Here is a 139,948-nt window from a genome sequence, read left to right as displayed (position 1 = left end):
GTAGGTGACCAAGGGTTATCCTGCAAATGGCCGTGGACTCCTGACCTACCCCACATAGTCTTTTGGAGAGAAATGCAAAGAGGCATAGAATTAGCTCTCCAATTTTCAGAAATATCCACTCCATCCACCTGACACAGGAATTAAACGGCAATAGTAACATTAGGTAGGAAAGCGAGTACCAACTATGCTGGACACTTTCCGAAGGATTTTACATGAAATAACTCAGTAGGTTCCCACTACAAAGTCACATGGAAAGCCCCATGCTAGCTTCATTTTGCAGATGAAGAGACCAAAGCAGAAAGAGCGTGGATAACTTGCTGAGATCAGGAACTAAGTCTGTAAAGTCTGGAGTCACTCTGCTGATGTGCTCCTTGATGCACACACAGTGTGACGTAACAGGACAAAGCGTTCAGTGGGGCAGGTGTACAGCACTGAGAAAGGCACTAGATCTTTGGGACGGGATGTGCTATTAAAGTGCCACACGGTCAACACTTGATCTGAACTTTGAAAGATGAGTGGACTTTTTCCAGGGGTAATAGAGCAAGGTTGGAAAAGGGCATTCCAGGGAGAGGAAGCTGGGTAGGAACAGGGCATGAAATTACAAACAGGACCGAAGGGCATGTGAATCTACAGAGACGAGAATGTTGCTGCAATGAGCCTGTTGGAGAAACCCTGCCCTTTGGGCTTGTTTTCCTGAGCACTACCATGGAGCCTCACTTCACGCGTCAACCTTGCTGGGTTCAACTGCCAGCCATTTGGTCAAATCCTATCCTAAGTGAATGTATCATATCTTGATGAAATTCACGTTTAAATCCATAGACACTGAATAACTGCTCTTAATGTGTGGGCCTCATCGCATCATTTGAAGGCCTAAATGGGAAAGAAAGTGACCCTCCCTGAAAGATAAAGGATTCTGACAGCAGATAAACATCAGGTTCGCACAGCAGCTCCTCCCTGAATCTCCAGCCTGTTGATCTGCCCTGCAAATTGTGGACTTTCCAGCCTCTATAACCAAGTGAGCCAATACCTGAAATAAATCTAGCTACATCTTTCTCCTTCTCGCCTACACCTAAGCCTTTATCTATATCCATATTCAAACACATGTCTACATCTTTATCCACATCTCTATGTAACTATATCTGTAACTATCTATATTCATATCTATATCCAAACCAGACACGTCTATGTCTAACCATTCAATATCTGCATCTGTATCTCCCAATATCCATATCCTTGCTCATATCAAATCCATATCCACACCTATCTGTATCTACATCTAGATCACTGATGCTCAGTATCTCCCAGACATTCTATTCAGAACTCCTTGTAGATACCCATATCTGTGGATGTTCAAGCCCATTATAGAAAATGGTAACGTACTTACATATAAATCTATGCACACCTTTCTGTATACCTAAAACCACCTCTATAGTACTGAAACCGTCTTGTCATACTGTATTGTTTATGGAATAATAAAGAGGGAAAAATCTGTACTCATTCAGTACAAATATAACCATCACAGTCCTAACCACATTTTTGATCTTCAGTTGACTAACTCCATGGATGCAGAGCCTGCACACAAAAAGGAGCAACTGTGTGTAAGTAAGCATATGTATATGTAAACACACAATTATATATATACACATATATACACATATACACACAACCCATGCACGCACATATATACATACATAGGCATGTACACATCACCATGCACACATGCACATGTATCACACACATATATACAACACAGTGCTTCCTTTATTTTAACTACAATTAATTTTGTCATTGTATGGATAAGAAAATAAATAAATAAATAACTGCATCTCATCCGGTCTCCGTTTTACTCAGCCTGATTGTTTAGACCATTCTTCTGGGGGTGTTCAGGCTTTCTGGAATAAGACAGCTAGTTCCTCAGATCCTCTCATCAGCCCTGTCTCCTCCTGAAGATGAGCCAGGGGATAGGCGGGGGAGGCCAGCACACATCCTCAGTTCCCAGAAGGGATCTGTGACTTCTGCTGCTCCCAGGGGTCTTGCTGGCTGAATCCCTGTTCACCTGGTTGCTGCATGCCTGCCAGCCTTCCAGGGAAGTCTGAGGTTATGGTCACTGCCAGAAAGACTTGACCTTGTTTAGAATCCAACAGGCTGCAAACCCGTGAGTGACCACTAAGTCCTCCCTCCAGCTCCCCTGCACATGGCCTACCCCAGCTCATCTACTGCGTGGGCAGCCTAGGGGATCACCTGGCCCTAAAGCAGCATCCTGCCCCATGGGGCCGGGGACCCCTCTCCATCACCTCTCACAAAGCAGCCAGGGTGGCCTATGGGCTGGTATTTCTCCCCCTGAGCTCTATACTTGAAGCATTCCTTGCTTTCAACATAAAATGGTCAAAACAAGAAATCAACTACATTTTAAAAAATGAAGCCTCAGATTTCCAAAGTCACAAATGTAGGCTATCAGTATAGAAGTAACGTGAAAGGGAAATACCAGACTTGAAACACAGTAGAATTGCTATATTTTTGCACATCTGGTGGGAAAAAAATCACCAATCTCATTTGCTGCCTAATGCTTCAAGGCTACCTCTGTGATTATATGAAGGTCAACAGGGAAAGTGTGCCAACGGGCCTCAGGTACGGCCAACCCTTTCTAGGCCTCCACTCCCCCTTTAAGATGAAGGATACACACCACATGAAATGACCTTCATCCAGTGTGCACCAGGCACTGTAAATACCTTCTCCCTCATTCTGAAAATGATTGAAGATAAGTGTTATTGAGTTTACATTATATGTGGGCAATTTAAGGTTCCAAGAATTCATGTAACTTTCCCCATCCATGGCTAATAAGTGATGGAGAAAGGATTCAATCCCATCAGTATAAGACCAACACCACCATGGTCGCACTGAGCTTGAAAGAAAATGACTTTATATTTTTGAAAGACAGTTTGTTAACTTTACAAGATGTATGCCACTTTGGATGTGCCTAATACTTCCCTCCCGGTTAGATTCAAGGGTGCATTTTTGGCAGGTATACCTGGACATGATGTGCCTGCCTCAGCACATCCTAGCAGAAAGCACCGGCTCTCTTCTTATCCTACAATATGTAGTGTTAACTTCAGTCACTTACCAAGTGGCACCGGCAGCTTTTTCTACTGTAGATGCCATTTCAATTCATCAGTGTCTTCTTGAGAAACACTTGGACACTGTGTAAATGTGTATTTTTTTCCTGCCAGAATTTCGCCTATTAGTTTTGCCTCTGTTGATAATTCTTGTCTAAAATGATTGCTATTATGGTGATTACTAGATGATTGTTTTTCCAATTCCATCATTTCTTCTACTTTATTTGAAAATTCTAGTGACAGAGAAAGAGAGAGAGAGAGAGAGAGATGGAGAGACACACAGAGAGAACTCTTTCATCCACTGGTCCACTCCCCAAAAGACCATAACACCCAGCCCAGGGCCAAGTCAACACCAGGAGCCAGGAAGCTCATCCCACATGGCTGATGGGGCATCTTCTGCTGCATTTCCCAGAACATTAGCATCACAAGTGGAGCAGCTGGGACTCAAACCAGCCCGCACATGGGAAGCCAACGTCAAAGACAGCAGCTTTACCCAACACCCCATGATGCCGGTCCGCATTTCTTCTGCTTTTCTGAGTTGACATTCAACTGCAAAGAAAAGCTTTACCTCATTTATTTATATATTTCTCTTTTTTTGCTTTTATTTATTTATTTATTTATTTTTAGTTCATTAATTACATTGTATTATGTGATACAGTTTCATAGGTACTATTTATATATTTCTATCAGTGTAGATTCATGGGTATCTATTTTATTCTATGGTTTACCTGAACCATCATTATTTATTTTGATTCTCAATTTGTCCCAAGTTTGACCAGTGAGAGCTCCTTCTGGCTAGCTCCTATTCATTTTGACATGTTTGTAGCACTGCAAGATTCTAGAAGATTCTTGTTCCTTTACTACCTTTCCTGTCCAAGTCTTTGAATCATCATGGCAATGTTTTGAAGTAGCTCAAGAAGTAGGATATAATAATGGAAGAGAGAAGGAAACCCAATAACTTAGTGATAGGCAAAAGTGTAGGGGAAAATTCTAACAACTGGGCTCTTGGGATTTGAGACCACTTTAATTCATACTTGGGATGAGGGACCACGGGCTTAGCCACCCTGAAGGTGTGATCAGCGTGAGAATTCTGTTTGTACATCAAGGATGTAACCTCATCCTTGAAAAAGCAACAGAAGAAAAAGAGAAAGTTGGCATGAATAGATTGCCGAGGCACCCACAAAAAAACCATAGTGCACCGAGGTCTTTACTTTGCAAATATTCAGTGCAAAACCTGACTGTGCCTAGAGTTGAGAGTCTTTCACTTTTTAGTTTTATCAAAAGCACACCATCTGACTTCTTAAGCATTCAGAGTGATATATTTTGCACCATTTACTAAAAATATATGATAAGTTACCTTGTGACGTTATAAGACAACTTCAAGAAATATTCTCTCATCCCAATACATGACATTGTTGTAAAGATTTATTTATCTATTTATTTGAGGGGCAGAGTGTGAGTGATTTTCCCTTTGCTATTCGTTGTCTCAAATGGCTGCTGAAAGTAGGATCTAGAGGCCCCTCCTGAGTCCCCGTGTGGGGGGCAGTGGCCATGGTCTGCCACTTTCTCCGGTATATTAGCAAGCAGCTGGAGAAACAGGGTAGTCAGGACTCAAACTAGTACTCTGATCTGGAATTCTGGCTGCAGCTCAGCCTGCTATTCCTCAATGCCAAGCACCAACATTTTTAACAGTTGTTTGGGATTTAATATCTACATCAAAAAGTCAGCAATTTAAAACTTACTAAGCAGGGGACCCAGCATAATGGCTCAACTGGCTTATTCCCCTCCAAAAGTGCCAGGATCCTCATGGGCACTCATTTGTGTTCTAGCTGCTCTGCTTCCCATCCAGCTCCCTGCTTGTGGCCTGAGAGAGCAGTGGAGGATGGCCCAATGCCTTGGGGCCCAGCACCCTCGTGGAAGACCTTGGGGAAGCTCTTTGCTCCTGGCTTTGGATCAGCTCAGCTCTGGCCATTGCAGCCATTTAGGGAGTGAACCAGCAGGTGGAAGATCTTTCTCTCTATGTGACTACTTCTCTCTGTAAAAATCTGCCTTTCCAATAAAAATAAATAAATCTTAAAAAAAAAAAAACTTGCTACTCAGAGCCAGTTTACAGAGTCAGATTACAGTGGCATAACGGGCTAATCCTCCATCTATGGAACCAGCACCCCATATGGGTGCCAGTTGGCGTGCTGGCTGTGCCACTTCTGATCCAGCTCCCTGATAACATGCTGGGAAAGCAGCTGAGAATGTCCAAATGCTTGGACCCCTGTGCCCACGTGGAAGACCTGAAGGAAGCTCCAGTGTCCTGGCCAGCTCTGGCCATAGTGGATATTTGGGGAGTGAACCAGTGGATGCAAAATCTCTCACTCCATCTCTCCCTCTCTCTGTATTCTGACTTGCAAGTAAAATAAACTTTCAAAAAACACTACTTAGTATTTTTTGCATATTTAATCATGTGACATCATCACAATTTCAGAACAATTGTCGTTATTCCCAAAGAGTCCCACACTCATTACTTGTCACTGTCTCATCTTCTCCCCACGGTCATCACTATTCTACTTTCTGTCTGCGGATGCCCATGTTCGGAGCCTTTCAGTAATGGAGTGGTCTTGTATGGTCTTCTACTACTGGACCCTTTCACTTGGCTGATGTTTTAAAGGTTCGGCCACATTGTTGGTCTGTACCTATAATCCCTTCATGTCCTGATTTTCTATACTTACCCACTGTACTTCTGTCCTGCCTTAGTTACATAAACATTTCAAACTTCCTATTCTATTTCTATGTCCTGCCTGGCCTGACATCCTTTAATGGTTCTATCCACAGTGAGTGCCCTGGCGTCCCTCTACAGTGGAAATTTCCAGTATTGTCACTTCAGACCAGGCCATCCAGTTCTTGTAATTTCCTATTCACACTATCATCAAAGATTAATCTGTTTACAAAAAACCAGGATGACATGCCACAGTAATCAGTTTACTACTCAGTTTTCCCTCTTGCAGCTAAATGATGGTTTTATCCTGAGGAAGCTGTGACATCACCCCAGGGGCTGACTCCCCAGCTGGGGAGAAGCGAGTCACTGGCTCTGCTGTTGACAAGGGGCCACTGTGAGCAAACACAGAGCAAACAAGCTCCCCCACCTGCTTCACTGTCACACTGACACTTGTTTGTCACACCCACTTACACTCCACACAGATGGGTCTGTTTGGCTTTTAGCTCTGACTGGAGGACATCCCATCAACAACGCGGTTCTCACGATCCAGCCTGGCTCTGCCTGCTTTCCAGGCACCTTTGCTCCCTCATTTCCCTTAAACCCAAAGTTCATACATCCAAAGGTTTACTTGCTCACCCCGCCCTGTCCTCCCACACATACGATTATTTTAACTTGGTTTTCAACAGGTATTTGGCAGCATTAGTGCACCCCCAGCATGAAGCTGGATCCTGGGGACACACATCTGAATGGGACATTGTTTGCTGCCAGAAACAGAAACACCCCCGTTTGATTCTGACATGAGTCTGGGGCAAGGCTCAGGCTGGCACCTGACACAGCTTCACTCGGAGGTCAGGGGTCGGGGAGGGGTGGAGAGGGGGTGATACTGACATAATCACAAATGGAAATTGTAAGCTGAGAGCAGAGTGTTTCCAGTAAGCGTTGTAGCGTGAGAATGCATACATAATGTCGTTCTAAAGATTAAATAGGGCTAAAATAGCACTATGATTGGGTTGAAGTTGCTGAAATGGGAAAACCAGGAACCTAATTCTCTTCTTGGACCCTGCTCATGTGTACTGGCCATGAATCATAACCTAGAAGACCCAGTTTGGGGCTGGTACTGCAGCACATCAAGTTAACGCGGCTTTCAGGGCTGGCATCCCCATAGGATCGCCAGTTCAAGTCTGTGGCTCTGCTTCTAGTCCGGCTCCCTGCTGATGTGACTGGGAAGGCAGCAGAAGGTGGTCCGAGCACTTGGACTCCTGCCACCCCATGTGGAAGGCCTAACTGATGCTCCAGGCACCTAGCTTTGGCCAGGACCATCCCGCATCATTGCAGCCATTCGGGAAGCGAAGCAGCTGATAGAAGATGGATCTCTCTTTCTGTCTCTGTCACGCCACTTAAATACATAAGCAAGTAACTAAATACTGAGGAGGAAGAAAAAAAAACCAAAAAAGAAAAAGCAGGCCCAGAGTTCTGCAAAGTCATGGTGAGCCTCCCTCTGTTTCAACATCTGCTAAGCAAAGCCACAACAACCTAACAACAGCATGGTGTCGGGGAAAGGAAGATGAACCATAAGTTAACACCCACAAGAATTAGACAGGAGTCTAGGTTGAAATGTGTGTAAATGTACACGTCCATCTATGAGATCTGTCAGCCACCAATGGGAAGAAATACTGAAGCAGCTTCCCCACTTCAGAGCTCATTGGAGCAACACGTTCTTCATGTCCCCCACGCAGCTCGGCATCTACTGAACAGGCTGTGCCACTTCAGCATGAGCTGCCCAGAGGCCTCCTCATGCACGCACGTCATTCTAGTCTGGGTGTCTGAAGGGACCATGAATGCCTCCCCTTGGCTCCCCCTCTTGAAGAGTTCAGGAAGAGGTAGCCAGGTGAAGCCCGATGTTCCAGTAGGCAATCACAGTTACTGTAAAGGCAGGGAGAAGTAGAACAGATGGCAGGTCACACAGATGGACCTAACCAGGACAGGTGAAAAAGGCAGGGACTGGCTCCCAGAGGGCTGCCTTTGTCCCATGGACATCACCGAGGACAGCAGCAAGGGGAGTTCTCATGTCACCTGCACCGTGGCCAGGGAGTCAAAGAAGGGGCCGAGCAGAACAGAGGGCAGGGAGAGTCAGCCTGCAGTCAACCCAGGAGGATCACAGGGCTGAAGTGTGCTGAAGAGGCCCAGGCCTCTTCGCCAGGCTTAGTTCAACTCCTGATTGCCTCAACACTGGAATGGGATGGATTAGGAGAAGGGGGCCTTTGGAGAGATGCCACAGTTGAAGTCCTCAGAATGGACCCTTGTCCCATGTGAGTGGTGTCCTCAGAAGACGAGATGCAAAGATGGGGAGAGCAGAAAGCCCACGCGGAGATGCAGAGAGGAGTCGGCCACCTGCACGCTGGTGAGAGGGGCTCAGAAGAAACCAGCCCAACAGACACCTCGACGTGGGGTTCGAGAATTGCAAGGAAACACACATCCTTGGCTGAGGCCCCCCTTCTGATGTTCTTCCTTTCAGAAGTCAGAGGAAATGGACACTGGGACATCACAAAACGTGCACAGGAACAGCAGAAAGGTAGGGGGAGAAGCCAGGGGTCTGCCAGTTGGCCCGTCTGCTGGCTGGGTGGGAGGCCACGCTGCTAACTGTGCTGGACCAAGGGAACTCGGAGGAAAGATTCAGCAAGCTGTGCCTATTAGGAATCTGCAGCATACCTGCAGTGTGAGAAAATCTGTGTTGCCGTGTGAGCCCCCTCAGCCTCCACACTACAAACAATGGCTTCGCCGTCCACCTCAGAGTGCAGCTGTGACATCAAGTGAAAAAATGCAGTATTTGTGAAAACCACAGAAAAGCAGCATTTCAAAAAATTATCATTAAATGAGATTTTCTGGATATCAAATGATGATCTCTATGTTGGAGCTCAGTGGAGGTCCTTAAGTCGGTGTTTGCCTCGTAGTGCAGTGGGTAAAGCTTTTGCCGATGACACTGAAGTCCCAGCTGCTCCATTTCCAATCCAGCTCCCTGCTGATGCACCTGGGAAAGCCACAGAAGATGCAGTGGTTGGCCCTGACAACCATGTGGGAGGCCCAGATGAAATTCCATGCAATTGGCTTTGGCCTGGCCCAGTGCCAGCCACTGCAACCATATGGGGAATGAACTAGTACGTGAAGATTTCCATTCGTCCCTGTCTGTGTGACTCTGCCTTTCAAATAAATATATTAATGCTTATAAAAAATGTTTGGGGCTGAGCACAGTGTCCTAGTGGCTAAAGTCGTTGCCTTGAATGCGCCAGGATCCCCTATGGGCACCGGTTCTAATCCCGGAGGCCCTATTTCCCATCCAGCTCCCTGCTTGTGGCCTGGGAAAGCAAAAGCCTTGGGACCCTACACCTACGTGGGAGACTCGGAGGAGGCTCCTGGCTCCTGGCTTTGGATTGACTCATCTCTGGCCGTTGCAGTCACTTGGGGAGTGAATCAACTATGGTAGATCTTCCTCTGTGTCTCTCCTCCTCTCTGTATATCTGACTTTTCAATAAAAATAAATCTGCAAAAAGTATTTTGTGTCAAAATAGCAAGCATTTCTCTAGGCCTGATTTGATGAAATATCTTGGTCCAGGTATTAAAATGTGCACAAACCTTTGTTTTGCTCTGTTTATTACTGGGGACTAGGAGCAATTCACCACTTCTGAAGGCTTATCACACAGGCTAAAATGTGCCTTCCGGTGTGAATGGGACAATTTATAACAAATAAACAGTTAAGATTTCTTAATTGTAAGAATGTTGCAAATCACATTTCTTGATTGTAAGACTGCTACAAATCAGAGACAAATTGCTTCATTTGAAACAATTAGTGATTCAGAAAAAAATTAGAGAAGTAATGAGGTTTGACTGGCTTCGATTTTTTTCTTTGGATTGTCAAAAGCATTAGCTAATGTTTTTATCATTGGAGCTCCATGATAATATCACAATTACATTTGTTTAATAACCATAGTCAAAACATTCATAGTACAAATCATTTATAAACTGATTCTAAGATTAAAAATCTAAGCCGTTTGTTGACCACATACCACTAGGTGGAGACAATCTACTAACAAAAATTCATAGTGTCCCAGGGGTTGCATGACTGCTGGTCAAACTACAGGATCTTGAAATATTTCTTCCAACTCACAGTCTATCCCTGATTCTAACATGTTGTTTCACTGTAATGCCCACTCCAACTGAATAAAGAAAGCCCTTTTTTGTACTGTAAATAACATTGCTAAATGTAGAAGGGACCACTTTTCATTGCAAGACCTAGCAGGTAAAAAACGATGAGAATTTGTAAAGTCTCTCCTGGTATCAGTAATCTGCAAAATCGCAACCATAAAAGCTCCCCTTTCTCTTCCTCTGCAGCAATGATGGACCCGAAAAATCAAAATATTTGGCTATCTGCTAACTCACCAAGCATCCAATGGCACATTTGCCTGGAAACGGACAAGTGTCTGGTCGCTGTTTTTAGTTAGAAGGCTAATTCTATTTGAAAGTTGTAATTATTAAAACACATGTCAGGGAAATTTGGAAAATGTAAAATTATGAGAAATAGAGATTAAAGCATGCCTGATATTTTTATCCATTTTTTTTAAGTTAGAGGGAGGCAGAGATCTTTTTTAAAAATATTTTTAATTTGATTTTTACTGGAAAGGCAGATATACAGAGAGGAGAGACAGATATAAAGATCTTTATCCGATTATTCACTCCCCAAGTGACCGCAACGGCTGGAGCTGCACTGATCCGAAGCCAGGATCCAGGAACTTCTTCCAGGTTCCCAAGGCTTTGGGCCATCCTTGACTGCTTTCCCAGGCCACAAGCAGGGAGTTGGATGGGAAGCAGGACTGCCAGAATTAGAACTGGTGCCCATATGGGTTCCTGGTGCTTGCAAGGTGAGGGCTTTAGCTGAAGGCTATCGCACTGGGCTTTAATTATTTTCTTAAATGGTTTGCTTCCTAAGTGATTACATTTAAACAGCACAGTGCCTTAAAACTTCTCTGGAAGAAGATAATGCAGAGGTTAGATGGATAGACAGATGAACCAACTGGTACATGGGTAAGCAGGTAGACAGATGGCAGGTAGGTTAACAGATAAACAAAGAATGTCAGGAGTTTCCAAACCTGACTGACAGTCAAAATTACCTAGTGAGCTTTTTGAAACTAAATCAGAATCTACCAAGGACAGAAGGAAGGTGAGTGTGTGTGAGTGTGTGTGTGTGTGTGTGTGTGTGTGTGCAGTTTCCTCAGTTCATTTTAACTTGGCATTTGAGAACCATTGATATACCCAAGTATGTAACTGGTGCCCAGTTACACAGTATTGGAGTGTTAAGAATTTAAATGTAACCCAATTAGTGGAGACCAAATTGGAATTGAAGTACTTTACTTTACAAAAAAGGAGAGAGAGGAAAGAAGGAAGCAAGGAAAGAAGGAAGGAAGGAAGGTAGGTGGGAGGGAGGGAGGGAGAGAGAGAAAAAAAAGAAAGAAAGAAAGAAAGAAAGAAAGAAAGAAAGAAAGAAAGAGAGAAAGAGAAAGAAAGAGAAAGAAAGGGAGAGAAAGAAAGAAAGACAGACAGACAGACAGACTACATGGTGTGAAGAAAAATTGTGCCTGCATGCATCTGACACCTGTTTGGTACAGGTTGTCTTTTTAAACTCTGTGATCACTCATTGAGAAAGGGATTTATTTTGATCTCCAATTTCTGAGAACAGCTTGTCTCTGGGAGTATATATGAGTGAGCAAATTGCTAAGCAAGGAAATGAGAGTTCTTGTTTAGAAAAAAAAAATTTTTATAGTTAAAAAACATCCCTTAAAAAGTCCCTTACAGCATCTCTAAGTCAGTCACCCACGCCGCAGGCGAAGCACATTATTCTGCAAGAAGGTAATGTCTGAAAATCAGTGCAGAAAGACCAGCGAGCTGAGGAGATGAGACTAGGAGATGATGGTTTTGTTCTTTGTGTTTTGCTCAGAGAAGCAGAAGAATGAACAGTTTTCCTAGAGGTGTGTGGTCACCACTCAAGCATAGTCCCCTTGGCATTCTGTTCTCACCAGTGACCCAACCGGATTTGCTGCAACAGGGGAGAAAGGAGCGAAGCTCTGAAGACAAGGAATTTCAGCAGCGCTAAAGATTGGTGAACAAACTGGAAAATACGACAAAGCAGGGAGCTGTTGAGGGACCCCAAGCCGTGGAAGATTTGGAAGAGAAGAGGGACTCGCTGCTCACAGTCACCGTTAACCGTCTAGGGAACATGCGGGGTAGTTTGGTCAGGTGTCCACCGTGACATTCCCAGAGAAACCACAAGCTGCTTTAAGTCATAGTTGTGACGTGAATCAAGAATGAAAAATAGAGGCTGTTTAAGACATCGTAGGATCCCAGCTGGCCGCTTCCTGTCTGTTTCTAAACTTTCCTAGTTGTTCTCTGTCTATCTATTCTAATTTGTTTGTTCATGTTTGTTTGTTGTGAGGGGTTTCTGGAGCAATCCTGATGGTCCTTACAAAAGAGGGTGGGGACCCAAAGATGCACTTATAACTCACTGGGTGGTACACAAAGATCAGTTACTCCTCTCTGGGGTGTTGAGGATTTCTCTGCACACCCCTCCCAAAACCGTTCACCTAAACTGTTGACATTTGTCCTGTTAAAGTTATAGAGTTAGACTACCCGAAAAACAACCAGGTTCAGCAAAATCATGCTTCAATGCTATAAAATGCTAAATACTAACATAGAAATAGACAAGAGACAGCTGAATAGCAATATATAGCCATTCTAAGGTATATAGAACATGGTTAAATATAAACCAAAATTGAAATGTCCATGAGGAAGTCACAGGTTGTGGCCGAGAACATGCGTTTCTCTAGTAACATATTGGTTAATCAATACCATGTCGATTGATGCCATAATGTTGTAAATGGTTGTAAATATTATGTTGGGTTTTTTACTTGATTGGGATGATACTCTGTTGGTTCTACCTTCAGACCAGAGATGGTCTCAACAAGAAAACTTACCAAGACAATAAGATGCTGGACTTTATGATTGGTCAAAACCTCCAATGAAAGAATGTCAACTGAATTTGAACTGTGGAAATGCAGCGGGGTGGAGTAATCCACCGTGGGGGTGGGGGGAGGGTTTGGGGAGGGGTGGGGGGAATTCCAGTGCATAAAAACAAATGTGTCACATTATGCAATGAAATTAATAATAATAAAAAAATTGCACACACAAAAAAAAAAAAAAAAAAAAGACATCGTAGGAGCCAAAGAGGCGACAGGGAGTAGCTGAGAGCAGACTCCAGCTAGGTACAGTAACCTAGCTGCAGTCTTCAACCAGCTCTACCGACAGCCCAGCTCAGTGCTTAGTCACAGAAAATGCTCTAAGGAGGAAGGAGGCCAGAAACAGGACAGTGCTGCTTAAAAAAAAAAATCTCTACTCTACAATATGAACTGGCAGCACTGCCAGGCAACTTGCCAGGAACACGCACTCTCAAGCCCCACCCCAATCCTGCTAATCCAGGAATAACGTTTTTACAAGCTCTGCAGGTCATCCTTTGCACCTGAGGCTAGGTGTGTTCAGAGGAGACGACAGCGTGTGTGAGACACCGCAAGGACAACCAAGGCAGCGTTACTACTTCCCAAACTCACACTGACCATCAGGCAGCGGATTAGGCTATCAGAGCAGATTTATCTGAATCTAAGGGTTCATAGATCACTCCACAGAGATAAGAAGAATAGCCCAGATCTTACACACCGTTGTGTTACACTCTTATTGACTGGTAGGATGGATAAAAGCTCAATAAATGTATGTATTGAGTAGCTCGCTTTTCAGAGGTAAGGCACAGACAGCTAACTCTGGAATTACTGGTGAGTGCTCACTGGCCCCAGGCACTTGCCCTCAAGCTCCTGTGGCTCTGTTCCTCCAGTGTGACCCTGACATACAGCTGGTCTGCCCCTCTCAAAGACTCCTGACTAGTGGTTTTCTAACTGAAGAGTCAGATGCCAAGGAATTCAGGAACACATTTTTTTCTGTGGTTCGCCAATAGAACTCTAGAAATATTAAACATTCAAGCTTTTGGGAGGGGAATGACAGAGCAGGTTAATACTCTGCCTGCAATGCCGGCAGCTTACATGGATGCCAGTTCAAGGCTCTAATGCTCCACTTTCAATCCAGCTCCTTGAGTGTGGCCTGGGAAAGCAATGGAGGATGATCCAAGGCCTTTGGCCCCTACATCCATGAGGGAGACCTGGAAGAGGTTCTTGGCTCCTGGCTTTGGACCAGTATCAGTCCAGCTCTGGCTATCGTGTTCATTTGGGGAGTGAACTAGAGAAGGAATGATTTCTTTCTATAACTCTTAAAAAAAAAAAAAGCTTTCAATTTACCCTCCCTGAGATTGTGATGTAGAAGGCTTGGGAAGAGACCTGGAAGTTGGCATTTTAGCAAGTACCCCAGCTGACTGACTCCCAGGCACAGGAACCACAGCCACACTCTGAGAAATGCAGTTCTGGTTGTTAATGCTCTCTTGGTGCCCACACCCCAGGCCACCTCCCAGTGACTGAAGGTGGATTAATTAGCACAGCCCCGGAGACAGCATGTGCACTTTGGCAGTGCCCCATTGTACAAGCAGTGCCCATGAAACCTTGCCTAGCCAGAGAAGAATTTGGAGGAACTTGCCTAGTGAGCTGTGGCCAAGGAAGACGCCTCCTTAGAGTGTGTGCCTTGAACTTGAGTCTCTGCCATCCACAGCTGAGGACAGGGACTCACAAGAGCACCCATGTGGAAATGACACAGTGCAAGAAAGCATTTTCTTTAAAAGGCAGAGAAAATTCTGTACAAGTGCAAACTCTTTTACAGAGCAAATTTAACAAAAAAAAAAATGTTGGTGGATTTTGTACTCTCCAGCATTTTAAGATATGTCAGTAAGAAAACTATCCAAGTAGCATAGTGGCAGAAGTAGCGATTGTGTGATTATGCAATTGACATGGCCTAGGATTATATGTAAGGGTACTGTGAAAATTTCAAAAGTCCTGGAAGAAGGAGTATTCATCTGAGATCATTGCAGATCCTTGGGGTTGAGCTGGACTACTTCTAGGTTGCCACAGAAAGAGGTCACAGCTAACACCATTGCATTCACACACACACACACACACACACACACACACACGTACAATTAGCATCTCAGATGTTAACTAAAAGAGAGCTGTCCAGGAAGTAGACACAGGACTTGAACCAGGCAATATGATGTGGGATGTGGTACCTCGACTGATGTCTTAACCAAAGTGCCAATGCCCACCCCTTTTCCAAGCTAGGGTCAGAAATAGGGTGTTGGGAAAAGCAGCCTCGTGAGTGAAGTCTTTCGAATCCTCATCTCTCAACCCTATACTTGATCACATAAAAAAGGGCCTTAGATTTACACCACTTCTTTATCAAGAGGTGAAATCTACCTAGGCCTCCCTGGCAACCAAAATCACCATCAGATACTGAACAGCCACCAGGCCGGTCAGAAAAAGACTCCAGCAAAACCTAGGGATAATAAGAATGTGGCCAAATGAGAACTCTTACACACTTATTTCATAAGGCTCAGTATTTACGTGCCACCTCCCAGGAATTCTCCTAACTTCTCCATCTCCACGTACTTTTGAACTTACACAGAAGGAAATATACTTGTTATTTTCCATTGTCATTACTTGTAATACAAACTATAAGCATCCAAATGTCCATTGATGGGAGAATGATAAATAAGTTGTGATGGACTCACACAGTACTGGAGTCTCACAAAATGATCTGACATACATGAAATAACATGGATGAACCCCAGCAGCATAATAGGAAGGAAATAAACTCACGGAAATCTGCATACAACATGAATGTCCTTAAGCAAGGCTCAAACCGCACAAAGAGGCAGCAGAGCAGCAACTTCCATGGGATGAGTCATCTCTAGTCTGACATGCTGACACGTCTCTTGAGTAGCAAAGGCATTATCATTATTCTTCGGGTGTATGAAATGGCACACCTCACAGTTACTCCGACCACCAGCAGCATTAGCACCGCGGGCTGCTTTCAGCCGTGTTCCTCATTGTCCCCTTGTGTGACTGTCCAAGTCCTCCTCCAGAAGTACAGCACTTGGGCAGGTGTCTCTCATGTTGGCTCACCTCCTGTGTGACCCTCTCATGTTGGCTCACCTCCTGTGTGATCCCTCATGGTTTAGGGAGTCCTGTCTCCCTAGCAAGAGTTAGGGAATTGATTTTCTACAGATGGGGGCAGGCATGAGGCCTAGCTCCGGGGATCAGATTTCAGTTCAGAGGGCAGGAACCAGCGGAAGGCGACTGCCATGGTTAAGAGCTGCCGATGGCTGGGAGGCAGAGGTGAATGATGGGGATGGAAATCACAGCACAGAATTCCCCTAGGTGGCAACTGTGGAGGTAAGAGCCTAAAGCAGTACCCAGCGCAGTAGCCTAGTGGCTAAAGTCTTTGCCTGGCATGTGCCAGGATCCCATATGGGCATCAGTTTGTGTCCCAGCTCCCTGCTTCCCATCTAGCTCCCTGCTGTGGCCTGGGAAAACAGCTGAGGACGGCCCAAAGGTTTGGGACCCTGCACGCACATGGGAGACCCTGAAGAGGCTTCTGGCTCAGCTCCAGCCATTGTGGCTGCTTGGGGAGTTAATCAACAGATGGAAGATCTTCCTATCTGTCTCTCCTCCTCTCTGTATCTGACTTTACAATAAAAAATAAAATAAATTAAAAAAAAAAAGGAGTAAGTGAAGCATTTTCTTATCACATCAGGCCTGAGGCATTCTAGTCATTGCTTCTGGAAGATTCTGAGGCTCTCATTCACCCTTTTAATAAATTCCTCTGCCAATCAGCTGTGGTGGTGTCTACTGTTTACAGAGGGCCATATTCAGTGCTTTCTTCTCCAGTATCTTCTTTTTGGCAGATCTCACCTCCCAACATGTTACAATCAATAAGCCAAAGTCCAACATGTCCTCAGTACTAGAAATGCGAAACAAAAATTATATTCAGACAAGCACACACATACATCTATTTATACACACACATATGAAAGCACACACATTTTTATTCCCTTAGAGGTACAAATTCTTACCAGCAAGATGGCCCTGAAGGCCAGCAGTTAGTACATGCAGCATCTACTCCTTTTTTTCTCCTCTTGCCTGCTTCTGCTACAGAAGCTGAGAAACATGAACACTCATCCCTGTCACAAGGCATCGTTGAGAAACCGCTGTGGTCAGGCGGGAATCAGTGGAAGGCTACTGGGGCAGCTCAGCGGATGCTGTCTCTTCTTCCTGCTCCAATAACCACGTTTCGGATGCCTAGGCCTTTATGCAACCATGGAGAATAGGCCAAGCTGGGATGGGACCACAGATACAGCCCTAAGCAGCTGCACTAGCACCTCCGAACTTGCTGTAGCATGCAAGAAACAAACAGCCATTTGTTCATGCCTCTGTTAATCAAATATCTGCTGCCTTTGGCTCAAAGCGTTTCTGACTTAAACAGAGCAAAATGAGAAGCTAGGAGTACTAGGTGTCGTCATGGAGACGTGAATGCAGGATCGCACAAAGTTCTCCGTCCTTGTACTTGGCATCTGGAGAGCACTAGAACGTCTTGAGCACTCAATCATTTGTCAAGCTCCTTCTCCTTAGGTTGGGTGATGTTCCACCGTGAGCTTCCCTAAGCCCAGTGCCCTCACTGGATAGAGAGGTTGTCCAGCCCCTTCAGGCAGCACACCTGCTCACAGGAGAAGGGGCAAGGCTGGCTTCCATGTAGTGCCTGAACTCTCCACACTTAGAAGCAATCCCAACACGGAGTAGTGCCTCGCTGTCGCCACCCTGAAATTCTTAATTTTGGACAAGGGGGCTAGCATTTTCATTCTGCTCTGGATTCTGAAGATGATGTAGCTGGAAGTGGTAAGAGATCCGGAAGTACTGGGCTCAGCATGATAGCCTAATGGCTAAATCCTTGCCTTGCAAGCACCAGGATCCCATATGCGCTAGTTCTAACCCCAGCAGCTCCACTTCCCATCCAGCTCCCTGCTTGTGATCCGGGAAAGCAGTAAAGGATGGCCCAATGCCTTGGACCCTGGTACCCACATTGGATCCCCTTAAGAAGCTCATGGTTCCTGGCTTCAGATTGGCTAGTATCTGGCCATCGTGGCCACTTGTGGAGTGAACCAATAGATGGAAAATCTTTTTCTCTGTCTCTCCTTCCCACTGTAAATCTGATCTGCCTTTGCAATAAAATAAATAAATCCTTAAAAAAATCCAAAAATGCTGTGATTCCATTCTCTATAGTTTCAGCTTCCTGCAGCCTAAAAATACTAAATTGAAAATTCCAGAAATAATCAATGTTTTAAATAGCTTTTATTATTTGTTATTTTATTTTAGTATTATTGCTGCTAATCTCTTACTATGCTCAGTTTATAGATTATATTTTATCATAGGTTATATATAGGAAAAATAGTGTATATATACAATTTGTAATTACCCTCAAGCATCCACTGGGAGGTCTTGGAATATAGGTAGGGGGACTACTGTGGACCAAATCAGGACTATGACACTGATGAGCCCAATTTGCCTTCACTGTGACTCTCATGTGAGTGTGTCTGGTTTGGATGAAAATACATGTCTGATACTCTTCATGTAAACCAGACACTCATGAGGCTGACTGTGCCCTGGGTTTGTTTATTTTTCAGTACAAATGTGCAAGGGTTTAAACTATTATCTGTCTATCTATCTAGCTAGCTAGCTAGCTAGCAATCATTTCTATGTAAAAGGCAGAGACAGACAGTGAGGCCTCTTCCACCCAGTGGCTCACTCCCAGGGCCAGGCTACACGAGCCATCCTCTGCTGCCTCCAGGGTATTTATCAGTAGGAAGCTGGAACTGGGACTTGAACCAGGTGCTCTGACATGGGATGTAGATGTCTCAAACACAGTTTTAACCACTGCCCCAAACATCTGCCCCCAAATGTGCTAGCTGTTGAGAGCAGCTTCCTGTCTTGAGAACAGGTGGTTGGAGGGATCACTGGACTGCAGCCACCAACAGGGAGAAGCCAAAAACGCTGAGTCACGGTGACTTGTTTGAGAAGTGGTTCATGTGAAGTGGTTCACGAGAATGTGTGTCCACATTCAAAAAGGGAAGGGGAAAGAAAAAGAGAGCGAGGGTTGAAGGAGATCCAAAGAAGGGAAGAAAAGACCCAAAGTGCAAATGAGAATTAGGAGGTGTGGAACTTTTCATAGCTTGAAACCAAGGAGGGAGAGGGATTAAAGGCATAGTTTGAGCAAAGCTTTGCAATGTTACCTGTACACATTAGTTGGGATTCAAGTACACCTGTGAAACAAAGATCAAAATAACAGCAGTCTAGCAAGTTTTTATAAGCAGTGGTCAGTTGTTAGCAGCCCAGAAATGATTCACCACCCCCAGGGGGTTGGTGACGGTCCCAAGTCCATATTGTGTTGCTGTAACAAAATAGCTCAGTCTGGAAACATTGTTAAGAAGACGAGTTACTACTAAATTACTCTCATTTAGATATAAAGAGGAACACGTGTTAAAGATTTTACTTAGGACCTGGCACAATGGCTCAATTCCTCAGTCTACAAGCACTGGCTTCTCTCTTGCATGCCGGTTCATGTCCTGGCTGCATCACTTCCCATCCAGTTTCCTGCTTGTGGCCTGGGAAAGCAGCAGAGGATGGATGACCCAAAGCCTTGGGACCCTGCACCCTTAGGGGAGACCCAGAGGAGGCTGCTGGCTCATGACTTCAGATTAGCTCAGCTCTGGCTGTTGTACCCACTTGGTGAGTGAGCTGGTGCACAGAAGGTCTTTGTCTCTGCTCTCTATAAATCTGCCTTTCTAATAAAAGTAAATAAATCTTTTAAAAATGCTCACTGACACAGGTGCTGAGTCTATTAAAAAAAGATTTTATTTGGTTCATGAAGAAATCAGATTAGTTGTTATGCTCAAAAGAGAACTCTAACAATAGATTTCTGTATAGATCTGGAATGTTGAAATAAATGTAGAAATGGAGACAACACCAGCTTTTCCTTGGAGGAGGGCTGACAGTTAAACTCCTTCTGGACAGGAGAGAATGTGTGTGGACTCCACAGGAACCTGGAGGAGTCTTTCCCAGAGTCCTTCTGAACAACACCCAGCTTCCCACTAAAGCACAGATCTTCTGAAAGCTCAGTGTCTCCGCCCTTGACGCCAGTGTCTGTCAGTCACAATAAAATAAGCTTTAACCTCCCACTCTCCCAGGCTTCTACAAAGGCCAGCATTGGTTCCTTACTGACACCCACATCCACAGTAAACTTCCTGCCTTTCAAGATTCCCTTTAATTCAGTATCGCTCTCTGCATATAACCCTTCCCACCCCCCTTTTAAAAAGCATTCCAAACAGGCCTGTTCCCTCCACCCCAAGCCACGCCAACCCAACCCTTCCCGCACACTCTTCTGGGTCATGAGGCCCTTTCTCCTTAATTGTCTGTGTCCTCTGATTCTGCCTGAGGTTTGCATTAATTATCCGAAAGCCACAGGTGGCAGTTACCCCATTTCTTAATCATCTTTGCTACCTCTACTAGACCTTGATTGCACATTCAAATAATTCATGAGAATTTCTGCACAGTATAAGGCATAGTCCATTTGTTGGAGTTTTCAAAGATGAAAGCCAGTCCTTACCCCTCATGTGCCCACAGAGAACCAGATGTTGAGGACACAAGATGATTAGCTCTGCCAGGCAGACTGTTTTGGGAACAAACAGAGGTACAACACTGAGACAGGGAATACTAGTGAGGGTTTCCTGGAGGAAATGGCCTTGGTTAATAATAATAATAATAGAATAAAAAATTTTAAAAAACCATGTTTTTTTTATCATAACATCTTTCTAAAATTTATGTTTATTTTCATTTTAAGGAGAGAGAAAAAAAAACCAGAGAGGTCTTCTATATGTTGGGTCATTCTACAAATGTCCATGGTAGCTGGAATGGGGTCAGGCTGAAACCAGGAGCCTGCAGCCTCATTCAGGGCTCCCACATGGTTGGCAGGGACAACAACACTAGAGCTAGCATGTCCTGCCTCCCTGGGTGCACACCAGCAGGGAGCTGGACGCGAAATGGAGTGGCTGGGACTAGACTCAGGACCTGATACAGGGGACATGCATCGCAAGGACCACTTCACCACGGCACCCCCGGGCCACCCCCACGGCATCTCTGTGTCTCCTCGCTAATGAGGCATGGCCAAACATGCCATTCCATGCACATTAGTTTGACCTAAAGTTCTGACTTCCCCTTTTCTTCCTGAAGGAAGGAAAACTTCCACATAAAAGACATGCTGTGGGCCCGGCGGCGTGGCCTAGCGGCTAAAGTCCTCGCCTTGAAAGCCCCGGGATCCCATATGGGCACCGGTTCTAATCCCGGCAGCTCCACTTCCCATCCAGCTCCCTGCTTGTGGCCTGGGAAAGCAGTTGAGGACGGCCCAATGCATTGGGACCCTGCACCCGCGTGGGAGACCCGGAAGAGGTTCCAGGTTCCCGGCTTCGGATCGGCGCGCATCGGCCCGTTGCGGCTCACTTGGGGAGTGAATCATCGGACAGAAGATCTTCCTCTCTGTCTCTCCTCTGTATATATCTGGCTGTAATAAAATGAATAAATCTTTAAAAAAAAAAAAAGACATGCTGTGTGTACCAGGAGGAAATAGATATTATTCTCAGAGTCAAGGCTAGAGAAATCTGTACTCCCCGACCCCAAGCTATTAATGCTGCCTCATTTATTTTATCTACTTTTTCCATAATTACTACTCCTTGTTCAACCTACTATATAAGCACTAAGGCCTAACTACTTTGGAGGTTTGTGTTTTCCTGTTGAGGAAACATTAAATAAAGTTTATACATTTTTCTACTGCTGATTTGTTTTATGTTAACTTCATCCTCTAGCCTAATGATTGAGTACCTGCACACATGTAGAAGACCTGGAGGAGGCTCTGGGCTCCTGGTTTTGGCCTGGCCCAGCCCTGGTCATTTGGGAGAGCGTTTTGTAAATGGAGGATCTTTTTCTCTGTATTTCCCTCTCTCTCTGTAACTGTGCCTTTCAAACCAACAAAAATTAAATCTTAAAGCAGCAACAACAGGGCCTGGCGCAATAGCCTAGTGGCTAAATCCTTACCTTGCATCTGCCACCAGGATTCCACATGGGTGCCAGTTCGTATCCCAGATGCTCCACTTCCCATCCAGCTCTCTGCTTGTGGCCTGGGAAAACAGTTGAGGTCGGTCCAAGGCCTTGGGACCCTGCACCCATGTTGGAGACTCTTAAGAAGCTTCTGGCTCCTGGTTGTGGATCGGCTCAGCTCCGGCCTTTGTGGCCACTTAGAGAGTGAATCAGCGGATGAAAGCTCTCTTGCTCTCTATCTCCTTCTCTCTGTATATTTGACTCCAAATAAAAAATAAATCTTTCATTCAGCTACAACAACAACAAATAAAGTCCATTAGGAGCTGTATGCTCACAGTTTTGGCTGCTTTGCTTAGGATCCAGCATCCTGTTAATGCCTGCTCATGTCCGTGGAAGGGCAGCAAGGACTGCCTGACTGTTTGGGCCCCTGCATCCACTCGTGTGATCAGGATGGAGTGTCAGCTGCTGTTTGATCCTGGCTTGGATCTGGCTGTTGGGCCCATTTAGGGAATTAACCAGGGGACTGAAGATCTCCACCTCCATCTGTAAAACACATAAAGAAATAAAACCTTTAAAGCATGTGCTGAGCATCTTGCAAACAGGTTTCACTGAGATTAAATCCTGTACTCTGGAGTCCTCAGTGATGGGGCTGTGAAATGTATCTCTCCCTCCCACCAGTAGCTGTTTGAAAATGTAACAAGAGAAGGAAATAAATGCTGCTCAGAGTCTGGTTGGGCAGCAAAGAAATGAGAAATAATGGCCTGGGCCGGTGGGTCGGTGGCCGGTGGGTGGACAGACGGCGTCACCCACAGCTCAGGGTGTGGGCGCCTCTGAGGGCCACCCCGCTGAGGCGTCGGGGGAAGGGTTACAAAGTGCAAGAGAGGGTGCCTCTGTTTGGGGCGCATATGGTATGAATTTTGGTGATTTTGCTGAGCTCATTATGCATTTCAGCTTGAATTACCTGGAAAACGTGGGAGCCAGAGCTGACCTGCCAGCTCCATCCCGTCCAGCCTCCTGCGACAGGGACACGTCCCAGAAGAGGAAAACTCCCACTGCCCACCTCTTACCCGGTGCTCCCCGGCTAACAAACAAAGGCCCAGTTGACAACCCTGTTAGTTATTTTAAAAAGATGGTAGAGTTTTTCTGGGAATTAGCTGCGCGTAATAATATCGTAATATCGTATGAACTAGAACTCTACCATCTTTTTAAAATAACTAACAAACCCGGCCCTTGGACACACATTAGCAATGAACAACTTGTTGGTTTCTGTATCCCTCCGTATTCTCCGAGTTGCTTTCAGGCATATACGCTTATAAATCTGAAAGTGTATTAAAACACTGCGTTCTAGTAGCAAAGCCAATGTTCAGACACAGTATTTGGGCTGGTTATCCTGATCAGCGTTGTACCCTTGGACTACAAGAAAGTTGAGAAGTGAGGACGGAAATAAAACTCACTCAGTGGGAGGGCTTTCCCCGACCCGGCCTGGACATTTCAGCATCCCTGACCGCGGCTTCAGGAGCTCGCTGGCCACTCTCCGGGTCCCCAGCCCCGACCGCTGAGGGTCGTCTCACGCTAAGCCCCGCCCCCGACACCTGTCGCGCCCAGAGTGCGCGCGCCGCCCCGGTTCCGCCTGTCAGTGCGCGCGCGCCGGCCGAGCCGGCGCCACGTGCTCTCCTGAGGGCGGTGCAGGGGGCCGAGCTGGGAAGATGTTCTGGCTGCCTCTTCCGGCTGTCGGCAGAATCGCCGTCCGGCGTCTGCGAGTGAGGCGACCGTGGGGCCGGGGTCTCGCCACCGCAAACATGACGAAGGTGAGAGGCGGCGGCGGCGCGCGCGGAGCGGGAGCTGCCCGCCGGCCCCGGGGCTGCAGGGTGGGGGAGGCCGTGTGCCCGGGGCCTCCAACCGCCGAGTCCCTCCTCTCCCCGGGCAGGGGTCGGCCGCTTCTCCACTCCCCGCCCCCGGCTCCCCTGCCATCTCTTTCCGGGCAGTCGGGCTTCCTGCTCCGGCAGGGACGCTGCTCAGCCCTCACCTTCGCCCGGGAGAGCACGGGACTGTGTTGTCCCCGCGGAGCTTGGAGGACGCCCAAAGTGGCGGGACGAATGGCTTCTAAGGTCCCAAGGAGAGTGGCCCTGCCCGAGACCCTCCCCTCGGGTGAAAGGTCGCGAGGCCTTGGCCTCCTGTGTTCGGGGAAGAGTCCAGTCCTTTCCACCCGAAAGCGGCCCCCAGCCCACCCGACTCCTTGAGTTCGGAGCCCTTTTGAGGGGCGCCGTTCAGGAGCGGTGGTTCACAGGGAAGAGCGCAGGCTTGGGGACCGGAAGGAAGGAAGGAAGGAAGGAAGGAAGGCAGGCAGGCAGAAGGAAGGAAGGAAGGAAGGAAGGAAGGAAGGCAGGCAGGCAGGCAGGCAGGCAGGCAGCGTACCGGCGAGGAACGCTGAGGCTCGCGTCCCCTGGGGGCTTTTCCGCCATCCTGCCCGGTGCTCCTCTCCTTGCTGCGCCATGTCTGCACAGGTGGCAGTGTCCCCAGGGGAGACTTGTTTTACTGGGTGGAAAAGCGATGCAGTGTGGCCGAGCAGCCCAGGTAGTTTTGTGGCAAGGATCTAGAACTGGGTGGGGGAACGCTTCTGGATTGTGGCTCAGTTCCACCCACCGAGGTCAGTGGGTCACGGCAGGGTTCATTTCCTAACCTGTCAGGTGGGCAGAGGACTTCCCGTTCTTATTCCCACCACCCACAGCGTTCTGGAAGTCTTCCGTGGTGGTGCAGAAGCAAGTAGTCCCGGGGTTGCTTTTGTACTTGAGGTAACTGAGGGCTGGGGCTTGTGAGAGAGGTGCAAGGGTGAGCTTCCACACGCCCTCTGAGGTGCACTCAATGGAACCCCGTTGTTTCTGGGAGCCTAGGTGCAGGAAGCTGCAGTAGCAAATTTCTACTGATGCTCAGAGCCCTGGTATAAAAGGTGGTGTGCTGTTTGCAGCTCATCGACATACATGCTCCTGTCGAGTTGAAATCATCTGTAGATTACAATACAATTACGGAAATAGCCTTATGGATAAGGGATGTGTAACTACAATTTTTTTCTTGAATATTTTTGACTTGCAGTAGGTTGAGTCTTTAGAAGTAGAAGCTGTGACTGAAGGCCCCCTGCCTTTTTTTCTGTCTTTCTGCCTGAGTTGGCCAGAGTACTTGGCAAAGGCAGGGTGAGCCACAAGGCTGCAGGGCTAGGAACGTCTTCCTTCTACCCCGACATACTAGAACCAGAAAATCACACAGATTGGGCTAGTTGCAGTGGCTCAGTGGCCTCACCTTGTGCGCACTGGGATCCCATATGGGTACTGGTTTGTGTCCCAGCTGCTCTATTTCCCATCCAGCTTCCTGCTTGTGGCCTGGGAAAGCAGTCAAGGGCAGCCCAAGTCCTAGGACCCGTGCATTTGTGCGAGACCCAGAAGAAGGTCCTGGCTCCTGGCTTTGGATCTGCTTTGCCGTGGCCCTGGCCGTTGAGGCCACTTGGAGAGTGAACTAGCAGATGGAAGATACTTCCCTCTGTATCTCTAGAAGTTTTGTGTATCTTTAGAACAAAAAAACCAATACATTGTTGCCATTCATTAAGACAAGGAAAGGAACCTGGCTTATAGACAGTCAGTTGTGGGGCAGTGAGTGGGAAATGAATGAGAAAAACTAATGGGAGGGAAGGGTTATTTTAATACCTTTGCTTTACAGGTTCATTTTGGTGTCACATCCCAGGCTCTGGTGATAAGAATGTTCCCTTTCTAACCCAGGGAGGGCACCTTTCTGTTAGGAAACTGTGATCTGCTGGTAGGTGGAAAGGAGGTTGGTTAGGAAACTGTGATCTGCTGGTAGGTGGAAAGGAGGTTGAAAGAGGTCGGAGAGCGCTTGCTCTGTGTGCTGTCCCCAAGTGTGTGCAGCTTTCTGTATGTGAGAGCTGGGCAGGGAGGAAAGTTCTCAGCCGCCTCGGGCCTGAGTTGGGGACAGATGGATGCTGAAGCGAAATACCTTTTCTGCTTTGCTTGCAAGTGAGGTCTTTCCCTGGGGGTGACCTGAAAGGTCCAGGACAAGACCAGCACGGACAGTGATTCCACTCGTGCTTGGCACAGATTTGGGACGTAGGGGCAGGGAGCTAGTGTAGCTGACTGCCTGGCACCTGCCATGTTTAGCTTCATCTTCCTGCCCTTGGGGCTCTGTCTGCCGGAATGGTTATCCCTGAGCCCCTGAAGGGATCCCCTCTAACGGAATTCATCTTTCTTGCTTGTTCTCAGGGCCTTGTTTTAGGGATCTATTCCAAAGACAAAGAAGATGACGTGCCACAGTTCACAAGTGCAGGAGAGAAGTTTGATAAATTGGTGGCTGGAAAACTGAGAGAAATTGTGAACTTGTAAGTGTTACCTGGTGTGTGTTATTCCAAATTGAAAGAGAATATTCTTAGGCTTAACTGTTAGTAGATAAAATGACAGAAATTACCCTGGCTAGGAAGTTGCCATGAAATTGAAAGTATGTCTCTGGCATTGTGTCTTTGTGGGTGGATCAGATTTCTGGGAATTCGAAACGATTTTCATCCCAATCAAAAATCTGTGAAGGACTGATCTAGAAGGATCTGGAAAGTACTGAATTTTCTCACCCTTTCCTCCTGGCCTGGATCACTTCTGACCTTTCTGCAGCAGCTACCTCCTTTAGCTCCCCTTTGCCTGTGGGAACCACAGGGTCTCTAGAGCAGTTAAAAAGCAAACAGCCCAAGGGTTAGGGTTCTCTAAGTCAGTCAGCTGGGTTGTGCTTAGAATGCAGAGCTGATTCTGTAAGTCCCCCTCAGCCAGGGTCCAGGGAAGGTGGAAGAACATTGCACCCACAGCCCACCTGTGGCAGAACAGAAGTACCAACATACATCATTGAGGGCACACTTATCTGCGTTATAGATAACCCATCAGAATGTAAAAGGTGCCATCTGCTGATTATCTCCACAGAAGTTGATTTCCTGTCAGCTGTCAGCCCTTCACTTGCTCCGCTGAGTTGGTTCCTCAAAAGCCAGCCTGTCAGTGTAGATCACCCTGGTCCTCCCCACAGTGATGGGGCTTGCAGCACCACCACATCTGTTCTCCAGGTCTGGCTGTAATCTTGTAACTATCGGACTGGAAATTGCCCAGTGTCCCGGGGCACCTCTAACACAATCCTGGCACCCTCCAGTCAGCAGTGGCTCTTACTGGGAAAGTTAAGACTCCTTCCTTGTTGCCATGGTCCAGTCCTCTGTGCAGTGGTACAGGACCCCCCCCCCCCAGAGCATTGCTTTCCATCACTGCAAACATGTGGTTCTGTTAAATCTCATCCGCAAGTTGGCTGCACAGTGTCTGAGTTACAATTTTTACAACCAGGAAGTCTGGCCTGAGCTCATTCTGTGTTTGAGGAAAATTGCAAATGAAGCAAATCCACAGGAGCAGCTGTCGGGATACTGTGGTGACGCTGAAGGCATCTGTGTGTCACTTTACAGGCAAGCAGAACAACCTGTAACCTGTAAAATGTATTTTATTTTTAATGGCACACGGTATCTGTACATATGTATCAGGCACAGTATGCTGTTGCAATGTATATGTATACAAAGTGTAATGCAAACTGTGATTTTGAAAACATGGATTTCCCCTTGTTTTAGATCTGGACCACCTGTGAAAGCAGGCAAAACCCGAACCTTTTATGGTCTGCATCAGGTATGAGACAAAGATGATGTTGGCATGGGAAACCCCCTGGGAGTACCTACTGTGTGCCAGGTACTGTGCTGCCTGGTTGTGCAAAGTATAAAATTATATAAAATTATATAAGATTAAGAGTTCTTATGACTAAAAAAGTAATGCTCATTTTGTGTTCCCCAGTCTGCAGGTTTATCTCAAGTTTTGGCATTGTATTACCTAAAATGACTTGCAGGATTATTGTCCCCTTACAAGTGCGTAAGTTAGGAATTTTTGCCAAGACACAAAATTTAAAAACAAACAACCAACCAGCACACTGCCAAGTGTGAGTGCTGTGATTCCGTAAGCCACTGCATCCCTGTACCAGGTGGGAGGCCCAGTCGGAGTTCCAGGCTCTTGGCTTTAACCTGACTCAGCTGGCTGTTGCGGGCATTTGGAGAGGGAGTCGGTAGAAGGAAGACCTCTTGACCCCTCTCTGTCATTCTGCCTTACAAGTAGATGGAAAAATAAACAAACATTCAAAAACAAACAAACAAGAAAACCCCTCAGCCAGATTCACAGTGAGTCCACACGTGCCCCTCGCTGGTGGCAGTGAGCACCTGAAGGAGTTGGGGGCTGACTGGGTAACTTTGTGGAACAGGACTTCCCCAGTGTGGTGGTCGTCGGCCTTGGCCAGAAGACAGCTGGAGTGCACGAGCTGGAGAACTGGCACGAGGGGAAGGAGAACATCCGCGCCGCCGTCGCAGGTTCTTGCCCTTTCCGTGCGGTGCTGGTAGCAGCCCGTGGCCTCAGCATCCACTGTGTGTCCCTTTTCCAAGTCTGTCTTCCACTTGTCCTCTCAGTTGTCACCACTGCCCTTGGCACACTCGCGCAGCTTTGCAGAAACCCCGTTCCCACTGGTGATCATGTTTGGCCTTAGAGTTGGTACCCGCGATTGGCTGCTGGGATTTTTAATTTTGCTATTTCTGCCTATGTCCATATTTCTTTCTTGGGCGTTTTCCTGCTGTCGGTTCACCGTGGCCACCGTATCTGTGTTAAGGTGTGGGGTATGGATTTCTTTCTTTGGGTGGCGCTGCTGGTGCCCAGACTTTAAGTCACTCGGGAAGGGGGAGCTCATGCGTAAGAGGCTTTACCATGTCTAGGAGACTTCTGAGTGGTCTTATCACTCGAGAAGTCTCTAAACTGAAGGAGAATACTTAGTGGTTGTGTTGTAAAGATACCTGTGAGGAGCTGTGTGTTAGTGTTGTGTGTGTCAACACTGTTAGACGTGAGTGTGGCGGCAGGACAGGAGTAAGATGGCCCAGCCCAGATCACCACACATCAAGCACTGTAGATTTTGAGAATAGGGAGTAACTATAGTGTGGGGGTAGATTACCATTAAGTTTTAATAATTTCATAACTCTAAGCTTGCCTCTGGATTTCCGGGGTCCCTCAGATTATCCCTTGTGCCCCAAGACAGGGAGAAGGTTTGGGGATGAAATGAACTATGCCCCTCCAAAGTTCCAGGGGTCCCTCAGATTGCCCCTCGTGCCCAGAACAGGGAGAGTCTGGGGATGAAATCAACTATGCTCCTCCAGAGTTCCAGGGGTCCCCCAGATTGTCCCTCGTGCCCAGAACAGGGAGAGGGTCTGGGGATGAAATCACTTATGCCCCTACAAAATTTTTCTTAGAAATGTCTGAGTCAATTATCGACTCACCTTTTTTGCCTCGCACCCAAACGCTTCGGCCGAAGTCTTCACCACGAGGTTCCTCAGTAGCTCCACCGTATCAGGGTCCCCATATGGGCCACCAATTTGTCCCAACCTGCAGGACAAGACGCTCAAACCCTGAGGGTGGACTGGGAATGCCGGGCTGGTAGCCCCGGGCTGCTGGCCCAAGAAACACACGGACACTCGTACTTGGTGGAAAAGAGTGCCTCTCTATTTTTACTCCTCATATATATACCTTCTTCTCTAGGGGAGGGGGAGAAAGGGAGGGGATTCCTGGGAGTAATTATCTTCACTGAAGCAGGGAAGGAACTAATCAGTTATGTTGAAACGGGAGGAACTAATTATTTGAACAGGAACAAGGGTGGAGGTTCTATTCTGCTTGCTCTACAGAGGATGTTTTGGCCTAATATCCTGCTTGCTGTAGCCCTGCCTGCAGGCTTTTGCAATGCAACAGGCTGTCAGATAGGCCAAGTCTAAGGCCCATAAGTCTCTGGCTCCTAACACTCATGTTCACAAGTCAGAGATAGTGGAGGCGGGGTGGGTGCTTGTCTCTCGCCAGCAGACAGAGCTGTGTCCAGCCCAGGTGGCCTTGGCCGTGGTTTGAGAGTGTGGAGGGTGTTGGTGCCAGTGACCTCGGTGAGCCTCTGCCATACACCTGCCGGGGTTCCAAGGTGCTTTCACTTCAGAAGCATTCAGGGCGGGCTTTGTTGAGCCTTTGGCCCTGTGTGTTTTATAAATGCTTGGGAAGTTTGCTGTCACAAATTTTGCAACTTTTGTTGATAATTTTGCAACTTGTGTAAAGGAGTTTTTGCTGACCTCGCCTTAGTAACCACTATGTGAATGGTGGATTTTGCTGAGTTCCTTGGATGTAACATCAAAGTTAGCCTTTTGTTGGCCGTTTGTCACCTGGGAAGCTCACAGTGACAGGGAAGTGTCCTCAGCAGTGGCTGGCATTTCAGCACCTGCGCCAGTCGAAGCTGCTGCCCCTTCCTCAGGGCCTCCCTGTCATGCGCTCTTACGAGTCAGTAAGTCCACACCTCCCATGCGCTCATCTCACAGAAGAGGAAACGGGGGTGCAGACCAGTCAGGTGCAGGGCTGGGTCTGCATCCGTAGTTCTGGCTGCCTGCTGCTGTTTGACTCGCCCCTGACTGCGGTTTTCCTCCGCCCCCCGGGAAGCGGGGTGCCGGCAGCTGCAGGAGCTGGAGCTGTCTTGTGTGGAGGTGGACCCTTGCGGCGACGCCCAGGCTGCTGCGGAAGGCGCCGTGCTCGGCCTGTATGAGTACGACGAGCTGAAGCAGAAGAAGAAGACGGCAGTGACCGCGAAGCTGCACGGAAGGTGATGGATGCGGGTGACCCTCCCTGGCCTTCGGGCGGCGTGGCCTTGGGGATGGAAGCTGCCTGCCCCAACTAGGCTGGAACCTCCCTTGTCGCTTCAAGCATCTTAGTGCTAAGTGTCCCCAGGCTGTGCTCTAGGCTGTCCTTGTATGTGTGTGACCCTTGGGATCCCCAGCCCTCTGTACCTGCCCGCCAAGGTGGCTGTCACCCCGGGCAGGGACGGACACAGCCCACATGCCCCAGCAGGTTTCTTCCCAGGCGATTCCAATCCTCCTGCCATTCCAGGCCTTGTGCTAAGCACCAGAGCTACGTGGATGGGGGCGCAGCCCAGGCCTCTTGGTCTGCAGGGGGACTCATCCGAAGCACCTGTTAACATTCCAGTCCTGTTCAGATCTGTGTGTCAGGAACAGACAGGCTGAGGACATCGGTAGGGGGAACTGACTATGGGAGCACAGTGCTGTCCCTGCGTGCTGCTTGGGGTTGGCAGCTGGCATGGGAATGAGGGCACTGTGGCCAAGCAGTCTGGTCTGGAGTCGTGGCTCCCTAGCTTACATGGGGACCTCACTGTGTGTCATGTTTCAGCAGAGCTGTAAGGTCGCTTCCATAGGGGTTCTGGAGACCCAGACAGAGCCCAGCAGGTGTGTGGTACAGTGTAAATGCTCTGAGCTCCTGGCTGGGGCGTCAAGACTATGCAGGGCAGGCAGGGGGAGCCAAGAGCGTGGAAGCTCCCAGCCCACTCTCCTCCAGAGCTCATTCCTACCTCCAGTGGATTGGAATAACAATATGGGATCCAGTCATGAGAAGGGGGCAGAGCCTTCAGTGCCACTTCAGAATGGGAATTGGCTTGTGTCACAGCACTGGGGGCTGATGGAGACCAAAACAGGCCTTTCTGTGTGTTGGAACCTCCTCTGTCATTTTTGTGGGAGAAGTAGAGCTTCCGGGCCCATCAGTCCAGCACCTCCCTGGTGTGGTGGGGGAATCTCAAGGCAGCTGCCAAGCCGGGACCCCCAGGTGCCGCTTGGTGGGGCCCGTTTTCTGGCTCTTTGCCGCATGCCCTGTGTTGCCTGGATCAGATCGCACAGGAGTGAATCCAGTTACCCAGTGTCTGTTGTCTTGAAATTGCCCCTCTTGCCGTGTGTGAGCAAACAGCCTGTTGCCATGAAATGGCCAGGTGCTGGAGCTCTGCCATCCCCACTGCCTTCTTCCCAGCGAGGACCAGGAGGCCTGGCAGAAAGGAGTCCTGTTCGCCGCTGGGCAGAACCTGGCCCGCCAGCTGATGGAGACGCCAGCTAACGAGATGACACCGACCAGATTTGCTGAAATAATTGAGAAGAAGCTCAGAGGTGCCAGCGCTAAAACAGAGGTGCACATCAGGTAATTCAAAGAGTCATGTCTGTGACGGGTACAATGTTGTAGCCAGCCGGGACCCTTCAGCCTCCTACAGTCCAGCTCCCTCGTTGCTCAGGTGAGTGACGTGAGAACCTGGAAGCCGCATGCAGACTGGGCAGGGCGCTGTGTGAGGCTCTGTGTTGGAGACTGTGGCGTTTGTGTAGACACACCTTCAGTTCTCGTGTGTGTATCACCAGGAGTTGACCTGCTGGGCCAGACGTTGGTTCACTCTGCCTTCTCGAGGAATGTTCAGTTTGCCTCGGTGGGTTCTTCCTCTTTTTTTTTTTTTTTTAAGATTTATTTATTTTTATTACAAAGTCAGATATATAGAGAGGAGGACAGACAGAGGAAGATCTTCTGTCCGATGATTCCCTCCCCAAGTGAGTGCAACAACCGGTGCTGTGCCGATCCGAAGCCGGGAACCAGGAACCTCTTCCAGGTCTCCGACACGGGTGCAGGGTCCCAAGGCTTTGGGCCGTCCTCGACTGCTTTCCCAGGCCACAAGCAGGGAGCTGGATGGGAAGTGGAGCTGCCGGGATTAGAACCGGCGCCCATATGGGATCCTGGTGCATTCAAGGTGAAGACTTAAACCACTAGGCTACGCCGCCAGGCCCAGGTTCTTCCTCTTGAGGCACTCTGTGAGGTGGTGAGGAACGCATGGGCCCATCTCGGCATGGAGTGGGGTTTCTCTCTGCTGTCCATGGTCAGTGGCTGGGGTGTTGGACCTGAAAGGCTGCTTCGGGCTCTGCTGCCCTCCCCGGGATCTCCCCACAGCCATTCTAGCAAACCCACGTCTGAGCACGTGGGGCTGTGCAATTAAAATGAAGCCTCAGATTCTTCAGTGGCAGGTTAGTTGGTCCAGGGAACTTCTATTTAAACCAAGTCCTATTACCTAATCGTGATTAGCGTTCACATTTTTTCAGGAAGGCATGATGGACTGGAAGACAATCTTGAGCTCCGTACTTTGAAATTGATAGAACTTTTGGAAGAGTTGGTGTAGGCCTAGTCCGCAGCATCCTGTGGATTCAGAGGCTTTCTCCTTGTCTTACTTGAGGAGACAGCTAGAGCAGCTTGGTGTCAGCAGACACTGGGCTGCTTGGCAGCACCTGACATGCCAGGAAATTTACCAGAGATGCACGCACCAGCATGGGCCTCATCCTCACGGGAGGGAGGCCCTTACAGGAAGGAATAGGCAGGGACATGGGCTGCTCTGGGGGCTCAGCAGGAGCCCAGCGAGAGCGAGGCTTTCTGAGGAGGTGGTGTCTGGGCAGGGCAGTCTTGGAGATTGATTGCAAGTTATCAGCAAGAGATTGGGGCTGGTGTTGCAGGTGAGGAAGCAGGCTCATGGTGTCCCCTTTGGCAAACTGAAAGGTTTGTGGCCCAGCAGAGCGAGGAGTTAAGGCAGAGAGTGGATAGGACATGTGGGTGGGGTGACTTGTCCAGCTGAGACTAGCTGCAGCAAACCCTCTGCACTGTAGGAGGGCGCACATCAAAAAGATACAGACAGCTCTTCCAGAAGGTCAGCTCCCTAATAAAACCACAGGTACGGAAGGCACAGTCATCAAAGCCCGCGTTGTGTAGCCTCAGTTTCTTTCAAATTGATTCTTTTTTATTGTTGCTGCTTTCATTTTTATATTGTTTTCCCTTTGATGTTTGTTGGCAATCCACCATGATGCAAGACTCTCATTAACGCACAGACAGGCAAGTGCTGCAGGAGTTAGGTGCCCCTGGTTGTGGCTGTTGCCGGGCTGTGTGGGAGTACACGATTTCCCTGCGGGCCTCGTTACTATACAGGGAAGTGAGTACAAAGCTTGGCAGCCCCGCCCAGGAGATGAGCGCTGCGGGTTGTTCTCATTGGCACCCAGGCTGGGTTCCGTTCTGGTGCCCTGATTGCGCCTGGAGTTACCAAGTGAGAACTAACTTCTTTTCCTGCTTCAGTATGTTTTCCTGCATGATTGGACCTGTTAAAAAAGTGTGAGAATCGTGAGAGGAATTGTTGAAGTTCTAAGCAAAGTAGGGACTAGGAGGTTTTATTCCTGTCAATGGAACATAGCTTGGTTGGTTGTTTTCTTTGTCAGTTGCTTATTTTCTTTGTCCTTGTCTCAGAAATGCCAAAATAAAACAGTGATCCCTTAGCCACCTGTAAGTGCTTTTTAAGGTCTCAGACCCTTACTGATTCATCTTTGAATTTAAATTTTAGATATATCAGGTTAGAAGAAAACACATTTGATGATTAAAGGAAAAAACGTATTTGAAAGTCAGTGTCAAGAAGCAGATAGCTCTTCTCTCTGCCCAAATGCCCTAACAGCCAGGGAGGCGTTACACAGAAGCCACGAGTCGGGGCTTCTGGCCTGGTCTTCCTGAGTGGCACCTGAGGCATCTCCCACCGCCTTCCCAGGGGCTGGAAACAGAGCATCCCGGACTTGGACAGACACTCTTGCTTTACCTCTGCACTGTCCCTTGGCCTTGGGCTAGATACCCTGCATGCCTCTCTTCATGGGGAAATCACTGAGCCCAATGTATAGATCATATAGGCTCAGAATCAAGAATACACAGAAAACAAGTAGCAGGCTGTGATCCTTGAGGCTTTAACATGTGTAGCTGTTTTAAGAGCTTGTTGTTTACACTCAGGCACATTTATACTTTCATGAGTTTTTTTTTGCTAAGTTGTTTTGAAATAAAGGTAATGCTCCGTGTGCTGTTTCTCCTGCCCTGTAGACCCAAATCTTGGATCGAGGAACAAGAAATGGGATCATTCCTGAGTGTGGCAAAAGGATCTGATGAGCCTCCAGTCTTCTTGGAAATCCACTACCGTGGCAGCCCCAAAGCCAGTGACCCGCCCGTGGTGTTTGTGGGGAAGGGAATCACCTTTGACAGGTACTGCTGGGAAGTTCCTGTCCGTAGTGCTCACGTGGACACTTGGCTCGCACCTGTGTTATTTGGTGACATAGTTTGATGCAGAAGCATGGTCTGTAGTGGAACCATGTAACATGATCAGTGTGTTAAGCTGCTACTTTTCAAATGCCTGAGAGAGATCATCAGCTCACTCTGGTCTCGCTCATGGGCGGTAGGCACTGTGGGCACTGTGCTGACATGGACATTGTGGACGGGTTGAAGCCTTGGTTCTAGTCTCTTAGCTAATAAGTAGATCTGGAAGTGCGAATCGGGCCTGTCTTGGAAATGTCCTGCAGTCCCCGCAGCCAGTACTCCACAGCTGTGAGCCAGCCTGCGCTGAGGGAGGCCAGCAGGTGTCTGCCTGGTGCGGCCTTTCTGCTGACTGCCGACGTCTCGCTCCCCTGGTAACTGCAAGTGTGAGAATGCCTTAGAATTGGAAACTGCCTCTCATTCAAGTGTAAAAAGATGTAATTCAATACCAACAGACTTTAAAAGATTTGTGGAAATATTAAAAGTAATAGTTTATTTTGATGCCAAAGATTTCTGAAATTCATACCCATCTTTTCATAGAATGTACTTTCCACATATTTTAGGAAAATAACTTGTTTCTGCCCACAATGTCTTACACTTATTTCGTGTTTCCATGACCTGTCTGAAGAGCATTTGGTACTGGTCGCTTGGTCAGAGATGCTGCAGTCAAGACAGTGGGAGCTAATGAGGCCATGAGCGTCTATTTCTGTTCATAGGACGTCGCAGGGTACAGATGAGTCCTTTTTTTCCTGTTACTTCCTTGTGAAGGACTTGTGATTCCTGGCAGTCATTTTCCATGGCTGCTACTTTGGCAGTGCTGCTGGGAAACCTTACACTCTCACACGTTTCTGCCCCCATCCTGGAATCATCTGGAACAGGAATGGAATGCAGCCCTGGCTGTAATCCCCTTGGACTGGCTGTTGGCACTGCTTGTGTCGTCCACCCACTGGTCACATTTTCCCCTCTAAAGCATTGGGCCTCCAATCATTTGGACAATGTTGCCCATTAGAAGAAGATTCTAGGAGGATACTATTCCAAAATGCCTAAGTTGTCTGAATAAAATGCTGTACTAAAGTGTTTTCCAAACCATTAAGCACTTAACCATCAGAGAATGACAGTTCACCTATTTTTGAATGTCCTGACAGTTGTGATGACTTTCATGTCATGGGCTGTTACCTGAATGCAAATATTTAAAGCTCAGGTTGAAGTGTATTGTAAATTCCAATGTCTGTTTGCATATTCTGCTGAGGATATTTAAGCAGGTGGCCTGCCCCAGTCTTTGGGCTTGGAGAAGGCTTCCCTGCAGGGGTCAGTTTTAGTTCAGCAGCGGCTAGGGGCACATGCTCTAAGGTAGGGAAGCATGGTGAGAGGTGCAGGGTGGGAAGGGGCAGGCTGAAGTCTTAGCAGCACAGCTGTCCAGCACGGTGTGTTTTTCTGTCCTAAGAAAACATTGGCTGTACTATGGTCTTTGTTTTCATCTATAAATCTTCCTGGATTTTAAGTTAAAAGTTTTAGAATTTTGTTTAAAATATAATTTTTTAAATAAAAATTTAAAAAATTTAAATGACAGAGTGACAAACAGTGGGGCAGAGAAACAAGGGGAAAAGAGAGAAAAAAACTTCCACCTGCTGGTTCGCTTTGCAGATGCCTGCAATATGTGGGGCTGGACCAGGCCACGCCAAGACCCTGGCACACAGTCTGATTCTTCCATGTGGGTGGCAGAAATCCAGTTTCTTGAGCCTCCCCCTGCTGCTTCCCAGGGCACGCATGAGCAGGACGCTGAACTGGAAGCAGAGTCAGGGACCTGAGCCAGACATCGAGCACCCCAGGCTGCGGCTTCGCTCCTGGACTGCAGCGGCGCGCCAGCTTCAGCGTTGAAGGCTGTGATTTTGTATACAGCATGACCATGTCTGAGACCCTGTTGATTTTTCTGTGTGGATATCCAGTTGTCCATCGCTGTTGGGAAGACTGGCCTTTTGCTGCTGACTACCTTTGTACTTTAGTCTGCCTCTTCCTGGACTCCAGCCTGTCACTGGTACCCCGTGACCTAGGATCATGATTGCGATAGCTTTGCGAAAGTCTCCAAATCTAAACATCCTGTTGCTCTGCCCTTTGCAGAATGAGTTGGATGGATCCTTTGCATTTTCTTTCTTTTTTTTTAGATTTATTTATTTTTATTGCAAAGTTAGATATACGGAGAGGAGGAGAGACAGAAAGATCTTCCGTCCGATGATTCACTCCCCAAGTGACCGCAACGGCCGATGCTGTGCCGATCCGAAGCCAGGAGCCAGGAGCTTCCTCCAGGTCTCCCACATGGGTGCAGGGTCCCAAGGCTTTGGGCTGTCCTCGACTACTTTCCCAGGCTACAAGCAGGGAGCTAGATGGGAGGTGGAGCTGCTGGGATTAGAACCGGCACCCATATGGGATCCTGGCTCATTCAAGGCGAGGACTTTAACCGCTAGGCCACCGTACCAGACCCTACATTTTCTTTAGAATTTATTTTACATAATGAAAACCTGCTGAAATTTTGATTGAGTAGATTTGGGAGGAAAGGAATCAGAGTTTGATGTCTGTGGGTAACGAAGTAGAAAGGGGAAGGCAGAAACAGAGCTGGCAAGGCTCTTGGCAGATAGCCAAAACAGTGGAGGCTGGTAGTGCCAGCTAGGGTGGATTTAGCAGCCAGGAGAGAGGTGGGTTCAAGAAAAACAAAAACCTGGGCTGGAGACTGCAGGTCTCGACTAGACTGGTAGTGCCAGTCGACCTCGGACCAGGGAGTAGCAGCCTCCAGAGCAGTGGGTCTAGGCAGTGCCAGCCCTCCAATAGGGTACAGAGCCCCCTCTGCGTGCCCAGCCAGGGAAGCAGGTTGCTTCTGGATGCTTAGAGACCCTGGCAGCAGGAAGGTCACTCACTCATCAATGACAAGCTGGTTAAAGTAGTTGCTCTTGTCAATTGCGAATGAAAACATTCTTGGAACTCAGGGCTTAGAGCTGTGTGTGAGGCTTTGGGTAAGTGACTTGGGCCTGTGCCTCCTGAAGGTGGGTTTCTGTCTCCAGCAGGGCAGCTTCCTGCGAGTGTGAAGGGAGTCCCAGTCATCCAGGAGCTCCTGGACTTTCCTTAGCAGTTCATGAGCTGCTGTCCATGCATACAGTGTGCTGAGAAGACTGTCTTTGTGGGTGGCAGGAGTTGGTGAGGTCACACAGAGGTGGGATTGGTGCAGCCCCGATGCTGTGCAGATGGCCATGTTTCCAGCAGCTGAACTTTCCTGTCTCCAATCAGAATAAAATGAACATCTTTTATGTAGACTATAGTAGCGTCTTCTAAAATGAAATAACTCTGGTTTGAAGTTGGGGTGCTTGTGTGGGGTTGCTAACCCTCAGCTTCCAAGAACATGATTTCAGGCCACCTTCTTCCGCATTAATAGCACACATTGGCTCTGTCCCCCACAGTGGCGGCATCTCCATCAAGGCGTCTGCAAACATGGACCTTATGAGGGCCGACATGGGAGGAGCTGCCACTGTGTGCTCTGCCATCGTGTCTGCTGCAAAGCTCAACCTGCCCATTAACATCATAGGTAAGCGGATCACGCAGCTCTGTCTTGCACAGCCCCTGGGATCCAGTCAAATGGCAGCTCCAAGTCCATGGGCACTGCTTCCTGTACATCTCTGATCAAGAGGTAGCTTTTAAATAGCTTTTCATCAAGCAGGAGCTGTTGAGCTAAGTGTTTTATTGTCGTAGCTGATTGAGTTCAGTGTGTTTTGCGGCCAGGGGGCTGTCAATAGAATCAATTTGTTTTGCTTCTGCAAAAAGTGCTTAGTGTTTGGGGGCAGGCATTTTCAAGTGTGCTTTACTCCCATCAATAATGTTCCTAAAGGTGGGAGGGCATTGCTCGCTCATTCACTGAGTGCCTCGTGGGATTATGGCTGGCTGAAGGGCCCAAGACAGGCAAAGTGCTCAATACCTGGCAACCCTCGGTGTTACAGGTTGTGGACTCCCACATTGTGCTGGGAGTTCATGGCAGGATGCGGAGAAGGAGCAGAGAGTTGGTTAAACAGCTTGCCAGTCTCACAGCCATTGCTAATTCAGATCTCTTTCACATGCACTGTTTCCTCCTTAATATCTTAGGCCTTTTTTTGTTTGCTGAACCATTTGAAAGTTAAGTTGTAGACACAACTTGTCACCCCTGCATACTTAGCCTGCTTCTCCAGAACAAGGGTACTGTATGCACTAACACTATTTTCTTTTCTAGTGATAAGTTCTGTATTGTAATTTAAATTTCTCAGTAGCCTAAGAAATATCTTTTTTTTTAGTCATGGTTAGTTTTTTCCTTTTAGACTTATTTATTTGAAGAGCAGAGTGAGAAAGAGGGACAGAGATCTTCCATCCACCAGTTCACTCCCCTAATGGCCACAGCAGCTACGGACGGGCCACTCACGCCACAGCTGGAGCCAAGAGCCCAGCCTGCTCTCTTGCCCGGGTGGCAGGAGTTCGAGTATGTGGGTCATGTGCTGTCTTCCCAGATGTGTTGACAGGAAAGTGTTGAACCATCACTCTGCTCTCTGGCATTACACCACTGACCCTTACATTTAGTCTAAATCTAGGATTAAATCAAGAATCACGCATTGCATTTGCCTGCCATGTCCCTTTAATTTTCCCTAATCTATAACAAGAATGGGGAACCTTTATTGTACCAAGAGCCTTTTGCATATTATATCATTCTTGGGCCATCCAAAATTGTCAACTTAAAAAAGTAGATAAAGCCACTGCGTGTAATAGCTGCATCCCTGGGAGCTGCCAGTTCATGTCCTGGCTACTCCACCTTCAGGTCAGCTTTGCGCTAATGCTCCTGCAAAGGCAGCAGGAAGTGGCCCAAATGCTGTGGCTCCTGCTACCATGTGGGAGACCCAGGAAAGTCTTAGTTCCTGATCTTAGCTTGGCTCAGCCCTGGCTGTTGCGGTCATCTGAGTACTGAACTGGTGGATGAGAGATCTCACTGTCATCCCCCCTCTCTGTAATGCTTTCAGATAAATAAATTAATCTTTTAAAAACTTGGCCTGATCTAGTGTTACTGAATGTCAAGTTCCTCCTTCAGTTGCTTTGGGAGGGCCAATTGATTTCACAGGCTTTAGGTGGCTTGCAGGGTGGACATTCCCACTTATTTTCCAGTCAAAATTATTAAAAAAAAAAGATTGACAGCTTTGAAGGACCCAGGTGGGTCTTATGGTGTTCTGCCAGTAGGGTTTGTTTCTTCTTGATTTGGAATCGAGGCAGATTGCTCTGGTGCTCTGGCTGCATGGGCAGTGTAAGAGGCTCACCTGCTGTTGCCAATGCATGTCGTGTCAGTTGTGTCATTGGAGATGCTAATTGTGGAGACTGGAGTGTGTCTGGTGGCTTCCGGGGCTCCTGTGTGTGAGTGCAGGGTCTCTGCCCCACATGGCCTGCGTTCCTTCTTGTTTTCTTTCCTGTAGGATTGGCCCCTCTTTGTGAAAACATGCCCAGTGGCAAGGCCAACAAGCCGGGGGATGTGGTCCGAGCCAAGAACGGGAAGACCATCCAGGTTCGTGAGTGGCGACGTGGCTCGCCCCAGCTGGCATTCCTCCGGGGATCCCAGGCGGCTGTGGCTGTGCAGCTCCAGAGCCACAGCTTCGTGTCAGGGGAGGGTGTCACCGGCAGTGCTGGGTCGCTTTTCACGCAGCATAAAAACTATTTCCTGAAGGGATTTTAAGACAGTTTTCTCTGTCTTACTGTTCCTCTTGCCCGCGTGCCGTAGAAATGAATTCCTGAGAATTTGCAGCTAGGCCTGCAGTGCGTGAGGAAGCAGGGCTGGATGTGCCAGCTTGTAAGGAGCTTTGTCACATCCTCATGGGCTCTGTCTGCGGGATGTGGTGGTGCGGTCCTCCTGGTGACAAGCACACGCAGGCCCTCACCACCCACACTGGCCGAGCCTCCACTCGTGGACTGGGGAGCTGGGCCGCCCCTTGGGTGAGCTGACTGTTCAACCCGTTTATCTTCAGACATCTCTCCTCCTTCTTGTGATACACTTGCTGGTAAAACCAACCAGAGGTTTCTGTTTATTTCCACTGCCAGTCATCAGCCTTCACACTGTTAGCTCTCCATGGTAGATAGATTCCGCGTGTGAGGGAAGTACGTTTTGAAACTCCATGAGACATGTGACTGGCTCTTCCCCACATCCAGTTCCCATGTTTCCCTGTTCTCTCACCCTTGTGCATTTGTCACCCTCGGTTTTGTCGACTCTCCCTTCTGCAGGTTGATAACACTGATGCCGAGGGCAGACTCATCCTGGCTGACGCCCTCTGCTACGCGCACACCTTTAACCCGAAACTCATCATCAATGCAGCTACCCTTACAGGTCAGACCACACACTTAAGCAGGCCTGATGTGTGGCAGGCAGTGCAACAACACAACATGTTGCTGCAGTTTGGCTCGTCTTATTTGCATTCTAAGATCTCTCAAGAAAGGAATTTTCTTGCAGTTGCAGCCCATTTTGAATATTAGCCTTGTTATTCCCAAATGTCCTGGGATCGTTGTATGCAAACATTACAAAAAGCACTGACAGGTAGGTTGGGCCAGAGGCCAGTGCTGTGACGTAGTGGGTGAAGCCATTTTCTGTAGCATCAGCGTTCCTTATGGACATTGGTTTGAAACCCAGCCACTCTAGTTCCTATCCAGCAACCTGCTGATGTGCCCGGGAAGGAATCAAGATGACCCAAGTCCTTGGGCCCCTTCATACAGGTGGGAGACGCAGAAGAAGCTCCTGGCTCCTAGTTTTCTGGCTTCAGGCTAGTCCAGCTCTGGCCATGGCAGCCATTTGGGGAGGGAAGCAGCAGATGGAAGATCTGTATTTCTCCCTCCCTCTCTCTGTAACTCTGCCTTTAAAATAAATCAGATCTTTAAAAAACAAATGACCACTGGTCAGACCAGCCTGTTTGGAGTGACATTGAAAATGATAGGAAGAGATGCTTTGTTAAAATTACCATTTGCAGGGCCTAGTGCAGTGGCTCAATCCTCCCCCTCAAAGGTAGGATCCCAAATGGGCACAGTTTGTGTCCCAGCTACTCCACTTCCCATCCAGCTCCTGCTTATGGCCTGGGAAAGCGGCAGAAGACAGCCCAAAGCCCTGCACCCACGTGGGAAACCCAGAGGAGGCTCCTAACTTCAGTGCAGCTCAGCTGTGGCTGTTGCGGCCTCTTGGGGGTGAACTAGTGGATGGAAGATCTTTCTCTCTGTCTTTCCTTCTTGCCTTAAAAGGCTGGCTTTCCAGTAAAAATAGATCTTTCAAAAAAAATAATAGAATTACCAGTTGGTACACATTTAAAGTATTAGTGATAACTTCCCAAATCAGCAGCTTTTCATTTGTTTCAGCTGACCATTTCACCTATCTGTAGCATTTGAAGTTTTTTTGTAAGATTTATGTTTATTATCTATTTGAAAAGCAGAGTTGCAGAGAAGGGGAGAGACAGAGGTCTTCCAACTGCTGGTTCACCCCTCAAATACCTGTAGCTTCTAGGGATATGCTAGGCCAAAGCCAGGGACCAAGAACTCCTTTTGGGTTTCCCACATGGGTGGCAGGAAGCCAAGAACTTGGGCCGTCTGCTGCCTCCTCCGGGCATCAGTAGGAAGCTAGGTCAGAGTAGCTGGGGCTCGAAGCATACACACTGGTTACTGGGTGCTGTAGCTTAACCCACTGTATCACCTTTATCACCCCTGAGCCCTTTTACACCTGATGCTGTAACACCAGGGCAAGGCTGGAGTTGGGCAGTGGTGGCACCCCCACTTGGTATTGACGAGGCGCTAAACTTTCTGACTTAGAAGTCATTTTCCCACTCTGAATATACTTCTCCTTAGAAGTGCAGCATGTGGCCTTGCTTCTGGGCTGTCTCTTCCTGGCCTTCCACAAGTGTCCTCCAAAAAGTGATTTTGGCTTTTTCAGTAACTAAGTGAGCTGCACTGTACCGGGCAGCGTGCTAGGCCTTCTGCAGGGGGGCCTTGCAGAAAGTTCATGGAAGGGTGTAGCCTGAAAAAACCAAAGTGTGTATTCTAAATATTTTTACACCAAAAGAAACCATCCTTTAGTTCTCTTTTCCCATGAACTTTGTGCAGTGCAGGGTTCAAGGCTACGGTTTGGGTCGGAGCAGCAGAGGGGAGCCATTTTGCCTTCACAGGCTGAAATTGACCTTGAAGACTTGTCTTCCAGGTGCCATGGACATAGCTCTGGGGTCAGGTGCCACTGGTGTCTTCACTAATTCATCCTGGCTGTGGAACAAGCTGTTTGAGGTAGGAATGGTTTACATAGACCTCAGTTACAGAGGTGATGAATTGCAATTTTTAAAATGACATATTTGTTCTGCTCCTGTGCTAATATGTTTATGTTGTGGGTTTGCCTTTCAAAAATGATCCTAGGGATGCATTTAATGCTTTGGGTTTCTACAGACATTCAGTGTGGGTATGACACACCTTCTCTCCTCCAGTTATCTCGGGATAATTTGGAAATGGCTGACAGACAACCTAGCCATGGTGTGGGATCCCTGAGGTGAAGGGTGGTGTTGTGAAGGAAGGCCGCCTGGTGATGAGGTGTGTGAGATGGTTGGGCCATGCTGAGAGCTGGCCCTGGCTCCTAAGCTACATCTTGAGACTGTCACGCTCCGTGTCTCCCTCTTGTCAAGGCCAGTCCCTTGTTTGCTGCAGTTGGCTCGCATCTCACAGCATGTCACTCTCAGATTGGTTGGTGGCATCGGGCTGTCTTCTGCTCTAACCTTCTCTTACCGGTTCTCTCCTCTCGCTTCTCTGCTGCAGTCTTGCCTCTGGCTGGGATCACATGCTCTTACCCTCTCGAGTCCTCCAAGGGGACACCCAACTACCCAGCTATTCCTGTGATTTCAACCTGCACCTCTCTGCTCATCTCCCCTCCTGTGCTCTGCTTGGCAGCTCACTGATTCTTCGAGGCAGGAATCAGTGGGAACCTGCAGTGCACCGTGGCTGACAGGGTCACTGCAGACATTGCTGAGCCTGGTTCTCGGGGCGAAGCCTGTGTTTCACCTGCACTGCTTCCCTGCGTATCTGGCATCTTGGCCCAGCCTAACAGGCATCACGCCCCCTTCTGTGCCAGCCGAGAATTCCTGTGGCTTCCCACACACCCAGTGTCCAATGTCCCTCCATTTCATAGCACCCACAGCACTGTTGTGAAATTCTTTTTTTTTTTTTTTCACATTTCCAAAGATTTTTAATGGTTTCTTTTTTTTTAATCTTTATTTATTTATTTTTAAATTATTTTTTAATAATCTTACTTAGTTGATTAGGGAACAAAGTGTCAAGGGCTACAGGGTGAAAGTGGGTAATACCATTGTTTCCACATCAATATTATCATTTTACCCTGTATCTGGGGTCAGGGATGTTGTAAAATTCTTTAATAAAAATGGCAAAGTTATAGGTGAACAAGCTTTACTGAAACCAGCAATCAGTAGTGTGCGGTGTTTTCCCTGAGCAGCCCCTTTAGCCCTTGCCTAAGACATGTGGTATCCACGCATGTTCTAAAATGACAGCCTGGATTGCTGCGTATTGACTTTTCACTGTGGTGCTGCCTTGACTTCTTACCTCTGGAGTTGAACAGTCTGTTATGTGCAGGCGGTCCTGTCTCAGATAACAGAATGTTAACATACCTGAGAGTGCCCAAACAAGTTTGGTAAACAAAAGAAGGAATGAGTGAGTTGGTCACTGATAAAGGAATAAATGAAGTCATCTGTGTCAGGGTCTGAGCTTCGGGGATGCAGCTCGACACCCTGAATGACCCGCCGCAAGCCTGCAGCTCCACTAACCAACACCGTGTCCCAGGTTTTTTGTTCAGTATAACCGAGATGCGTAATTTTATTCTGATGGTTTTAGCAAATGCCTATAGATGGTGGACTTGCTCCGATATATTCCTGGTTTCTTTTGTAATTCTTACATAAATCTTTCACCTATTTCTAAACTTATTTATTTGAAAGACACATGAGAGATCTTGTATTTGCTGGTTTACTTATATTTGCCTACCTTATATTTGCCTACCTTATAGCTAGTGCTGGGCCTGACCAAGACCAGGAGGCAGGAACTAGGAACTCTGAATTAAACAGTTCTGAAACCAGTTTTGTATTTTTCATGTCTTAGATGGCAGAACAGCTCTTTCCTGAATGCACTGAGTATATCAGAGCTGTTAATTTTCTGGAACCTACTTTGCTGAGTTCTCCAACTGTTTTGTGTCTTTCTTCAGGCCAGCGTGGAAACAGGGGATCGTGTCTGGAGGATGCCCCTCTTTGAACATTATACGAGGCAGGTCATAGACTGCCAGCTTGCTGATGTTAATAACATAGGAAAATACAGGTTTGTAAAATAAGCCTAATTTTTAAGTAATCTTTTTGATTGTCAGAAATAACTCTAGAAAATATTTCATTATCTAGTTTCCTTTGGAATTAGTATTTGTAAACATCCTACTGTCTTGAATTTTCATGGGCTTCTTCTAATTTTTGCAAATTTTCAGGTCTAAAGATCATTTTAAGCACATGATAAGGGAAGAAGACATTTATTACCACAGGAAAAGGGAATCACATGTATTTTGATTGCTTAAAACTACATTTGAAAGTAACTATACTGAAAATGATTTCTGGGTTAACTTTTTTTTTTTTAAACAAGGTTTATTTATTTTTATTGGAAAGACAGATATACAGAGAGGAGGAGAGACAGAGAGGAAGATCTTCCGTCCGATAATTCACTCCCCCAAGTGGCCGCAGCGGCTGGAGCTGAACCAATTCGACAGGGAGCCTGGAACTTCTTCCAAGTCTCCCACGCTGGTGCAGGGTCCCAAGGCCCCAGGCTGTCCTCGACTGCTTTTCCAGGCCACAGCAGGGAGCTGGATGGGAAATGGGGCTGCCGGGATTAGAACCTTAGCTCATATGGGATCCCGGCGTGTTCAAGGAAAGGACTTTAGCTGCTAGGCTATCGCACCAGGCCCTGGGTTAACTTTCTTAAAATGACGTTATTTACTTGAAAGGCAGGGCAATAGAGAAAAAGAAGGAGAGAGCTTTTCCATCTGCCAGTTCTACTCCCCATGGCTGCAACAGTTGGGTCTGAGCCTGGCTGAAACCAGGAGCTATCCTGGTCACACTCCTAAGCACAGGCGTCCGACCACTTGGGCCATCTTCTGCTGCCTTCACAAACGCATTAGCAGGAAGCTGGAGTGGCAGAAAAGCTAAGACCTGAATGACACTCTGATGGGCCTGCTGGCAATGCAAGTGGCGGCTTAACTGCACTACCAGCCCCAAAGACTTTTTAAAAGTTACTTGAAAGGTGGCAGGATTTTTGAGGGAGGGAGGAACTGAGGGGGTAAGTGAGAAAGAAAAATGTCTCCCATCTCCTGACTTAACTCCCTAAGTGCCTGCACCAGCTAGGGCTAGGCCAGGCTAACGCCAGAAGCCTGAAACTCCATCCAGGCCTCCTGTGTGAGTGGCAGACTCAGGTACCTGCGCCAACACTGCTGCCATCTAGGCACATTAGCAGGAAGCTGGATCGTAAGTGGAACAGCTGAGAACCAGCACTCTGTTATGGGATGCCAGGGATGCAAGCAGCAGCTTAACTCGAACATAACACCAGTTCCCTGGGTTAACTTCTCAGTAGGGCCTATAAGCTTCACTACTGCTATCTGGTCATAGAACCTATCTTGCAAAATTGTTGGATCTTCATGAAATTATCAGGACGCACTGCCTTTACTTAGGGTTAAATAATGCCTTTTGTCTTTCTCTGCAGATCTGCAGGTGCATGTACAGCTGCAGCATTCCTGAAAGAATTTGTAACTCACCCCAAGTGGGCACACTTGGACATAGCAGGTGTCATGACCAACAAAGACGAGGTCCCTTACCTGCGTAAGGGCATGACCGGGAGGCCCACAAGGACTCTGATAGAGTTCTTACTTCGCTTCAATCAAAATAATGATTAGTGCACATACTCAAAAGGTCTCTCATTTTATCGAAAAATTGGACAGTTGAGCTTCAGAATATTTTTGAATTAATGCATGAAAATCTTTTTCCCCCCCATTTATTGATTTAATTTGAAAGGCAGAGGTATAAAGAAGAGGACAGACGGGGGGGAGATCTTACATGGGCTTGTCCACAGAACAGAAAGTGGGGCCACTGGGATCCAGATGTCAGCGCCACAGGCAGAGACTTAGCCCACCACACCACAGTACCAGCCCAGGAAAATCTTTTAAAGGCAACAAAAGATGCTATATAAAACATAAAGAAGAAAAAAGAAATCAAACCATTAATTTCATTATGCAAAGGTTTATAAAGTAAAGGTAATATCTTTCTTTGCAAAAAATTTTTTACAGATCCTTTTTAAAAAAAAATTCTAAACCACTGTATAAAACTGCTTTTAATTGAGAAGAAAAATTAATTTTTTGCATTTGTGATTCTAGGAACATGAACAGATTAAAAGTTGACTATGCAACTGTCAAAATAATAAATACGACTTTTTGTGTTCTCTGTTGTTTACTGATGTATTACTACAGACTTAGTAACTTTGCTATCACATGTGACTTTGGGACCTATGGCTTGAGCTAAGTAAATTGGGGTACAGTGATTGTAAATATTCTGAGTGCTCATCACTTTGGGGTACTCAGGGACTGAGCTTACAGTTTGTGTAACAGCAGCCTGGCACATGGTTTTTAAACTGAATCCATTGTGAAATCATAGTTTTAACTATTGTGAACCTACCCAGCTGCCAGGCACTGTTCAGAGAGCTCTCTTCTATGATGTTAGTGAATTCTCATAAATTACAGAGTAGGTACAGTTAACATTCCATTTGACTGATGAGGAAAATGAGGCACGAGAGAGGGCTAACGGCATGGAAGTGATGTCCCACGAACAAGTGGCAAAATGAAGGTGACCGCCAGAGCTGGCAATGTGTAGCTGGTGCAGTGTCACCCTTGCCTCCAGTGCACACGTGCTGCAGGTGGAATCTGGAGTACTGAAGATGCGAGAGCAGAAAAGGGTCCTGTCCGTGGATGACCGCTGACCTGAGGCGACAGCCAGTCAACAGAATCCCACGTGAGCAGATTTGGAACACAGACGCTCTCATTTACTGTTTTTGTTTAATGATTTATTTACAAGAGTGTCAGAGACAGAGGTCTTTGACTGACTCACTTGCAGATAGTAGCAACAGCTATGTCTGGGCCAAGCCAAAGCCACGAGCTTTGGCTGCATTTCTCCCCGTAAGTTGCCGGGGCCCACGCACTCGGACCGTTTCCTACTGCCTTCCCAGGAGGAGTAACAGACAGTTGGATTGGAAGCAGAAAAGTCAAGAGTGAATGGGTACTCTGACATGGGGTGCTGGCATCGCAAGCAAGTTTAACCCCTATTTAACATCAGATGAATCAAATTATGAACAGGATCAACCCTGGGGTTGGTTTGTTTTAATGACTTAAGGCATTTGACAGGAAAGACTATTGTAGTTATTTGTAACATTTAAAAGATTCGACACCAAAGAGGATACTGCATACCTAAACTGGTTTATGGAGAGAGTATGGCAATGGACTTACGTATTCATGACATTAGAATTAAGAAAAACCAAGCGTAGTAGGTACAAGTTCCTCTGGGTAACCACATGCAGGAGCTACTTCTGTAGGGAAGGTGGACTCAGAGCACCAGAGTAAAACACCTAAGTGAGTCTGAAGGCCCAGGATGATAGTCACACAAAGCTTTCTGTCAGAGGTTTTTTGAGGAGAATAGAATTCTGGTATTGACTAGAACATAGAATACAAAAAGGATAGCATAAGTCCTGGTTTCATGTTCTTTAATCTGGTTGAGATGGAACCAAGTGTTTGCTGTATATGCATCTACCCAGTTGGTAGTTTACAAACCTCTGTGGTCGTCAGAACTACACTTCGTACCCCGTCTGTACCAGCTACGACTAGGTATGAGTAAGGAGAGCAATAAATCCAAAACAAAAGCAGCAGGGCAAGCGCAGTACACTCTTAAGTGAGTATGTTTGAACGATTTTTCACTTAGGTCCCACATGTGCTGTACCAGTGTAAGCTGAGGCTACGACAAGGGATTGGGGGATGTAGATGAGCTAGGTGCATTGCCACCCTGACAGGAAGAGAAGGGAGACAGTTTATGAACTTGAAAGTAGGACAGGTGTAGAAAGACATTGTGACCCTAGAAGGTCAGCAAGCACAGGATTACAATTGATTGGATAACATTTGTATGAGAACAATTCGATGGATGCTGATTGTGTGACTGATTGGATATCCTTTGTATGAGAACAACTGAGTGGACAGCATTTGAATGAGAACACTTGGTGGAATATACAAAACAAAAAGTTACGGGCCGGCGGCGTGGCCTAGCAGCTAAAGTCCTTTCCTTGAACACACCGGGATCCCATATGGGCGCCGGTTCTAATCCCGGCAGCTCCACTTCCCATCCAGCTCCCTGCTTGTGGCCTGGGAAAGCAGTCGAGGACAGCCCAAAGCTTTGGGACCCTGCACCAGCGTGGGAGACCCGGAAGAGGTTCCTGGTCCCGGCTTCGGATTGGCGCGTACCGGCCCGTTGCGGCTCACTTGGGGAGGGAAACATCGGATGGAAGATCTTCCTCTCTGTCTCTCCTCCTCTCTGTATATCCGGCTTTCCAATAATAATAAAATCTTAAAAAAAAAAAAGTTACAAACAAGAGTATAGAAACAAGCTTAAGTGGCTGGGATGGAAGGTCTAACGTAGGCTGGGGGAAATGACGGTTCAGAGCCGAGCCTGAGGCTGCAAGGTCGCTCCTGCGCTTCTCGGGGAACCGCTGCCCAGGCTCTCTGCTCTGGCCCCAGGGGCCTCTTCCAGATTTCTTAAATGTTCCCAGCACGATCCTGCTTCATTCCCACACCCAAATTAAGGAATCTGACCTGTCCTGTTCCTGCGAGAACGAACATTTGGTATGTAGCAATCACTCAGTGAGGAATTTACTAACAGGTAAGCTGAGCGAGGAGACAAAAGCTGACTCCACGAAGGTCTCCGCGCTAAGAAGGCTCTGGAAGAATTTTAGATCTGTTACTCGGCATCCAATCCGCGCCTCCCAGGGTCCATTTTATCACATGACAACGCGCCGCTGTCATGTGACCCGCGATCCGGCTCTTGCGCAGACGCAGTGGGTTTTCCGCGCGCCATTCCAAACATGGCTGCCCCGCTTGGTGGTATGTTCTCCGGGCAGCCGCCGGGTCCCCCGCCACCGGGATCTGGGCTCCCGGGCCAGGCTTCGCTTCTTCAGGCAGCACCAGGCGCTCCGAGGAGTTCTAACAGTACCTTGGTGGACGAGTTGGAATCATCATTCGAGGTAAAATGAGACTTGGGTGTCTCTCCCCAGGCCGCCACTCTTCCCTGCGTTCGCACGAGCTCAGCTTCGCTGCCGGTGCCCCCCAACAGTTGGGGAGACCAGGGCTTAGAGAACGGAAGTGTGTGGCTGCGTGCTGCACGTTGGGTGGAGGCGTGTGCATCCGAGGTTTCTGTAGCCCTGCGCTCACCGTGGCGACCGGGGAGCCTTTTTGTGTCCCCGCGGGTGGACTGGGGCGCATCCCCCGACCAGCATAGGTTCACCCCGAAAGTCGCAGGTCTTCCCTGTTCCTGTTGGCCTCCTTGTTTTCGGTGTGGCCTTGGACGGCTCGGCGGCATGGAGCTGTTCGCGCTCTTTGATGGAAGGAGTTGAGGTCGGCATTCTTGATGTGGAAGGGAACCCTGGTGGCCCTCTGGGCCCGTCCACTCCCCTTGCGCATGGGGACACTGAGGTTTCGAGGGGCAAAAGCCAGATAACAGGGTTTATGGAAACGAAGATGAATAGTTCCTCCTGACTTTCCAGGCGAAGGTTCTGCCTGGCCTATGTCCCCAAAGCCCTTTTTTTTCGACCGCGCTTTTCCTTCCACGTGGGACTGACCGAGTGTCTGTTGAGATCTGGTGATCACACGCGCACACGTGTAAGAGGGGAGAGTGGACGCAAGTTCCTGAAGTCAGGTTTCGCCTCACCCTGTTTTGGTGGCCCAGCCAGCTCTGAGGGAGTGGTTGGTGGCTGCTTGGCTTTCTGCCTGGGATGTTTTCCATTAACCAGAGGTTTTATGGAAATTTATTCTTCCCTTTTGAAGTAACACGTATAGTATTCTGCTTTTCTGCTTTGTTGAGCTGTGACAGGGGTTCTTGTGGTCTCCTGTGTAAACTGGCTGGGGGAGCTGCAGGTGAGAGAATTTGTGGCTTGCCAAAGGGCCCTGGCTTCCAGGCGATGATCTAAGTGTGAGCCCAGGCCTCCTGGGTCAAGCCACGTATAATTTGCTTCCTGCTGTCGGAGGTCTGCTCTTCTGAGGTTTGAGGGCTTTCCAGTTCCGCCTCCACAGCCATCACCTCATTTTCTCTGTGTGTGTGCACGCTGCAAGCTGCCCGGGGTTGGACTGCTTGACCGATCACTGTCTCCGTCCATGCCTGTAGAAAGAGTCCTTCCTTGAGACCTGGTTGTCCGTGTGATGCCAACCTTGTCCTCTTGGAATGTCCCTGTACAGGTGTTTATTAGACGTCTGTGTTCATTAATGTTACAGGCGTGAGGACTATAGGTGTCAGCACAGGCAGGATGCCCAGCTGCTGGTAAAGGCCAAAAGAACCCGTGAGGAAAGCAGCTGATGGTGTGCACAGCACTAAAGCTGGGCTGGAGGGTGGCACGCGAGCAGGGGAAGGGGCCTTGTGGAAAGTGGGCGCAGGGACCGCCTCTAAGGAGGGGATGGTCATCCTGAGGCCTGTAAGTGTGCCCAGGTGGGGCTGATGTTCAGCGAGCTCATGGAGCAGGGTGGGTGGTATGAGAGACCGGACGTGGTGCTGGCAGATGTCACTGGCCTGTTTGCCGGGTTTTCCCTCTTTGGCCCAGGTAGCAAATGTTTTGCTAGAAAAGACTGTCAACACGTGACTTCTCCAAGGGAAGGTATTTCTTACTCTGAGGTAAGGGTTTTCATGTATAAATGACATCTCCTTAATCCGTTATGCTTGGATCACACAGGCTTGCTTTGCCTCTCTGGTGAGCCAGGACTATGTCAATGGCACTGATCAGGAAGAAATTCGCACTGGTAAGAGTTCTCTTTGTCAATTGTCTTGCCTTTAGCAGGATTTCTCAGGGCAGAACTTGTACTTGGTGTGTCTCCGTTCTGCTTGATTCCTGAGAGAACATTTCCAGGAAACAAAATCTGTGCAAGTCATCTCTGTAAACTGCCGGCTCCTTGTTTAGTTTATTAACGTTTTTAACACTAACTAGATTTTCTTGCTGGTACTAGATGAAGAAGGCTAGTAGTGTGTGTGGTGCTTCAGCAGCGTGCACATGTACACACATGCACACACAAGCTTGTATCTGTTTACATAAGTGTCAGGAACAGTACGAGTCTGCTGCGCATCCTCCTTTGCCCCTGAGTTCTGTCTTCTGAGATATTTAGATGTTTCAATTTAAATAGATGAGTCTGGGTTTGTCTTTCTTCAGAAAATCTGTGGTTTTTATATATGAAAGTCTCATTTTCAGCTGATAAACACTCCAGTTATCTGGTGTTTAGTAGTGGTTGCCCGCGAGGGAGTGGGAGTCGGTAGTGCCTTGGCTATGCTAAAACCACAAGATCACATGCATTGAGGAGGTGTCTCTGTTAGTATTTAGAACTTTTATGAGACATGCTATGTGTGTTTAGTGTTTTTCTTAACATTTTGGTCCTTTTTTTTTTTAAGGTGTTGATCAGTGTATCCAAAAGTTTCTAGATATTGCAAGACAGACAGAATGCTTCTTCCTGCAAAAAAGATTGCAGTTGTCTGTGCAGAAGCCGGAGCAAGTTATCAAAGAGGTATAAATGCACTGTTGTCCTTCACTTCAGAAAGAGCAAGCCTAGGATTCCACTTACGCTGAAGTGAGCCATGCTGTGTTCGAGCGGGACTTTTAAGATGAGTGTAGCATGGTGGCTGTCAGTATCTGTGCCCGCCTGGATTGTCGTGCAGCCAGGCAGAGGGCAGTAGGAGGCAGAGATGCTTATTTGTGGCTTATTTATTTATGGAGGATTTTTCTTAAAGAGAAAGTCCTACTAAAAGGTATTAATGTAGGTGGCTAACTCATTTTGGACTGAAACCTGTGATCTGGGTCCCCAGTTGCTTTGCCCACAGGAAAGGATTCAGTTGATTTTGTTCAAGGAATGGAAAAGTAGATTTCTTAGACCCAGGCTCCTTGAAACTCAGGCTAACAGTCATCTCAGAACTGGGGCTCTCGGGAGTGGACAGGGCTGCCACCAAGAATCAGAAGCTCCAGTGGCGCTGAGTGGCTCAGCGCGGGGCCTGCCTCTGAGCAGGGAGGAGTGGAGGCCTGTCCAACCCAAAGGCCACTGGGCCCTCAGAAACACTGTACTCAGACCACGGGTTTTGCACTGCTCTTGAAATGGCTGCTCCCACAAGCTGATCAGTTGATCAAAGGGGTGCATTTTATTCATGATATCTGGTGTTGAGAGGTGATTGGAAAGAAGATGATCTTTCTGCAGTGTGTCATTTTCTGAGGCGAGCCCTTGAATGGCGGTGCAGACATGCTGGGGGCCAGGTCACAGCCTGGCATTAAGGGTGATGTGGATCCCTAGGAACAGTTGGCTGCTTCTCAGTGCTTGAGATTCTCAGCAGTAGTAGCCTGTGAATAGAGGCTCTGGCTGGTGCGGCCGGATTGGGAAGGTACCTGTGGACTTGTTGGCTGACCACTGGTGCCTTTTCTGTTCTGTGACTTGTGTTACTGCTTATTGACAGAAGAGTCCTTCAAAAAACTGTCAGAGTTAGGCAGGTGTCCTCCATGAGTGACTTCAAGCTGGAGCCGAGCAGAGTGATGGGCTTAGTATTGCTTAACAGATTCTCTTGGTTTTGCATTTCTTTCTTCTGCTGGGAGCTACATTCATCTCTGCCGAGTTTTCTCTGATTCATTCTGTTGTCTCTGTCTCTAGGATGTCTCAGAGCTGAGGAATGAGCTGCAGCGGAAGGACGCGCTGGTGCAGAAGCACCTGACCAAGCTGAGGCACTGGCAGCAGGTGCTGGAGGACATCAACGTACAGCACAAAAAGCCAGCTGAGATGCCGCAGGGCTCGTTGGCCTACCTGGAGCAGGCGTCTGCCAACATCCCTGCTCCTCTGAAGCCCACCTGAGGCCATCTGGGCACGGGTCTGCCTCACAACCTCCGCTGGAGCCTTGGAAGAACTCTGCTACTTGATGGGATGATTTGGGGAAATTCTTTGCTACACAATAGGGTTATTTTAGTTTTATCCTGCCAGGCAAAACTCACCCCATTTTTATAAATTGTTAATTTCTTTCATACTTTATAAAATGGGTGTAGCTTTTCTTAACAGAATAGTTTTTGTGTGTTGTGCAAAGTTGAGACTGAAAATATTGACAGACTTTGTTTTTGTTTTGTCTGTATGACTTCGATTGTTTTTCCAGTCAGTTTATGTGATCTGTGAATGAAAATAGCCTGGGAACCTGGGGAAAGAATTTTGACTTAGGGTTTTAGGGTAATTACCCTTCAGGCAATCTAAAAGTAATAACTAAATTATGTTTAGACTTTGAACTACCTCAAGAGGAGGAATCTAATGTAACCACATCTGCAGTGCCTCCAAGGCATTCCAGAAGTGGGTATTTTGTAAATAGGGCAGAAGATACAAAATATTCTGGGTTAGGATTGCAGTGTTGCAGAGGTCCCTAGTTGACACTGCTTTTGTTTGGGTGTGTTTTGTGTGGTGCTTGCTTTCACTGGGGGAGGAGGTGGAAGGAGCAAGCGCTGCAGAAGTGAATCCATGGAAGGAGAAGGGCTGATCCTGTTGGGCAAGGGGAGCAGCTGGGCAGGGGGAGCAGCAGGAGTTTAGGCTTACTCTGGTGGCCTCCAGGCCGGAATATTGTTTGTATTTCATTCATTTGGAGCCCGAGATGGTGGGTTTGATTGTGCAGGGCTATGGCTTTGGACCCAGGGCTGGGCCTCGGGCTGCCCCAGGAGCTGTGGAGCCTGAGTGCTGGCGGGGCGTGTGCTCCCTTGGGCAAAGAGGTTCTCCCTCCCCTGTGGCACCCATGGTTTTGTGGATTGCGTCCCTGCTCCCTGAGCCTGCATCTCAATGCCTTCCACACCTTGTGTGGCTCCAAATCTTAGCTGTTCTGTTCTCCTTGGCCATGAATGCTTATTGATGTTCTCTGCCTACTGGTGCCCTTCCCCCTGCAGCCCAGGCACAGGCTTCTCCCCTCTCCCCTGCCCGTCTGGCTCACCCTAGAGGTTAGGAATTCGGGCTCTGTGAGTCACTGTACGAGAGTTCCTTGATTAAGGCGAGACCCTGTATTATTTATTGTTGCTCATGTTTGCTTGTGTGTGTGCTGTTTGTCACCTGGCCCTGACACCCAGCTGGAAGCTACCAGATCACTCAGTTAAAGCCTTAACAAGTCGTTTTTGCTGCTTCTGAATGGGGAGGGGCATTACCTTGGTTGTTGCAAGCTAATTAGCAAAACTGATTAGAAGCGTTAAGCAGTTAAAAATTTGAAGTTTTGTTTCTTTAGTAAGAAAGGTGCCCTTGGTGAAAAGATTGAGGACGGTGCTACTTGGTGCTTAGTGAAAATGTTTTTAGTTACCATATGTACCAGTTACTGCCATTTCTTTATTTTATTGAAATATTTGTACCCGTTATTGCCATTTCTTTGATGCATTGAAAATAAGTAAATATCAGTTAAGTAAATATCAATTTTTCAGTGTTGTTGGTTTGTCAAATATATTTTTCTAACAGCATCCTGCTTGTTAGACAAAGGAACCATCTCAAGCTCTTAGGACATGGCTTGGAATCCTTGCATCCTATGTTGAATTGTCTCGAGTTCAGGTCCTGGCTCTGCTTCTTAGTCCGGCTTTCTCTTAATTTCTGCTTCCTGCTTTGGGAGGCAGTGGGTGATGCCCTGTGTAGATAGGTCCCTGCTACCCATGTGGGGCACCCGGCTTGAGCCTCTGCTTCTGGCCCAGCTGTTTCTGATGCAGGCATTTGGGGAATGAACACGGGGATGAGCTACCCCCCCCTTCCGGCTCCCTTTCAGTAAATAAATAAATAAAAGAAATGGTTTTACTGGCATCCTCTGGAATCTGTCTTACCTTCCCGGTACATTGGATAAACCTATTCACGGCAGCTTTTCCTTTCCTGTTCTTTTGTGAAGTACTTACCCCATATAAATCCTACCTGTGTGCTGGGTTTCCTGCCACTTGCCTTCCCTAGCGCCTCTCTCCTTCAGGAGATGCCTCCCCTTGTCAGTCCACTAGACTGTTCCTCGTAGCTCACACCGATCCTTGTCCTTTCATCTCTCATTTCCTTCGATCCTGGGCTGCTGATTTCCCAGCCCCCTGTTCAGTCTCCAGCTCCTCTGCTTCTGCTGCACTCCTGGGGCCAGGGGCGTGCTCGGGCCAGGCCACTCCCTCGCTGTCTGCGTGGACTCGGCATGCGCCGTTGCACTGGAGCTGTCATGCCATCTGAGCTCTCTTGCCATCTGACCCTCGTCAGTTTTCCTTGGTCTGCCTTTCCCAGCCGTCATACCTGTATCAGTCCAAAGTCCCTTCCTGTCCTCTGTTGTGTGGCAGGAATTTGCCCTGGTGTTAAGGGGCCCCCTTGGATATCTGCAACCCACATTGGGGTGTCAGGGCTTAAGTTCCAGCTCAACTTCTGATTCTGTCTTCCAGATCATGCGCACCCCCGGAGGTATCAGTGATTGCTAAAGTGGTTTGGTCTCTGCCATCCGCATGGGAAACCCAGATTGAGTTCCTGGGTTCTGGCTTTGGCCCGGCCTACCTTTAGTTGTTGTAAGCATTTGGAAGTAAACTAGTGGGTGGGTGGGAAATAAATACCTCTGTCTTCTCTCTGCCTTTCCAGTAACAAAATAAAAATACAATAAAAAAATGACATGCATGCATGTAAAGTTTTGTGTGTAAATTACTCAGTCTCAGGTATTTTGTTGAAGCATTCCAAATGTAGTAGGATATCCTGGTTTTCATATTTTTAAAGCAAAAAAAGATGCATTTGGTTATTTCAAAGGCAGAGTTACAAAAGGGAGGGAGTAAGGGAGAGAGAAGAAAAAAAAAATACACATTGATCCACTGGCTTACTTCCCAAGTGACTGCAATGGCTAGAGCTGGGCGAGGCCAAAGCCAGGAGCCTGGAACTCCATCTGGGCCTTTCATTTGGGTGCAGGGACCCAAGTATTTGTGCCATCTTCCACTGCCTTTCCAGGCACACTATCAGGAGGCTGGATTGGAATTGAAGCAGTGGTGACTCAGACCCAAACTCATGAGATGCCAGCCTGTCAGGCCACAGCTTAACCTGTACCACATGCTGGCCCCTTGTTTCTTGTTCAATTAGATAGTAAATTTACCTTTTAGTTTGTGAGCTTGAAATTGAATTGTGTGTTTCAAAATTACCTAAGCATGTAATTAGCTAGTTTTCATTTAAGATTGATCTAGTTGAGATTAATACGAACAAGTTCTGTCTTCATCTGGTTGGCCTTTCTGTATGGGAAGGTAATAGCAGTCTGAGCCATCTTTCTTGTCCAGTTGTTTAGTTTTATTCAAAGAGCATAAAATGAACATCTGCTTATGGGCCACCTGTTGGGCCAGCACCAAAGGTCTGAGAAAACATTTTGCCCACCACAAGTTGTTGGTTATCAAGTCAGGGAGTGGACCAAGAGCAAGGTCAGCACCGTGAACAGCCATTCCTCGTTTCCTCTTCTGAGGCCGTGTGCAGTGGGAAAGCACTGCACCCCCATGCAAAGGACCCAGTCCCAGTGAATGGAGATTCATGGATCTTCCACTTCAAGTAACAGTCTAGAAACCTCCACAAACAACCAAGTTGATGCCACAGTCACAGAAATTCAGATGCCTGTTGGGGCAGGGTCCGATCATTCCAAGAAGGTTGGTATCTTTACCATATTGTCTTGCTTAATTCATCCTTGCAAAGCTTCTTTTGAGGTAGGTGTTATGTCCTCTAATCAGCTGCTTTCCTAGACCTAGGAAGTCGGAGTGCTCACTCCAAGCAGGCCATAGGACATTCCTAGTTCGTGTGTTGTGGTTGCTCTTTTCTAAATCACTTTTGTATTTATATTGAGCTTTGTTTTATTTTCATCCTTTTGAGGTCAGATGTGCATTTTGGGATTAGAGAATTTTAAATAGAAATAACTTCCAAGAGTGATGACTGGCTGGCATTTTAAGGAAAAAATGAAACCACTTGTAAAGCAGACCATGGAAATCACAAAGTCTCATATGCATCAAATTGAAATACAACGTCAGGGTCACCAGAAACACAATGTAGGTCACAGTGGCATTCATGACATTTTCCTATTTCTGCTTTTTCACTAACACTGATTGGTTTGATCTAACATCAAGGTTTTTTTTTTTTTTTAATGAATTGAGGTCACTATGAAATGATATAAAACATTAATGTCAAAATTTGAGCTATCATAAAGAAATCATATTACAGGAATGTCATCTGTTTTTTTCATTCCTCCAATCAGACATTTTAAGAGAAATTTCCCGAAGTCCTGTTTGTCATGTGTCCTAAAGACCAGTTTAGAAGGAGAAGTATTTAGTGAACCACTCCTGGTGGGCAGAGCCTGGTTTCTGTGCCTCTTTGGGTTCGGCTGTTTCACCATCTTGTGTCCTAAAAAAAAGAAGAGGTATGGTTTTGAAATGTTCAATGGCAACTTAATACCCTCTCGTATTTTTAGGGAATGATAGCTGCTTTATCCGTGTGAGACTCCTCGCTGACGTCTAGGGCTGGATATAGGGAGCAACAGACCCCAGTAACTGGGAACAAGTGACAGAATGGCAGCGGGGAGGGACTGTCTGACATTCGAAGACAGCACGGTTTCATTTAAGATTGAGTGGTTACTATAGTAATGAGGCACATTTTGCAACTTTTATTACATATTTTAGGCACTAACTAGACAACCCCATTTTAAAAAGTAGAAGAAAGAAAGGTTTTATCTACACAGCTTTATAACAGCTTCTGTAAGACGTTTACCTGGTACAAGTTCTAATGTCTCAGTGAGGCTATGAAATTAGCCCCTGACAGGGGAAACTGGGCAACAGGGCATAGGTCGAGCATCTGTTACCTGAAATGCCAGAGACCAGAAGTTTTTCAGGTTTCACTGTGTAGAGATTTTGGAATATTCATATACATTTTATTCACTGAGCATCTCTAATCCAGAAATTCAAAGTGCACCAAAAATCTGAAGCTTTGTTTTCAGTGATGTTTTACATTGTTCTAACTACACTTTAACAGCCTTTGCAAAGCTTCATACAGCACCGTGAGTAAATGGCCTTACACAGAGGCACATCAAAATGAAAGGACTCCATTGCCAGAGTCTGGAACTGGCCTTGGTAGTTCGCTCAGGTTTGTGCTTGCCTTTCTATGTCACAGTTTCCACCCCTGTGAAGGGACTAGACATATTCACTACAAGAGGGTGCTTCCAGCCCAGAATTCAGGAGCGCCTGAGGGAGGGGAGCCAGGAGGAGGGCGGGCAGGGGCCCTGGTACAGGAACATTTCAGAAGAGGCCTTTTCAAATACAAACCTCAAGGCACAGAACTTAAAATATTGTGTCTGATAGGGTACTGATTGGGAGGGTAAATTAATGAGCAAAGGAAAAATAACAAGTTTCAGGAAGAGCTGCTGCAAGGAAAAATCAAAGTTGTATAGGAGGCCATTGTGCATGTTCAATCCAACGTGCAGATCACAAAGCCTCAACAATACTAGGACCATGCAACAGGTTCACCTGAATCACACTCCTGAATTACAGGGAACATTTCCGTGCCTGGACCTCATGTTAAGCAAGTCCTGTGCATTGATAACTAGTCTGATGAGGCAGGTGCATGTTACCAGCATTTTAGAAGTGAGGAGGATACCCTGGAGAGTCCAAGTGGGCTGTCCAAAAAGGACAGGAATTCATATCCAGATACCCCTGGCAGATGGAGGATATGCCTTCTGTCTAGCCCACACATTCACAGTCAGGTGAGCCAGTGTCCCTTTTCTATCCATGTATGAAATGAGACCCTGTGGAATTTGCAGTTACGGTACCTTTCTCAAAGAATGACTCAATTCCCCTTTTAGCTCTGTTGTCATATCTCCAAGGCAGGCTTGCTTGTTCTGCTGGTGTTTGCATCTGTCCAAATGCCAAGTGTCTAGGCAGGTGACAGAGAGGACCCTAATTTCCCTGGGGAAAAGGGTAATGGCTCACCACCCACCTTGTGGTAGTTTTCACATCTGGAGGCTGGGTGGGCTTATAAGGCCGGCCACAGCTGGGGCTTGGGTCCAAGCTGGGTGACTTAGTTATTGGGGGGGCATTGATTCTGGAACTCAGATCTCCACTTAGAAAGTTCTTCGCGTAAGAGGCGAGGTTTGGCACGCTGACCACTCGGCTGGGCACTTCCTCCATCCTTTTCTTCTGTTTGTGTGAAAGGAAGGTCAGTTAGTGTTGCCCCCAAGACATGTTACTGTGAAACTAAGGCCCACCCAGACAGAATGACCTGGGAGAAGAAGCAACAATTTCCTTTACATATCTATGCGTTAAATTCTGGATGGCTTTCTTACCCAAAACCTCTGTGATGGACATACTTTGTAATTCAAATTTTTCTTGGACTTCAGAAGACAATGTGACATTCTTTACAGCACCTGGGCCCAGCCTGTCCTCAAATGCGTTAATAATTCTGGGGTGAAACTTACATAAGGGCAGTACAGAAAGCTCATGGAAAATGGCATTAGAAGGAAAATGTATTTTGATGCAAAAACTTTGCAATCTGATTATATAAAGGAGTCTTCAAAAAATTTTCATGATAAATATGCAATGAAAAAATGATACAGATTCTGAAATTTGGGGTTCAAAATGAACTTTTAATTCCATTTCCCACAATTTTTTATGTATGTTTATATTTTATCACATGAGGAGGCATACATAAAAATAATAAATGAAATCACATCAGTACAATGAGTTTAGATTCAGGGTCCTGTGAACAATTTTAAAAAAATACCAATTTCTTTTAACTTTTAGGATTGTGTGATAACGGATAAGAGACTTGCATGTTAATATGCTCATTGTTACAAACCCCAAAAACGTGTACAGAAATAAAGAAGTGGATGATTCCTATTCCCCTCTCTCCTCATCACCAGATGGAGCTATTAACATAGACACATTCACTGTGAAAGATCTGGAAATTACAAAAGCCCATTGGAAAACCCACATAGAATCTGTCCAGTCAGATATAAACACTGTCGACATTCTGGACTAATTCTTGTGGGTCTTTCTTTCCAGTGAATACCCCTCTGAACATAACTTCAGCCCATTGGTAAGCTGGAGTTATCTTTAAGGAAACAAAATGATCGGAACTGAGTAATTCATTAAAACCTACAGAACCAATTTACCTTCATGGAAGGGGTCAAATATCCTGGGTGAGGATTGAAAGAAAAGGACCGGTTCCGATGGGACACTGTGCTGGGAAAAGCTGCACACTGGAATCTTCTCTCTTCCTGGAAAGCAATACAACTGGGTCTACATGAGCTGAACCACACAGCACAGGGTCTGGTTTGAAGGAAGATGGCTGTGAGGGTACAATATGCAGAAAAGAAGTCCAGGGCAGGGAGAAGAAGTTGGAGGATCCAGGTGCAGCCACGGGGACTTTGAACAAGCACCTCTAGCCCTGGGAGCCTCGTGTCCCCAGCCCCTCCTGAAAAGGAAAGGGAAGTGTGTATGCATTGGGAAGTGAGACTCCAAGGATTCTTAGCATCCGATGGCAAGAACTTACGGCAGAAAGTTAATAATTATAGCAAAGGAAAATCCTTTGCTCCCTGTTTTACATTTAAATCAAAGACCTCTTACAACATGCAAACAAAATGGACAGTCCTGCTTATGTGTGTTAGTGTACACTTTCTTCCCCTCCTGGAACGTTATTTTTAAGGATGTTTATGTATTTCTGCTTACTTGTAAGTCGGTGAAGGACAGAGAGAAAGGTCTTCCAGCTGCTCATTTAACTTCCAGCCTGCACATTTGAGCTATCACCTGCTGCCTGCCAGGCCGCATTAGTGGGGAGCTGGAGCAGAAGCAGAGTAGCCAGGACCTGAACCAGGGCCTCACATGAGATGCAGGAGTCTATGGCTTAATCTGGTCCCCCCATTACCCCCACTGCCCAACATACTCCTTTGTAAACAGATTTGTGTGTGTGCTTTCTGTACAAAAACCAATACTTTTCCCCTTAAGATTAACTTTTCCACACTTAGCAAACAAATGATGATTCCCTCGTACTGCCACCTAATTGCCTAGTGCCCTATCAGCATTCAGTTGAAGGGAAAGTATAAGCAGGCAGGGAAGGGGGAAGAAGGTGGGGAGGCAGTCATTTCAAAGACATGCGCATCAGGCCTCGGCGGCTGCTGGAAAATCAAATGCCAGGAATAGGTTTTCTTTCTCCCTTACCAAAGGAGAAGCAACAACAACAATTTTTAAAAGTGGTTTGAGTGCACCAAGATTCAATAATAAAACAAATCATTCTAGATATTCTCAAATTCTGTAGCTTTAAAACGTTGCGCCAGTATCAACATGCGGCATGTGTTTGCTGTTGGATTTGGGAGAAATACCTTCTATTTCCTATATTAAGTTTTAGTGCATTTTTTAAATGCTATAAAAAGACAAAGGATTCTTTGTAAGTCAAAATCTTAGGCACCTAGGACATGCCAGGGCAGACGGCGTCCCTGGGAATCCTGCAGTGCCCAGGCCAGGCGAATCGCTAGACCTCTGCCACGGGATGCTCACCATGAGCTGCTTGATGGTGTCCTCTCTCTCCTTCAAGCGCGTCTGCAGGCGGCCTATCAGCTGCAGGTCCTCAGGCCTGGATGGCCCCTTCCCCGGCTTCTCTCCGGAATCTTTCAGTCTGTTCCAAGTCAATGTGCAGTGAGTTCCACTGAGAACAGTTCCTCAACCATGAGCCAGGAGACAAGCAGACCCCGTGGGGATGCTGTTGTATGTTTAGCATGGCCAGCCCAAGCCCAGGCAACAACTATCTAGGACCCTGCCTCCCAGTCTGACTTGTCCGTTCCCTCCAAGACCACGGCTCATTTGTGCACCTATATTCTCACACAGCCAGCTTTGACAGCTGGGCGTGCTGCTGGGGCTAGAGCCCTGGGCAGGAGGATGTCCTTCCGCGCCCACCCCTCATGACTGTGACCCCTCCTGCCAGCAGGAGGGTACAGCGCTTCACCTGAGTGTTTATGTGTGCTCTTTTACATGTGCGTGAACCTGAGTGGTTAGGAGGGTTTAGTGAAGCAATGGATTCTGGCAACAGCTTTCACTACAGGTCTTGCATAATTTCTTTTGTATTGGAGATGGTGGAGAACCGTCTTCAAGAGGCTAACGCACGGAGTGTACTGAGGTTTGTTTAGTGCAACACACTCATGGGCTGGTGGCCTCATCTGTCTGACCCCGGGAAGTTGCCATCACATCCTGATAGCTTCCCCCAGGCCCCGGGCTCCCCTGCTGGAAGTGGCCCTGTTTAAAAGTCAGCCAGGCCTTGGCACTCATGCTCAAGCTTTGCAGGGGCTCCCAGGGCACTGGAGCACACCCACCTGCTGCTCCTTCACAGCCTCAGCCTCCTGCTGCTCTGAGCCACTGGAAGCATGCCCTGTGGCCTTGGCAAGTGGTGTGCCATCTCTCTAAGTGGCTCATACCTTCCTTTACCTCCTTTTATTATTTGTTTTTAGAGAGTTTTTTTTTTTGTTTTTGTTTTTTTTTTAGTTGAAAGGCAGAAAAAGCGAGATTGATTTTCCATCTTTCCATTTGCTGGTTCATTCCTCAAATAGCCCCAACAGGCAGGCCAAAGCCAGGAGTCAGGAGCCAGGAACTGAGCCACGGTCTCCCACATGGGTGTCAGGGGGCCAGCTACTTGGACCTTCATTCTCTGCTTCCCAGGCATTATCAACAAGCTGGATCAGAGAAGAGCAGCCGGGATCCAACCTGGCACTCTGATGTGTGATGTAGCAGTGTTGCAAGCGGTGGCTTAACACACTGCCTTATAACAGCAGCCCTCCCACCCCCCCGCAAAAAACAACAAAACTGACAAAAACTTACACATTCTCTCCTTGGAGAGACCCTCATTGCCCACCCTGGACACTTACTAAGCCCGTATCCTGTCTTTTCATCTATAATTTGTGATCAGTCTGAGACTGTAGTCTGTTTTGCTCTGTGCTGATTCCAGAGCCTAAAACAGTGCAGGGGCTCACAGTAAGTCGTTACCACATACTTGCTGAGTGATTAACTGCTCGTGTGCACGCCTGAGGGCCCCTCGCCTGCCTTCTCTGCCTGTGGGAATGCCGGTTTCCTCCTTGAAGGGCTGCTGTGAAGACCGGGAGATGACAGACACCTGCACAGCAGGGCAGATGCTCACGCTAAAGCAGCCCAGGTCACAAGTTCTTCCCAGGATGGGGTTAAGCCACCCCATGAGCACGCTCACTCTCAGGGGCATCGCAGCCTCATGAAATGAGGGGTGATCCACCATCCTGGTTTGTGTGGGCTTCAGGGGCTCCCAGAACGCAGGACTCGCAGATTAAGAACGGGGGCAGCCCAGGGACACTGGGATGCAAAGTGGGACATGTGCTAGTTGCCCTGTACGTGGGCCCAAGCCTGCACTTACTCAGCTTCCAGGGCGGCCAGCCGGGCCTGCAGCCGGGCCTGGGCACCGCTGAACTCCGCCACCATGGCCTGCATCTCCTTCCGGTGCTCCTGGCGCAATGACTCCACCTCCCTGGCCCGCTGGGCTTGCTGCTGCTCCTCCAGCAGTCTGCGGCGGAGAGAAGCACAGACTTGCCCAGGAGCCAAGAAGAGCTCCCCACACTGCGGACAGCTCGGGCAGCCTCGAAGGACTGCACCCTGGCACCCAGGAGGGCACAGCCGCAGTGGAAAGGCAGCTGGACTGGCGGGGAGAGCAGCCTGTCAGGCCAGCTGTCATTGTCCCTTCGTGGCAGAGCCACCCCAGGCACACTGCTCCCCGCTCTCTGTTAAGTGCAGGTGACGGCAGGCACTCCCCGTATGTGGTTACTGCAAGGAGCAGGAGTGTTCACACCACCCCAGCAGCAGTGAGGTTGTTCAGTTTTTGGCTACCACTTTGTTTAAGCTACCAGCGGGCACTAGGGGGACCACGGATGAACCCAGGCATGTGCTGTCTTCATAGAGCGTGTGCCCATTTTTTGTGCTACTACATCCTAAAGCTTTTCCTTACCTGGAGTAGGCTGTGACCCAAAGTAGTTTGGAGTCCCTATCCTCATCCAACCTCCGTGCTCTGGGACCTTGCCCAGGGTCATGTGGCCAGCCGTTCGCTGAGCTCAAGGGGTTCTCATCCCCGACCAAGTGGGCTCCGGTGGGCCGCCTCTCAGAAGAGCCTCCGGCCCAGCCCAGCTGGGGCCTCTCTCATTCACTTTATAGACCTTAGCGGGGCAGGTGGGAAGCTCGGGTCCCTTACTCACCTGTGCTGACCGCGGAGCTGCAGCGCCTCCTGCTGGTGTTGCTCCACTTCGGCCCGCAGCCGCCGCACTGTGTCCTGGAGCTGCGCGTTCTCCTCCCGCAGCCGGCAACCGGGGCTCAGCCCCTGCTCGCCCAGGTCAGGCAGGGAACTGACCTGGCCCGGGTGGTCAGCTTCCTGAGGAGGAAGAAGGCAGCCACGAGAGGGGTGTTTTCAGGAGAAGCAAGAACCAGGGCTGTGCTGCAGTGGTGGTGGAGACCGCATGGCTCCTCCTCTGCCTGCGCGGGAGCTATACAGACTAGGCGGCCTCAATGATTTCCTACCTACCCTGGGTTGGCCAGGGCCAGGCAAGCAGCGCCCTGCTCAGGGGTTGCATGCCCTGGCCTCTGCTTGGAGCGCCCTCTCTGTTCAGCAGGGGTCCCGGTGTGTAGGGTGACACCGAACGAAGTCCACGACTACACGCCGGGTGCAACCACCTGGGCAGTCTGTCTTCCCCGTCGCTCACACCTTGCACAGTGGCTGGTATGCAGTAGGTCCCACATAGGTGCTTGCTAAGTGACATGATGCCAGAATGTTTGTGTTCAGCGTTAAATGAGGTCACATGTCACTCAAGGCTGGTGAACGCTGGGATGTCCAGGCTCACTGGAAGATGCCTGGGGGCCTGAGCACTGAGTGTCCGGCTGACTACCCATGGGAACTGACCAGCTCTGCGCCGGGAGGGCCTGCTTCCTGCCCTTGGATTTGAGTGGGGTGAACGCTCATGTGCACCCGTTGGCACTGGCAGGTGTATAGCAAGAGCAGGAGCAGGGAGGCAGCCCTCCTCTGACCCAGAGCAGGCAGGGGCTGATGGGAAGAGCCCTTCCATTTGTGTCCCAGGTGGGCCACACCTGAGTGTTATTTCACAGGGCTCTAGAGAGGGTCCCTGTAGGATGGAACACCAGTGATCCGAATGGCATGAGTGGGATGACGACTCCTGCTGCGGTCCTGAGCCATCCCCAGTCCACTCATGCTGCCTGGGCCATTCCTCACTGTTGGTGCCCCTACGTCAGCTCTCTGTTTTTCCCTGAGGCCACACCATTCCTTCTAGAAGGCTCAAGGCCTCCCCCATGTGACATGAAGATGAAGGGCTGGCACAATTCCACAGCTCCCTGGCTTCCCCTCTGGAACCCTCTGGCGAGCACTGATTCCTGGTGTGCTCTGGTCCCCAGCTGTTCTCGTCTGGAGGGTCCCCTGTCCTCTTCCATAGGCTCCCACTGACCTAGACAACACCTGCTAACCCACTGGGCTAAACACTCCGTAATTCCTCACTTTCTATTATTTCTCCCCAAACACAGAAACTGCTGTTCAGCACTCAGTACCGGCAAAATCTGACATGTGTGATCCCAACCTGTCATCAGTCCACATCCACTGATGCAGTGTGCACAAGAGGGGGCGGAGCACACAGGGTTTGTTCTCTGAAAACTCCCAGCCCAGGTCAGGAAACAAGAGCATCCCTGCAGGCCCAGCATAATAACCTAGCGGCTAAAGCCCTTGCCTTGCACACGTCAGGATCCCATACGGGTACTGGTTCTAATCTTTGCAGCCCTGCTTCCATCCTGCTCCCTGCTTATGGCCTGGGAAAGCAGTCACAGATGGCCCAAAGCCTTAGGACCCTGCATCCACGTGGGAGACCCAGAAGAAGCTCCTGGCTCCTGCTGTCAGATCAGCTCAGTCATCGGATGGAAGATCTTTCTTTCTGTCTCTCCTTCTCTCTGTAATGCTACCTTTCCAATAAAACTAAATAAATCACACACACACACACACACACACACACACAAAGAGCATCCCTACATGACAGGCAGACCCAGGTTGTGTCACCAAAGCACTCCGGGAGCTCCGTAGGTGGAGAGGGCTTGGTGCACAGGAGCAGGGTGGGGGAAGGGTGGTGGGAAGGACCTCCGCAAGGAGGGACAAGCTGCATGATGGGAAGGGACAGAGGAGGTGACCCAGGTAGAGGACAGAGGCAGGACACCTACCCAGGGGTTGTGGCTGCAGGCACAGAGTCCAGCCAGACGCAGAGGCTACTGGTTGCCAGCCTGAGCCATACTAGAGGCTGGATGTGAGGGGATGCTGCTCCCCAGCTTGGTTAGGAATTGTGGACTTGTAGGGAAGGGGCTGAGAGGAGGAGCAAGGACAGCTGCTGCTGAGCCTGGGGACATGGTTCTTCCACGTACAGGAATGGCAAGGTCTAGATGGGCAGGTGTCCCAAGAAACCACCCTACAGGTTAGAAGGAATGACCAGCCTGCATTTGAATAGGCCACTGTCTGAATTATAAATAACATGCAGCATCTAACACCTGTTGCTTGTTTCTCAAAGACAGGTGCCCGCGGGTCGCCTGAATGCCCCGGGCCGGCTGAGGGGCTGGGTCTTGACCAGCTTCTCCTGCCCTCCGGGAGCTGCTCCAAAGGGAGGGGTGCGGCCTGGGCTGGGGTACTGACCTCTGTGTTGAGGGTGTGGTCCTCCCTGTCGCCCAGACACTGGGTCACAGCCTGCCCTCCGCCCACGCTGCCCAGTATCTTCAGCTGGGCCCGCAGCGCCTCCAGGTCCTGCTGGTGCTCAGAGCCGGCCGCCCGGGGCCCTGACAGCTCCTGCCTGAGGGACTCTGCAGAAGGAGCAGTGGGAGGGGAGTCAAAGCTGGAGTCTGGAATGCAGGGAAGAAAGTCTAGGGAGAGGGCACAATGGGCAGCTGCTGCAGGCTTTGGGCCCCAGTCAGAGTAACCATAACTCCATGTACAACAGCCTTGAATAACCCAAATTCTGCAAAATCATTCCCATCCGAGTGCCAACACATCCCCATGTGCTGCAGCATCCCACCAGCTCTGTTTCATGAAGGGAGCCAGTGTCAGACTGTGAAACGTTTCCTAGGGCCGCACAGCTATGAAATCATGGAGCAGAGCTTCAAGTTTCCATTCTCGACCCTCTGGGCCACTGCTGGGTGGCAGGGTAGAGTGAGATGGCCTGAGACGACACTTGACCTAAGCACCGCGGCAGGAGGCCAAGCAATTAGCAAGTGACCAAGGAGATGAGGGTCTCGAACAGGCAGTGGTCTCCTTCCCATTGACAAACATGAATCTGTATTGTTTAAACCATATTCAACACGAGGACTCACCCATCCAATCACCCACCACCCACCCATCCTCCCATCTGCCAGTGTTAGTTCCCAAGCGCCGAATACCAGGTGCTCTAGTGAGCACGCCCCTCCTTTCCTCTCACACACTGACCTAAGCTACCGTTGTGCTGTGTCACATGTAGGAATAGAGACAACTGGGGGCAGGCATAGCTCATACCCTCCCCCTGCCAGGCTCTCTTCCAGGCCCTTTGCACGCATCTGCTCACGGATCTTCACCTCTGCCCTCATTTTGCAGGGCAGTTAAGAAACTTGCCCAAGGTCACACAGGCGCTGGGTGTCAGACACTGGCTTCAAACCCAGCAAGTTTGAACCCCCAAAACATCTCTGCCTCCATTAGAATGTTTTGGGTGTGGCTGCTGATGTGGAAGTTGAAGAGGGGCTGTTTCCTGTTGGGGTAACGAGGGAACAGGCAGAGCAGGCAGGGACAAGCAGGAGCATAGAGATCTGAGTTTCCCACTTTACAGGAATCTTCGGAGAAGCAATGAGAGGTTGAAGCAACCGTGGAAAGCCCCTCTGAGAGGCTCTCACTGGGTTCATCTCTATGCCATGCAGACGCTGTTTCTAGTCTCATCTAGGGCACTTAGGGCAACAGTTGAGGTGGGGCAATTGTAACTGTATTATGGAAAAGGAGAATGAGGTTCACGCTGACCCCGCTGGCAGCAGAGCCAGGCTCGTCATCACCCTGGCCTCCTGCCCCTGGGTACCACCCTGTCCCTCAGCCTCCCACTGGTCACTATGCACATTGACTGCCCTGCACGGGCGGTGGGCTGCATACCTAGCAGCAGGCTGTGCTGTGCCTGCATCCTCTCTTGTCTTGCCTTCTCCTCCAGGGCCTGGTGTGCTTGCTGTTGGATCTGGAGGCTGTGGCTGGATTCCTTCTTGAGGTGCTCCTCTGTGGCCTGAGGTCACACATGGGAGGAAGCAAGCGTGAAGTGAGCCCATAGGCAGAAGGCCCCTCCCCTCTGACAAGCTCCCACCAAGAGCCAGCAGAGTGTGATGTATAAGACTACAGTGAATGCTCCGGCAATGGCCTAGCCACAGCACCCATTTTGGACCATATGAACCCACCCTCAATCCACAGCTGACCAGACCAGAGTGGACATCTGTTTCAAGTGGGACCAATCCAGTGGTAGGTAGACAGGGAAGAAACAGAGTCATAATCTATGTGGCTCCAAGTTGAACACATTCAGGACCGCCAGCAGGGCAATCGGCTGTCTGTGATGAAGGGCCAGTGCTGGCTGATGAGCAAAGGAGAGCAGAAATGACGGGCAGTGGAGAAGGACAGGGGGAGCTTCTGGGTTTTTCAGTCTAGAATGGAACCTGAAAACTGGCTGTGTCCCTCTCGCAGTTCCTTTATCTGTTCATCCTTTGATTCAGCCATCCCTTTCATTTATTAAAAGCCTATTGTATGTCCAGTTGCCAAAGCAAATGTGCAAACTGTCCCTCTACACTGGCTCAAGTCCACGTCTGGGCAGTCTATACCTGAATGCCCAGGATCTGTTAACTTACACATCAAAGGGACTTCACGGACGTGATCAACTCAAAGGTGTGCCCTGGATTGTCTGGGTGGCCCAGAGTCAGCACAGGGTCCTTGGAAGGAGGCACTAGGAGGAAGGCTAGGCAGGAGACTTGAGGGTGGAAGTGCGAGTCGAGGGCAGGGAGTGGGGTAGGAAGGAAGAGAGAGAGAGAAGATGCTCTGTTGTTGGTTTTGATGACGTGGGAAGGCCAGGGGTCAGGGGATTTGGGCAACCTCTAGCTTCCTGGGTAAAGCACATTGTCCCTTGGAAGCTTTACCAGGAAGACAGCCCTAACAACCGGCAGGTGATCATTTCCTGCAGCAGCAATAGGATACTAATATCATTTCTGGCTGTTGTTGTAGAACTTAGAGAGTTCTAGTTGAAACACCGGTGTAATGTTCAGATGAGGAGGCTGAGGCTGTTGGGATGAATTTGCTTTTCCATAGTCACAGAAAGGATGCCGCGGGAGTACATCCCTGGAGCTGAGCCCCAGAAGGAGAGAGGGTACTAATCATCTGGGACTGTCTGAGCTCACACTGAGGGTGGATTTTTATTTATTTTAAATCTATTCACTAGGGAGAGAGAGTAGGAGGGGGCAAGAGGAAAGGAGGAATAGAGGGGGAAAGAGAGGAAGAGGGGGAGAGAGAGAGAGAGAGAGAGGAAGAGGGAGAGAAAGAGAGAAAGAAAGATAGAGACAGAGATTTGTCCATCTGCTGTTTCATTCCCCAAAGTGAAAGAGCTGGGGAGACTAACGCCATGAGCTGGAAGCTCAGTCTAGCTCCCAGTTTGCACCCTGGCTGGCATGAGGAGCCAGAGGTGAACACAGTCAGCCCAATGTGATGTGCACATCCCAGCCAGTAGCTTCACTGTCAGGCCAACCCTGCCCCAGACACCATGAATTACCTCTTTTGACTTTCTCAGTCTCCCATGAGATACCGACTATTGCCTGTCATCTTCTAAACGAGGAAGCAGAGGCATGAAAAAGCTGCATGACCTGCACCAGCTCTCATACTGGTGTGAGTGGCAGACCCAGCACTGGAGCCCAGGTAGCCCATTCTTACTCCTGGACTAGGAATCTGCACGCTTCACCTTGCCTTGCAATCACAACGTGGACTTGGCTTGTTGGGTCTTACTTTGGAACTATCACATGTGGACTTGGGGAAAGATCCCGAGTCCCATTCCCGGGTTTCCTGGCCCTCTTCTGTACCCCATGGCAGGTCTCCGGCACTCTGGTCCTCCCTGGAGAGGCCCCAGAACTGCTCCATGTCAGGTGAGAAAAGCCCGTGGGTTGCCAGGGGCTGGAGCCCAGAGGAAAAAGTTCAGACGAACATGAGCAGAAACATTGCGCTGGCTAATAACCTTGGGGCTCCCACCTACCCCAGCTCTTATATTGCAATGCCAGGCTGGAAAAAGACTTAAAGGAATAAAAGAAGAAAGGGAAAGGACATTTTTGAGGGTTAGATCTAATAAGTGCCAGGCAGCCTACATGAATAATAACCTCATCTCTATTTTTAAAGCTTATTCTATTTTTTGACCAGGACAATGTATGAAAAGAGCTAAATGGTATTAAATAAAAACCATGCAGCAGCCTCCCATCCTGTTTTTCCCCTTCCTTTGCATTCTTCTCTCTTGAGGACACCAGTGTCAGGCCTTCTGGTTGTTTCTTTTGGTGTTTGCCACCACCACCAAGAGAGGACCTGGGGTGGTATGTGGTGCAGTGGCTAAGATGCTACTTGGGGTTCCCACGTGCACTGTCAGCATTTGTGGCTCAAGTTCTAGCTCAGTTGCCAATCCAAGTTCCTGCTGATGCACACAGTGGGGTGAAGCAAGCGATAGTTCCAACAGTTGGGTCTCTGCCACAGATGTGGGTTCTGGGCTCTTGGCTTCGGCCTGACCAAGCTCTGCTGTTGGGAGTATCTGGGGCATGAACCCGCAAATGGAAGATTCTGTCTGTCTGTCTCTGGCTCTCAGTCATTTCCTCTGCCTGCCAAGTAAACTATATATGTATATATATGTATAAAAGATGATGGCTCCATTCTGTTCTATCTTGATGGTTTGTGAGATTATGGCTTACCTTACATTATGTAGATGAAGATTTCAGATTATATACACTTTACCCATCCACTTCCCATAGCTACATTGCTTCTTGACTACATTGAAATATACTCCATATTTCCATTATATGGATATTTCCTTATATACTCACTATATGGAAATATTCACTGATAAGTAAATTGTTCTGCTCAAAGCTCTATCTTGTACAACTTTCTTCATTTTGTTTGGTTCTCTTTGGCTATTTGCCTGAATCTCCTAACAGCTTCTAACTCCTTGTAAAACATCTCTGAAACAATTTTCCATATGGCCAAACTCATTAGCACGTCAGCCTGCTTTCTCCCTGGAGACATCTACCAGCGCGCCTGGAGCTTCTCTGGCCTCCAAAAGCCTTCCTTCCTGCTCCTGAATGGAATTCCCTGGCTTTTTACTGCCTTGTATTCTCTCCACCATTGTTTGCTTCTGTCTTTGTGGCCCATTTCTTCAAGGAACCTCCAAGGTGAGCAAGGAGGAATCCTTCCAGAACAGGAAGTAATGAAGCCATGACAGAGGGAGAAGGCACCGGATAAACAGTGCTCGAATCACACTGCCAGGCCGGCGTCATGGTGGGCTTGACTCTACACCCTCTTTCCCACACCCTTGGGAAGGTCTTTGCTACTGTGCTGCTCTTTGCTCAACCTTGTCTTGCCCTCTTCCTTTTTGCTCAGGCTCAGCCTGACTCCCGGGCATGTACTATGCACTGCATCACCAAGGCACAAACACCAGTTGCTCTTCTATTAGAAAGATCATGTGCAGACAAGGAAAAGCACTACAAGGAGCCAAACCTGCCTGAGTGTGCATCCGTGCTTCGCAACTTAGTGGCTGCATGACCCTGAGTGAGTTACTGAATGTCTTGGAGCCTCTTTACTCACATGATGCAAGGGAACAGGGTAATAACCTTGTATAATCGCTACAGGTATTGGAGGGAAAGAGCTGGATGCACTGGACAGTGCACAGCAGGCACTCACGTGGCAGGAGTTCAGTAAACAGTCTTGCTCATAACCATCCCATCCCTTGAGGTCCTTGTCTTCGGCCTTCTCGGGTGTGTGTGGAGCTCGCTGGTGGGCAGCCTTGAGCTGGGCTGCCAGGGCCTGGCTCTGCTGGGCATTCTCCTGGAGCCCATGCTGCAGAGCCTCCCTCTTGCAGTCAGTGACTTGAGCTTTTGCACAGTACACTGCTCCACAGCCTGCTGCACGTGTAAGACCTGTGTGGGCTGCCCTTAGCCTAGAATCCCTTCCTGGGATTACTATTACTAGTTTTAAAACTTTCTGAACATTGGGCCCAGTGTTTTGACTCAATCAAATCCCATATAGGTGCTGTTTTGTGTGCCAGGTGCTCCGTTTCCCATCCAGCTCCCTGCTTGTGACCTGGGAAAGCAGCAGAGGATGGTCCAAAGCTTTGGGACCCTGAACCCACGTCATAGACTCATAAGAAGCTTCTGGCTCCTGGCTTTGGATCGGCTCAGCTCTGGTTTTTGTGGCCACTTGAGGAGTGAAACAGCAGATGGAAAATCATTCTCTCTGTCTCTCCTCTCTGTAAATTTGATCTGCCTTTCCAATAAAAATAAGTAAATATTTTCTTAAACCTTCCTGAACATTAATATAACCTAGACGAGCCTCTTCATCAATGGGAAGCATGTGAGAAGTGCAAGCTTTAAGAGTCAGGATGTTATGATCTGAACAGAAATGGGTGTCCAGACTTATGTGGACATCTATACCCCAAGGCCTTGCTGGGAGCTGATGATGGATGGATTAGGCCAGCGTCTTGGTCCAACTGCTGCATCTGAGGGTATGGCCTATAGGAAGTGAATGGAGTGGGTGGGGTGGCTGGGGCAGGGACACAGGGACATGGAGAAGGATCCCACCCATGATGTCATGGCTTCTGTGTAATCCTCCCTCCACATATGTTCTATCATCAGATGCCAGACTAATGAGACCACCTGGTTTCTTGGTCAGTCAACCTCCAAAGCTGTGAGCAAAGAGAAACCATCTTCCTTCCTAAAAGCTCCTCCCAGTCCTTTTAGTTAAAGTAATGATGACTGACTAATAGAATGGGGTATCAGGTCCCTCAGAATATGCCCCAGTTACTGCCATGAATACCAAAAGACAAAAGACCACAGCATGTGACATAGGCCTTCCAAAAGAAATAGAAAGAGTTACAAAAAAACAAAAGGGTCTAGAATGTTCTCTAGAGAGCCATCTGCAGTCTCCTTTATCTCAGATGTTTACTTATCCTGACAACCCCAGCAAGTTGGTGCTATATAACCCAAACTCCATCATCAGATGACCTTTTATTCTGTCTGCCTGGCTTTGTTTTTCTTCTTTCTGAAGCTCCCATCCCCTTCTATTTGATTTAGCTATTTATTAGGCCTAGTATTTATTGTCTGTTCCCACTTCTCTGCCAAAATATAAAATATACTAACTGTTCTCACCTTCATGGCTAAAATACATATATATTCATGACATACACAATTTGGTGAGATTTCTCTGATTTTTGTTACATTGCTGTATCATCTGTGCTTCACAGTAGGTCTTCAGGAGCATAGTTGGTTTTGCATGAATGAATAAATAAAGCCCAGAACCCTATACTGCGCTCCACCCACAATACCCTTCCCAGCTGGGATGTGATTCAGGCCCTGCATGCATTCCCGAGGTTGTCTGTAGAGGCGGGGGAGAGGGGGGCAGGATGTCACTCAGGATGAAGGTACTTCCCGCTCTCCCACCCCCAGAGCTGCCCTTCTACCTGTGCTTGCAATCTCATCTTCTGGCTCTGCCAGTCTCCCTGCAGATGCTGGACTTCGGGAGCCTCCTTCTTCCACAAAGAATCCTCTGCAGGTTGTAGGTCCCTTCCCTCCTTGAGGGACACTTTGATCCTTTGAAGATACAGAGGCCACAGTCACAAAAGAGACTAGAATGGGGACTAGGTCTAACAACCTGATACCTCCAGAAGTATCAGGTGGAGGAGGAGGGAGTGTCGGCTCCTAGAGATGGTTCTCCTAGAGAACCATCTTGCTCAGCTTTTTTTTTTTTTTTTTACTTCTTTTTATTGTTACCATTTTATGATACAATTCCATAGATTGTGGGATTTCCCTTATCCCCTCCCCAAATCCTTCCCTCCTCACCGAGTTCCCCTATATCATTGCTATATAATAGTTTTTCCATACACAGTCATATATCCATCATGTGGGCATGGACAATGACAGAGAGTCTAGCATCCTATCGTCAAGATATAGTAAACAGCTTCATTAGAAGTCCATCTTTGGAAGTAGAAATGCATACTGCATTGTATCCTTACATCTGGATATGATAGTCTCCATTACGTAGTTACTATACATCCCCTTAAATTAATACAATACAAAATCAATAGCAGGAAGAAAAACAGAAATTTACAATGCCATGAAGTTAAATAATATGCTACTTGATATGATAATCTCCATTATAAAGTTACTATACATCCCCTTAAATGAAAAGCCACAATACAAAATCAACAACAGGAAGGAAAAAAAAAGAAATTAACAACACCATGACATTAAATAACATGTTACTGAATGACTGGAGAAATGAAAAAGAAAATCAAGAACTTGCTTGAAGAAAATGATGCTACTGTATGATCTAGGAGTCATTGAATGATTTAATCAGAAGAAAGTGTTTTGAAGAGATGAAACTAACAGAAAACAATAAAACCCATGCAATATAGTTTCCACTGATTTTTGTTGGTGAAGTGTGTCTCTTCTAGACAATAAATAGATGGGTTTTGTTTTTAATCCAGTCTACTAATCTATGACGTTTGATTGAGCTTAAGTCATTTACATTCAGAGTTTTAATATGTATGGGTGGTACTTTGGTCCTGTCATTTTAGGAATGGGTTGTTCATTGGTTTAGTCTTCTGTTGTTATTTTACTGGGATGTTCTTCCAATTTGCCTTTGGTTTTGGTGGGTGCTATTCCTCTTCTCTGTCCCAAGAGAACATCTTTAAACATCATTTGTAGGGCAGGTTTGAAAGAGGCATGTTTTTTCAACTTTTCTTTACTGTGGAAGAATTTTATTTCATTTTCAAAGACAAAGGAAAGTTTTGCTGGGTACGTTATCCTGGGCCGACATTTTTTTTTGCTTTTAGAATCTGGAATATGTCACTCCATTCTCTTCTGGCCTGTAATTTCCTGTGAGAGGTCTCCTGTGAGTTTAATTGGCATTCCTTTATATGTCAGTCGATTTTTTTCACGTGCACATTTAAGGATCTTTTCCTTATGTTCAATTGAAGAGAGCTTGATGATCATGTGTTGTGGTGAAGATTGCTTTTGGTCAAGCCTGTTGGGAGTTCTGTGCCCCTCCTGGATGTTGTTTCCCAATTCTTTCTCTAGATTAGGGAAATTTTCCCTTATTATTTCATTAAACATATCTGTAAACCTAGCTTCTCTTTCTGCATCTTCTGGGATTCCCATAACTCTTTTTTTAAAAGATTTATTTATTTTTATTACAAAGCAAGATATACAGAGAGGAGGAGAGACAGAGAGGAAGATCTTCTGTCCGATGATTCACTCCCCAAGTGAGCCACAATGGCCAGTGCTGAGCCGATCCGAAGCCAGGAATCAGGAACCTCCTCCAAGTCTCCCACAAGGGTGCAGGGTCCTAAGGCTTTGGGCCATCCTCGACTGCCTTCCCAGGCCACAAGCAGGGAGCTGGATGGGAAGTGGAGCTGCCGGGATTAGAACCGGCTCCCATATGGGATCCTGGCGCATTCAAGGTAAGGACTTTAGCCGCTAGGCCATGCTGCTGGGCCCAGAATTCCCTTTACTCTTATATTTGGCCTTCTAATAGTGTCTTTCAATTCTTGAATACTTTTTTAAAGTCTAATCCAGCTCTGCTTCCAGCTTTTTGTTTGTTTCCCCCTGGTGACAGGAAGTATCTTCTAATTCCGAGATTCTTTCTTCTGCCTCCTTCATTTTATTTTGGAGATTCTCCACTATACTTTTAGTTTGCTCCACTGTATTCTTCATTTCTGATATAGCAGCTTTCATTTGATTCATTTACAGTGTGACAAATTCCTTGAATTCCTTCAATGTGTGCTTTACATTCTTCTCGTTGTTGATAAGAAGTTTATAACAAGTGTTTTGAATTCTGTATCTCCCATTTTCTTGATGTCTTCCTCAGTAAACTCAGGTTGGGAAAGGGTTTTGTTCCTTTGTAGGGGAGTCTTCAGTAATATTCATTGTGCCGTTGTCTCTTCTTTTGCTCTTGGTCATTGTACTTCTGGTTATCAGATTCTTCTCCTTGGGGCAGGTTTCTACACAGCTCTTTGTTTGCAGCCAATTGTGCCACAACTTCCAGCGAGTTCCAGGTCTGGGTTCCTATGTTAGATTTCCACCATGGTCTCTGTAGCCCCAGCTCCTGGCTCACCAGTCTCTACCTCTGTGATACTGTGCTGAGGCTGCACCATTGTCTGTATAACCTTTCTCCCACTTCTGGTTGGAGCAGGTCCCAGGATTAGAGAGACTCTAGGTGTCCTATATAGCTAGATTGTTGGTGCTTATAGGCTGGTAGGTCTGGGTGCCACATGGACCTATTTTGACCTATATATGCCATAGTCGGTATTATTTTCCTGTGGGACCAATGCAATGCACTAAGCTTAGTGAGTTCACTCCCAGCTCAGCGCATGCACAGATCAGCACTGTCACCACAGTCTCAAAGTCCTTGCACATTGTATAAAATGGTGCCTGACATACCATCAGGTCTGGCCATCAGGTCTGAGGGCTACCCAACCTGTCTTGGGTGGAGCCTGTAGGATGCCACATTGTTGCAGTTCACTGAATCAGAAATTAGTTCACTCCCAGCTCAGTGCATGAGCAGTCCTGCCCTGTAGCTCTTGCCTCCTTAAACAAAATGGCGCTTAATTCAGTTCTAGGAGGCGGACTGGGCTATGAAATCCACCCTGTTCGCATCCCATATCGCCCCTCTAGGACCTGCAGCTCGGTCTCTGCCTCTGGTCAAATCAAACAGACCACCAGGACAGGCAGTTCTTCATCTGGGTTCACCTCTGGAGCTCCAGGTAAACGTCCCTTCCCACCTTGTTGCTGGTGGAGTTCCAGCTGCCGGTGGAGTTTAGATCCCCATTCGCTGAATGCTCCGGGGGTATCAGTCACTGCAACAGTGTACTGTTGTGTCTGCTGTTTTCCTGTATCTGTGAGTCTTCAGGTACCCCTCTGCTACTGTTCTGTCCTCTCCTATTTCCTGGAATGTGCCCTCTCTGCTTCACACTGGCTAATATTTCTCCATCTGTTTAAACGTGTCCTTACCCTATTCTGCCATTTTGATTCTTCTCCCAGCTTTTCAAAAGTGACTTGGCATATACGTTGTCAGTGTTCCTGCACAGGATTCAGCATTCTGCCTGACTGCTAGTTTAATTAGTGGGTGCTTAGTAAGTTATGACCAATGGTCATAATGACTGAGAAATTAGGAAGGACCCTTAAGGTCTCTGAAAAAGAGATCTCTAAGGACTAACTTTATAACTCATCCTGCCTACAAAAGCAAGTGAAACAAAAATCCTTTCTTTTAGTACAGTGCTTTACACACATGGGCAAGCTCATAATTTTTACTGGGAGCCATAAGGATAAGCAGGAGGATTAGAAATAGGCCTCCTCTCTCTCTCTCTCTCTCTCTGTGTGTATATATATATACACATATATATATACACAAATATATATATGCATATATATATATTTAAACCAGAACACTGGTTTAAAGCTGAAGTAATTTCTACATTCTAGGTAACACATTGACAAATGTCAGTTCTCCAACTTGAACTTTTGAGCTAGCTGAGATATTAAGATACGAATGATTTAATGTCAACCGTGCCAGAAGAACATGATGGCATTTTGCTTCCCCTGGCAAGAACATTAGGTTAGAGAACCAGAAGTTGCAGGGTTAGGCTTCTGGACTGAGTGGAGGGGGCACTCTGCCCGACAGCAGTGAGGAGGCCCAGCTGCACCGGCTCAGGCTGAGGGGTTAAAACACGAAAAGGATGCTGGCAGCAGCACAGCCACATGACTAAGAGCAGGGATGCTATAGCCAGACTGCACAGGTTTCAATTCTACCTCTGCTGCTCCAGCACCCTGCTGTCTTCACAGGGTGTGGGCCTGAGCTTTGTTCTCTGTGGCAGGAGTACTTTTACACAGGAAAACAAGGATTATTAGTCAAAGTGCTAAAAGAGTGTGAATTAAAGTGCTGGAAAGAGTGTCTGAGACACAATGAGAGCCACATCAAGAGTTGAGCATTTCACAAGGAGAAGTTTTCTTTCCTGCCATTCTAATCCTCCTAGGTTCTTCTAGCTTGTGGGAGGTGCTATCATTGAAGAGTGGTAAATGGGGATACTTGTGTCTGGACTATGGATATGAACAAAGCCTGAGAGTTGGCAGAAGGCCAGAGGGGCTAGAGAGGGCAGCCTGTGATGGGCAGCACCTCCTGCTGGCTGAGTGGGGCAGGCCAGCTTTCCTGGTGAGGCCTTGGGAGGAAGCTGCATTTCCTTCAAGGAGAAGAGCTTACTTAAAAAGTTTTACTGACATAAGATTTACATACAGTGAAATGCAAGGATCTTAGGTGCAAAATTCAGTGCATTAGGACACTCATAAGTACACACAACCGGAATACCAACATGTCAAATACAGAACATTTTCATTATCCCAGATGATGCTTTTCTCCTGTCAATTCAACCATCTACAGGCAGCCAGTGTTTTCTCATCACCACTACATTTGCCTGATCATAAGCATCAAGAGATAGATACTTGTGATTTGAATGTTGCCTGACAAATTCAGGTGTTGGCAGATTAATCCCCAACATCGTATGTTTGATAAGTGACTGTTTCATGAGGCTCCCCAGGCAGTGGTAGGCTTGCTGTCTCACCAGGAGCTGCCCTCCACTCTTAGGAAGGCCTCCAGGCATTCTGGCACTGAACTCTGGGACATCCCACCTGCCAGAGCCAAGAGCTAAACACACTTTTACACGGTCTGTGGTATTTCCTTATGGCCACAGAAGATGGATGAAGATGGTAATCCTTTATTTCTGGCCATGTCTTTCGGAGCCAGTCATATTATTGTGCATGTCAGTAGTTCACACTTTCTGTTGCTAAGCAGCAGTATTCCATTGCATGAATAAATCTTACTTTGTTCAACCATTTTCCATCTTTTGTTTATATACTTCTGGGTTCTTAAGAATAAATATGTTGGAAATAAATACAAATATTCTCCTGTCAGTGTTCCTATGGCTCTATGCTTTTTCTTTTCTTTCTTTCTTTCTTTCTTTCTTTCTTTCTTTCTTTCTTTCTTTCTTTCTTTCTTTCTTTTGCTTAAATAGCTAAGTGGTGATTTTGGTAGGTGTGTGCTGAATTTTCACAGAGAACATCAGTACGTTTCCAAGGTGGCTGTGCACTATATACTCCTGCCGGTACCACAGCAGAACTGTAGTTGTTCCGCACTGATGTGACCAGCTAGTGCTACTAGTCTGCACACCCAGAGCCACTTCAGTGCGGTGGTCCAGCATCTCAGTGTTGCATTTCCCTGATGACCACTGATGATAATCACAGGTCCTTGTGCTTCTCGGCCACTCACATTTTTTCAATAATGTCTGTTCAAGTATTTTCTTCATCTTTAAATTCAGTTTTTAAATGATTGATTTATAAGAGTTTTAAGAAATGAGTTCTGGATAGTGATAAGATATGTTCTATCGGTGGCTTGCTCTTTTATTTTTAGTGTTTCTTTTTTTTTTCCCTTAAAAAATAGATAGGCAGAATGGTCAATTTGAAGACCAGTTTATCATGTCTTCTTTCATAGCTAGTATTTAGACATACCGCATTGTAAATCACATTGATCCTCTTTCCGTTTCAATATCCTGCCCTAGTTAAACCATGTCTAGTATTATGCCTTCCTATCCCTTTATTGTATTTGTAGATCTTCCAGTCTGCATGCTTAACTTACCACAATCTGTTTAGAGTTAATATGGTATCTCTTCCCCTGAGCTATAAATCACTTAAAACCTCATAATCCTATTAAGTTCACCTCACCCCCGACCTTTATGCTGATGCGGTCAGATGAGGTTGGTCTTCCATATAAATAGGCTCTGCATCCTTGGATTCAAACAACTGTGCATCACAAACATTTTTAAAACAGTGTACCTATACTGAGTTGAAGGTACCTGAGGGCACAAGGAATGCATGTCTCCTTCCATAACTGAGTCCTTGTTCACTGGAATGCTGGAAGGTCATTACCCCCTCCTGTACCTTTCCTCCTCGTCGCTGCTGCTTCCCTCTTTGGTGGCCAGCTGGTCCTGACCCTCTCCTCTGGGTGGCATCTTGGAAGGCTCCTTCAGTTGCAAGCACAGATCCTAAGGCAAAAATAATTGTAAGAACAGACTAAGTGCAGTTTTCAAGTTCAACCTGTGGCTTACCCACAATCCATAGCAGAGGAGAAAGAACCCTAATAATCTGCTGTGGGGACCCAGCTAATGTCCCAAGTCCTTGAGTCTCTGCACCCATGTGGGAGACCCAGAAGACGCTCTTGGCTTTGGATTGCCCAGCTTTGGTCACTGTAGCCATCTGGGAGTGGATCAGTAGATGGAAGATCTTTCTCTCTTTTGCTCTTGCTCTCTCTCTATATATAAACTCTGCCTTTCAAATAAAAAAATAGATCTTACAAAAATAAAAATAACAGAATAAACCCAAAGCTATTAGAACAAAAAATATAAAATAAACAAAAAAGAAAATGTAAATCTAATGCATCTGAATCCACCATGGTGGGAGGGTTTGGGGAGGGGTGGGAGAACCCAAGTATCTATGTAACTGTGTCACATAATATAATGTAATTAATGAAGTTAAATAATAAATAATTAAAAAAAAAGAAAAAAAAAATCTAATGCATCTGAAAGCTGGATTTTTGAGAAGACATATCAAAGTTCTGGCAAGCCTGGTAAATGAAAAGAGGAGGAACTTAAAGCAAATGGAACAATGGATGAAGCTCTAACGAAAGTTTTAACAGAGTAAATAAGAAACATGCCAGATGTACCCTGAGTCACTATGAAGACTGTGGAAGTGAATTTCCTGGTTGTAATCTTTGGGCTACTTAATTGACCATTGCTACACATGAAGGAATCCTAGACATGGAACTAGATGTGAAAGGGGACTGAAAGTGTTCCCAGGGTGGGCATGCCTGTGTAACAACACTGGCTCTCAGCAACACATTTGTCTGTTTCCGCAGGTTAGAACTCACGGTTGCCAGAGATGCTAGGAAACGGTCAGAGAGGCACTTTCATGCTCGATGTTCAGTCACAACTCTAAGATTAGAGCAATCCAATACCTTGTTTCAGGACACAGTTCCAATAGTGGGTGGCACAGGGAACAGAGGCCTGCATTGTTTAACTCCCATTTGTTCCATTCCATCTCACTGTACTGACACTCAACTATGCCCTCTAGGGACAAGATCACCAGCTTCAGATATCACTGTCTAATGGGATGTGAATTCAGTCAGTGTTGAGTGAACATTCTGCTGAGAGGTCTTACAAAACGTGTACTTAAAATCAACTCCTAGGAGTGACATGGTGGAAGGATGCCCAGGACATGCCATGCTCCCATGGGCACACTGATTCAGAAACAAGTCATAGACAGATCCCCAGGTGAGAGATTACAAACCAGTAAAAAGCTCCTGCACCTCAGGAGAATTTGAAACCAGACTCACCAAAGGTTGTTGGGAAAGATGGGGGTCTTACTGGAGATACTAACTGCTCCTGCCCCCTGAGGCAGCATCATACAAACAGGGAGCTTTTCATGTCAGCGCCTCAACCTTTCAGAGCGGGATCCTCAGGGTACTGGCCAGTGGGGAAGCTCTGGCAGTTTAATCAGAGTTTAGCTGCCTGCAGAAGAGTGGAGTGGGAGCTTGGTTTCGCACCTCCCCCTTGGCTCTGCACAGAGCCACACAAAACTACAGCTGCTTGCTTCTTTCTGTGAGGGTAAGAATGGGCAGAGGCTTTTGGAATCAGATGAGGTTTGTTGATGAGGGATTCTCCCATGAAAGGGCAGTCTTGGAGACTGGATAGAGTATTTTACTGGTATTTTACTGTAATGGTGGTAGGGAAAAAATTTTTAAAAAGATACACGTATGGGGCTCAGCATGGTGGTACAGTAGGCTAATCCTCCACCATGTGGTGCCAGCTCCCCAGATGGGTGCTGGTTCATGTCCTACCTGCTTCACTTCTGATCCAGCTCTCTGTTATGGCCTGGAAAAGCTGCAGGAGACGGCCCAAATTCTTGGGCCCCTGCAACCACGTGTGAGAACCAGAAGCTCCTGGCTTTCAGCTTCAGATTGGCTTAGCATTGGCCTTGTGGCTATGTGACGAATGAATCAGAAGATGGTATGCCTTCTTTTTCTATCTCTTTCTCTCTATAAAATCTGTCTTTCAAGTAAGTATTAAATACATCATTTTTTAAAAGACACATGTATGAGCAGATGTAATTTGTGAGATGGGACACCAGCTGTGCATGCACTCAAACATTCTTATCAATGCACAATCCAGGAAACAGATCAGATGGATGGCTCGAGTGCTCGGGCCTTGCCACCCAAATGGGAGACCCAGATGAGTGAGTTCTGGGAGTTAGCTTCTGCCAGGCCCAGCCTTGGATGTGTTAGGCATTTAAAAAGTGAGCCAACAAAAAAGATCTGTGTTTCTATCTGTTACAATGTCTTTCAAATAAAATGAAACTAATTTTTTTTAAAGATATGGAAATGGGTCCAGTGTGGTAGACTAGTGACTAAAGTCCTTACCTTGCATGCACTGGGATGTGCCAGTTTGTATCCCGGCTGCTCCACTTCCCTTCCAGCTCCCTGCTTGTGGCTTGGGAAAGAAATAGAGGATGGTGCAAAGCCTTGGAACCCTGCATCCATGTGGGAGACCCAGAAGATGCTCCTGGTTTTGGATCAGTTCAGGCCATTGCAGTCTCCTGAGCAGTGAACCAGGGGATGGAATATCTTTCTGTTTTCCTTCTCTCTATAATCTTTACTTCCAATAAAAAATATGGAAAAAATGTGTAGTGACAGATGAAGAAAGCATTGAAAACTTCAGTTTAGAGGTGGGATAAATGTTAAACATTTGGTACATGCAGACATTTTAGGTACTGAAAGGATGAAGAGTGATGAGATAAGAGTTGCTGATTTCAACAAACCCAGGGTTTGGCAGTGGGGAAAAACTCATGGTCTGCCAACTAACAGATCTCCTAAATGGGGAAAAAAACTTAATTACTTTCTTCTCTTTTCCTGACCATATGCACTTGTTGTTTCAGGCCAAGGTAAATACTTCAAAAGGTGGTGGGGTGCTACTTGAATATATCACAGATAAACTTGGCCATAAGCATCAATGATGGTTGGCTGAATCAGTGCCTTCAAGCTCAGGAGTCTTGTGCTCAATTGTCTGCTTCTGTGGACTCTAAACAAAGAGACTCTTCCAGCTGCCTGTCCCTTTTTTAATCCCAAAAGAGTATTTATTTGAAATATTTTATTTATTTATTTGAAAGGCAGGCTACAAACAGAGAGAAGGAGAAACAGAGATATACCATATGTTGGTTTACTCTCCAAATGGTTGGAATGACCAGGACTGTGCCAGGTCAAAGTCAGAAGCCTGTAATTTCCTCCAGCTCTTGGGTGCAGGGACCCAAGTATTTGAGCCCCCTTCTGCTGTTTGCCTAGGTACGTTAGCAGGGAGATGGGTGGGAAGCAGAGCGGCCAGGACTTGAATCAGGGTCTATACAGGCTACTGGTACTGCAGGTGGTGGTCACAGCACCAGCACTGTCCTCTTTCTTTGATTATTTTCCTTGAGAAAAGTAGGAAAAAATCCTGAGCCACTCACAGTATATCCTGAGTTATCTACCCCGATTCACTCTGCAGTCTCCATCAGGTATTTTGTGCAGTCTCAGCTGAGTACTCTCTCCAGAACTCAGAAGCCTTGGGTATAAATAGTGTGCACAGAAAAAATAAACACTTCTAGTCCTCCACCAACCCACCGACCACAAAAGCCTCCTCTCAACTCCTCCCAAGCATGCCTGACTATTTTAAACCTATGCTCACATAAGGTCATCACCTTTCATCTTCCAGTCACTTAACCGCTTCTGAATTATTTCTGTCTTAAGGAAACACCCACACTCAGGAAATCTCCTGGGAGGGAATGTTCAAAGTCATTCTTGGGTTAAGTGGACAATCTCTCAAAGGTGGCATTAATTATCTATATCTTCAAAATAGAATACCTAACGTACTGGGGTTTCACTGAAATGAGTACAAGGACTGTAACAGATCCTATAAGTCACCTTTCATTTGCAGTCTTTAATAGCTTTGCAAAATGCCATCCTATGCTTTCCTCTCTTTGTCGCCACATTTCTGTAGTAGGGAGGGCAGGCATTGTTACTGTCATTTGCTGATGGGAAGTAGCATACTGCATCATGACTTAGAGCATAGACCCCAGGCTACTCTTTGGGCCTCAGTTTCCCTTATTAGTTATACAAGTTTGCCCCAGGGGCTTGTATTCACTATCTGCTTATTACACAATTGGGGCCTTAGCTGTGTTTTTGCCATTATGAGTAATGAGAAACTTGACTTCTGGGGTTTTTTGGACATGCCTGAGGTCCCCAGGTAGATTTAAGATAGAATTGGGGGCAGAATCCGTGTCCTAACTGCTGTCTTGCCCTATTCTGTCTTCCCACAGTCCAGAGAAGCTTAGGGCACTGCTGTTGGAATCTTGCTGCAGAGTATTGAGCAGTCTGCTTACACCAGAGCATGAGTGTGAGCTCCTAATGCCCCCTTGATTGAAACCTTAGTGATTACTGCCTGGCTGACTGCCTGGATAGTTGATTTGGAGTCATATGGCTCCCTAGGGACGTAGAGGGTGTTGGCTGCCCAGCAAACCTACCAGGGCCTTGAGGGAGCAGGCCCAGAGCACCCCATGTCCCTCTCCATCAGCCTCAGGATTTCAGCTTTGCACCACTCTCTGCCCCATATGCCTTTTCCTGATGAAATCACATTCAAATGTCAGGATCAGGCTCATGTCATGTCATTCCACCAGAAAGCTTCCCAGACTATCTCAGGCAGAAAATTCCCTTTGCCATGTGGGCTGCCAGGAACCTTGCTGCTAGTATTACAGCTCTCATTACACCAGGACATTATTTAAGCAAGTATTTGTTGCTCCCATTTGATCCCTCTGACGATCAAAAATGAACTTCATTCATAGGGGCACCCAGCCACAAGGCTATGCAAGGACAGTACCCACTTTGCAGACAAAAATTGCTGGAATAGTAGTCACCACAAAGATCCTCCTTTTCTTTCCGGAGGAGGCATATGCAGGAGCATCTATGAAAACATCTATCTTTGCCCCCAGTTCAGCGTGGGCAAGGCACTAAAGAAATCTTACAGAAAAAAAAAAGAAAAGAAAAAGAAACTTTCCTTCAGAATTACCAAGACTGGAGCAGCTTTTTTTTGAAGCCAATGAATGAAACTAAGAATCTGTTAGAATCAGTAGACTGGGCATAAGCATCCAGGACAGAGAAGGTTCAGTGAGGTCCCAGCTAAGTTTGGTGAGGACATAGCCACACCCAGGTTTGGCAACCTTTTCTCTGCTTGTTCTGGGAGTGGAGCAAAAGTCTGCTCTCAACTGGTATGCTTGTTTTTATCCAGCTCCACTCACAGATGTGCTTTGGCAGAACAATTGCATGCCTAAATGGGAACTCTAGTGTCTTGAACAAACTTAAATTTCATATCCCCGACCCAAGCGAACACATCTTTGGGGCACTGTCCTTCATCAGACTCTTGTTCATCAACCCTGACACATACAGCCCGTTCCTGAAAAATACAGTCCACTGGACAATCTTTCTGAACATTTTCACTTTGTTCCCAACACCTTATGTTAAGCTGGATCTTACCAGTGAGAACCCTAGCTACCTTTGTTTCCTCTCCCTGTCACACTCACTTTGGGAAACTGAGAAATGATAGGACATGTGGGCAACAACCTTTCAAGGAAACCTCCCAGGGCCATGATACCCTCAGCTGCTCTTGGAGTCAGAAGTTCCCCTGAGAACTGGTTCATAAGGCTGCTCCTGGGGACACGGAGGGCAAACAGAAGCACCTGCGGACTTCTCAAACGTCATTAGAAAGGATGGGGACTGTCTCTGAGCAGAGAGGTGCCAGCTGGGCTGATGAAGGTGCCTCTGCTAATTTAGGTTTCTCCATGCTGTGCAGGGACAAGGCAGACATCAAAAGGGGAAATCCCAAGAGTCCTGGTCACTCTCCTCGACCTCAGGACACTGGCAGCCTGTTTTACGTGGAAGGCATCCAGGATGTGGGACATTCTTAGAGCAAGAGTAGCGGATGAGAGCCGCAGCACTGCTGGTCCCATCCTGGCTTGGCTGCCTACCTGCCTATAATGGCGGACAAGTCACCTAACTGATTTGATCTTCAGTTTCCTCCTCTACAAAAGAGACACATTCCAGCATTGTCATAAAAACGCCAATGAAGTGAAAGACAGGATTGTTCTTAGACAGATGTTCATTATTATCCGAATTCATGTTCTTCAGCATTTTGGCTAATTTTCCACCATGATGATTATGTGGGTCAGCCCAGTGAGGTCTGATGCAAGGACAGCTAACAGGATCAAAGACCTGGAGGACTGGGGTCAACAGAGGGAAGCTGCCTTTCCTGAGGATGCTCAAGTACAGGAGAAAAAAAATCAATAAATGGAAATGAGGCTGATGTGAGAGTCAGACTCAGCTATACAGTGTTTTCCCATCTGGAGTCTAAAATGGATTAAACATTTAGAGCAGCAATAAAAAAGTAAAAGCACACTGGGTTTTTGACAGCTACCAAGGCTAAAAGAGAAACCAAGATGAGAATTCACAAGGACTCTTTTAGCCAGGGAACTCAAATACCAGCTTCACGGAAATTATTTACACTTCTGGCATTATGCAAGGAATATCAATGAAGTATCTATGGTGTGAGTTGAATTGTTCCACCAAGAAAATATGTTGAAGTCCTAATGCTTCGGTAATCATGAACGTGACTCTATTTGGGAAGAGGGTTTTTGTAGATGTGATTAGTTACAATGATGTCATATTATAATGACAGATGTTCTTATAAAAAGGCTCCGTGAAGACACAGACACAAGCTCACAAGGAAAGAGGCCCTGTGTTGGCAGGGGAAAGTATCAAGTGATGTGTCCAAAAGCCAAGGGATGCTGAAGACACACAGTAGCACCAACAACTGAGGGAGAGGCAGGCAGCAGGTTCACCCTACCTCTCTACCAGCCTACCATCACCATGACTTGACCACCAGGATCACGAGTGAATAAATTTATGTTGTTTAAGCTACCCAGTACAAGGTTATAGAAAGACATTATGTCCAAGAGCTCATCAGAGACCCAGACAGGAGCCAGTCTCCACCCTGGGGAAGTATCCCTGGAAGAGACAACAAGGGCTATCAGGAGAATAAACAGGGTCACACAGCTAGAGCGACATGGCTGGAAGCCATGATTATGACAGCTCAGCTCTTGCTGGACATAATCAGAGCAGTGAGGCTACCTTTATCAGCCAAGCTGGCTGCTCTCAGGGAGGGACCAATGATTAAGGTGACCAGCCACACTCTTTTCAAACCACAAGGAGAGTCACTCAGAACTCCGCTTCCTTCATGGTTTCTGCTTTTCCGTGTGTGTGTGTGTGTGTGTGTGTGTGTGTGTGTGTGTGTGGTGTGATTCCTCCTTCCCAGGCTTTTTGGAAGTGCTGAACGGGGACATCAAGAAGCCAGTTAACATCAGCACATGTCACTGGGGAAACCAGATGCTGAAATGGAGAAGGGAGAGGTCTTTAATTACAGCAGAAAAAGGTAGGGGTTACCTGGGTCTCCAAAATGCTATGGCGTTGGCAGTCTAATTCCTGGGACTTTTCCTCAGCTCTTCGGGAGCATACTTTATTTTGTTGGATAAATTCTTCCAGCCTTAAGACCTAAAATAGAAGAGAGAAAACAGAAGGCAGTGAAATGAAGTCCCACCTCCTGGATACGGTGGCTAATCTGGCCAACAATTCTCCCGGGCCAATCTGTGTAGAGGGTCCCATTGGGCACATTCCTAACAGGCTTGTGCAATGGCCATTATGAATTAGCTGCTTCTTAGTCCTTGTAGAATTAGAAGAGCTTGACAGGTTTATTGGACTCCATGTTTTCCTTTTAATTGTTGACATCATGTATCGATTCTATATCTGTAGTCACTTGGATGCCATTCCCAGAAAGCCTTTCACTTTCTTGGGGGGAAAAATGTCAGTTGATAAAGAAAATGAGCAGTAGTGAAGAATCACATGGATAAGTCGAGGTAAGAGTATCTGGAGTCTTAATTATGATGAACATTATTAACCAACTGATTATTATGAGACTTTTTTCTTTGAGAAAAATGATGCTAATATCCATACAGGAAGCTCAAAATTTGCTAGCAGGTCTTTGAAGAAAACTACTGAATACTTGCCAGATTCCATGTAAGTATAATGAGTGAAGGGGAAGAGACAGAATGAATGCAAGATAGCAAGATAATCAAGAAATCTTTTACAAAAAGATAATGAAACATGCAGCCGTCATTTCACGGCAGGAGGGACAGACATATAACCACAACAGCATTCAGTGAAGATGCAGACAAGATAGCACTGGCTCCATAGAGGGTGAATGTACTCTGCTGGTCACTGAAATAAGGATTTCGCAGCATTAACTCTTTTTATCCTGACAATTACCATGTGGTGGATACTGCTGCACAGAATTCACAGCAATACACTCTGCCCTGGGTCCAGGCAAAGTCAAGGGCATGACAGATGAACAGGAGTCTGCAGGTAGAAAGGGTAGGAACACACTTCTCAGGTAGCAAGACCAGAAAGTGAAACAGAGTGTTGGTTTGAAGGACATGAAGCCTGAAGAATGGTCCCATGGAGGGAGGGGACAGCATGGAGTAAATGTACCGGGCAATCCTGGGCGGAGCGGTGGGGCAGTGAATCAGATTGGACACAAATTATGAAAAACATTCAAATTCAAGATTCTGGGGAAAGGAAGAACAGGGCCTTGAAAACATAAACATGGAGTTTTAGAATATGAGTTCTAGAATTAGCTGCTTAGGGGAGAAGGCAGAGGCGGGGGATTCATGACAACGCTTGCAAGACTCCAGGCAACCTCACAGAGGAATGACAAAGCTGCCAGAATGTTCTCACAGCTTTACAGAAAGAGTATTTGGAGAAGCAATATTTGAAGATTATGAAACTCTCTTTGCACCACATCCTCAGGTTTATGACATATTCAAAGGAGTCATGTGTAATTGTTTATGTAACATTTATAAGCAGGAAAAAAAGAGTCCAGATGAACTATTCTGAGGGTCCTATCTAGGCACTGGCAAGGAGAGAAGGGAGGGGACAGTAATGCTGGTGCTATAGGACCCACAGGACTTGATAATTGAGTGGACGGGGTGATGGGGCAGAGTAGGTGCTGGGGTGAAGACAGGCAGTTGAGAGTGAAGCATGTGGTCAAAGAAGATTCTTCCACTTCTGGTAAATGGGGTGATGGATAGCAGTGCCATTAAGATGGTAGGAGGAGTCAAGGATAGAGTGAGACCAAGGTACTTTGTCCATGGTCAGCTTCTGGCTAATGTAGACACTTGGGTTTTGAATGGCTTTTAGTTGTTGGTGAGGTAACATATTGTGCTAGACACTGTCAGCTTAGCAGTTAAGAGTGGGGCCTTTGGAACCACATTATCTGGGTTTAAATCCCAGGATAGTCACTTGTTAGCTGTGCAGCTCTGAGAGGTATTACATACCTTCTCTGTGCCTCAGTTTTCTGATTTCTAAATTGGAGATAATAAGCGCATTTATGTTATAAGGTGCTTATGAGGGATATAAGAATTAGTCCATGTAAGCTGCTTACACAGTATCTTGCCCAGAAAGAGTGTTCATCAGGGTAGCCACTGCGATTTTGAAGAGGGTTTCACAAAGAGCAGTTACAGAAACTCATTTCCAGGAGGTGACCTGCACATCTCCCACCAGCAGGATAACTGGGCTGGTGTCACGCAAATACGCTAACTACCCTAAAGTGCTATAGAGCAGAATGGTCCAGGTCCAATAGGTAGGCTGGAGGACAGCAGCAGGGGTCACTAGGGAGGGAGGAGGGGCAGGGATGGGCATCTTGGCTGTGCTATTCCATCTTAGCTGAGATTTTCATCAAACGCCACCCCCACCCTAGACCTGTTATAACAAGTGTAAGGGATGGCTTGCTATTTGAATGAAAATATTTATCATTTCATATTTAAGAATAATTTTTTTTGGATAAAACAGAGGAGGCCCAGGAAGGTGAAAGTACTTTAGGCTCCAAAACTGACACCAAGGGGTCAGACAAGATTTCCATGCAGTGAGGGGTCAGGAGAGACTCCCTGCTCCTACAATCTTTTGGCAGCAGAAACAATAGCAGCAGCCTCTTGTGTCCTTATTCTAGGTTATACACTAAAGGCCTCTTTGTTTAAGACTCTATAAACCTGGCTCTCTGTTACTGGCAGCTCAATGTGTGTGTCATGAGAGCGCCTTCCTGCCTGGTTGAATGCCCTTTTCCTTCTCTCTGGGATGTAAGGGGCCAAGGCATGTCCTGGGCTTCTTGGCACCTCAGCCAGGCAGAATCACCCAGGGGCCAGAACCATCCCCACCCCCACGCACAAACATGGCTGTGGCAGTGATTCCAGGCTGACCTCAAGCAGGCAGCTCTGGAGCTTCACGCTGAGGGTTGCTTTCTCTTCTTCCAGCTGCTGTATGTCCTGTTCTGATTTCTTCTTCACTTCCTCCAACTGTGCTTCTACTTCCTAAATGAGGATCAGAAGAATCAGCCACCCAAGGCATAAAAGTCACACACCTGCCTAATTCCCCAAAGGAATCAAAGGAACTTACCAAAATCATACAGACTATAAGAACACATAAACAAGAAATACACATGAAGATCAAAAGTAAATGAGGGTTAAATTCAGACGTTAAAATTTTATATATATGGGAGTGGGCTGGGAGACACCCAATTCTTTAAGTTTTCCAGCATAAAATAAGTAAAGAAAATATTCACTACTGACAAAATTCTCAGTTTCCCATACATCACAAAACCAACTGCATTCACAGATTTGAGGGAAACAAACACAGCAGAACGGATGTTTGCTTTCCATATCAACCCTATACTAGGAAGATGAGGCTCACAAGACCGATCTGCTGATAGGAAGCAGCATTATAGAGACCATGTGAGTGTCCAGCCATCTTCCAACTGTGAGACTATAAGCCTATTTCCTAACCCCTCTGTAACCATTTCAGACTTACTACTGTTCCTGCTATATAGTAAAGGATTAGTGAATGATAAGTCCTCTACACTTATTCTTATAGATGCCCAGCTTTTCTGATTCAGCTGAACTGGGGGAATCATGCAAGTATCCAAAAGAACATTCTGTTCCTTTTTTGCTGAACATTAGGTAGATCTGAGGTCATTCATCTCCTTAGCAAACACTTATTGGGCAGTACCAAGTGGCAGGCACTGCTCTAGAGCTGGGGACACAAAAGAAATTTTACGTACTAGGAGATGATGCTTGAATACAGAAGACAGGAGCAACCAGAGCCAGTCGGTACAACACAGTAAATACCGGGATGGATGCAGACACAGTGCAGCAGGGAATGTCAGTGGAGGAATTTCTATATAGAAAGTGACTCTTAGCAAAACACCTGTATTGAGGAACGAGCTGGCCATGGGGATATTCCAGTGTGAACTTTCTAGGACAGGAAAAGGCCCTGGCATGTTCTAAGGGCACATGGTAGGACTAGAATTAAGGAAGGTAGTGGTGGGAGATGAGGTTGGAGGGACAGCATGTTAGTCCTAATAAACCATGTCAAGATTTACAGTAAAATGAAGGCTGCTGAATGATCGGTCCAAGAAGTGATATGATTCAGATGATGATTTAAAAACATATCTATTTATTTTTATTGGAAAGGTAGATTTACAGGGAGAAGGGGTTAAAGAAAGATCTGTCCGTTGGTTCACTCCCCAAGTGGCCACAGTGGCCGGAGCTATATTGATCTAAAGCTAGGAGCCAGGAGCCAGAGGCTTCTTCTGGGTCTCTCACATGGGTGCAGGGTCTTAAGGCCTTGGGCCATCCTTTACTGCTTTCCTAGGCCACAAGCTGGAAGGGAGCTGGATGAGAGATGGAGCAGCTAGGACATATATCAATGCCCATTTGGGATCCCAGCGCATGCAAGGCGAGAATTTAGCCACTGACCCATAATGCCAGACCCCAGATGATAGTATTTCAACAAAATCTCCACTAATTTTTGTGTTGAGGCTGGGCTGAAGCAGGTGCTAAGGAGGTAAGAATGGCAGCCAGTGGACAATGAGGAGCTGGCTGGAAAAGAGTCTGATGCCTAGCCACAGAGTGGGAGGTGAAGCGTGGTAGAACTCTGGACATATTTGTGATGTGGGATAACAGGCTTTGCTGAAAAGGGAGGCCACCATTCACTGACACAAGGAAGATGGAAGGGCCTACATACTTGGCCCTTTAGCGCTGCTTACCTAGGTGCATTAGCAGGGAGCTGGGTTGAAATGCAACAGCCAGAACTCAAACCAGTGTTCACATGGGATGCCAGAGTCACAGGCTGAGGCTTAACCTCATGCACCACAGTGCTGGCCCCGGAAAGGTCACAATATGAATTCAGGAAAGGCTGACGGCTTGGCTGTACTTCTCTCCTGTGCTCTGCTGGAAAATGTGATGTCCAACACAGGAAAATGCCATCTTCAAGGTCTTTCCATCTCTGCTACAGAGACATTGGGGTGTTCCCTGTGGCAAGTTCCAGATACTTCCCTAAGCAAGGTGGTCACATTGCACAAACTGAATCCCCATTCTGCTCCAGAGTGGAGAGAGGTACTTGAGCTGCTGACATACTGGAACATATGGGGCAAAGGTCTGGGTAACTGGGCCCCATCTAGGGGTCACATGGAAGCCTGTCCTATATTAACTAATTCAGCCAACGGACATTCACTGAACCGCTCCCGTTTTCCAACCATCATGATAAGGGCTAGGGATTTAGTCTTTCTATAAAAGGTAAAAATTGAAAATGAATTCATTTGTAGTACTTGTAAATTTTCATGGTAAAGCATTCCTCCCATGGCCAATGTCAATGTTGGTATAACAATGTCACTGAACATGGAGTTGGGAAGAGCTATGACAACTGCCTTTCATGAGCCAGTACAAGCTGGACGTGACAACAAGCAGGGCAGTCCAGATGGGAAAGCAGGGTGACAACTAATTACAATGCTATACAGTAAGAGCTGTCGGACTCCAGCACCACCAGCATGGGAGGGTGGATTTATGGGAAGACCTAGGTTTAGATCGGTAGGGTCACTAAGAGTAAGATGCATGAATTTGAGAGCTAGGAAAGAAAATAATATTCTCTACCAAGGGAAAGCTATGGATAAAGGCTCAGGTAGGAAACTGCATGGAATCAATGCTGAACTAAAAGACTAGAGAGCAGGATTGGAGAAGAGGCGCTGGATGAAGCAGGGGAGGCAAACGGGACTGCCTGTCAGATCCTGGAAACTACATCAAGGGACCTGAACTAAACTAAATGTGAGCTGGTAGGCAGTGGTTGGGGAAACCAAGGTTGGGTCTTTATAAAATCCTGCTGGAAAGGAGACCAGATTAGATGAAGAGGGGAGACGAGAGGCAGAGGGGGTGTTCACATGGTCTAACAAAGGGTGGTTGACTGGATTAGTGTGGTACCACTGAGGATGGGAGGAAATAGAGGTATTCCAGGGTCACAAAAGATGCAGAAGTAATCCTTGGAGTTGTGACAGAAGACTGCTGGGTTTCTGACTTGAGCATCTAAGATGCTGCTTCTGCCTCCAGGGTGGTGCCTCCATACTTCCTGAGGCCATTGATCCTGGGACAGTCCTCAGCATTGTCGCATAGACAAACATTCAGAAGAGAAGGGAGATGTAATTGGACTGTAAGAGTCACAGGGCTGGGCCTGGTGTGGTAGCCTAGTGGTTAAAGTCTTTGCCTTGCATGGGTTGGGAGCCCATATAGGCGCCCATTCTAATCTCGGAGGTCCCACTTCCCTGGGATCTAGCTCCCTGCTTGTGGCCTGGAAAATCAGTCAGGGACAGTCCAAAATCTTGGGACCCTGCATCCGCATGGGAGACCTGGAAGAGGTCCCTGGCTCCTGGATTCAGATAGGCTCAATTCCGGTTGTTGCAGCTACTTGGGGAGTGAATCAGCATATCTGCATATCTGCATATCTGACTTTCCAATAAAAATAAAATAAATCTTAAAAAAAATAGTCACAGGGCTTACGGGGTTTGTTCTTTTAGAGTTCACTTCCTAAACACAATATACACATTCTCGATTAGTTCCAAATAAGCTCAGAAAATTCAAACAATCATCCAATCCCCCGATTTCTTTTTTCTACTTCATTAGTTTCTTATCTTCAGAAACTTTTATTGGACAGAAGTTTTGTTTCACTTGCATGCTGGTACAGACAGTAATTCTGCCAAAGCATGTTCACTCTAACTGCACAGTGAACATCCCCCGCCATAGTGATTTCTGGCACAGAGGGAAACTATTTCCAATTTTACAAGACTGATTTCCCAGGGAACATGTCATCAATCAGAGCTTTAGCTGTTGCCTTGACAAATGAATCTAGAGTGAAAAAACAAATTTCTCCCACAGAGGGAAAGAACTGATTTCAGCAGTAATTTTTGACAACAGTATGTTTCATTTCAGCTGCAGGGGAACGCAGGTCTCTCCAACAACAAAAGCAGTCGTCTGTAACCTGGAGAACACAGCTCAGAAAGAAGCGTGCCCGTGTCCAGCTCAGCCACAGTGACTTTGAGGACTTGAGTGGGAAGCTTAACATTGTTCTAACTCAGGTCAGGAGGAGAGAAAACCTCCGGATTAAACATCCAAGGGAACAGGGGACAAATGCTTTCAAATATGTAAAGTATCACCTCCCAAACCTGGAAGAGGGCACCAGGGGACATTGATTTATAAAACACATACAGTACTTTCCTGATGCTCCAAGGAAGGTAACAGGTCTTCTGGGCTAACGTGAGCCTTCCTGAGGTGCCATGTTCTTTAGGTTGGGATGGTATTAGGATGGTATTAGGTGCCATGCTCTTTAGTTTAGGATGGTATTCAGAAAAGACAATGTATCCACACAAGGGATCAGAGGAGATAGAGCCTGCCTGTTCCACAGGGGAAAATGGTATCTGTTTTTAGTGCATAAATCCTAGATTGAAGATCTATTCAAGGTTTTACTTTCCTATAATTTGCCTGGCCTAATTATTTATGGTACATTTGCAGTTTCTGGACACGATAAAAAAAAAAAAAAAAAACCAAGAGCACCAACCGGGAAGTGAACAGCATTTCTATGTCTACAATTCATTTCTTAAATGGACCCCTACTCATTTATTGAATCTGGAAGGGAATTTATACAGCCAGAGTCAGGTCTGGTTGACAGGCTCTAAAAATGGGGATATGAACACTTGTTTTGTAACATTGTGGAAAGATTAAATGCATTCTTTTTTTTAAGTTTTATTTTTTATTGGAAAGTCAGATTTACAGAGAAAAAGAGATACAAGCAGAAAGATCTTCCATCTGCAGGTTCACTCCTCAAGTGGCCGCAATGGCCAGAACTAAGCCTATCCAAAGTCAGGAGCCAGGAGCCTCTTCTGGGTCTCCCATGCGGGTGCAGGGACCTAAAGTCTTGGGCCATCTTCGACTGCTTTCCCAGACCACAAGCAGGGAGCTGGATGGAAAATGGAGCAGCCAGGATATGAATTGGCTCCCATATGGGCTCCTGGTACATCCTAGGCCAGGACTTTACCCACTAGGCAACTGTGCTGGGTCCTTAAATGCATTCCTGAACACAAGGCATAATGGTATAACGGTATCTCATATTATGTCATCCAAGGTACACGATAATTAAAAATAGTACTACATGCTATGTACTGAACATGTGGACTAACAAATCCTCCAACAGTTTACTCCTATTTTAAGAATTAGGCTTCAGAGAGGCTAAGTGACCTGTTCCTAGTCACACAACTGGCAGAATAGTCTAGACTTAGGCTCAGGAACAAGTATGGCTCTCCATGGTACTTAGTGTTCTTAGCCACACAACACCGCATCCCCTAGGATATATGATTATCCATCAGTGGACACTCAGTGCTGGCAATCAGTTTCTTGGATTACAAAAAAAATCCTTTCTTATCAAATAAAGCATCCCATGTATGTTCACAATGAAGGCAAATTTATCCTTGGTTCTTTTTCTTTAATCTCAACATATATGATCTGCTTTTCCCAACAGAATGGGGACTAGAGGCTTTGCAAGCCTTGCTGGCAGTGAGCTGCCCCTCTCAGGTGGGAGGTCTGAACAAGGCACAGATAATGGGACTCTCTCTGCACACAGAATGCCACTGACTGATGACACCATCACCCTACTGCCACCATAGCCCAGGTACTAGGGCAAGCTTCGTTTCCTCACACTGATCCCTCAGTAAGGCCTCACAGTTATTCAAGGATGTGCTATTATTATCATCAATCATTTCACAAATGAGGAGTCTGAGGCTCCCTGGGAAAATTCCAGTAACATAATTAGCTTTGTAGTAGCAGAGTAGAGACTTAGATCCAGGAAGTCCTCCAGGCCTGACTTTTTGGCTCATGGTATTTTCATCCATGTTTCTGCATAGCGAAATTGAATATCCCTACGTCAAATGTTCAGATGACACAATTCTATTCCATGTCAACAAATCATGTTTCTAATGTCTCATGGTCTTAGGGATGTCCTGGAACTGCCTGCAGTCAGAGACCACATTCGTCACTAAGCAGGCAGAGACCCAGCTTGGGTTTATGGCCAGCAGGAGCTCAGGAAATGTTTGTGGGAAGCAAGTTGGTGGAGAGAGAGGAAAACGAAGATGAACAATTTCAAGGCTAGAAGGCTAGGGTCCTTACCCTCTGCAGCTTCTTTCTTTCAGCCTCGACAGCTGAGCGGACTGACTTGATCTCCAGGGTGTGCTTTTTTACCAAGTCTTCCAGGCGCTTCACCAACTGCTCTTTTAGGCGCTTCTTCTCCTCGTCGGCCTGGTGTTTGATTTTACGAAGGTCTTCTTCAAATCGTTGCTTCATATATTCTGCCTCAGTGCCTGCATCTGTTTTGGTCTATGAAAAGAAAAAAGGAGACTTGTCAAATTACCAGGGAGGCACCATTTTCCTGTTAGATAACTTTTATGATGTTGGTAGACTGATTCAGCAACATGTTTCACAAGTGCAGCACATTTTTGTAAGTCTCGATGTTAGACATTTGTACAAGGCTTAACTTGCTCTGTCTGTAGGAACAGGCTCTTTGGAATGCTGTAGCTATTACAGCAGCAGCCATTCCAGCCAATACTACAGTTGTTTCTGAGAAGTGTTTTGTTATTTGGACTAGTAACATGTACTGGGACCCTAAGAAGATTTCCACCAACCCAAGAGGTGTTGCTAATGAACTGGGATGATTCTGTTACATTCTCAATCTTCTAGTTTCCAATGATAAGAGGTTGGCAGGAAGTTGGCTAGGATGCCACTCTTGCTTTGTTTGTTCCTAAAACCATGGTACCTGCTGAGTTCAAGTAGATCTAAGGTGATTGGGCTGTGGTCCCTGTCTGAAGTTCATGCCAGCCAAATCTACCATGAGCTATTCTGCTGCAGAGCTGTGCTAGACACTACCTGTGTGTCTGTGTCAACTTTGGCGCATGAATACTCCTTGAGAGAGCTTTGGTCCTGCTGAGAATGAAGACTGCAGGCTTCTGAGTCATTCGCTTCCGCCAGGACTTCATTCTCTGGAATCCGCTCAGTCTTCATGTCATCTGCAAGCATGAGTTTCAACATCATTTGAAATGCTCTTGGCCATGACCCCATATCCAAGGTTTTCTGCAGTTGGCTTCCCATTCAGCTATTCAACATCCAACATCCATCCCACCACACACCCCTGCACAAGTAATCTCTGCTACAAGGCCTGCTGACTTCATGGTCAAGGTGCAGTGATCCTCATCCTTGCTGAAACAGCATCCTGAGCTCAAATATTGTTACACTCTGTTCCTTCTTAAACTAGTGATTTTTATTGTACTTCCTACAAATTACATTTTATATTCGATTGAAATAGAGATCTAGGGATCAGATGGCAAACAAATATCCTTTGAATTGTTGGTTTTTCTTTTCTATATTTCCTGAATGGTTCTTTTGCCTTGATTTGAAACTGCCATACTAACTCTGGGCATACTAATTCATACAAAACTTTTCTAGTTTGAAATGCAAACCTCTTCTCATCTTCCCAGCATATCTTGATTTCTTTTTTTTCCCATTACATGCCTGGGCCATGTTCCTGGCAATAAAGCGTGCCATGGTCCACAGTGTAACGGACTCATTGGCGTCTGAAAAGCGCAGGTCATGTTTAGTACCTTTTTCGTATCTTCCAGCATCAGGCTGGTCACACTGTAGAACTTCATGGGGAGGGAGCCTGGTGGAAAGTATTTGGAGTATACATGTTCCAAGTGCAAACAGCAGTTCTATCACCAATAAATTGGCTGAACTTGAGCCAGTCACTCATCCTCATTCAGCCTCTTGGTTTTATCCTAGCAGATAAACAGTTCCAGTCTCCTGTAACATAGGAGATTGACAACATCCACTACACAAAATTACTGGGAAGATCCAGTAATCTGATTGTGTGAGACGATGTTAAAGACCTAACAAAGCCTTGGCTGAGCCTGGTGGAGGGGATGGTGGAAAGCCAGGACTGAGAAATGTGAACTCTGTGGTGGGACTGGTGGTGAAATGTGGAAGCTGTGGTCCTTTTGCATCCCATCGTTTGGCTGTTTGTCCTGGCAGCTCTAGGTTTCAGCTCACCTGCGTTCAGCAGAAATTGGACTCAAATACCAGGTGGGCCAGATCAAACAGTCTTGCCCCTTTTCTCTGCTCCCTAACGAGTCTCAAGGCTGCCAGGACAAACAGGCCAGTCTTACAGGCAAGCTTCTATCTTTAATCATTCAACTGTGTATGGGGCCTCCAATGTCAGAGTGCCAATTTGGCTCCTGGTTGCTCTGCTTCCAACCCAGCATCCTGCTAGTATGCCTAGGAAGGCAGCAGAAAAGCAATTTCTGGGTTTAGCTTGGCCCAGCCTGAGGGCTTAGGGCCATTTGGGGAGCGAACCACCAAATGGAAGACCTCACTCTCTCTGTCCTCTGTGTGTGTGCGTCATTTGGCCTTTCACAAATATAAATAAATATGTATATGTTTAAATAAAAAGAGAAATCATTCAGAGCCATCTCACCAGTTTTCTGTGCCACATGACACTCCTGCAACATCAGTCTGTCTTTGGCTACTGCCAGCTTCTCCCCAAGCTTTTTTGCAGTACTTTTCAACTCTGTGTTCTCTCGCCGAGCCTCCTTAAGCTGCACATCCAGGTCCTAAACAGACAGGAGATCTCAGGTGTATGGTTACAGTTCTGGGTATAACATACTTGATACACAGAACAACTGTCAGCTCTGAAAGGTGGGTGAGTGTACAGCGGAATTACTGCTTTCTGGAATTAGTGGTTCAGGCCTCATCGAATGCCTGTTCATCTGACTCTGGCTGTGCGGACCTGGGCAAATTATTGGGAGAGGATTCAATTAGATACAGTATCTGGCACAAGAAGAAATGCTCAGGCATATTAGGGCTATTAGTGGCAGGTACTTTTATAGATGGGACCCTGTATCTTTGTAGGGCTCATATAACTGACTCAGAAACAGTCATGCCATCTTTGATCACAGAGTACTAGGATCCTAGGATAGAGATTGTTATGAAATGAGCAGGGGCTCTAGGTCAGAAATATATTCACCATGTGCCCAGCTGAGCCAGTCCTTGGCCTTTCAATTTCAGTCTTGTCTTCTCACCTGCAAATCCTAAGACTATATTCTCAAGATAGGGACCAAGTGTAGCTCATCATGTGGTCCTGCCCCTAGCACGAGACCTGGCGCATGGTAGGTATACCCTAAGTATTTACTGAATGAGTGTCATTCATTTCCTAGTGGAGGCAAGGCTTGGCTTAGTATGCCTAGCAATTAAAGGGGTTCAAAGGAGCAGCTATGTTCACCACCCATTACCTGAATCCTCTCTTTCAGCCTCTGCGCATACTTCTTCAGGTCACTGATCTTGCGGCCTCGGTGCTCCAGGTCGCCCTCCAGCTTCCTGACCTGGGACTGCAGGGCTGACTCCTGGACCTGGAAGTTCTTGCGGAGATCCGTCTCCTTCTCCTGCCACTGCCATAGGGCCTCGCTCACGGACTGCTGCATGGCTTGTCGGATGGCCTCATTCTCCCTTTCGTAAGTGGCCTGTAGCTCCTCCGCCTTGCGGGCATAGTCCTGGCTTAGCTGCTGGTTCTCCACCCGCAGCCGCTCCACCTCCAGCAGCACGTCCTGCATCTCAGGGCCCTGGCCTGGCTCTGCCTTGGCATCTGGGCTCTCCTGGGAAAGCCGGCCCCACTGGGGCACTTCATGGCTGCTCAGGTGCCGCAGCCTCTTCTCGTAGTTGGCCTTGAGCTCTAGCATTTCCTTGGAGAGCGTCAGCACCCGCTCGGCGTGCTCTGCCTCCACCCGCAGTTCCCTCTCTTTGGTCTCCAGCCTGCACGTGGCCGACTCAGCCAGCGCCTCCTGCGTCAGCCTCTTCTGTAGCTCCAGGGCACTCTCCAGGGTCTGGATGCGCTGGAGGAGTGTCTCCTGGTCCTCACTGCAGCCCTTTTCCTGCAGGAGCTTGGCCTTGGCCACCACGTCCTGGAGCTCCTCCTGGTGGGCCTCGCGCAGGGCTTCCATGCTGGCCTCGGCCTCATCCTGACGGGTGTTCAGGGCATAAATCACCTATAGGAAAGCCAGCAGATCCAAGTGATGGTGAGAGATGCAGGTGGGAACAGAGGTGTTCTACCTCCTCTCTGGTGACCAAGGTTAGTCAGCATCTGAGGGAGTATGAGGGGTGGGACTAGCTTATCAGAAACTATTTTCTGGGGGTCTGGCTTGCAATGATGTAATCCTGTATGGTTACTGGTTCTAACTCTGGCTGATCCACTTCTGATCCGGCTCTCCCCTAATGCTGAGAAACCACTGGCAGATGGCCCACGTCTATGTGGGAGGACCAGAAGGAAGCTCCTGGTTCCTGGCTTCTGCCTGGCTCTGCCCTGGCCACTGTAGATGCCAAGGGAGTGAAACAGTGGATGTGAAAAATCTCTAGATATGTATATCTCTCCCCCACCCAACTCTGCCTTGCAAATGAATGTTTAAAAAAGAAACTGTTTCCTGGAGAAAACAGGAAGAGAGGAATGTAGTGGAATAGAGAAGCAGTGGCATCAAAACGCAGGGCCCAAAGAGGGTGCCTTGGTGGAATCCCAAGAGAGCCCTCTGGAACCCAGTGGGAATCCAAGGAAGAGTTTTGCTTAAAAGGAACACTTTGAAATGCAAAGTTCCCCAAAATACTAGATAATAAAGTTGGTGTAAAAGTCTGAGACATAAGTACATTGCTGGAGCCCAGAGCAGGAAGCCTGCACTGGATGGGAAGGAGATCCGGAATGAGCCACTGCCATTTGTTTGATTAGTGTCTAGGGCAGGTCTGTATGAGAACGGGATGACCCCATGAATCCAGACATTGAAACCCCAGGAATGATAGTAAGTGATGAAGAGTCAAAATTCTTGAGGGTGGTGGCCTATGACGTGGGGTTTGACTGCAGTTTGCTTTGGCCAGCAGCTGGTGAGTGCATCTGTTACAAGCAGAGGTTTAGAAAATGCATGTGTATTTTGGGTTTCCATCTTGTAATTCTAGCATTTGTTATGAGAAAAGTACGTGCAAAATAGCCACTGCCTCCAGATAGAGACATGTCCAAAGTCTGAAATTAGCCTGCTCAGCTGGGTTTAGCTGAGAGCAGCTGAACAACAGCCAAGCTGGGCATAAATAAACCACTGTTGTAGCCACTGTAATTTTAGAGTTGTTTGTTACTCTGTATTACTACAGGGAAATCTGATCAAGACACAAGGAAAAATAGAAAGCATGTAGAGAAGTACTAACACACTCAGTGTTAACAATCCACATCCTTGCCTCCTCAGCTTCCAGCCGCATTGAGCCAATACATCATTCCCTTCTTCTAGATAGTGTCTTCACTTGGCTTTCAGGGTGCAACACCTGTCCATGACTCTCAACTCTTCCACTTGTTAATTCCTCTGCATCTCTCATCCATTAAGTAAATGAGCTCAAGAGCTTAGTCCTCAGACTGAAATATCTAGAAACATCTCTTGGAATATCACTCAATCTCATGATTTTACGCATTGTCTATTTTTTTTGTTTTTGTTTTAACTTTTGTGTTTTGGACTTGCCCTGTCACCTGAATCATAGATCCTGCTGCTCCCAGTACCTTCACTAGGAGATCAAACATGTCTTTCTAAATTAGTTTTGGATTTTTCCTTCAAAGTCTGTTCTTCTCATAATTATCCCCATCTCATTTCATAGCAACTCCCTTCCTTTCAATATATAGGTGAAAATTTTGCAATGATCAACAAGCCTATCTCTAAAGATTAGGGAAATGCAAACCAAAACCAAAACCCATTAGTATGGTCATCATCAGAATAAGAGAAAATAAATATTGTTTAGGATGCAGCAAAATCAGAGCGCTTGAGCTTTGTAGGCAGACAGGAGTTGGGGAAGGCATGTAAAACGGTGCAATGACTTGGAAAACAGTTCAGTAGTCACTCAAACAAATCACACAGAATTGCTATATGATCCCTCTAGACTATAACTGATGTGAAAATGGGGAATATTTTTCCCCAAGATTTGTTTATTTATTAGAAAGGCAGAGTTGCCACCGGCAAGAGCTGGGACTAGGAGCGAGCTGGGCCAAGTCAGGCTGAACCATTTGTTGCTGAATGCCAACTCTGGGGGTGGTCCATCTCAGATTGGCCCACTGTACCTGTTGGCACATGCAAGATCCAGCTCTGGGAATAAGCCTAGCAGGGGAAAATCAGGGACTCTCTTGCAGGACTGTTGCTTCTACTGATGACCGTAAGAGCTGGGACTAGGGGAAGGGTGGTCTGGGGGCAAGCCAGGCAGGGCTAGGCTGCTGAATCCACTGGCACATGTAAGAGCCAGAATGGGTGTAGGCCTGCCAAGCTAGGCCACAGCACCAGCTGGCAAGTGCTGGGACTTGGTGTGAACCATGCCAGGCTGGACCACAGTACTTACTGGAAGGCACAAGATTTGGGACCTGGCAGCAGAACTATGGGTATTCCCCTGATAGGCTGTACTAATCACAGGTGAGCACAAGAAACAGAGCAGGGTGTGGGCCAGGCTGCACAAGGTAGCAGCACCTATCTGCATATAGGAGGGCTGGATCCAGGGGAAGGTTGGGCTGAACCAAGCTGCAGTACCCACGGGTGGGCAGGAAAGCAGAGGCTGTCACATGCAAGAATTGGGACCGAAGGTGGACCTGGTGAGGGTTATGGAGAGTTGTTCTGATTGGGACATGACACCCTCTGGTATGTGTGAGGACTGTGTCAGTGGCAGGCTGGCTGGACTGTACTGGTCAGTTCATGTGAGAGATATGGCTGGGGTAGAACTGACCAGCCAGCTACATCCATCAGTATACTCATTGGCGGGTGAAGTTGACAGACTGCAACTGAACCTGCACTGGCTGGCTCTCAGGGAATCAGACCTGAGGTCACCCCAGCTGAGGTTTCTTTGGGGATTCCCTGACAAGACCACTGGATTCAGACCTTGGCCTGAAACTCACAGGATGTGTAGTCAGACCTCAGAGTGTGTGTGTGTGTGTGTGTGTGTGTGGACTGGGCCTGCTCAGTTGCTGATATCAGTGTGGTGTATAGTATGTCCAGATGTACCCGGGGGACATGACTAGCTCATCTAGGCCAGTAGGGAATGTCAACTGCCTCATCAGAGGGTGGGAAGAAGAACAGGTTGGACAATTCTGGCCAAGCTTTGCAGCCTGTTTCTGGGTCTGTGGAAGTGCTAAGGTGGACTCTGTCAACCTATAGACCTTGGAAAGGTTAGCTCAGCCTTGGAGCAACAAAGCCAACAACTCTCACAACTATCCAGACCACTCCAGTCACATCCTCAGAACACTCCTGCCTACATCAGGGTCTCTAAGGTGTCACCAAATGACTGTCCCCAATCCCCAAGTGCTGATGTACTTTGATAGCAAGGAGTGCCCCCCCCCCCACTCCTTCCCTGCAGACACGGGAGAAAAAACATCTGAAATATTTCTCTCATCTACCTTCCTCCGTGCCTGAACCTCCTACCCTAATCACATATCCACACAGGTGTTCATCTCTGTCAGCTAGTTAAAAAATACTAAAAAGAAAAAGCAAATGGAAAATAAATATGAATTAAGAAAAGATGGATTTGCACAGAGAGAGAGAGAGAGAGCAAAAGAGAGAGAGACTGACTCTTCATCTGCTTCTTCACTCCCCAAATGGCAGCAATGGCCAGGGCTGAAGTCCATAGGCCAGAACTCTGTCCAGGTCCCCATATGAATGGCAGGGACCCAAGTACCTAAGTCATCCTCTGCTGCTTTCCCAGGCGCACTAGCAGGGAGCTGGGTTAGTGGTAGAGTAGCCGGGGTTTCCACAAGAGCCTACACAGCATGCTAGTGTTACAAGAGGCAGCTTGACTCACGGCACCGTAAACACTGGCCTTAAGATATGAATTTTCAAAAAAATTTTTAAAGTATTACTTGAGAAGGAGGGAGGAAACGAGAGAGAGAGAGAGAGAGAGAGAGAGAGAGAGAGAAAGAGAGAGAGAGATTGGTTCACTCCAAATGCTCACAGAGGTCGTGACTGGGACAAAGTCAGGTGCTATGAACAAACTCTAGGTTTCCCATGTGGGTGGCAGGAAGTCTCAACTACTTGAGCTATCACCAGCTGTCCCTCAGGGACAGTTAGTAGGAAGTTTGAGTAAAGGACCAGACAGTTGTTCAATCCAGTACTTCATGGAATTCAGATGTCTTAACTTTCTTACAGGTGAGACTTCTTTGTTCGCATAGTTCACTAGTATATTTCAGAACAAGTTCTTCATTTGTTGAATGAAGAGTTATCGCTCCATTCTAGCAGAGGACAATTGAATTGGCTTTGGAAAATAAGCAAATGTCAGACAACTGAACAGGGAGGGGAGAAATACAGGTCAAAGTGGTAGTAGCATCCAGATAGGAGGGCAATCCTCGTGGCAAGAACTCTGGTAAGAGGCTGGGAAGAGAGCATGACACGGGGCTGGACATGGGTCAGACACTCCTAAATCTGGCATCCAAGTTAAGGGGTTTAAGTTGTTTCCTGTTCATGTAGCATGTAGGGCTCAGGCAGACACCAGGCTTCACCCCTAATGCAGTACATCTGGGGACAGTTTTGGGACATTTTTAACAGTTACAAGGGACTGCAGACTTGAAAAGACAGATATGTTCAAATTGGAGAACTACAGCTCCATGAAGGAAGCTTTTCTCACAGGATCTGGTCTCTTGGCAGTTAGTGGAACTAAAGCATTCCATTTCATTCATTTTGGAACTAAATCTGGATATGAAGAGGGTGGAAAGAGGAGGCAGCGGGGAGCAAAGACTGGGAGTACAGCGAAGAGAAGGGACTTGGGTGTCAGAACTGTTGGGGAAGAATGGCAGGACAGCGGAGAATAGGGCAAGAGTCCAGAATGTTCTTGGTGCTATCTGACTGTGGGGATGGCCATGCCAGACCAGGTGGAAGCACACCATCCCAGAACCCTGGAACATTACAGGGCCACACTGCTGCTCTCAGTCCATGCTGTAAAGGGCTGTAATTTTCCTGTACTCAAGTCAGCAAAGGGAGCTAGCAAGATTTCCAGATGAAGGCCTCAATTTGGGTGCAATAATGCTAAGAAAGTGCGTTAGTCAGGCAGTTACTGAATCTTCTCTTGTGGAAACAGGCTGGAACAGGTCCCAAACAAAGCTGGGCTTCTTCAGGCAAAGAGGCTTGAAATGGGCTTCCAGATAAATCCCAAACACTAATTAAAACCTCATCACTACCCATCAGAGAGCTGTTGCTAGGCACCTAGCTGCACATGGCATTGAACTGTGAGAAATAAGCCTTCTTGTAATTGAAATCCAACTGTGTCTCAGACCAATTTAGACAAATGTAGCTGGAAGGTAAAGGCAGGCTCTTAATTAGTGCTCCCTCCTCTCAGCAGCCTAACCCAGCACTCACACAGGGACACAGGCTGGCCCTCCTCACAGCAGGCTTCACCAACTATATGAGATGTGGGACCTGGAAAGGGTCCAACTTCCCCTTTTCAGACCTCAGGCAACGTGTGTAGAGCTTTATTGCAAATCTCCTTTGCTTGGCCATCCCAGTCAACAGATACACAAACATGTGAATGAATTTTTTTTAATGCTTGATAACAATACAAAGAAATCCTAATGCCTCTCTCGGGAAATATTTTGGCTGATCAGTAATCTAAGTAGTATCATCAACACCTACAAACATGTGCAAGTATGTGGCCCCCAAAAGCACACAGGGCAGTTTTTCAAGCTCACCTGTACAGATTACAACTGTACTATTGAAAGCAGGCCTTGCATGCATATCTATATAGACAAGCATGTTTAGTTTTTCATATAAATGGCATACTAAGTGCTAATGTTATTTTTAGAAGTATTTTCCAGTTCAAAAAATAGCTTTATTTGGTAAACCTTATGGCATAGTAAATATAAATGTTGAATGCTCATTCTTTTTTAAAATCTTTTAAAATTTATTATTATTATTACTATTATCATTTTATGATACAGTTCTGTAGATTGTGTGAATGCTCATTCTAAACGAAATTTTCTTTTCTCCACTGTTCCTGGTCAGGGAGGTTGGGGGAAAAACCCTTTAAACATTTTTGGATCCATTTATTGTACCTCCAAAGAAAATCCTCAGACAAGCAGAATGCTTCAAACTAAATTTTCAAACAACGCTGTAACTAAAAACCAAACATCCATTTCCATTGACTTCTCTTCTAGGTCACCTTTGGAAATTATCTTTCTAGCTGTGGTTCAATTTCCATGCTCTGACTTCATGTGGACTAAACTGCAGTCATCAGGTGGTTGTGCTAAATTAAACACTCCACTGGTTGGTCAATTTGTGAAAGATAAGGTATATCAGAGAAGAGACCCAAATTTCAAAGCTCAGTTCTCAGGTAGTGTGATCATAGGCAAGTCCCTTAGTTTCTGAGAAAATGAAGTTTCACCTCCTGATAAATGAGAAGATGAAATGAAAGTGACATCTCCCAAGAGGAATGGGTGTGATACAGGGAGTCTGTGGTCAAGTCAGCTCGGGAAGAATTTGGGCAGCTGTTATAAAGACGTTCGTCTAACTGCCGTGACCCCAGCACCTGGCCACTGAGGCCTTCTCTTCATTGGAGAGATGATTTCCCAAAGGAAATTGGCTGAACTTTCCACGTTTTCAACTTTATAATAACATTTATTCAGTAGAAACTAGAATTTTAAAGTAAATTTAAGTATAATCAACATATAATAATTGAACATACCGATGGGATTCAGAGTGTTAATTCATGTGTCAAGGTACAATGAGCAAATAAGAATAATTGGAATATGCATCACCTTAAACACTTCTCATTTCCTGTGGTAAGAACACTGAAAATCTAATCTTCAAGCCTTTTTTTAAAAATAAGATTTACTTATTTTTATTGGAAAGGAAGATATACAAAGAGGAAGAGGGACAGAGAGGAAGATCTTCCATCTGTTGATTCACTCCCTAAGTGACCACAATGGCCGGAGACCAGCTGATCTGAAGCCGGGAGCTAGGAGCCCCTTCCACGTCTCCCATGCAGGTACAGCGTCCCAAGTCTTTGGGCTGTCCTCGACTGCTTTCCCAGGCCACAAGCAGGGAGCTGGATGGGAAGCAGGGCTGCCGGGATTAGAACTGGTGCCCATATGGGATCCTGGTATGTACAAGGCAAGGACTTTAGCTACTCGGATACTGTGCCAGACCCCTCTTCAAGCCATTTTAAAATACGCAATACAATGTTAACTAGGCACCCTACAACACCTCAAAGCACTACAACTTATTCATCCTATACGATTGTACTTAATTCTTCCCTTCTCCCTACCTTTTGCAGCCTTCTCTCCAGTAACCTACACTTTTCTTCATGAGATCATCATCTAGCTTCCACATAGGAGTGAGAATATTCCATATATATGTTTATCTGTGGTTGATTGGTTTCACTAAACATGATTTCTTCTAGACTCACATGTATTGCCACAAATAACAAGAGTTTATTCCTTATGGCTAAATATTATTCCATTGTATGTATAAACTGCATTTTTCCATCCATCCACCTGTCAATAAGATACTTAGTTTGATTCTGTGCCTTGGCAATCATGAACAGTGCTGTAACATGTTTGAATGTGCAGATAGGCTGATATTCTTTCCATTCTATATATATCCAAGTAGAGAGATTACTGGATCATATGATTCTATTTTTTAGATTTAAAATATTTTTCTACTTGGCCCAGTGTGGTAACCTAGCAGCCAAAGTCCTCGCTTTGAACGCAGCAGAATCCCATATAGACACCAGTTCTAATCCCGGTGGCCCTGCTTCCAATCCAGCTCCCAGCTTGCGGCTAGACTGGGAAAGCAGTCTAGGACAGCCCAAAGCCTTGGGACGCTGCACCCGGGTGAAGACCCAGAAGAAGCTGCTGGTTCCTGGCCTTGGATTGGCACATCTCTAGATGTTGCGGTCACCTGGAGAGTGAATCAGCAGACAGAAGATTTTCCTTTCTCTTTCTCCTCCTCTCTGTATATCTGAATTTCTAATAAAATAAAATAAATCTTAATTTTTTTCTTTTAATATAAACAGAGTAAGTTTCATTCATCTCATAGGTACAGTTCTTTTTTTTACATTTTATTATTATTATTATCATTTTATGATACAGTTCCAAAGGCTCCTGGCATTTCCTTTATCCCCTCCCCAATTCCTTCTCCCCCCAGTTCCTCTATATCATTACTAACATATAGCTCTTCATATACAGTCATATGTTCATCATTGCAGGCATGGACAATGGCAGAGAGTCCAGCATCCTATTGTCAAGATATAGTGAACAGTTTTATTGCAAGTCCATCTTCAGTCTGGAAGTAGAGATGCATACTACATTGTATCTTCACATCTCGATATTAGTCTCCATTTCACAGCTACTGTACATCCCCTCAAATGAAAAGTCATGATACAAAATCAACAACAGAAAGAAAAATAGAAATTTACAATGCCATGAAGTTAAATGACATATTACTAGATATGACAGTTTCTATTACACAACTACTATACATCCCCTTAAATGAAAAACCAAAAACAAAATCAGTATCAGGGAGAAAAAAGAAATTAACAACACCATGAAGTTAAATAACATGCTACTAAGTGACTAACGTGTAGCTGAAGAAATGAACATTAAGAACCTTCTTGAAGGAAATGATGCCACTGTATGATCTAGGAGTCACTGAATGATTTAATCAGAAGAAAGTGTTTTGAAGAGATGAAACTAACAGCAAACAACAAAACCCATGTGATATAGTTTCCACTTCACACTGGTGAAGTGTGTCTCTTCTAGACAATAAATAGATGGGTTTTGTTTTTAATCCAGTCTACTAATCTATGATGTTTGATTGAGCTTAAGCCATTTACATTCAGAGTTTAATATGTTTGGGTAGTACTTTGGTCCTGTCATTTTAGGAATGGGTTGTTCATTGGTTTAGTCTTATGTTGTCATTTTATTGGGATGTTTTTCCAATTTGCCTTTGGTTTTGGTGGGTGCTATTCCTCTTGTCTGTCAAGAGAACATCTTGAAGTACCATCTGTAGGGCAGGTTTGGAAGAGGCAAATTCTTTTAACTTTTCTTTACTGTGGAAGAATTTTATTTCATTTTCAAAGACAAAAGAAAGCTTTGCTGGATATGTTATTCTAGGCCGAAAATTTTTTGCTTTTAGAATCTGGAATATGTCACTCCATTCTCTTCTGGCCTGTAGAGTTTCCTGTGAGAGGTCTCCTGTGAGTTTAATTGGCATTCCTTTATATGTCAGTCGATTTTTTTCACGTGCACACTTAAGGATTTTTTTTCCTTATGCTCAATTGAAGAGAGCTTGATGATCATGTGTCTTGGTGAAGATCGCTTTTGGTCAAGCCTGTTGGGAGTTCTGTGCCCCTCCTGGATGTTGTTTCCCAATTCTTTCTCTAGATTAGGGAAATTTTCCTGTATTATTTCATTAAATACATTTGCAAACTCAGCTTCTCTTTCTGCATCTTCTGGGACTCTCATAACTCTTATATTTGGTCTCTTAATAGTGTCTTTAAATTCTTGACTACTTTTTTTGGCCTGATCCAGCTCTGCTTCCAGCTTTTTGTTTGTTTCCCCCTGATGACAGGAAATACCTTCCAGTTCTGAGATTCTTTCTTCTGCTTGCTTCATTCTATTTTGGAGATTCTCCACTATACTTTTTTTTTTCTTAGATTTATTTATTATTATTGGAAAGCCGGATATACAGAGAGGAGGAGAGACAGAGAGGAAGATCTTCTGTCCGATGATTCACTCCCCAAGTGAGCTGCAATGGCCAGTGTAATGCCGATCCGAAGCCGGGATCCAGGAATCTCTTCCAGGTCTCCCACATGGGTGCAGGGTCCCAAAGCTTTGGGCCGTCCTCGACTGCTTTCCCAGGCCACAAGCAGGGAGCTGGATGGGAAGTGGAGCTGCCGGGATTAGAACCGGTGACCATATGGGATCCTGGTGCTTTCAAGGCGAGGACTTAAGCTGCTAGGCCATGCCGCCGGGCCCATCTACTATACTTTTAATTTGCTCTATTGTGTTCTTAATTTCTGATATATCAGTCTTGATTTGCTTTACTGCTTCCTTAAATTCTTTGAACTCTTGTATGTGCTTCTCATTGCTGATCAGAAGCTTTAAAATGAGTTTTCTGAATTCTGTGTGCCCCATTTTCTCGATGTCTTCCTCAGTTAACTCTGTGGTTGGCATAGGGTTTTGCTCCTTTGCAGGGGAGTTTTCAGTAATATTCATTGTGTCTTTGTCTCTTCTTTTGCTCTTGGTCATTGTACTTCTGGTTAGCAGAGTCTTCTCCTTGGGGCAGGTTTCAAGGTTGTGTTACTCACAGGTCTACAGTTCGATTTTACTTATTGCAGTTAGTACACAACACTTTGCTTGCACCCAATTGTGCCACAACCTCCATCGAGTTCCAGGTCTGGGTTCCTATGTCAGATTTCCATCGTAGTCTCCAAAGCCCCAGCTCCTGGCTCACCAATCTCCACCTCCTGTGATACCGTGCTGAGGCTGCACTGTTGTCTCTGCACAACCTTTATCCCACTTCTGGTTGGAGCAGGTCCCAGGATTAGAGAGACACACCAGGTGTTCTATATAGTTAGATTGTTGGTGGCGCTGATCTTGTCGGAACCTGTTGGATGTTAGGTCTGGGTGCCCCACGGACCTATTTTGACCCGTACAATGCCATAGTCGGTATTATTTTCCTGTGGGACCAGTGGAATCCACGGAACTCAGTGAGTTCTCGTGAGCTCAGCACATGTGCAGTTCACTGTTGTCCCCTGCAGTCCTAAAGCTATTGCCACAGTGTACAAAATGGTGCCTGATGTGCCACTAGTAGAGTTCTTGATCTGCTGGCCATCAGATCTGAGGGCTACCCAACCTGTCTTGGGTGGAACCTGTAGAATGCCACGTTGCGGCAGTTCACTGAGTCAGAAATGAGTTCACTCCCAGCTCAGCGTATGCTCAGTCCTTTCCCTTGCCTTTGTCTCCTTATGCCAAATGGCACCCAATTTGGCTCTAGGGGACTGACTGGGCTATGAAATCCACCCTGTTCTCACACTGTCTGTCTGGGATCCGTTGCTCTGTCTCTGCTCCTAGTCAAATCAAATGAACCAGCAGGACAGACAGTTCTTTGTCTCCCATGCTCCCAGTGAAAGTCCCTTCCCACCTGGTTGCTGGTGGAGTTCTGGCTGCTGGTGGAGTTCAGATCACCGTTAGCTGAATGCTGCTGGGGTATCAGTCACTACAACACCACACAATTGTGTCCACTGCTTTCCTGTGTCTTTCAGTCTCAGGTACCCCTCTGCTGTTGTTCTGTCCTTTCCTATTTCCTGGAATGTGTCCTCTCTGCTTCATCCTGATTAAATGTTTCTCCGTCCATTCAAATGTGTCCTAACCCTATTCCATCATCTTGATTGTACTCATAGGTACAGTTCTAAGATTACCATACTTCCTTCTCTCTCCCTCAAACCTCCTGCTAACTTTCTTTCTGTGTGATTTTTTTAACATTTGCAAAGACATAATTTCAATCCATTGTATAATTATAGGCTAATTAACCACTAACCATAATATTTATCAAGTGAAAAGAAGAAAGATCATATTTCCATAGAAGTAAAAACAAGTGCTAAAACCAAAACCACAAGATGGCTCTTCCATTCCTATGCAACCTTCAAAAATTATATTATTTTATGATATAGTTCCTAGGCTCTGAGATTTCCCTTATTCCCTCCCCAGGTTCCTCTCCCACCACACTGATTTCCCCTATATTATTTTTTAATGATTTATTTTATTTTTATTGGAAAGTCAGATAGAGAGGAAGAGGAAAGAGAGGAAGATCCTCCATCCATTGATTTATTCCCCAAAGGCCGCAACGGCCAGAACTGAGCCAATCCAAATCCAAGACCAGAGAGCCTCTTCCAGGTCCTCCACGCGGGTGCAGGGTCCCAAGGCTCTGGGTCATCCTTGACTGCTTTCCAGGCCACAAGTAGGGAGCTGATTGGGAAGTGGGGTTGCCGGGACTAGAACCGGTGCCCATAGGGATTCCAGCATGTTCAAGGCGAGGACCTTAGCTGCTAGGCTACTGCACCAGAACCCCTTATATTATTACTATAGTATAGTTCTTCATAAACAGTCTTGAGTTTATCATTGCTGGCATGGACAACAGCAGATAGTCCAGCATTCTATTGTCAAGATACAGTTGACAGTTTCATTGGGAGTCCATCTTTGATCTGGAAGTAGAGATGCATACTGGTCTCTGCTACGCAGTTACTTTACATCCCCTTAAATGAAAAGCCAGAAAACAAAATCAAACAGGAAAACAAAAACAGAAATTTACAACACCATGAAGTTAAATAACCCATCCCTGAATGACTAATGTGTTGCTGAAGAAATAAAAAAGAAAATCAAGAACATTCTTGAAGAAAATGATGCTACAGTATGTCCCACGAGTCAGTGAAAAATTTGATGTGGGAAAATAACTTGTCTTTAAGGAATGAAAATAAAAACAAAACATCAAAATCCATGAGATACAGTTTTTGCTGATCTTTGTTGTTGCAGTGCGTCTCCTATAGGTAACAGATAGATGGGTTTTTGGTTTTAATCTAGTCTAGTAATTTATGACATTTGATTGATGTGTTTAATCCATTTATATTCAGGGTTAATATCAATAGGGTGAAATTTGGTCCTGTCATTTTAGCAATGGGTTTTTCATTGTTTAATTTACAATTCTGTTGCTATCTTACTGGGATGTTCTTCACATTTGCCTTGGTTTTGGTGGGTGCTATTCCTTTTCTCTTTCAAGAGAACATCTTGAAGTATTATTTGTAGAGCAGGTCTGGAAGAAGCATATTCTTTTAATTTTTCTTTACTGTGGAAGAATTTTATTTCATTTTCAAAGACAAAGGAAAGTTTTGCTGGGTAAGTTATTCTGGGCTGAATATTTTTTTGATTTTAGAATCTGGAATATGTCACTCCATTCTCTTCTAGCTAGAGAATACCACTAGAGCTTCCTGTGCGTGTTCAGCTATGAGTCTGAATTTCCTCTATAGGTCAATTGATGTTTTTCACATGCATATTTAAGGATCTCTTCCTTATGTTCATGATTATCATCTATAGTGGTGAAGATCACTTTCAGTCAACTATTTTGGGAGTTCTCAGCCCTTTCTGTATTCTGTTTCCCAATTCTTTCCAAGATTAGGGAAGGTTTGCTTTATTATTTCATTGAATACATTTTAAACCCAGCTTCTGTTACTGAGCCTTCTGGAATTCCCATTACTCTTATGTTTGGCCTTTAATAGTGTCCCTTAATTGTAGGATACTTTTTTTTTTTTTAGCTTGATCAAGGTCTGCTTCCAGCTTTTTTGATTGTTTCCCATTGTGACAGGAAATATCTTCCAATTCTGAGATTCTTTTTCTGCCTCATTCATTCTATTGTTGAGACTGTCCACTGAGCTTTTAATTTGTTCCATTGTGTCCTTCATTTCTTATAATTCTGCTTGATTTTGCTTTAGCGCTGTTATTTTCTGTGTGACATATTTCTTAAATTCCTGCATGTGGTTCTTATTGTTGATAAGAAGATTTATAACAAGTTTTTAAAGTTTTTTATCCCCCATTTCCTCAATGTATGTGGGAAGTCATATAGTTGGGACAGATGGGACAAGGTTGTAATGAACACTGCTCCTCGGTCAGCAAGGCTATGAGTAGTTTCTGGCTGTGTGGCAAGGCCTGGAAGAATATCTCTCTACTCAGCTCAATGCTGTCTCACCCCATTGTATAAATACTCGATCATCTCTCTGATAGTTCATGGAATTCTCCTGAGGGTGTTGTTATCTTTCTGCATATGTGAAATGATTTCTGTAACTGGTATAATACCTGATATTGATTTTATCAATCACGTTGTGGTAAAAGGGTCTTTAGTAACTTAAGGCAATGGCACACAGCTAAAAGCATACAATGCTATAATCGAACCCATATTGTTCCCAAACGTCTTATTATGTGCCCACCTTTGTGCTGCAACTTAACCTAAAACATGTAATGTTCTCCTTAAGAAATGACTTGGCAGTATCCTGGAAACAGATGGCAATCGCAGAGGTACAAAGAGTTTCTTTTACTGAGCAGCCTCGAACTGCTGCATTGCATGAAATGACGCATTTTGGCTTCCCACCATGGGAAGCAGAAAGTACATGGGATATCTTCTAAAGGCAGACAGATGCTGTGAGCCCCTAGAAGAAAACGGTTTGAAATTTCTACCTTATACTGGCACTTACATTTAGGGAAATAAAATAGTTTTAAAAAGATATAAAGGAGTTTCTTATAAAGGCCTTCTGTTCATAGAAAGGCTGAGCTGCTCTGATCCTTTTCACTGTCACTTAACAAAAGAACAACAAAAAAAAAACCCGAATCAGTACTTGGTGAAGGTGATGGTAATTAGTGTATGATTGATTATAACATTTAATAAAGAATCTGTGATATATGCCTTTATAAATTTCCTTCACTTAGATGAATTTTCTTTTTAGTTCTGTACTCTTGATATTTTAAGTACTCTTGATATTAGTTTAGGTTTAGTGAAAATTGATTTTAGATATAAGTAAACCACATGTTACTATGTAACCCCCTGTGCTGCCAACCACGGAGTTCCTGGCTTCAGCTGAGTGACTGCAGGTTGAATGAGTAACGGCTTACTGAAAGTGTTTTCTTTGAAGTAAAATGATAATAATGTTTTTTTAGGATCGTTTTTGTATTCTTTTGACTATGAAGTAAAAATAAAATAATTGGATGTTGTTCAAAAGCTTGTGATGACTGTGATGACTGCCATAAAGAAGGCAACTTTGGGCCTGGTGCGGTAGCCTAGCAACTAAAGTCCTCACCTTGAACACACTGGGATCCCTTATGGGCACCGGTTCTAATCCTGACAGCCCCACTTCCCATCCAGCTCCCTGCCTGTGGTCTGGGACAGTAGTTGAGGATGGCCCAAAGCCTTGGGACCCTGCACCTGCATGGGAGACCTGGAAAAAGCTCCTGGCTTCTGATTGGCTCATCTCCAGCCGTTGCAGCCGCTTGGGGAGTGAACCATCAGACAGAAGATCTTCCTCTCTATCTGACTTTCCAATAAAAATAAAATGAATCATAAAAAAATGCAGGCAACCTTTCTGAGTTGTCCATTATGGGCTCATCATAGTGGTCCATGTCTCTTCTTGTCTTCTCGCTGATCAACACATCCTTTGCAAGTTCTGAAGTCAGCTGGAGCTGGTCTCCAGCAAATGTATTCATCAGTTAACTTTGAGGTTGGCAAAGGCTTCTGCTCCTTTGCAGGGGGGGTCTTCAGTAATACTCACTGTGCCTCTGTCTCTTCTTTTGCTCTTAATCTTTGTACTTCTGGTTAGCAGCTTCTTTTCCTTTGTGCTGGTTTCTAAGCTGTGTCACTCAGAAGTCGACAGATTGATTTTACTTACTGCATTTGGCATCCGGTTCATAGTATTTTTTGTTTGCAGCCATCTGTGCCACTCCCTCCAGCGAGTTTCAGGTCTGTATTCTTGTGTTAGGACCCTAACCCCAGTCTCCGTAGCCCCATCATCTGGCTCATGAATCTCCACCTCCTGCGATCCCATGCTGTGCTGCCCTGTTGTCTGTACAACCTTTCTCCTACTTCTGGTTCCAGCAGTTCTTATGATTAAGAAGACAGCAGGTGTCCTAAATAGCTAGGTTTTTGTTGGTGTTGAAGTTGCTGGAAACTGCTGGCCATTAAATCTGAGGGCCACCCAGACCTATTTTGATCCACATGATGCCAGAGTCCGTATTATTTTCCTTGTGCGACCAGTGCAATGCTCTGAGTTGGAAGTGAGTTTGCTTCCAACTCAGTACATGTGCAGCTCATTGTTGTCCCTCCAATCTAACAGCTTTTGCCATACTGTACAAAATGGAACCTTGATATGCCTCTAGTGGAATCCTGGATCTGTTGGGTATTAAGTCTTAGGGCACCTGTAGGATGCCACATCGGCACAATGCACTGAAGCCAGAAATGAGTTTGTCCCCAGCTTAGTGCCCCCAGCTTAGTGCCCCCAGCTTAGTGTCCCCAGCTTAGTGCCCCCAGCTTAGTGCCCCCAGCTTAGTGCCCCCAGCTTTTGCCTCCCACACAAAATGGCACCAGATGGCTTTGTTGGGGGGTCTGGGCTGTGAAATCCACCCTGTTCCTGTGCCACCTGTTTGGGGTGCACTACTCTGTCTCTGCTCCTGGTCGAATCAAACAAATCAGCAGGATGGGCAGTTCTTTGCCTTACCTCCTGCGCTCCCAGTGAACTCCCCTTCTCATTTGGCTGCTGGTGGATCTACAGTCACTGGTGGAATTCTGGCCATCGGTGGAGCTCAGATCGCTGCTTGCTGACTGCCATTGGGGTATCTGGTCGCTTCAACACGCGCTTTTGTCTCTGTTGGCTTTCCCAAGTTCACCAGTCCCCAAGTGCACCTCTGCCATCATCCTGTCCTCTAGTTCCTGAAATGTGCTCTCTCTGCTGCACCCTGGCTAATGAGTCACCATGTGTGTAAGTGTGCCCTTACCCTATTCCTCCATCTTGATTCTCCCTGCACTTTTAAATTCACAACTAACTGCTGCTTATCAGAGAAAACCCATGATAGCTGTCTTTTGGGGATTGGCATTTCACTGAGCACAATGGCTTGTAGCCGCATTTACTTTGTTGCAAAAGACAAGATTTCATTCTTTTTTATGGTTGAGTAGTATTTTTATGGAATTTATAAGTCACACTCTGTCTATGCAGTCATCAGTTGATGGATATCTGGACAGATTCTATATCTTAACTATTGGAATTGGGCTGCAATAAGCACGGAAGTATAGATAGCTCTTTCATTTAACTTTTTGAGGTAAATTCCCAGGAGTGAGATCTCTGGGTTTAAATCTATATTCAGATTTCAAGTCTCCAGGGTGTCTTTCATAATAGTTTACAGTTCCCCCACCCCACACAGTGTATGAGGATACCTCTTCCCCTATCCTCACAAATATCCAAAAATCAAAGTTTTTTAAACTTTTGGATGATAGCCATTCTAAATTGGGTGAGATAAAGCCTCATTTGGTTTTTATTTGCATTTCCCTGATGGCTAGGATCCTGGGCATCTCTTCATGTGTCTGCTGTCAATTTGAATTTCATCTTTTAAAAAATGCTATTTCATGTCCGTTTGCTTATGTCTTAATTGGATTGCTTTGCTGTTGTTGAGCTTCTTGATTTCTTTATAAATCCTAGATATAATCCTTTATCACTTACACAGTTTGCAAATATCTTCTCCTATTCTGTCAGTCTCCTTTTTACTTTGATGTTTCCTTTGCAGTGCAAAAGCTTCTTCTCTGGGTGTAATCTCATTAGTCTATTCTTGCCTTTTTAAAAAAAATAAAATAATTTTAAAAATTCATTTGATTGTCAGGTTTACCTAGACAGAAAAATTTTGACAGAAAGAAAGACGGCCATTTATTCTCCCAAATGGCTGAGGGGAACTTGGACTAGGCCAGACCAAAGCTAGGAGCCAAGAGCTTCTTCTGGGTCTCTCACATGGGTGCAGTGGTCTAGGAACTTGGGCCACCTTCCACTGCTTGCCCAGGTGTACCATCAGGGAACTGGAGGGAAACAGCTGAGGAAATCAGTGTCCACATGAGATGGCAGTGTACCCACTATGCCACAACAACAGCCCTCTTCTGCTTTTATTGCCTCACTTCTGGGGTATTTTCCAAGAAACTTTTGCCTATACCGATGTCTTAGAGAGTTTTCCCCAGTGTTTTCCTCTAGTAATTTGATGGTACCACATCATAGATCCAGACCCTTGATCCACATGGAGTTGATTTTGCATAAGATATAAGGTGGGGTTCTTGTTTCAGACTGAAACTGGGGTTTTGAATTTGGGTCCTTTCCCAGGCTGCTTGTATGCTTTATGATCACCTCCTTCCAGTCTCGGTAGTGGCAGTGAGTCAGCTCCCAGGCAATTCTCGGCCAACCCTGTGACCATAAAGGGAACCAACTCCCTAGTGGAAGGAACTACTAAGCATGGGTTGTGAGCAGATGATGTGTATTAAATGCGTTTTTCACTGATTATGTGTTTATTGGCACCCACTGCATATCAAAGAGCATCAGTAAAATCAATTAATACCCTGCACACCACATTTTTAGGAGGAAGTGTTGGGCCAGGAGCCCTATAGTTAGAGTGGCAAGGGCACAGAGAACAAAAGGCAGGACAGCTAGGAAGTTGGAGACCCCTTCTCTTTGAACAACACAGGCACTACAGTGACAGCAGGTGTCCCCATGAGCATTGGCCACAGGACCATCTGCAGTGATCATGAGCACTGGCCACAGGACCATCTGCAGTGATCATGAGCATTGGCCACAGGACCATCTGCAGTGATCGTGAGCACTGGCCACAGGACCATCTGCAGTGATCGTGAGCATTGGCCACAGGACCATCTGCAGTGATCGTGAGCACTGGCCACAGGACCATCTGCAGTGATCGTGAGCACTGGCCACAGGACCATCTGCAGTGATCGTGAGCACTGGCCACAGGACCATCTGCAGTGATCGTGAGCACTGGCCACAGGACCATCTGCAGTGATCGTGAATATTGGTCAGAGGACCATCTGCAGTGATCGTGAGCACTGGCCACAGGACCATCTGCAGTGATCGTGAGCATTGGCCACAGGACCATCTGCAGTGATCGTGAGCGTTGGCCACAGGACTGAGTAGGTACACTGGGCTTGGCCAACAGCAGGACCCACTTCTCTGAAATGACTCGCATGGGATGGGTGTGTGACCTATCCAGCCAAGCACACTTCTTCCTGGGGGTTCACTTTCTGAGGTGGGCTGGGGGGGGGTAAGGATTCCCTCCTCTTGTTGACTCTGAGAGTTGGAAGGATGTGAATTTAGTGATCCTGGACTTATTCTCCATCACATGGAAAAACTTGTTATTGGTGGGAAAGGAAGACCCAGGCAGATCAGTGCAGATATGAGGGGGAAAGTTAAAGAGACCTGCCCTGCAGCTATAAATACAAAGACCCTTGCATCATCATCATCATCATCATCATCATCAAAACCTTTTAATGACTGCTTTATGCCAGCAGTGGAGTTTATATAATGGCATATATATATAAAATTGTTTCCTTTTGTTATAGAAGTGAAACAGAGACACAAAGAGGACATGAATCCAAATTTGACTCGCAAAGCTTAGCTCTTTCTACTGCAGTGTATGGTCCTGTGCCCACATGGCACTGTCCCCTGAATTTAGGCAAGTGGCTTGACTTCCCTATATAGGGCTAGGATCCAAGTATTCACATTATTTGATTCCTGTACTCCCAACTGGATTTGATTCTGGAAGCTTCTGTGTGCTCATTTCTGTCAGACCTCCTTTCCCCACTGACCATGAGCACCCCTTCCAGGCAGAGGAAATCTTATATTCTGTCTCGAGGGTGAATATCAAGCCCTCCTATGGCTCCCCACTTCTATACAGAAGATTGACATCTGTGATGTCTAGGCAACATCCTGGATGTTGCCAGGCAGACATCTGAGTCCTAGTCAGGGCAGCAAGGCAAAGAAGAAAGACAGAAAGAGTTTGACTCCATATACCATGCATATTTCATTCCAACCTCTGTCCATCTCTGGACCTCTCTTATGCAAAAGAGGAATAACCTTCTAACTTGGTAAAGTGTTAATATGTTGTGATTTTCTGTTAACTGTAGCTAAACCCAGCCCCAGGCAAAGAAAGGTTTCTTCATCTCACTTTTGCATTTTCTGTACCCTATGCAGTATCTAGCACAAAGCAGGTGCTCATATAAACTGTCTGCTGAACTATAAACAAATGGGCATATGTTAACTGTCTCATACCATAAGGTATATATTATGCATACATATATAGAACATGTAGATATTTGCAGTTCACAGCATATTTGTAAAGTGGTTAGAGATATTTCCTTGCAGCCTTAAAAACCAGCCTCACTGTTGTTTACCCTCTTCTTAAAAGTAAATGCACAATCTTTCGTTTGGAAGAGGGCTACTGCCATTCTGCCCTCATTGTTTGTGTTACAACAGACAAGCAAGAGTGGCGGCTTCCCTGTTGGAAGCTGCCTAGGAGAGAGGAGTCAGTGGTTTTGCAATTATAGTTATCTGGTATTTATAAGTGAAATCTGCCATCGGGAGCCAATTTCCAGGCCTTCAGGTGCTTTGTATCATCAAACCTCACAGGAGACTTATGTTTCATATCATGTATTTCTTTTTTCGGCACAGTGGACTTACTGCTGGCCCCACATGCAAATCAACTTGCAAAACATTATTGTCTATTGTCCTGAATTTTCATAGCCAGTAGGAATAAAGAAACTTCTGGTTCCTGGCTTCGGACCAACCCAGCTCCAGCCGCTTAGGGGAATGAACTATGGGATAGAAGATCTCTCTCTCTCCGTAACTCTATCTTCCAAACAAACAAACAAACAAACAAATAAATATTTTAAAAAGAAAGTATCTTCATATTTATGACCATGATACACATTCATTTTTCTTTCTCATTTTTACATGTCTCTTATTCCTTTATGGATGCCTTGCTTAATTCCAATATAAAACTCAATCATATTTTATTGCTTTGTACTAGTCTGTTGCTGGATGTTTCTGTTATTTTCCATGTGAATAATGGTGCTTAGAATGAAAGCTTGCATTAAAACTTTTATCAGTCTTGATTTTTCCCTTAGGAGATATTCTTAGAATTTGAGGATGAGAGAAAATGAGTGTTTTTCAGATCAACCAAACATAATGTCGAGCTACTTTTTAAAACGGCTAAATGGCTGTACCATTTTTAATCAGCACCAGCCTAGGTAGCACCTGTTCTGCCATACACATATCACTCCTGTATATTATTCTTCTTTAATCTTTATCGTGTGCAAAAATCATTGATTTAATTCCCCTTACCCTCTTTTATTCTAACAAACCACCTAAATTCCAACAGATGCTGGTAAACTGGTGTGACAAAAATACAAAATCTGGGATAAAACATTTTATAAATGTTAATAAGAGTAGTTTAATTCTCCCAATTCATTGTGTTTCATATTCTCATATTTTAATGCAGCATTTCAGCATCAACACTGTTGACATGTTAGCCCCATAATTCTTAGGTGTGGCGAGAGACCCTATATGTTGCAGCAGGGTTAACGGCAACCCTGGCCTCAGTACACTGGACTCCAATAGTTTCCCCCAATTTGTGGCAACCAAAAATTTTTCTAGATGTTGCCAAACATCCTTTGGAGAAATACGGGCCCTGACTGCAAATCATTGTTGTAATGGAAAATACATAGTTTCCACTTAATACCAATGTTAAATTTACATTGTTTAGTTTCTTTGACCTGATCATGCTTACGCAAAACTCTTTTATTGTCTTCCTTGCCAACAGGACCCCAATTTTGCTCAGCTATTCCCCCTCCCAGGGACTACCAGAGATAAATTCTATCTAATTATGGCTATTCTACGCCGCCTTGGCACTCCTATTCTCCTTATTAGTGATTGGTTTCATCTTAGACATTGCACCTCATCATGGGCAGTGGCACCCAAAGAGACAGTTGCTTGAAGGACTAGTGAAAAAGATAACCTTTGTGCTTAACAGATATTATCCTATCTCAATGTGTTGCTTGGAAATGTAACCCTGAGGGGAGAAACCACCAGCAACTGAAGGGTAAGAACATGGAGAGCACGTTATATTTATGATACCCTTGGGATGCAGAAACACCCAAGAGCCATTGGGAAACTATCTGCAGCTTCTTGTTACGTAAGGTAACATAGTAAAAACCAACTCTGCAGCAGTAAACAATGCCTGTGCCTGAATGGATTACTGAGTTCTTTTGTGGGGTGGAGCTGCATTGAGGTGGTTGTAGAGACATCCACCAGGCCTTGCCATGCAGCGGGAAACTCCTTGCGGCCCTGCCTGCAGTGGAACAGTTCTCCACACACCTTCGTGTCCTCCACACCTACTGCAAGGACCCCAGCATGAATAGTAGCAACAGTACCACCAACAATGATGTAATCATTGAAAATAATGTATTTTTAAGGATGTGTGTGTGGGTGGGGTGGGGTGGGGGATGGGTGTGTGTATGTGTGACAGAGAGAGAGAGAGAAAGGAAGAGAATGAATATAATTCTATAATTCTTCACTCTTTAGGATCTTTCTCATCACAAAAGTATAGGTAAAGTATTAGGCTGTAGATCTAACTCCTATATATTGCAAGTTTGTAAATTTGTTCATGTGTGTTGCTGGTAATGCAAACAAAAAAATTCCTTCCTTAACATTTTTTAAGCATACATTGGAGTTACATCTGATTTTTTTTTTTTTTTTTTGGCCAGGATTTCTTGATCCTTAACTTATTAAGAGAAGAGGTGGTGAAGAAGGGAGTTGGTCGCCAGCACTGCGGTAGTGGAGAAGAGAGCCTCCACATGTTTTTAGCCATCAATTTAGCCATCAGTGATCGTAAGTTCAATAATGGTGAAAAGTTCAAATGATCCCTAATTGTTCTGAGCTTGGGTGTGTGTAACCTAGTACAGGCTGTGACGTAACTCATCACTGGCTGCTGTGAAGATAATTTAGATGGCTGCCTTTTCCCAGCTCCAACTTCTGCATCTGTTTTAGAAATGTGACAGGTGCGATTTTTCCAAGGCAAGAGGAAGAGATGGTTTGACCTCTGGTGCCCACTGAAGCATCTGAGGAAGGCTGATCTGTCATTTTTATTGCATAAGTGAGAGTGCTCCCACAGTGAGGTAAAAGGGTGATAAATCTGGATCTTGGAGGCTGTTAAATGGTACGTAGTCGGGGAAGGGCCTGAGTGACAGCTGCGCACTGCTCAGGAATCACAACACATTTCTTCTTTCTATGGCCCTCTACTGGGACGAGCACTGGCACAGTGAGAGTGAGTTTGACTTCATCTTCTCTCTCTGCTCAGATTACTGACCTGATTTAGGGAGGTAAGAAAATCAAGGAAGCTTAATAGAAATTAACATAAAGGATGGTGGGGGGAAGAGAGACAGTTTAGAACTTAGCCCAGGTATGACAATAATTCTAGCTTTAATTTCAGCTTATCTTATCACAGAGACAGTATAAATCTGAGGTCAGTTTTATTATCCTATCCTTTAAGATTCAAAAGAGGGCCCAGCATTGCAGCATGGTGGGTTAAGTTGTTGTCTATGATATCAGCATCCTTTGTGAGTACTGGTTACAGGCCCAGCTGCTCCACTTCCACCCAGCTCCCTGCTAATCTGCTGGGAAAGCAGAAGAAAATGGCCCAGGCACTTGAGCCTTTGTCCCCACATGGAAGACAAGGATTACATTCCAGGAATAAATTGGCTTCAGTATGGCCCAGCCCTGGCTTTTGAAGAGCCATTTGGGGGAGTGAACCAGTGGATGGAGGATCTCTTTTGGTAAATGTGCCCTTCAAAGAAATAGATAAAACTTTTTGAAAAGATTCAAAGGAAGTACGACTTTGCTACTCTGTGAAATGCAGAGTGGGAACCCCAACACCATCCACCTTTCAGATATTCAGGGGCTGCCTTCAGTTCCTTCCTGTGCCTCCTACACCACAATTGCGCTTCTCTTTAGGGATTGGCTTGTTGTCTGGCTTCTGTGAACACTGTCCCATGTTAAACCCTGCCTAGATTCCTCCACTATCCAAGGTCTACCTGTACAGGCTGCAGGGCAGTATACTCAGCTGTGGAATGGGAGTATTACAATATAAAGCATCATATCCCTGCAAACAGTCTGAGGTGCACAGTGAACACCTGAGTTCTTAAAGGTCATTCAAGAAATTTTTTCCAGCCAATCTCCACGGTGTTTTTCATCCACTTGCTTTGTCATTTACCCTGCATGTCAGGCCAAGATGAGTCCAAGGGGAGTACTGGCTCCAACATCTGTCAGGGGTTGGTAATTCTCAGATGCTACAGATAGACTGTGCTGGAGCCCAATGTGACTCACACCTGACTGATGGCACAGCTGCCTTCTTTTTCCTGTATCACTCTTTATTGTTCCCAAAATCTCCACATTCCATGACACAGTCATTTCGCCTGGAATTCTCCTTTAAAATTTGTTTCCTATTATTTATTTTACTTATTTGAGAGACACAAAGAGAATATGCATGCAAGAGTGCTGCCATCTACTCTTTTACTCCCCTCAAGGCCTGCAGCAGCTGGGTTGGGTCAGGCAGAAGCCAGGAGCCAGAAACTCCATCTGGACCTCCCATGTGGGTGGGTGGCAGGAACTCAACTACTTGAGTCATCATCTACTGCCTTCCAAGGTGCGCACTGTCAGGAAGCTGGAATTGGGAGCAGAATCAGGACTTCAAACTGGCAACTCTGACATTGGATGCAGGGGTCCTGAACAGTGTCTAAACTGCTGGGTAAATGTTCACTCATGCTCAGAATTCTTATACAGAAGCTCACTAAATCACAACCCTCTGGAGAATATGAAAATGAATACATCCTTTACTAAATCAATTAATTAATCCATTTTAGATGAAGAACTGATGCTCTTGACAAAGCTCAAGATCAACCAATCACTCCAACTGGGGTCTTGAGGTTCCAAGCCATTCAGGCTGTCCTGAGGTCTCTGTCTGCCTTGCTCACTTTCTGTATATGTGTGTGTCTCTCTATATTACTTTTTCTCTCATAATAAACAAAAAAAATCTCCTGGGCACAGGGCAGGTGATGGAACACTATTAGGTATTGCTGGTTATGTGTAAATTACCCTTTCTAATGTTCAGAGAAAGTAGAATCCTGAAGGATAACTGGGAAAATGGGGCCCTGATATCTGGATTCCCCTCACGAACTTGACTCACCAGCAAGAGCCACCACAGTGCTGCAAATCTGCTTACGAACCTGTCAAAGTTCCTGGAAGAAACTCCCTCTCTCTAGAGGACCCTAGGACTTTCAGGAGAGCCCTGCCATAGTGGACTGAAGTCTCTTCAAAGGTATTGCCAAAGGTCACTTCCACCCTGAACAAAGACATCACCCTAAAATTGTTGGTTCTGAAGAGTTTGCTTCCAACTCCCTTTTGCTAAAGGAAATTTTATAGTCTGTGGTATAACTGGGAAAGGACTACTGTTAATGTAGAGGTTCAAGGTCAGGATACAGTCAAACTTTCTACAACGCACAGCACAGAGCCCTCAACGAAGACAGAATTATTCAGCTGAAAACATCAGCTGTATCCAGGTTGAGAAAGCCTTCCCTAAGCCATCTGCAGTCCTGGCACACTGTCAAGGGAGCAAGGGGAGCTAGGGCTTGCAGCCCTTGCGTGTTGTCTGACTCAGCCTCTGTGAAACCTCAGACACTAAGGAAACGGAAAGCTTGAAATTGCCCCTTATGGCTTTGACCAGGAGAATGGATTGCTGAGCTAGAATTGCAGGAGCATCAGCAGTAATAGGCAGGGGTGAGCACTGGAGGCCCTCGTCCCAAGAAGGCACAGGGAGAAGGGACCCAGGAGCAGCAGTGAGGAGGCACAAAACACAAGGACAGAAACAGCTGTTGCACCAGGACTAGCAGGCACAGGGAGCAAGGAGTGTGGTGGCAGAGATTAATGAAGACACCTTTTGCAATCGATGAAGTAAACATTAACTGCACTCCTGGTGTGCCCTACAGAGCCAAGAATTTTTATTTCTTTTTCTCCATGTAGTATCCACGAGACAAGCAGGCCAGGTAGGCACTTTGCCTATTAGATGAGAACAAGGGTTCCTAGGACCAACCAGGGGGCTATCTAGTCACTGGAAGTAACCCTGTGATGCTGTCACACTGTCATCGTGTTCTCTCCCCCAAATTCATACACTGAAGGCCTAACCTCCATGCAACCGTATTTGGAGATAGCGCCATTAGGGAGGTAGTTATACCTAAATAAGGTTGTCAAGTTTGGGCTCCAGTCCTTTAGAGAGAAACCAGAGGACTCTATGTCTCCACTGTGTGCTTAGAGGAAAGGCCAGATGAGGACACAGTAAGAAATCAACTCCTTGCAAGTCAGGAAGATACGCTCCTGGCACCAGAGATCAACCCTGCAGACATCTTCATCTTGGAGTTCTAGCCTGCAGAATAGTAAATAGATGTTGCAGCCCTACCTACTCTCAAGAGAAAGTTCATGTCCCAGCTTCCATTTTATTCATTGCTAATTTGTCCACTACCTGTAAAGCCCAGCTACCAAGGTCCCTCCATGCCTGCTGTTTTAGCTTGCCTACTGTGATGAGAGAAGACTGGACACTGAATAGACCCTTTGCACACTGATCTCTGCCACTGGAAACAAAGTTCTCTGTCCCACTATTCCTGGGGACAGCACCTTATGGACTTGGCAATCAATCACATCTCATGGAATTGACTTTGTGAACCCCAAAGGGGAGAGAGGTCAGAGAATGTGTTGTTGATCAGCTTTGCTTTCCTGAGGCCCGTCTTAGATTACACTGAGCCCCTGCATCTGTCTCTCTCACCGACCCACCCAGCTTATACTCAGTTCTAGTTCCTTCTATTCATTAAGGCTGTTGCCAGATAATTTCATAGTCTTCTTCAAGACAAATGGACCCTGCTCCAGGGGCCTAAAGACAGAAATAGTAAGTCTGGACAGACACATTCTGGCAGCACAAAGAGGAAAAGCTTTGCAAGCTGAATGTTGGCAGTACTGCTGGCTCTTGCCTGCTGTATTAATTTCTCCTTTAAAAGAAAGCTGACCCATTTTTCCAGCCCACAGTCCTAATGGACTCTTACTCAGAGGCCATCCTTCTCCCACATAAAGAGCTGTATTGTGTTTAATGATAAGCCTTCTAATGGACTTTGCTATTTCTGGGTCTTGGAGAAAATGCTATTAATGAGGTTACAAGTGCAGGGAATAGCAGATGTTGGAGGGACATGCTTTTTCAAGGGCAGACTCCCCTGGCTGGAAATTGAACAAAAACTAGAACATAGGGTCTTTTTCATTTCCTTGGAGCTGGTTTGGGTTTATTAACCTAGCCAAACTTTGCTTTCCACATATGAAGACATCAAATCTCCTGCTGCCTTTGTTCCCCAACTCCTATCTATCTGTTGCATACTCTGCCATCACCTACAAATGTTTCTGTCATTCTAATCACAACAAAACTATCAGCAGAGTGCAAAACCAGAGCACAGAGGTGAGTAAACCAAGCAGGCTAACTCCTGACTCTTTCAAATAGGTCAATGCCTACAGAGACGAAACACAACATGAGGAGAGATGGAAGGGAACTGCTGGGAGATTCACTAACCTTTCTTTGACTGCCTGGAACAATTCAGCTCGGGCCTCCAACCTTCAGATTCAGTCTTTAAATCAGAAGCCTGCAGCTAATCAGATGTGCCTACTGCCAGAGCAGTGCACTGATCATCTCTCATCTTAGGGAGGCCCTGTGAGCTGCACCTCTAACTGGCAGGCCTATTGAAGTCCATGTCTTCTCTCCTTTATGGGGGTTCCTCTGGGTTTGCACTTGCTGGCACTTACAGTGACATACTTGCTTCCAGTGATGGTTCAGTACTGTGAACAGACAGGAGTTTTGCTAGTGTACGTACTACTGGCACCCTGTCACATTATTGGAGGTGCTGAAAATCTGAATTACCAGATGAAATCCTTGGCTGGTGCTGCGCCGATCCGAAGCCAGGAGCCAGGAACCTCCTCAAGGTCTCCCATGTGGGTGCAGGGTCCCAATGCTTTGGGCTGTCCTCTTCTGCTTTCCCAGGCCACAGGCAGGGAGCTGGATGGCAAGTGGAGTAGCCGGGACTAGAACCGGCGCCCATATGGGATTCCAGTGCGTTCAAGGCGAGGTAGCTGCTAGGCCACCAAGCCGGGCCCCCAATTTCAAATATTAACCAGTTAAGGTGACATTTTGGAGGACCAGCATCATGGCACTGCATATTAAATCACCACTTGTAATTCCAGCATCCAATATCAGAATGTCAAGTCCAGCACCTACACTTCCATTCTAGTTCCCTACCATTGAACCTGAGAATTCAGTAGATGGTAGTCTGCCAGTTTTGGTTCCTGCCACCCATGCAGGAAACCTGGGTGGAGGTCCTGGCTCCTGGATTAAGTCTAGCCCAGACCTGGCTGTTTTAGCCATTTGGAAAATGAACCAGCAAATGAAAGATCTTCCATATCGTCTCTCTTTGTCTCCCTCTTTCTTTCTCTTTCTACTTCCCCACCCAACTAGCCCCTTCCTCCATTTTCTTCCTTTTTAAAGACTTATTTATTTTTATTGGAAAGACAGATTTATAGAAAGAAGGAGAGACAGAGAGAAGGATCTTGTGTCCACTGGTTCACTCCTCAAATGACCACAATAGCTGGAATTGAGCCAATTCAAAGTCAGGAGTCAAGAGCTTCTTCCAGTCTCCCACATAGGTGCAGGGTCCCAAGGCTTTGCGCCATACTCTATTTCTTTCCCAGGCCTCAAGCAGGGACCTGGAAGGGAAGTGGAGCAGCCAGGACATGAACTAGCATCCATATGGGATCCTGGTGCATGAAAGATTTAGCTACTGAGCCATGGCACTGGGTCCATCCCTGTTTCTTCTTTCCCCCTCTCCTTCTTTTTCATTCTGCCTTTCAAATAAATAACAAATAAATATTTTTTATAAAACAAGGTGATAAATCCTTTTTTAAAATAAAGTTTGTCCCAAAACAGCCCTTCACCTGATGATTTCAGTGAGGAAGGAGAATTTCAATTAGTGGGCTTCCTAAAAATCCAACTGCAGAGATCTTAGGCTGAAACCACTTGTGGGTAACTGTTAAAGTATTGTAGCATAAACAAATTCCTTCACTGGGCAAAGCAGCTTAACCTGAGAATGCAGAACTTCTGAATGGCAGTGTAGTGTATTTTTTGGGGTATGCTTGGAAAAGTTCTGGCGATCAAAGTTACCACTTCATGCAGAGTAGCACAACCAGACACCAGAGACTGTGTCTTCCTGTATCCCAGAAACCTACCCAAGTAACATACATTATCAGAGATAGTACTGTTGGATACAGAGTAGAATGTAAGGTTGGATACATAGGTGGAAATGTAATGAAGAGCAATCCTTTAATATAAAATCAGAAATATTGAGGAAAAATATACTGTCTACATGAAGTTATCTTTAAAATAAAGTTGACTTGCTTTCCAAGGGATGTTTCTCATTCTTTTTTTTTTTAGATTTATTTTTATTGGAAAGTCAGATATACATAGAGGAAGATCTTCTGTCCAAAGATTCACTCCCCAAAGTGACCGCAACAGTCGGAGATGAGCCAATCCAAAGCCAAGAGCCTGGAGCCTCTTCCGAGTCTCCCACGCAGGTGCAGGGTCCCAAGGCTTTGGGCTGTTCTGAACTGCTTTCCCAGGCCACAGGCAAGGAGCTGGATGGGAAGCAGGGTCACCGGGATTAGAACCGGCACTCATGGGATCCCAGCAAATGCAAGGTGAGGACTTTAGCTACTTGACTACCGCGCTGGGCCCTCACCCTTTTCATATGAATGAGTATAAATTAAAATTAAGAAAGAATAAAAATGAACACAACTGGAGAGTCATTGAACCATTTGGGACTAAACTTGTAATTTTTTTTTCCTTAGTTCTTCTATGGCTAATATCAACTAACCTGCTCATTCAAAGAGGGTTTTTAAACTCCCAGTTAAAAGAGGTCATATTTCTCATATGTAATTGGAGAAATTTTCTCCTTGGGATATGTTGTGAGGCTTCACTCAAATAAGGAAATCAAATGAAACGCTGGGTGTAACCCAGTGCTGGGCTGATACAAAGATTGACAGATGTTCATTGCCGTTCCCTCCCTGTGTGGGAGGAGCCACACAAAGGATCAAGGATTGCTGTCAAGCCATCATACCAGTAGCTTGGAATAAAGCTAGCTCTTCTGCGGGACTGAGAGCCCAGGCAGTGCTGCAAGGCACAGGGGAGGATGCCTGTGCCAGGGCCGTCCTCAACAGTAAGTTGTCACTTGAGCCTTAGTTGCCAAGCCTTAAGGGTGTGGAAGTTTTATTACACTCACTGACTCCATACACTTCTCTGAAAGCACCCTCCTGCTTGAATTAGCTAGTTCGGGGACATCTAAACAGCTCCTTTCCAGATTGCTTTAGGATTCTTGACTTGAAAACTGCAGATCTATCTTAACAAGCCTTATCTGTGAAATCTGTCAAATTAACACTACAATTAATGATGTAAAGTCTCTCTCTTTCACACACACACACACACACACACACACACACACACACATAGTGATCTTTGCATTCCACTATAAAGATATGAATTGTACCTTGAGTGTCCTTAAACCCTGCCAACATGCCTTGACTTCTTTATTGTTAGTCCAGACTTTCTCCAAGCCTTCCTCTCAAATCCTTCCTGCATGAAGTGGCCAGAGTGATCTCAAATCCAATCAAACCCTCAGACACTGCTGGTGGAATAGAAAATGGTGCAGCAACTTTGGGAAACAAGTGAAACTTTGGGAAACAGTGAAGTTGAGAGGGATGCATGCCCATGTGGGCCTCTGATTACGGTGGAGAGGTTCAGGCACGGAGGAAGGTAGATGAGAGAAATATTTCAGATGTTTTTTCTCCCATGTCTGCAGGGAAGGAGTGGGGGGGGGGGCACTCCTTGCTATCAAAGTACATCAGCACTTGGGGATTGGGGACAGTCATTTGGTGACACCTTAGAGACCCTGATGTAGGCAGGAGTGTTCTGAGGATGTGACTGGAGTGGTCTGGATAGTTCTGAGAGTTGTTGGCTTTGTTGCTCCAAGGCTGAGCTAACCTTTCCAAGGTCTATAGGTTGACAGAGTCCACCTTAGCACTTCCACAGACCCAGAAACAGGCTGCAAAGCTTGGCCAGAATTGTCCAACCTGTTCTTCTTCCCACCCTCTGATGAGGCAGTTGACATTCCCTACTGGCCTAGATGAGCTAGTCATGTCCCCCGGGTACATCTGGACATACTATACACCACACTGATATCAGCAACTGAGCAGGCCCAGTCCACACACACACACACACACACACACACACACACACACTCTGAGGTCTGACTACACATCCTGTGAGTTTCAGGCCAAGGTCTGAATCCAGTGGTCTTGTCAGGGAATCCCCAAAGAAACCTCAGCTGGGGTGACCTCAGGTCTGATTCCCTGAGAGCCAGCCAGTGCAGGTTCAGTTGCAGTCTGTCAACTTCACCCGCCAATGCGTATACTGATGGATGTAGCTGGCTGGTCAGTTCTACCCCAGCCTCATATCTCATGCAAACCAACAGGTGCTGAGGCCCACCCCAGCCAGCCCACCACAGACCTGGTCCTCACATATACCTGCAGGTGCATGTCCTAGTCAGGGCGACCTGCAATAACCCCCATTAACTCCCCGCCCCCAGCCCTGGTTTTTGGATGTGCCAGCCTCTGCTTCATCCTAGCACAGCCCAGCCCATGTCTCATTTGGTTCTTGTGCACACCATGTGTGCTGTGGTTAGAAAACAGCCAAAAGAGAGAGAAATATTTGGCAAATAGGATGCACTGAGGTTAACTACAATGGTTGACGTTTAGAAAGGCATGTATTTCAGCTTTCTTCTCCCACAGTCTGAACACTGAGACGATTCTGCAGCAGCTCTGCTCACACACTCTGTTAGAGACAGTGGTGTGACTGCTCTCAAACGCTGCTGACACCTTCACAGACCAGGCTGTCAGTTCACATTCTGACCATTTAGTAGCCTCTTTGAAATCCCTCACTATATTCTGAGCCTCCACAGTAAGATGATGTACCTGGAAAATGCTCCCAGGTTGCCCAAGGGATCAGAGAAAGAAGTACTTTTCTCATAGCTTGGTCATCCAGTAGGATCTAAAGCACACCAGTGAGTCTTCAGGGATAGGACATTTGCTTTTGGTTTCTCAAAGAAGCCTTGTTCCTAACCATGGGGGCTTTAGGACATGAAAAAGCAAAACCTACCTCAGGTAGGAACCCAGTGTTTGTGGAACAAACTATGTTAGGGCGATCTGCAGGCAAGGCAGCATTCAGCTTGGGCTGAAGCCATTGGATGCAGTTGTTCATATTTTTTTAATTATAGATTTATTTTTATTGGAAAGGCATATCAGAGTTATGGAGAGAAAGAGAAACAGACAGACAGATCTTCCATCTGCTGGTTCATTCTCCAAATGGCCACAGAGCTGAGGGAAGCCAGGAGCCAGGAACTTCTTCCAGATCTCCCACATGGGTACAGGGTTTCAAGGCTTTGTGCCATGCTTCACTGCTTTCCCAGCCACAAGCAGGGAGCTGGACAGAAAGTGAGGCAGCCCGGACATAAACTGGCATCCATTTGAGATCCCAGTGCTTGCAAGGTAAGGATTTAGCTGTTGAGCCAAGAAAGAAATACAGCTTCCTTCTCCCATACATTAGCCTCCCATGCTGTATTCTGGATGTCCTAGCTCAGCTCGCTAATAGATACGGAAGTGAAATCTGGGAACTAAGTGTCCTAGCTGTCTTATACATACGGAAATGACACCTGTTTCTGGATATCCTAGCTGTGTGTGTGTGTGTGTGTGTGTGTGTACATACATATATCCATATCGATAAATGAAATTGATGCATGAAGGAGTGTTCACTCTTCCTGTATCTGTATCTCAGATCCTCTATTTCTGCATTATGGTTGGTGCCTCCCTTGCCCCCAGGTAGAACTGCTGTGCACACAAAAGGCGAATATGTAAAAGGTTTCGCAGTGTGTGTAAAATAAGGCCTTACTAACATGCAGAAGTTGTAGCCACTTGATTCAGCTTTGCTCTTGAAAGGTATTTAACAAACTGACAGAAGCAAGAGTGATGAAGAGGATCCAGGGGGAGAGGGGAGGTATTTCACTTCTTAATGGCTCCTGTCATTAAGAAGCCTGCTGGTGTCCTCCTAGGTCCATTTCCTCTAACTACTCCAGATGAGAGATGGTGCTGTGGGTCCACATCTCTTCACTTATGGTCTGGTGCTTGAGAGTAAGCCTACACTTCAAGAGATGGTTCCTGAAGAATACTCACTCTGACTCCTTTTCCTCTTTTAAATAAAAGGTGCATTTGGGCAACACCTTCCTTCCTCCCTCCTTCCCTCCCTCTTTCTTTATCTTTCTTAACATTTATACACTTTTATCTGAAAGGCAGATCCACAGAGGAAAGAAAGACAGAGAAATGGTCTTCCAACTGCTGGGTCATTCCCCAAATGACCACAACAGATTGCTGAGAAGATTCTAAGCTGGGAGCCAGAAGCCTCCTCCGGGTTTCCTACATGGGCATAAAGTCTCAAGGCTTTAGGCCATCCTTTGCTGCCTTCCCAGGCCAGCAGACAGCTGCATTGGAAGTGGGACAGCTGGGACACAAACTGGCACCCATATGAGATGCCGGCAACACAGGATGAAGGATTAGCCCGATAGCACCAGCCTGACCACCCTTCTTTCGATGTTGGCATTGGGAAATCCCTGGATAAAATGGATTCCACCTATTCTGAGGATGAGGTAGCGCAGAGAGCTATAAAACAAAAAATCAGATGGAGCTTTTCTAGAGGATGCAAAAACAGAGTTGGACAGGTGCAGGGATAGGACTGGGTAAACTTGTCTAATGCTTTCAAGACCAAAAGCTTGGGGTAGATATTTGGCCTCGTCTTTAGCAAGTCCACATCCTGTATCAGAGTGCCTGGCTCATGCCCGGCTCCACTCCTGACTCCAGCTTCCTTGAGTGCTCACTTTGGGAGGCAGTAGTGACAGATTAAGTGACTGGGTTCCTGTTATCCATGTGGGATTCCTAGATTGAGTTTCCAGCCTGCTGGCTTCTGTCCCAGCCAAGAGTCACTGCAGGAATCTGGGAAGTGAACCAATAGAGGATGGGAGCACTTGCTCACCTTTCCTCCACCTTCAATGAAGATATTTAAATATTTATAAAAAGTAGATTAAATGTTGCCTTTAGCTGAGCTACAAAAAGGACTGACTACTTGGGCCTGGCGCGGTGGCCTAGCTGCTAAAGTCCTCGCCTTGCATGCACTGGGATCCCATATGGGTGCTGGTTCTAATCCCAGTAGCTCCAGTTCCTATACAGCTCCTTGCTTGTGGCCTGAGAAAACTGTCAAGGACGGCCCAAAGCCTTGGGACCCTGCACCCATGTGGGAAACCTGGAAGAGGCTCCTGGCACCAGCTGTTGCGGTCACTTGGGGAGTGAATCACCGAATGGAAGATCTTCCTCTCTGTATATCCTGTAAGTCCTACAATTTACAATCCTGTGAAGGATTGGCAAAATGGAAGACAAGAAATTCAGTAAACTCCAACAGACAAGCTTTTTTTTGTTTTAAATTTTAAGGTATAAAAGGGACAGATTCCCCAATTCACCTAATGGCAGTTTCAACAAAGAGCATTGAGGCAGTGGTCAGGAAATAACACTAAAGATAAAAGTCACTGATAATTATATAGAATTAAGGAAAGCACACAAGTCTTCCTTAGTAGAAAGCACTCTCCTGCTTTTGCAGAGGATACAGCTAAACTAACACCAAGACCTGTTGTTAAAACTGCTAAATGGCAAAAATAAGCAGACACTCCAATGCTATTAAAGAGCAAAGATGGGTAATTTGTAAAGGAATGAAAATTGAACTGGCAGTAGAATACTTAACCAGTACCAACAAGTAGCCCATGATGAGGGAGTTCCCAAAAGTGAACTCTGGGAAAACAACTACTCATAGAATTTTATACCCAAAGTATCATTCAACAGTCATAGCCAAATAAAGATATTTTCCAACATACAACAAATCACCTGCCTCACTAAGAACCTTACAGAAAAGAATACCATAGGACAGCATTTTTGCACAAGAAAAATGAATGCATCAGTGAATTTAGTTAAGTTTTATATAAAAACTATTTTATACGCTAACACTGTAAAAAGTCTAGGGAGTACTGACAAGCTTGGGAAGGGGCAAAGCAAGCAACCTTCTTTTGCAGAAAGCAAGCCTGAGGCGGTTAAATATAGATGACTAATCCAACAGAAGACAAGAATAGAGCAAAAAGAAGAAAGGAGAAAGAATAGTAGGCAAAACATACAACACAATGGGATGACAACCCCAAATATATCAGTAATGACAATAAATGCGCACAGATTACATTCCAAAGTATAGGACACAAATCAAATTCATAAATTAAAAATGGAGTGTGACATGGAAATAGCCAAGAAAGGTGGCATATCAATATTAACATTTCTAATTTCAGCAATAAACACAAAAAAGTAGTAAGTAGAGGCAAGATATGATGAGATTCAACCCTGATTTCTAATGTAGAATATACTTTCAGAAACATGGTCAACTATGTGTCTATAAATATGTCTGGCTCTGCATTTCCTTATCTTCACGGCTTGGCACCTAATAGGTGCTCTATAAATATTAATGTGTGGAATAGACACCATTTTCTTATGAAATCATCTGTTCATTTTTGTCACACTGAGGCTAAGTGTCACATGTTAATCATTACTTTGCTACTGATATTCAGCACCTTGCCTGGTACATAGCAGACACTTCATAACCTCACAGTGAATTCAGGAGTCTTTGCTTTTACAATGTCTTCCACAAACTGCTCCTGCCCATTTGTTTCTGCTTCCACAGCATGCATTATCGGACGGAGCTAATTTAGCAATTAATGATATTGTAATGTCATCTACTTTTCCCTCCATGTTTGAAACCTTGTTTCTCCAAAAATATTTCAGAACAAAATGTCTTACTGTACTGTGCCAAATGCTTTTGTTTTTTGAGGGGGGAGGATTGATTTTTATTACTTAGACCAATGTAAGTTAGGTCAATAGTGCCAATTGTCCATGCCAAGGGTCCATTCAAGAGGCTATCTTCATTTCCCTTTTTCAGTCCCTGGCTTAAACAGAGCATGGTTTGGGGACACTTCATGTGCAAGGATTGTGGAGTCCATGGGAGGGGCATGAGAAGGTAGCTTTCAGTGTTTGATTGCAAGCTGTTGGGTTTTATTCCTTCTGGCAAACAGTTGAGACAAGGGGAGGCAGGAACACCTGTTACTACACACACACACACACACACACACACACACACACACAGAGTGGGTGTGATAGGGAGACATGTTCTATACACCTGAACCTGACCTCCAGCTGGCAGGACGGCTGTGAGACAGACAGGAAACCCACAGAAATGGTTAAATCCCCCCACTTGAAACCTTAGGCACAGAAGACTGGGAGGATGGTCCCCTTCTGCAGGCATGACACAGGAGGGAACCATGACATGCAGCTAGCTCCTCGTTGGGAAGCTGCAGAGGCTAAGAGCGCTACTGCATCTTCCTGCTGGACTTTAGGAGAGAGCCACAGCCTGGCAGTTGTAGGCAGAGCCCTAGGAGGAGGGAGGACAAGGGGCTGGCTGACCTCCTAACGTCCTTCCTACTCCTGTAATTACAGGGTGAATCAGGCTCTTCTTCACCCATGCTTGGGCTGCCTTCCAGGTTGGGTGCCCTGTCACACAAGCTGCTGGCACTCAACAAATGACTCAAATATTTATCGAGTGGAGGCATAAACGAATCCAGTGTTTCATTAGGGCGCACATGACCTCCCCAGCTGTAAAGTACTGTGCTGAATGAAATCACAACATTCCATGCACGATCACAAGGGCAGAGCTAGTGAGGGAAAACTACACACACGCGGGCATGCACACACACCCACAAACACAGGCACGCACACGCATGAATCACATCCCCGCCTGGGAAAAGCAGAGACCACAGCAGGCAGGCTGCGCGAGTATCCTTGGCAGGGAGCCCCCGTCTCTGCCGCTTTAGCATGGGTCCTCTGGAAGGTCAAGAAGCTCAGATTTCGGACCACTTCCTTTCAGGGTTGACAAAGTTTTGTCGGGATTCTGCCCCAACCTCCCTGGGGAGGCGCGTCTGCACTCGCTCCCCCGAGCCTCGGCACGCTCGCCGGTCCGCAGTGCCCGGCCTTACCTTGGTGAGCTGGGCGATCTTTTTGCACATTTTCACGTGCATCTCGGGGTCGCAGTCCATTCTCCAGGCGGTGCCACCAGGAGCCTCGGCTGTGGAACTCGGGCAAGTCCCAGGAGGGTGAATTTTGTTGTTGAGGACAGAAGCCATCAATAAGACACCCTCTGCACCCAGAGGCTCTCTGGCTTGTATTCTTTCTTCCTGCCCGCCGTGGGCACGTGCGTGCGCGTGTGCGCGTGTGGGCTTTCTCGGGAGAAGGTGGCACTGCAGTCCCACCGCCAGCACTGCCGCGTGGTTCTGCTCACCGGAGGCGTATGCCTCCTGGGCGCACCCTCCCTTCTCTCCTCCTAGCTCTTTTGCCAGCTGGCTCTGCAGGCACCCGCACCCTGCAGCGAGTCGTCCGCGCCATGCACGTGTGGATCGCGACTCCGGGCACAGCTCCCGGACTGGGGCGGGTTTCGGCTGCAAGGGAAGAGATCCCTAGCTTCCTAGCTACACGTCCCAGGGGGCGGGGGAGGTGCTGGCCCGGCCGCAGTTTTGTAGACGTGGTGTTGCAAGGCCCTGGGCTGCCCGAAGTGGGCATCCCAGGCCAAGGATAAAGGGCAGCCAGGGCTGCCAAGGGAGGGGCCCCTGGCGGTGTGCAGGGGGAAATGGGGACTGCTTGCCAGGAAGCCGGCTCCATGAACCGAGCCTCCGAGTGTGGCACTGAAGGCAGAGGCGGGAGTTG

General features: G+C 46.4%; 3 protein-coding genes across 3 annotated transcripts; 2 read left to right on the top strand and 1 right to left on the bottom strand.

The window, feature by feature from the left end:
• The first annotated feature begins 23,643 nt into the window (after positions 1–23,643).
• Positions 23,644–47,548, top strand: LAP3 (leucine aminopeptidase 3). Its single transcript, XM_004579195.3, has 13 exons — positions 23,644–23,800; positions 26,258–26,373; positions 27,637–27,691; positions 28,311–28,416; positions 30,557–30,716; positions 31,925–32,089; positions 34,823–34,981; positions 38,476–38,600; positions 40,495–40,583; positions 41,294–41,396; positions 43,242–43,321; positions 45,291–45,400; positions 46,820–47,548. The coding sequence occupies exons 1-13, from the start codon at positions 23,699–23,701 to the stop codon at positions 47,007–47,009; spliced, it is 1,560 nt and encodes a 519-aa protein (XP_004579252.2). The 5' UTR covers positions 23,644–23,698; the 3' UTR covers positions 47,010–47,548.
• A 2,644-nt stretch (positions 47,549–50,192) lies between these two features.
• MED28 (mediator complex subunit 28) lies at positions 50,193–54,890 on the top strand. Its single transcript, XM_004579194.2, has 4 exons — positions 50,193–50,386; positions 52,082–52,148; positions 52,789–52,901; positions 54,027–54,890. Exons 1-4 carry the CDS (start codon positions 50,228–50,230, stop codon positions 54,222–54,224), a joined length of 537 nt encoding a protein of 178 aa, XP_004579251.2. The 5' UTR covers positions 50,193–50,227; the 3' UTR covers positions 54,225–54,890.
• Positions 54,891–57,625: 2,735 nt separating this feature from the next.
• On the bottom strand, positions 57,626–139,711 carry FAM184B (family with sequence similarity 184 member B). The gene is made up of 17 exons (XM_058670280.1): positions 139,225–139,711; positions 101,566–102,315; positions 100,752–100,887; positions 99,152–99,291; positions 98,399–98,605; positions 92,120–92,230; positions 89,256–89,363; positions 81,623–81,726; positions 75,097–75,226; positions 69,522–69,645; positions 68,055–68,218; positions 65,581–65,753; positions 64,752–64,898; positions 62,879–62,996; positions 61,498–61,602; positions 60,324–60,523; positions 57,626–58,739 (listed from the first exon to the last, which is right to left on the bottom strand). Exons 1-17 carry the CDS (start codon positions 139,369–139,371, stop codon positions 58,649–58,651), a joined length of 2,955 nt encoding a protein of 984 aa, XP_058526263.1. The 5' UTR covers positions 139,372–139,711; the 3' UTR covers positions 57,626–58,648.
• Positions 139,712–139,948: the final 237 nt, after the last annotated feature.

This window comes from Ochotona princeps, chromosome 11, assembly GCF_030435755.1.
Source record: "Ochotona princeps isolate mOchPri1 chromosome 11, mOchPri1.hap1, whole genome shotgun sequence".
In the NCBI taxonomy this organism is placed as follows: Eukaryota; Metazoa; Chordata; class Mammalia; order Lagomorpha; family Ochotonidae; genus Ochotona; species Ochotona princeps.
This window is presented reverse-complemented; position numbering and strand designations above follow the sequence as displayed.

What these genes read in the sequence shown, in the direction of transcription:
- LAP3 (XM_004579195.3), top strand. Translation starts at nt 23,699, where the DNA reads ATGTTCTGGCTGCCTCTTCCGGCTGTCGGCAGAATCGCCGTCCGGCGT. An exon ending in CATCCGCGCCGCCGTCGCAG is followed by an intron (nt 28,417 to 30,556) that starts GTTCTTGCCCTT and finishes CCCCCCGGGAAG; the next exon opens with CGGGGTGCCGGCAGCTGCAG. An exon ending in ACCGCGAAGCTGCACGGAAG is followed by an intron (nt 30,717 to 31,924) that starts GTGATGGATGCG and finishes CCTTCTTCCCAG; the next exon opens with CGAGGACCAGGAGGCCTGGC.
- MED28 (XM_004579194.2), top strand. Translation starts at nt 50,228, where the DNA reads ATGGCTGCCCCGCTTGGTGGTATGTTCTCCGGGCAGCCGCCGGGTCCC. An exon ending in AGTTGGAATCATCATTCGAG is followed by an intron (nt 50,387 to 52,081) that starts GTAAAATGAGAC and finishes TGGATCACACAG; the next exon opens with GCTTGCTTTGCCTCTCTGGT. An exon ending in CGGAGCAAGTTATCAAAGAG is followed by an intron (nt 52,902 to 54,026) that starts GTATAAATGCAC and finishes CTCTGTCTCTAG; the next exon opens with GATGTCTCAGAGCTGAGGAA.
- FAM184B (XM_058670280.1), bottom strand. Translation starts at nt 139,371, where the DNA reads ATGGCTTCTGTCCTCAACAACAAAATTCACCCTCCTGGGACTTGCCCG. An exon ending in TCATGTGGCACAGAAAACTG is followed by an intron (nt 99,292 to 100,751) that starts GTGAGATGGCTC and finishes TCATGCTTGCAG; the next exon opens with ATGACATGAAGACTGAGCGG. An exon ending in GATGTGAAAACTACCACAAG is followed by an intron (nt 58,740 to 60,323) that starts GTGGGTGGTGAG and finishes TCTTTTTTTTAG; the next exon opens with GACACAAGATGGTGAAACAG.